This window comes from Chiloscyllium plagiosum, unplaced genomic scaffold (genome assembly GCF_037043375.1).
Source record: "Chiloscyllium plagiosum isolate Xiang-an unplaced genomic scaffold, Cpla_swu_hap1 HiC_scaffold_14, whole genome shotgun sequence".
Lineage (NCBI taxonomy): Eukaryota > Metazoa > Chordata > Chondrichthyes > Orectolobiformes > Hemiscylliidae > Chiloscyllium > Chiloscyllium plagiosum.
The window spans coordinates 1,125,720-1,269,898 of NW_028270152.1; the positions used below are offsets into that span (position 1 = coordinate 1,125,720).

At 43.7% G+C, this 144,179-nt stretch overlaps 4 protein-coding genes across 8 annotated transcripts in view; 2 read left to right on the forward strand and 2 right to left on the reverse strand.

Annotated features, from left to right (window-relative positions):
• Positions 1-1,733: 1,733 nt before the first annotated feature.
• qrich1 (glutamine-rich 1) lies at positions 1,734-74,159 on the forward strand. 3 transcript variants are annotated; one of them, XM_043708423.2, is made up of 10 exons: positions 1,734-1,888; positions 28,996-29,307; positions 35,759-36,733; positions 39,615-39,786; positions 41,144-41,298; positions 46,248-46,362; positions 50,092-50,200; positions 51,292-51,443; positions 71,137-71,227; positions 73,352-74,159. In XM_043708423.2, exons 2-10 carry the CDS (start codon positions 29,017-29,019, stop codon positions 73,539-73,541), a joined length of 2,250 nt encoding a protein of 749 aa, XP_043564358.2. In that variant the 5' UTR covers positions 1,734-1,888; positions 28,996-29,016; the 3' UTR covers positions 73,542-74,159. The 3 variants fall into 3 exon arrangements, with proteins under 3 accessions (XP_043564358.2, XP_043564355.2, XP_043564359.2); XM_043708420.2 differs by lacking the exon at positions 1,734-1,888 and adding an exon at positions 2,052-2,177; XM_043708424.2 differs by lacking the exon at positions 1,734-1,888 and adding an exon at positions 22,543-22,676.
• Positions 74,160-91,201: 17,042 nt separating this feature from the next.
• LOC122559268 (inosine-5'-monophosphate dehydrogenase 2) lies at positions 91,202-118,069 on the forward strand. Of its 3 annotated transcripts, none has more exons than XM_087994021.1 (15): positions 91,202-91,413; positions 99,121-99,169; positions 99,887-99,988; positions 101,573-101,647; positions 102,041-102,247; positions 103,356-103,443; positions 103,938-104,137; positions 104,963-105,053; positions 107,508-107,603; positions 109,153-109,224; positions 112,636-112,779; positions 113,703-113,847; positions 114,521-114,664; positions 114,781-114,864; positions 117,325-118,069. In XM_087994021.1, the coding sequence occupies exons 1-15, from the start codon at positions 91,220-91,222 to the stop codon at positions 117,344-117,346; spliced, it is 1,713 nt and encodes a 570-aa protein (XP_087850147.1). In that variant the 5' UTR covers positions 91,202-91,219; the 3' UTR covers positions 117,347-118,069. The 3 variants fall into 3 exon arrangements, with proteins under 3 accessions (XP_087850147.1, XP_087850148.1, XP_087850149.1); XM_087994023.1 differs by lacking the exon at positions 91,202-91,413 and adding an exon at positions 92,092-92,243; XM_087994022.1 differs by lacking the exon at positions 109,153-109,224 and having other exon boundaries at positions 91,203-91,413.
• Positions 116,050-126,474, reverse strand: LOC122559113 (NADH dehydrogenase [ubiquinone] 1 alpha subcomplex assembly factor 3). Its single transcript, XM_043708425.2, has 5 exons — positions 126,233-126,474; positions 124,280-124,472; positions 120,399-120,465; positions 119,863-119,963; positions 116,050-119,091 (listed from the first exon to the last, which is right to left on the reverse strand). Exons 1-5 carry the CDS (start codon positions 126,280-126,282, stop codon positions 118,993-118,995), a joined length of 510 nt encoding a protein of 169 aa, XP_043564360.1. The 5' UTR covers positions 126,283-126,474; the 3' UTR covers positions 116,050-118,992.
• Positions 126,475-129,305: 2,831 nt separating this feature from the next.
• The window catches only part of uqcrc1 (ubiquinol-cytochrome c reductase core protein 1), a 44,780-nt gene continuing 29,906 nt past the window's right edge, over positions 129,306-144,179 (reverse strand). The window contains exons 10-14 of the mRNA XM_043708426.2: positions 139,136-139,296; positions 138,645-138,730; positions 137,373-137,461; positions 131,937-132,012; positions 129,306-129,564 (exon numbers count right to left, since the gene is read on the reverse strand). Coding sequence (XP_043564361.2) covers positions 129,500-129,564; positions 131,937-132,012; positions 137,373-137,461; positions 138,645-138,730; positions 139,136-139,296 — 477 coding nt within the window. The 3' untranslated portion in view covers positions 129,306-129,499. The remainder of the gene's footprint in view (positions 129,565-131,936; positions 132,013-137,372; positions 137,462-138,644; positions 138,731-139,135; positions 139,297-144,179) is intronic.

Sequence of the window (144,179 nt, forward strand, 5' to 3'; positions counted from 1 at the left end):
TGAAACTAAGTTGTAAAAGAAGCAAAAGCACCATGACAAAAATCTTTTCAGCCAGCGAATGATTAGAGCCTGTAGTGCAAAGAGTCTGGTTCAGTTGACGCATTCTAAAGGGAATTAGACCATTATCTGAATAGGAAGAATGTGCAGAGTCATAGGGAGAAGGCAGCAGAATGGCACTAATTGAATTGACCAATTGAAGACAATTACAAGCATCATGGGCTGAATGGTCTTCATGTGTGCCACAACATAGGTGACTGAGAGATAACTAATGGCCACAGCATTCAAATAGCTCCCATGCTGCTAAGAAATTTCAAAATATATTGATGGCTTTTTCCCACTCATAACCTTTTTACAGCACAAATTTCATAACTTTTCAAGACTCTTTTGGTTCTGAGAAGTTTCACACTGGACTCAAAATGTTACATTTGCTTCTTTCTGCACACATGCTGCCAGACCTGCTCAGTTTGTCAATCACTTCTTGTTTCAACCATGAATTTTTGTAGGGTTGCAAGATTTTACTTTATTGTTTCATGGCATGAAAACAGTGAATGAGAAGCCAGCATTTGTTGCCATCTGTGAGACTGCACGATGTAAGAGCAGAAGTAGGATATTCATACCATTGAGTCTGCTCTGCCATTCAATGAGATGATGGCTAATAGGATCACTTTCAACTCCACTTTCCTGCCTTTGCCCCAGAACCCTCAATATCTTACTGATTTAAAATGTATCTCTCAGACTTTAAGAGCCTTGATAACCCAGCGTCGACAACTCTCTGCAGCATAAAACCCCACAGGTTCATACCCTAATTTCACACATTTAAGCACTTCCGTGTTGTATGACACTAAGTCCCCTAAGAATCTTGTATGTTGCGGTGAGGTTAGCTCTACTCCAGTGAGTAGGGGCCAATTTACTCCACTTCCCCTCACAAGGCAATCCCTCCATACCTGCTATGAACCTTCTCTGGATTGTCTCTGATGCGGGTATATATTTCTTTGGGTAAAGGGCTCAGACCCTCACAGTGTTTAGATATGGCCTGAGCTTTAGCAAGACCTCCCTAATGTCATTCATTCGAGATATAACTCACTCACTCACTCACTCACTCACTCACTCACTCACTCACTCCGGATACCAGCTTCTTGTGGTTATTAGGAGAAGTGCCATTTCAAACAGCAGGCAAGAGTCAAACAAATGACGGGAAGGGGAGGGGAGGGGAAACAAGGTGGAGTTGGATGTGGAGCGGATACAGACTGACCATGGCCTCACTGAGCGGCACGCGAGGCCCGAGGAAAGCGATCAGCCTCCAGCGACTCCTTCGACGACAAGATGCAGCACGACCCCTTTAAGAGGACATCGGCCTGGCACTGAAACCTCGCGAGATTACTGCTGGAATGCGGCGCTGATTGGCGGGAGCTGAAGAACCGTACTGATTGGTGGAGACTGGAGGTTGGTGCTGATTGACCCAGACTGGATGGCGATGGTGATTGGTGGTCCTCATTGGTGGCTGGTTGAGGGCGGCTCTGATTGGTGGAGGCCGGAGTGCGGCTCTGATTGGCGGAGGCAGATATGCGGTTCCGATTGGCGGTGATGGGAGTGCGGCTCTTCTGATTGGTGATGGCCGGAGTGTGGTTCTGATTGGCGGAGGCCGAAGTGTAGCTCTGATTGGCAGAGGCCGGAGTCAGGTGCGCGGCTCTGATTGGCGGAGGCAGATATGCGGCTCTGATTGGCGGAGGCCGGCTGGCTGTAAGATGGCGGCTTAGTGAGAGTCTGAAGCAGGAGGATAAACAAAAAGGAGCCCGGGCCTTGAGGGGAGCCGCGCTGAGCCGCACCGCCCTCGCCTCAGGTCACCCGCCCAGCTGTCCGCCCGGTACCTCCAGTGTTAACGCCTGAGGTAAGCAGGGAACCGGGCGGCTGGGCCTCGCCAGGGGAAAGGGAAAAGAAAGAAAGGCGCGCACCCGCTCTCCTTACGGTAGTGCGCGCTCTCGCGGGAGATGGTGCCGTGCTCGCACCCGCGGGACTGCGCGCTGACGTCAGGCCCTCTCTGGCCGCAGGATCAGGGTTAGGGTTCGGGTTCGGGCCCGGGCCGACACCGAGGATCGAGCGGAGGGGGAAGGCCGCGGGCGTCGGCGACCTGCAGGGAAGCGGATACACAGGCCCCAGAGTGACCTGGGTCCGGGATGGTGAGGATGGCCGGGGCGGGCCGGGCCGGGCCGGGGGGGGAGAAGCGCTTGGCCAGCGGCCCCGGCAGCACTCAGCCGCCGAGGCTCCAGCGGCCTGCACAGCAGCAACGTACGTTTATGTAGCGCCGCATCATGGAGAGACGCAGCGGTCAGGGACCATGGGCCAGTTTGTGCTGATCCCACTCCCCACATCCCCCTGTTGACAGACGGCTCAAAGATCAGTCTGACCCAGCCTTCAATATGGGCAACAATTAACCCTCCACCACCCCCTGGGATAGAGGACCCCACAAAGATTTAGAATCTGAACTGAACCTTTCCATAAAATAAAGAATCAGAATTAGGCACTTCAGCCCATCAAGTCTGTGCCATTATTTCACGGGTTCATAGCTGATCCTATTATCCTCATTCCACTTTTTTGCCTTTTCCCCAATATTCTCGATTCTTTTACTGATTACACATTCTTTCAGATTTGTAAAACTTAATGACCCAGCCTCAACAGCCGTCTGCAGTAGAATTCCACTGATTCACTACGTCCTAGAAGAAGAAATTCCTAATTTCTATCTTAAATAGATGACCTTTTGTTCCTATATTAATTCCTTTTCATTTGCCATCCTCTCATAAGGGAAAACCACTCCCCATCTACCCTATAAACCTTCCTCAAAATCTTATGTTCCAAAATGGTATCCTCTCATTCCTTTAAATTCCAATGAGTGCAGGCATAACCTATTCAACCTTTTCTTCATTAAGCCTAAAAGTGTTATCAGGAGATTATTAATCTAGAAATTCAGGTAATGTCTGGTTTGAATCCTGCCATGTTAGATGGTGGAATTTAAATTCAATAAAAATCTGGAATTTAGAATCTACTAATGACTGTGAAACTCATCTGGCTCACTAATTTTCAGGAAAGGAAACCTGTCATTTTCATGTGACTCCAGACCCACAGCAATGTGGTGGAATCTCATGCCCTCTGAGCCAGCCGCTCAGTTCAAGGGCAGCTGCCCATGTCCCACAAGTTTAAAAAAAGAGTAAACCCTCCATACCCAGAAATGCCTGTATGTCTACCCTTAGATAATAGGACCAAAAGAGCTGTGGTCTGACTAATGCCTTATATGGTTAAAGCAATCAATGGAGTATTTTTAATATTCTATTCTCATTGAATTAGAGGCCAAGATTCCTTATCTGTTAAACTTTTATGTTAGCTTTTTGCGATTTATGCACAAGGGGTATCAGCACTCTTTGGGTTAGAGAACTCTTAAAAATATGCACTAATAACAATGCGCTGAATAATATTCAGTTTCTCTATTTTTGCTGGCAAAGTGCATAACCTTCCATTTCACACGTGATACTTCATCTGCCAATTTTTGCCCAATTATTTAATTTGCCCTTGTCTCTGCAATATTTTGTCACTCACACCACTTGTCTTTTTTTTGTCATCCACAAACTTGGCTGTAGTACATCCACTTCCCTCACCGAAGTCATTAATGTATACTGTAAATAATTGTGACCCCGGCTCTGATCCCTGTGCTTTGGTTACAAGTTGCTATCCTTAAACTAGTTCTCCAATATCCCTTTCTGTCCTTTACTACTTGACTGAACAAAGAAAATTATAGCACAGGAACAGACGTTTCAGGCCCTCCAAGCCTGTGCCGATCCAGATAGAGTCATAGAGATGTACAGCACGGAAATGGACCCTTCAGTCCAACTCGTCCATGCCGACCAGATATCCCAACCCAATCTAGTCCCACCTGCCAGCACCTCGCCATATCCCTCCAAACCCTTCCTATTCATATACCCATCCAAATGCCTTTTAAATGTTGCAATTGTACTCTCCTCCACCATTCCTCTGGCAGCTCATTCCATATCCCTACCACACTCTGTGTGAAAACGTTGCCCCTTAGGTCTCTTTTCTATCTTTCCCCTCTCATTCTAAACCTATGCCCTCTAGCTCTGGACTCTTTTTCCCAGCCCAGGGAAAAGTCTTTGTCTATTTATCCTATCCATGCCCCTCATGATTTTATAAACCTCTATAAGGTCACCCCTCAGCCTCCGACATTACAAAGAAAGCAGCCCCAGCCTATTCAGCCTCTTCCTGTAGCTCAAATCCTCCAACACTGGCAACAATCCTTGTAAATCTTTTCTGAACCCTTTCACGTTTCACAACATCTTCCGATAGGAAGGAGACCAGAATTGCATGCAATATTCCAACATTGGCCTAACCACGCCCACTGTTGGAATTCCTGTACAGCCGCAAAGTGACTTCCCAACTCCTGTAGTCAATACTCTGACCAATAAAGGAAATCCTAATAAACGCCTTCTTCACTATCCTATCTACCTGCGACTCCACTTTCAAGGAGCTATGAACCTGCACTCCAAGGTCTCTTTGTTCAGCAACACTCCCTAGGACCTAACCATTAAGTGTATAAGTCCTGCTAAGATTTGCTTTCCCAAAATGCAGCACCTTGCATTTATCTGAATTAAACTCCATCTGCCACTTCTCAGCCCATTGGCCCATCTGATCAAGACCCCTTTGTAATCTGAGGTAATCTTCTTTGCTGTCCACTACACCTCCAATTTTGGTGTCAAACTTATTAACTATACCTTTTATGCTCACATCATTTATATGAATGACGAAACGTAGTGGACCCAGCACTGATCCTTGTGGCACTCCACTGGTTACAGGCCTCCAGTCTGGAAAAACAACCCTCCACCACCACCCTGTCTTCTCCCTTTGAGCCAGTTCTGCATCCAAATGGCAGGTTCTCCCTGTATTCCATGAGATCTAACCTTGTTAACCAGTCTCCCATAGGGAACCTTGTCGAGCGCCTTACTGAAGTTCATATAGATCACATCTACCACTCTGCCCTCATCAATCCTCTTTGTTACTACTTCAGAAAACTCAATCAAGTTTGTGAGACATGATTTCCCACGCATAGAGTAAGGAAAGAAATAAACAGCAGGAAGTGGGAGGAAAGTGGTGTTGGTATGGACCGAGAGGTTGTACAAACATTTGTTGCACATCGCAACACACAAATTTGAAACTCCCAGTACTGTGTTTGCAGTAAACTGGAAAATGCCTCATTTTGCTATAGGCCCGAGTGAGTGCCACCATCTTTATTCAGGGCAACGATTCACTGGATCCATGCAGCCGTCAACTTTGTAGGGGGCAGTATTCAGAGGGGCGCATGTGCAACCTTCCCTGCAGAGTGTGATGGGGAGAATTCACACAGAGCACATTCACACCCAGAGCAATTGATTTTTCTGGATTTGTTGCATCATTTTATATAAACGACTTGAATGTGAATATAGGAGGTACAGTTAGTAAGTTTGCAGGTGACACCAAAGTTGGAGGTATTGTGGACAGAAGAAGGTCACCTCAGAGTACAACGGGATCTTGATCAGATGGGCTGGGGAGTGGCAGATGGGGTTTGATTTAGATAAATGTGAGGTGCTGCATTTTTGAAAGGCAATTCAGGGCAGGACTTGTACACTGGTAAAGTCTTGGGGAGTCTTGCTGAACAAACAGACCTTGGAGTGCAGGTTCATAGTTCCTTGAAAGTAGATTCACAGGAAGGCATTTGGTATGAGGTTAGAGCATTGAGTATAGGACTTGGGAGGTCTTGCAGCTGGACAGGACATTGGTTAGGCCAGTTTTGGAATTTTGCGTGCAATTCTTGTCTCCTTTCTATCAGAAGGATGCTGTGAAACTTGAAAGGTTTCAGAATAGGTTTACAAGGATGTTGCCAGGGTTGGAGGATTTGAGCTACAGGAAGAGGCATAATAGGCTGGGGCCATTTTCCCTGGAGTGTCATAGGCTGAGGGATGATGTTTTAGAGGTTTATAAAATCATGAGGGGCATGGATAGGGTAAATAGCCAAATAGCAAATTTCCCTGGGGTGAGGGAATCCAGAAGTAGAGGGCATAGGGTGAGAGGGGAAAATTTAAAAGGGACCTAAAGGGCAACTCTTTCATGTAGCAGGTGGAATGAGAAGTGGTAGAGGTTGGTACAATCACAACATTTAAAAGGCATCTGAATAGGTATTTGAAAAAGGAGGGTTTAGAGGGATATGGGCCAAGTGCTGGCAAATGGACTAGATTAGTTTAGTTTAGTTTATCTAGTTGGCATGAACAAGTTGGACTGAAGGGTCTGTTTCTTAGCTACACATCTGACTGTGGGATCATAAAAGCGAACACTGCTCTGATTCAGCACTGGGCTCCCTGATGACCATTTTGTCAATATCTAGCTTCCTTAGTCTCTAATAATGGGTGTATTTTCACTCTATTAGTACTTTACTATTATTTTCTATCAGATCCTCTATCTAAAACTGTTGCCTATTTTCTAAGGATCTGTATCCCTCTGCTCCCTGCCCATTCATGTATCTGTCTCGATACATCTTAAATGACGCTATTGTGCCCGCCTCTACCACCTCTGCTGGTAACTCGTTCCAGGCACCCACCACCCTCTGCGTAACACATTTTTCACGCATATTTCCCTTAAACATTTCCCCTCTCACTTTGAACTCATGACCCCTCGTAATCGAGTCCCCCACTCTGAGAAAAAGCTTCTTGCTATCCACCCTGCCTGTACCTCATGATTTTGTATACCTCAATCAGGTCCTCCCCTCAACCTCAGTCATTCTAATGATAATAATCCTAATCTCTTCATACCAGGCAACATCCTAGTGAACCTCCTCTGCACCCTCTCCAAAGCATCCACATCCTTTTGGTAATGTGGAGACCTGAACTGTACACAGTATTCAAAATGTGTCCGTACCAAAGTCTTATACAAGTGTAACATGATCTGCCAACTCTCGTACTCAAAACCCCATCCGATGAAGGAAAGCATGTCATGTGCCTTCTTGACCACTCTATCAACCTGCGTTACCATCTTCAGGGTACAATGGACCTGAATACCCAGATCTGTCTGTACATCAATTTTTCCCAGGATTGTTTCATTTGCTGTATAGTTCGCTCTTGAGTTGGATCTTCCAAAATGCATCACCTCTCATTTGCCCGGATTGAACTCGCATCTGCCATTTCTCCAACCAACTCTCCAATCTATCTATATCGATATTCTGCTGTATTCTCTGACAGTCCCCTTCACTATCTGCTACTCCACCAATCTTCATGTCATCTACAAACTTGTGAATTGGACCACCTATACCCTCTTGCACCTTGTATATGAATAAAAGGCTTTGGAATTTTGCTTAACACTGTTTACTAAAGGTATTTCGTGAAGCTCTTTTCGCCCTCTCAATTCCTCGTTTCAGATTAGTCTTACAGTCCCGATATTCTTCCAAAGCTTTCAGTCTTCAGTCGCCTAGACCTTCTGTCTGCTTCCTTTTTCCTCTTAGCTAGTCTGTTTCATCTGTTATCCCTGGTTTCCTAATCTTGCCGTTTGTATCCTTCATCTTCACAGTATATGAGAGTGCTGTATACATTCTAATATACTACCCCAATGCCATGGTCTCTTGTCTTATTAAGTAGGCATGTGTGTGTGTTACCTTGTCAAACACCTTTGAAAATACAAATATATTACATCTACTTGTTCTCCTTTATCTATCCTGCGTGTTACCACCTTAAAGAATTTGAATAAATGCGTTATCCCCTTTGTGATGCCTTGCAGATTTTGCTTGAATATACTATTTACTTCCAAATGCTCTGCTGTACGTTCTTTATAATAGACACTCGCATTTTCCCAATGATAGATGTTAAGCTCTGATGATAGTATGTGTTGTTTGTCGTCAATTGGTTTTTCTTCCTTTTTTCCCCATCCTCTGGTTTACCACAAATCTTTGTGGTACCAAAAATACCGCAAAAACATTGTTTTTTTGCTTTGAATTTGATACCGTTTTTAATAACCATGGTTGATTTATCCCCTTCCTAGAATCCTTCTCCCTCACTGGGATATATCTCTGCTGTGAGTTGTGAATTATCTTCCTAAACGTCTGCCATTGTTACTCACCATCTTTGTGGCTAAACTTATTTCCCAGTCCACTCTAGACAACTGTGTCCCCATTTGTTTGTAATTACCCATATTTAAATATAACCTAAATTTCTCACTCTCTTACTGAATACTAAATTCTACTATATTATGGCCACAGTTTCCTAGGGATCTTTTACTGAGTTTATTTATCCAATCTGCTTCATTATGCATTACTGAGTCCAGAATTTCTTAATCCCTGGAAGGGCTTTTGCCCGAAACGTCGATTTTACTGCTCCTCAGATGCTGCCTGAACTGCTGTGCTCTTCCAGCACCACTAATCCAGAATCTGGTTTCCAGCATCTGCAGTCATTGTTTTTACCTAATCCCTGGTTAGATCCAGGACGTACTATTCTAGGAAATTGTCCCAATTACTCTGTGATTCTTTCTCGTAGCTACCTCTGCCAACTTAGTTTTCCGAATCTGCATAAAGGTTGAAGTCGGCAATGATTAATGCAGTGTCTCTTTTACATACCTGCATCATCTCCTGATATATTTTCTGTCCTACAATATAGTTGCTCTTCAGAGGTCTCTGGACTGCTCAAAGCAGTACCATCTTCCCTTTATTTCTTACCTTCACCCATATGGATTCGATATCATCTGATCCAAGCTCATTTCTTGATGTCATACTTCCCCCATCTTTACTAACAAAGATACCCCACCACCTTTGTTTTGCTGTTTGTCCTTTTGAAAAATCACATAACTCTCAGTATTAAGCTTCTAGCTTTGACCTCATTGTAGTTAGGTCTCTAATGGCTTTAAGATCATGCCCACTAATCACTATTTGTTCTATTAACTCATTTAGTCTGTTCTGAATACTATGTACATTCAAGTAAAGAGCTGTTAATTTTGCCTTTTCACCATTTTTCTCCTTAAACCCTATTTGCCGCTATCTTTTTAATTCTTCGCTGCCTATCCCACTGAGTATCAGTATCTCTCAGTGGCTGCTGTAATGTGACTTTCACTTACCACTGTCAAAGCTCGCTACTGTATAGTTTAAAGACCTCCCTTCAGCCCTAGTTATTTGATTTTCCGTGGCACTTGAGCCAACTTGGTTCAAGAGAAGTTCCCTTCTACCCCAGCACTAGTGCCAGTGACCCATGAAATGAAACTCATTCCACCCACACCACCTTTGAGCTGCACACTTAATTCCTTGACTATTATCTTGGAGTTTCTGGTCTTTTAACTTGCCTCCCAACTGTTCACATTCTTCCAGCAGAACTTCTTTTCTAGTCTTATCAATGTCTTTAGTGCCAATGTGAATGTTGACAACTGAACCTCTCCCCTCCCAGTACAAGTTCCTCTCCAATCCTGAGGAGATGACCTTAACCCTGACACCGGACAGACAGTTCAGTCATCGAGGCTTTTGCTCACTGCTGCAGAGAACATAGACTTTGTTGTATTTGTAGTTTCCCCAATCATGTAGCATGTCCTTCATTTTCAGATAACCCACTTTAACCACTTCAATCAAACCAGCCTGAACCACACTTTCAGGCAGTATGTTCCAGAACACATCTGTTTTTTTACCAATTATTTTAAATCTGTGTCCTTTGTTTTCAATGCTTCCATAAACAGGAATAGTTTATCATGATCTGCTCTGTCCAGACCCCTCAGGAATTTTGTGTCTGTCAAATCATTAGGTTTGTGAACACTCTCTGCTCTTTCATATCCTTCACATTCACCCAAGGATCCCAACACTGACCCCTGGGGAACTCCATTACAAGGAATCTACTGGCCAAAAAAGCATGTATTAGTTGTTACTCTGTTTCATGTTAATTGGCCAATTTCTTATTCATGTTGCTACTACTCCTTTTATTCCATGAACTAAACTCTGCCCACAGTTAGTGAGTTTTGAGAAGATTTGTAGCTCAGGTTGAGGCTCTGGATTTAGGTTTGCTCGCTGAGCTGGAAGGTTCGTCACCGTACTAGATAATATCATCAGTGAGCCACCGGATGAAGTACAGGTGGTATGGCCCGCTTTCTATTAATGTGTTTAGGTTGCCTCGAGTTGATGATGTCATTTCCTGCTCTTTATCTCGGTGGATGGTAAATGGGATTCAAGTCAATGTGTTTATTGATAGAGTTCCAGTTAAAATGTCATACTTCTCGGAATTCTCGTGCGTGTCTCTGTTTGGTTTGTCCTAGGGTGGATGTGTTATCCCAGTTTGCCCAAAGTGTGTGCCATTATATGAATACCATTTGAAAATTCACGTACACCTCATCAACCCTCATTAACCCTCTTCAAACCACTGCAGCAAATTAAATCGAATTTTTCCTTAAGGAATCCTTGCTTGCTTTCTTTAACCTACTCTTGTCTGTGACTATTAATTTTGCCCTGAATAATCGTTTCTAGATGTTTCCCCATCTCCAAAGTTAAACTGATTGGCATGGAGTTGAGGGCTCAATTCTGCAGTTCTGCAGCACTTACTGAGTCTTGAGGAAAACTGAAAGGTTTTGGCTAGTGCATCTGCAATTTTCTTTCACCTCCCACATTGGTTGGATGCATCTCATCAACAGTGGTGCACTGTCCACTTCAAGCGCACACAGCATATTCAACGCCACCTCCGTTATCAGTTTTAAACTCGCGTATCTGAATTTCCTCCTTCATCATTGCCATCATAGCATCAACTTCCTTCATAAAGGATTCCTTTCATGCATCAGCCATGCCCTCTGCCTCAAGAATAAATCTGTCTTTTGAGCCTGAATCAGCCCACTTCTCCCTTTACCACCTTTTTATTGTATGTCTATACAATTTGTTTCCTGCCAGTCTCTTCTCATACACTCTCTGCTTCTCTCATTTGCTTTAACACCTCATTTCTGAGGGACATTTTGCCCTATTTTCAGTTGTAATTCCATTCGACATCTATCATAAATGATGTTTCCTTCTTTATCTTTGTTTTGTATCTGTAATGAGTAAAACACACTCTCTCTAATGAGTAGATTTCACAAATGGTAGTAAAATAACCAGGTCCCCTCTCTTTGTGATATTGAATAGGAGTTAATATACTAACCAGCGCACCAAGATATCTTCCTTGTTCTTCACATTATGCGTTCGCTTCCACCTACTTGAGAGGGCAGATGGGGTGGTCAAGAATTTGACTGCGCAGCATTTTAGTTCTTCACTGGATCTAAAGCCCTAAACTATAAATGGTCATTGTTTCAGGGGAATTCGAGAGACTTCTTTACCCAGTCAACAGTAAGAATATGGAGCTCACTTCCACAGAGAGTGGTTTCGATGGATAGAATAGATGCATCTAATGGGAAGCTAGAGAACACATTCTGGAGAAAAGAATAGGAAATGTGTTAATGAGATGAACTGAATAGAGTGAGAGGAGGTCTCTGTGGCATGTAAGCACCTAGACTAGTTGGGCGAAATGGCCTGAATTTGCTCCAGATTCTATGTAAATAAGATTAACCAGCATCTTACAGCAATTCACAAATTAGACAAAATCTGACATTGAGCAATAAATGAGACTGGTAAGAAATACTTAGTTGAAGAGATGGGTTTTTGCCAATCGTTGATGAGAGAGGTGTAGAGGTTCTGGAGGGTGACCACCAGTGGTGGGGACAAAGAATGGGACGAACACAGATGTGTAGAATCTTTCAGCACAGGAGGAGGCCATTCAGTCTATTGTATTGTGCCGCTCTTTGAAATTACTATCCATTTTGTGCAACTGCCTCTTATTTTTGTTTGGCTAGAATATTGAGAAGACCATTCAGTCCATTGTATCTGCTGAACCATTCAATACTATCGTAGTTGATTAACCACTTCAATGCCTTTTAATCACCTCATCTCCGTAACCCTGTGCACCACTGGTAATCAGAAATTGATCAATCCCTACCTTAAACATACATAGAGTCATAGAAATGTACAGCATGGAAACAGATCCTTCGGTCCAACGCGTCCATGCCGACCAGATAGCCCAACCCAATCTAGTCCCACCTGCCAGCACCCGACCCATATCCCTCCAAACCTTTCCTATTCATATACCCATCCAGATGCCTTTTAAATGTTGCAATTGTACCACCCTCCACCACTTCCTCTGGCAGCTCATTCTATACATGTACCACCCCCTGCGTGACAAAGTTGCCACTTAGGTTTCTTTTATGTCTGCCCCTCATCACCTATGCCCTCTAGTTCTGGACTCCCTGACCCCAGGGAAAAGACTGTCTATTTATCCTATCCATGCCCCTCATGATTTTATAAACCTCTATAAGTCACCCTCTGACGCTCCAGCCTCTCCCTGTAGCTCAAATCCTCTAACCCTGGCAACATCCTTGTAAATCTTTTCTGAACCCTTTCAAGTTTCACAACATCTTTCCAATAGGAAGGAGACCAGAATTGGACATGGTATTCCAACTGTGGCCTAACCAATGTCCTGTACAGCCGCAACATGACCTCCGAACTCCTGTACTCAATACTCTGACCATTAAAGGAAAGCATACCAAACGCCGCCTTCACTATCCTATCTACCTGTGACTCCACTTTCAAGGAGCTATGAACCTGCACTCCAAGGTCTCTTTGTTCAGCAATGCTCCCTGGGACCTTACCATTAAGTGTATAAGTCCTGCTAAGATTTGCTTTCCCAAAATGCAGCACCTTGCATTTATCTAAATTAAATTCCATCTGCCACTTCTCAGCCCATTGGCCCATTTGATCAAGATCCTGTTGTAATCTGAGGTAACCTTCTTCGCTGTCCACTACACCTCCAATTTTGGTATCAACTGCAAACTTACTAACTATATACCTCTTCTGCTTACATCCAAATCATAAACAAAGATTGAGCTTCCACAGCACTCTGTGGTAGAGAATACCAAAGGTTAACAACTCTCAAAAATATTTTCTCTCAAAACTAAGTGGTATCCTATAATTTTTAAATCGTGTCCTCTGTTTCTAGGCTCCCCAATGAGGCAGCATATCTTTCCTTCCTCTACCCTGTCTCTCCTTTCAAATATTTTGTAACCATACTCCTGTGCAATTGAAGCAAGAATTCATACTCCTGTACTCCATTCTTCAACAATAAAGGCTAACATTCTTTTAGCTTGCTGCACTTGTGTATTAGTCTTCAACTTATCAACAAAGGCACCCTGGTTGCTTATAGATTGACACTTTTCAACCTCCTAATATTTAAGGAATAGTCTGCATATCTACACCTCGTACCAAGTGATGACCTCATGTTTTCTCACATTCTATTCCATCTGCCATGTTCTTGCCCATTCACGAAGTCTGTCCTTCTGAAGCTGATAGCTTCATAACAGACATTTCCACTTGGCATTGGATCATCCACACATCTTGTGAATATTACATTTGGTTGCCATTTTCAAGCCATTAGCAATCTGCTGGGACTGGATGTTTTCTGTACTCTACTAGTCACAGCCTGCCAACATGAGAGTGATTCATTTATTCCTTTTTTTTCTGTTAACCAATCATTAATCTATGATAGTATGTTACTTCCTATCTCATGTGCTTTTCTTTCTCTACTCATCTTTCTATGGTGGACTTCATCAAAAGCATTCTGAAAATGTAAGTATGTCACACCTATCGGCTTTATAAATTTTGTTAGTAATGTCTTAAAAGCTCCCGAGTTAATCAAAGGCAATTATACATTTGCAAATTTATCACGTCATTATCACCCAAGAGTCTGTTTATCCCATCCTTTATAAAAGGTTCTGATCTTTTCCCTCCTGTTGATATAAGGCTAACAGATCTGTCATTGTGTTCTCTCTCGCTCCATTCTTAAATAGAGGTACCATTTGTTGCCATCCAATCTGTAGTGATTAATCCAAAATCTGTAGATTTTTAGAATGTAATTGCCAATGCATTGACTATCCAGTCTCTCCTTAAAATAGTGAATCAGATAGGTTTTTCTGACAATCAGCCAGAGTTTCATAGTGAGATGAGACTTTTAATTCTAGATTTTTTTCATATTGAATTCAAATTCCACCATCTGCCATGGCAGATTTGAATTCGGGTCCCCAGAGAATTACTAGGGTCTTCAGATGAAATGTCAACCTCCCCTAGAAGTTAGAAATGTTAAAAATAGAAAAGAGGAATGCCATGAAAAGCTTGAAACAGTTATTGGAGACTGTGAGCCAGTGTTGAGGGGAGGTGAGGGCCTTAGTGGTATTATCTCTGGACTGTTAATCCAGAGACTCAGGGAAAATTCTGGCAATCATGCTTGAATCCTACCAGAGCAGTTGGTGGAATATGAATTCAATAAAAATCTGGAATTGAGAGTCTAATAATGACCATGAGACTATTGCTTGTGGAAACACCCATCTGGTTCACTAATGTCCTTAAGGGAAGGAAACTGCCAACCTTACCTGGTCTGGCCCACATGTGAATCCATAGTCACAGCAATGTGGTTGACTCTTAACTGCCCTCTGAGCAGTTAGGGATGGGCAACATTCTGTGAATAAATTTTTAGAAAGTTTCGAGTGAACGGAATTTTGGTTGGCATGGCTTTAGGCCTGAAATGAGTTAGCAGAGCTTTGGATACGGAGGGTGTGATGGGAGTTTCAATTAAAGCAAACCATTTTGAATGCTTGACAGCATTGGTACACAGGAAATTGGGCTGTGAGCAAGTTAATGTATACAAAGTAGAGAGAAGAAGTGAAAAAGGCATCTTGAGAGAAATTAGGGATAGGCAACACCTGGTCTTGGCAGCGATGTCAACATTCCATAAAATAACTTCTTAAAAGAGGAGCTGGGCACCATGGTGTTTAGGAGAGTGATATGTGGAAGGCCAGGGGAAATTTTCCCAGAGATTTGGTTTGTTGGGGAAGAGGTGTTGCAACAGGAGCAGCTGAAACATTGGTCAGGTCTTTGTGACAAAGATGTTTGTGAGCTCGCACTTTTATTTGTCATGGCATTGTTACAGAGAGTAGTGTTTATTTCCTACCTGTAATTATCCTTGCAGAGGTGATGGTGCATACCTGTGTACGAATATAAGAACTAGGAGCAGGAAGTGGCCATTCAGCCCCTCAAGCCTGCTCTGCTACTTAATGCGATCATGGTTGATCTTATCTTTGCCTCAACTCCACTTTCTTTCCCATGCTCTGTAACCTTTCAACCCATCATTAATTAAAAATCTGTTCATCTCCTGAAATGTACTCAACATCCTCCAAACTGTGGAGGAATGAATTCCAGATTCCCAACTTTTTGGGAGAAGTAATTCCTCCTCCTCTGTTTTAAATCTGCTTCCCTTTATCCTAAAACTATGACCCCTCATTCCAGATTACCAGATGAGAAAGCATCTCTCTGCATTTACTTCTTCAATCCCTTTAGCATTTTACATGCCTCAATTTGATCATGTTTCATTCTTCTATACTCGACAGTGTAGGCTTAAACTGCTCAGTCTCTCTTCATAAGACAAACCGCTTATCTCTAGAACAAGTTAATGGACCTCCCCTGCATTGCTCCCTCATACATCCCTCTTCAAGTAAGGATATCAAAATTGTATACAGATTACAGATTAGATCACAGTGTGGAAACAGGCCCTTCGGCCCAACAAGTCCACACCGACCCGCCGAAGTGAAACCCACCCATACCCCTACATTTACCCCTTACCTAACACTACGGGCAATTTAGCATGGCCAATTCACCTGACCCTGCACATCTTTTGGACTGTGGGAGGAAACTGGAGCACCCGGAGGAAACCCACGCAGACACGGGGAGAACGTGCAAACTCCACACAGTCAGTCGCCTGAGGCGGGAATTGAACCCGGGTCTCAGGCGCTGTGAGGCAGCAGTGCTAACCACTGTGCAACCGTGCCGCCCACAAGTATAGTTTCCTTAATTCATTGTACAGTTGCAGAATACTTTCTCCTTTAATATCCTATCCCTTTAGCAGTGATTGCCATGTTCTATTTAGCGTCCTTATTGCTTGCTGTACTGCATACTCATTTCCTGCAATTCAATTGTGGGCGGCACGGTGGCACAGTGGTTAGCACTGCTGCCTCACAGCGCCTGAGACCCGGGTTCAATTCCCGCCTCAGGCGATTTGTGGAGTTTGCACGTTCTCCCCGTGTCTGCGTGGGTTTCCTCCGGGTGCTCCGGTTTCCTCCCACAGTCCAAAAGATGTGCAGGGTCAGGTGAATTGGCCATGCTAAATTGCCCGTAGTGTTAGGTAAGGGGTAAATGTAGGGGTATGGGTGGGTTTCGCTTCGGCGGGTCGGTGTGGACTTGTTGGGCCGAAGGGCCTGTTTCTACACTGTAATGTAATCTAATCTCATCATGTGTATATGCATGGGCTCATGGATTACAGTAGTCAGTTTGGTAAAAATACTCCTGTAGGCATAGGGTGAGTGCAGGATTTTAACCCAGAAACAAGGAAGGTATTTCCCAAGTTGGGATGCTGTGTCAATTGAATGGGAATTTGCAGGTGCTGTTTCCGGGCATTTGTTGCTCTTCATTTGTTATAGAAATGACAGGTTTGGAAGGTGCTGTCACTAGCATTTTGTGAGCTGCTACAGTGCATCCTCGAGAGATGCACATCTTGCCACTACAGAGAGTAAATGTTTAAAGTGATGGATGGAATTCCAATCAAGCAGACTGCCTTGCCCTGAAAGGTGTCAAGTTTCATGAGTGCTGTTGGAGCTTCACTCATCTCGGCAAGTGGAGAATGGCTTTGTCTTGTGCCTTGTAATTGGTGGAGTCTCTTTGGAGAGTCAGGAGGTGAGCTACTCACATTATTGACATTCAAAGCAGAGCACCCAGCAATATTGCAATCCCACCTGGCAGCTGCAGATTGAACAGAGCCATTTAATTCCTATCTGGTATGATCCTCAAGGGGAGCAGGCTTTACATCCATGCTTGGAACTCCCAGCCTCTAATACCCACAGAATTTATGTGCTGGTTCTACTAAGTTACCTGTCAGTGGTAATCCTCCAGGATGCTGATAGTGGGAGGTTCCATGATGATGATACAGGGGGAATGATTATTGCTTGCACTGTGCTGCAAATGTTACTTGCCTGCGCCTGAATATGTTTGTTTTGCTGAATACAAGCTTTTGTTCCAGTAAGAGTGGACTGAGCTGTGAGTGCGTAATATTGAAATGGTGAAGAGCAAGAGGAAGGCTTAAACAAGCAATAGCTGTAATGTGTCAGAAATGAGAGAAATTGACTTCTGTGGGCACTATTCAAGAACATGCGTGATGTCCATATCCCAGTGTAACTTGTAAAGAGGTGTAAAAAAAACAGTCACTAGCACTTGAGCAGATAATCCATGGCTGAGGAGCAGTTCCACTGAGAGGCAGATGTACAATCCATTCTACTTGGACAGATTGTGCTGGAATACAATGTCACTGCTGTAGCTCACAAAATTGCTTATTCCGTGGTTGGTTCCATCAAGATACTACATCATATGGAATCTTTTTTTAAAAAGGTATTGGTTTCTTGCTGAAGGCTCTCTCTTTAAGGTGGGACTCCTTGTTTGTGAATTCATGCACCCTATTTGTAGGCTATTCATTTTGTGAGCCTGCCTCCTAAACTAGTTCATATTTTTCTCTTGCTGATGTTTAGACATAGAACAGTACAACGCAGAACAGACCCTTCAACCCTTGGTGTTGTGTTGACCTGTAAATTAATCTAAGCCCATCCCCCTGCACTATCCCATCATCATCCATATGCTTATCCAAGGATTGTTTAAATCTCCCTAATGTGGCTGAGTTAACTACATTGGCAGGCAGGGCATTCCATGCCCTTACCACTGAGTAAAGAGCCTGTCTCTGACATCTGTCTTAAATCTATCACCCCTCAATTTGTAGCTATGCCCCCTTGTACAAGCTGACATCATCATCCGAGGAAAAAGGCTTTCACTGTCTACCCAATCCTCTGATCACCTTGTATGTCTCTATCAAATCCCCTCTTATCCTTCTTCTTGCCAATGAGAACAGACCCAAGTCTCTCAGGCTTTCCTCAAAACCTTCCCTCCAGGCCAGGCAACATCTTTGTAAATGTCCTCTGTACCTTTTCCAATGCTTCCACATTCTTTCTGAAATATGGCAACCAGAACTGTACACAATATTCCAAGTGAGGCCACAGCAGCGTTTTGTACAGCTGCATCATGACATCATGGCTCTGGAACTCAATCCCTCTAACAATAAAACCTAACACACTGTATGCCTTCTTAACAGCACTATCAACCTGAGTGGCAACTTTCAGGGATCTATGTACATGGACTCCCAAAATCCCTCTGCACATCCACACTACCAAGAATCTTTCCATTGACCCAATATTCTGCCTTTTTATTCTTCCCAAAGTGAATCACCTAACATTTATTTGCATTGAACTCCATTTGCCCCCCCTCAGCCCAATTCTGCAGTTTATCCAAGTCCCATAGAACATAGAACAATACAGCACAGAACAGGCCCTTCGGCCCACGATGTTGTGCCGAACATTTGTCTGAGCTTAAGTACCTATCCATGTACCTATCCAATTGCCGCTTAAAGGTCACCAATGATTCTGACTCTGCCACTCCCACAGGCAGTGCATTCCATGCCCCCATCACTCTCTGGGTAAAAAACCTACCCCTGACATCCCCCCTATACCTACCACCCTTCAGCTTAAATTTATGTCCCCTTGTAACACTCTGTTGTACCCGGGGAAAAAGTCTCTGACTGTCTACTCCATCCATTCCCCTGATCATCTTATAAACCTCTATCAAGTCACCCCTCATCCTTCTCCGTTCCAATGAGAAGAGGCCTAGCACACTCAACCTATCCTCGTACGACCTATTCTCCATTCCAGGCAACATCCTGGTAAATATCCTCTGCACCCTCTCCACAGCTTCCACATCTTTCCTAAAGTGAGGCGACCAGAACTGCACACAGTACTCCAAATGTGGCCTTACCAAGGTCCTATACAGCTGCAACATCACCTCACAACTCTTGAATTCAATCCCTCTGCTAATGAACGCTAATACACCATAGGCCGCCTTACAAGCTCAATCCACCTGAGTGGCAACTTTCAAAGATCTATGAACATAGACCCCAAGATCCCTCTGCTCCTCCACCTTAGTAAGAACCCTACTGTTAACCCTGTATTCCGCATTCTTATTTGTCCTTCCAAAATGGACAATCTCACACTTGACAGGGTTGAACTCCATCTGCCACTCCTCAGCCCAGCTCTGCATCATATCTAAGTCCCTTTGCAGCCGACAACAGCCCTCCTCACTATCCACAACTCCACTAATCTTCGTATCATCTGCAAATTTACTGACCCACCCTTCGACTCCCTCTTCCAAGTCATTAATAAAAATTACAAACAGCAGAGGACCCAGAACTGATCCCTGTGGAACTCCACTTGTAACTGGGCTCCAGGCTGAATATTTACCATCTACCACCACTCTCTGACTTCGACCGGTTAGCCAGTTCTCTATCCAACTGGCCAAACTTCCCACTATCCCATGCCTCCTGACTTTCTGCATAAGCCTACCATGGGGAACCTTATCAAATGCCTTACTAAAATCCATGTATACTACATCCACTGTTCTACCCTCATCCACATGCTTGGTCACCTCCTCAAAGAATTCAATAAGACTTGTAAGACAAGACCTACCCCTCTCAAATCCGTGCTGGTTGTCCCTAATCAAGCAGTGTCTTTCCAGATACTCATAAATCCTATCCCTCAATACCCTTTCCATTACTTTGCCTACCACCGAAGTAAGACTAACTGGCCTGTGATTCCCAGGGTTATCCCTATTCCCTTTTTTGACCAGGGGCACAACATTCGCCACTCTCCAGTCTCCTGGCACCACTCCCATTGACAGTGAAGACGAAAAGATCATTGCCAACGGTTCTGCAACTTCCTCTCTTGCTTCCCACATAATCCTAGGATATATCCTGTCAGGCCCTTGTCTATCCTCAAGTTTTTCAAAATGCCCAACGCATCTTCCTTCCTAACAAGTATCTCCTCTAGCTTACCAGTCCGTTTCATACTCTCCTCTTCAACAATATGGTCCCTCTCATTTGTAAATACTGAAGAAAAGTACTCATTCAAGACCTCTCCTATCTCCTCCGACTGAATACAATCTCCCACTACTGTCCTTGATCGGACCTACCCTCGTTCTCGTCATTCTCCTGTTTCTCACATATGCATAAAAGGCCTTTGGGGTTATCCTTGATCCTACCCACCAAAGATTTTTCATGCCCTCTCTTAGCTCTCCTAATCCCTTTCTTCAGCTCCCTTCTGGCTATCCTGTATCCCTCCAATGCTCTGTCTGAACTTTGTTTCCTCAACCTTATGTAAGCCACCTCCTTCCTCTTTACAAGACATTCAACCTCCCTCGTCAACCAAGATTCCCTCCCACGACCATCTCTTTCCTGCCTGACAGGTACATACATATCAAGGACACGTCGTATCTGTTCCTTGAAAAATTCCACATTTCAACGGCATCCTTCCCTGACAGCCTATGCTCCCAATTTATGCTCCTCCAATTCTGTCTTGCAGCATCGTATTTACCCTTCCCCCAATTGTAAAACCTGCCCTGTTGCACGCACCTATCTCTCTCCATAACCAAGGTGAAAGTCACAGAATTGTGGTCACCATCACCAAAATGCTCACCCACTAACAAGCCCATCACTTGTCCCGGTTCGTTACCAAGTACCAAATCCAATATGGCCTCCACTCTGGTCAGGCAATCGACATACTGAGTTAGAAAAGCTTCCAGGACACACTGCACAAACACCACCTTGTCCAATCTACTTGATCTGAAGAGCTTCCAATCAATATTTGGATGTCGTTGAAATGTCCCCCTGCAACTTGCAACATTCTTCCATACTGTCCACCATTCCACCAAATTTAGTGTCATCTGCAAATTTACTAACTCATCCACCCATGCCTGCTTCCAAGTCATTTATAAAAATGATAAACAGCAGAGATCCCAAAACAGATCCTTGTAGCACACCACTAGTAACCGGACTCCAGGCTGAATATTTTCCATCACCCACTACTTGCTGCCTCCTTACAGAAAGCCAGTTTCTAATCCAAACTGTAAATCACCCTCAATCCCATGTCTCTGCATTTTCTCCAAAAGTCTACCATGTGGAACCTTATCAAAGGCTTTACTGAAGCCCACGTACACCACGTGAACTGCCCTACCCTCATCCACATGCTTGGTCACCTTATTAACAAAACTCAGTGAGGTTTGTGAGATACAACCTGCCCTTGACGAAACCATGTTGGCTATGTCCAATCAAATTGTTGCTTGCTGGATGATTATAAACCCTATCTCTCTTTTATAATCCTTTCCAAAACCTTTCCTACAACAGATGTAAGGCTCACTGGTCTATAATTACCTGGGTCATCTCTACTGCCCTTCCTGAATAAGGGCACAACATTTGCAATCCTCTAGTCCTCTTGTACGAAACCTGTGGACAATGACGACTCAAAGATCAAGGCAAAGGCTCCGCCATTTCCTCCCTAGCTTCCCAGAGAATCCTCGGATAAGTCCCATCTGGCCCAGGGGTCTTATCTACTTTCATACAGTCTAGAATTGATAACACCTCCTCCTTACTAACCTCAATCCTTTCTAGTCTAATAGCCTGTATCTCAGTTGTCACCTCTACAATATTCTCCTTTTCTTGAGTGAAAACAGATAAGAAATATTTCTTTAGCATATCTCTGATCTCCACAGTGTCCCCACACAACTTCCTACTTCTGTCTTTGATTGGCCTTATTCCTACCCTAGTCATCCTTTTATTCCTCACATACCTATAGAAAGCTTTAGGGTTCTCCTTTATTCTACCTGCTAAAGACTACTCATGTCCAATCCTCACTGCTCTTAACTTTCTCTTTAAATTTTTCCTAGCTAATATACACTCCATCGCCTCATCTTAACCATCTTGCCTCAACATCACATAAGCCTCCCTCTTCTGCTTAACAAGAGATACAAATTCTCTAGTAAACCCTGGTTCCCTTATCACTTCCTGCCTGACAGGGCATGCAATATCTGTTCCTTGAACCAGCTCCACATTTCCATTGTCTCCATTCCCTGTATTTAGCTAACCCTTTTTATGCCTTCTAAGTCTTGCATTATAATTCCCCACCTCCCATCTATAACTCTTGCCCTGTGGCATGTATGTATCTCTTTTCATTGCTAAACTAAATGTAATCGAACTATGGTCACTCTGTCCAAAGTGCTCACCTACCCCTAAATCAAACACCTGGCCTGGTTCATTACCAAGCACCAGATCCAGTGTGGCCTCCCCTCTTGTCGGCCTTTCGGCATCCTGTGTCAGGAAACCCTCCTGCATACATTGGACAAAAACTGATCCGTCCGACGTACTAGAGTTATAGTATTTCCAGTCAATGTTGGGAAAGTTAAAGTCCCCCATAATGGTCACCCTGTTCCTTTCACTCCTACCCAGAATCGTTTTGCCAATCCTCTCTTCTCCATATTCCTGGAACTTTGTGCATTCCTATAAAAGAATTCCCAGTAATGTTCTTCTGCAGCTGTACATGGCCATGGTGAGACCACACCTGGAGTATTGTGTGCCGTTCTGGTCTCCAAATTTGAGGTAAGACATTCTGGCTATTGAGGGAGTGCAGCGTAGGTTCACGAGGTCAATTCCTGGAATGGCGGGACTACCTTACCCTGAAAGACTGGAGTGACTGGGCTTGTATACCCTTGAGTTTAGAAGACTGAGAGGGGATCTGATTGAGACATATAAGATTATTAAAGGATTGGACACTTTGGAGGCAGGAAACATGTTTCCGCTGATGGGTGAGTGCCGAACCAGAGGACACAGCTTAAAAATACGGGGTAGACCATTTAGGACAGAGATGAGGAGAAACTTCTTCCCCAGAGAGTGGTGGCTGTGTGGAATGCTCTGCCGCAGAGGGCAGTGGAGGTCCAGTCTCTGGATTCATTTAAGAAAGAGTTGGATAGAGCTCTCAAGGATAGTGGAATCAAGGGTTTTGGAGATAAGGCAGGAACAGGATACTGATTAAGGATGAACAGCCATGATCGTATTGAATGGTGGTGCAGGCTTGAAGGGCAGAATGGCCTACTCCTGCACCTATTGTCTATTGACCTCTCCTCCTGTTTCTAACCTCAGCCCATACCACCTCAGTAGACGGATCCTCGTCAAATGTTCTTTTGGCCATTGTTATACAATCCTTAACTAACAAAGCCACATCTCCCTGATCTTAATGAAAGATCTAAACCCTGAAACCTGCAGCATCCATTCCTGACCCTGCTGTATCCATGTCTCCGAAATGGCTACCACATCAAGCTCACCTACCTTATTTCGGATACTCCTGGCGTTGAAGTAGACTCGCCTACCTCTTGCAAAAATGCCATCCGTATTCCCAATTCCTCCGCCTCCGCCGTCTATGCTTCCAGGAGGACCAGTTCCACCACACAACACACCAGATGGCCTCCTCCTTTAGAGACCGCAATTTCCCTTCCCACGTGGTTAAAGATGCCCTCCAACATCCCGCACCTCCACCCTCAGACCCCATTCCTCCAATTGTAACAAGGACAGAACGCCCCTGTTGCTCACCTTCCACCCTACCAACCTTCGCATAAACCAAATCATCCACCGACATTTCTGCCACCTCCAAAAAGATCCCACCACCAGGGATATATTTCCCTCCCCACCCCTTTCTGCCTTCCGCAAAGACCATTCCCTCCGTGACTACCTGGTCAGGTCCACGCCCCCTTACAACCCACCCTCCCATCCTGGCACCTTCCCCTGCCACCGCAGGAACTGCAAAACTTGTGCCCACACCACCTCCCTCACATCCATCCAAGGCCTTAAAGGAGCCTTCCACATCCATCAAAGTTTTACCTGCACATCCACTAATATCATTTATTGTATCCGTTGCTCCCAATGCGGTCTCCTCTACATTGGGGAGACTGCACTCCTCGCAGAGCGCTTTAAGGAACATCTCCAGAACACCCGCACCAATCACCCTCACCGCCCTGTGGCCCAACATTTCAACTCCCCCTCCCACTCTGCCGAGGACATGGAGGTCCTGGGCCTCCTTCACCGCCGCTCCCTCACCACCAGACGCCTGGAGGAAGAACGCCTCATCTTCCGCCTCGGAACACTTCAACCCCAGGGCATCAATGTGGACTTCAACAGTTTCCTCATTTCCCCTTCCCCCACCTCACCCCAGTTCCAAACATCCAGCTCAGCACTGTCCCCATGACTTGTCCTACCTGCCTATCTTCTTTTTCCACCTATCCACTCCACCCTCCCCCCGCCCCCGACCTTCATCCCCTCCCCCACTCACCTATTGTACTCTATGCTACTTGCTCCCCACCCCCACCCTCCTCTAGCTTATCTCTCCACGCTTCAGGCTCTCTGCCTTTATTCCTGATGAAGGGCTTTTGCCTGAAACGTCGATTTTTACTGCTTGGATGCTGCCTGAACTGCTGTGCTCTTCCAGCACCACTAATCCTGAATCTGGTTTCCAGCATCTGCAGTCATTGTTTTTACCTCTCTTCAAACCAGCTTGTTGTCAGTCAGTGCACTCCTGTGACTGTGAAATCCTGTCTGTCTCCCTACTCACACCCTCCTGTGCACTGGAACTGCACCACAGGTTTCCATCCCCCTGCTGAGCTAGTTTAAACTCTCCCAAAAATAAAGGATTTAACACCTTTCTGGGAGGGGCATGATCCATTATTTGATTCAGCTTGTCTTGGCTTTATCCAGTTTGTTACATTGACAATAAATGTGTTGTTTAAATTTCAGGTTCACCTTGATGCAATTGTGATTTTTAAAAATTGTCTTGTGTTTCCATTTTTAAGATTTGTAGCTCAGGTTGAGGTTGTAAGTTTGATCGCTGAGCTGGAAGGTTTGTTTTCAGATGTTTCGTCACCATGCTGGGTAACATCTTCAGTGAGCTTCCCATGAAGCCTCACCAGAGGCTTACTGATCATGTTACGTGCATAGTGATGAAATGGCTGAAAGCAAACCTTTTAGCTCAATGAGCAAGCTTACAACCTGTGGCTTTGTCATCACTGTTCCAATGAAATTTCATTTACTGATGTTCTCTGGTGTGGCAAGATGAGTACTGATCATGGATAGTGTAGCAGTGACATTTGTATTAATTGGTCCATCCAACTTTAGTTGATTTTAAGATTTTAAAATAATGTTTGAGTAGGATGTGTATAAAATAGCACACTCACTGAAGCACAGAACTCAGCAGGAAACTTGAAGTATGTCGGCTCTCCCTGGAGGATCATTACCAGATCAGAGTCAAATGGCTCTGCTCAATCTGCAGCTGCCAGGTGGACCTGCTGTATTGCTCGATGTTGATATGTGACCAGCAGGTGGTTGTGCACTTCCTTGATTACCGTTTGAAAGTCTGTTTCCCATGTTGCGGCTATTTACATTTTTTGCGTGATCCCTGCTTTAGATAGGAAGAATAAGACATTTTGATAGGCTTCTTGGATATTCTATTTAAATGCAGTAGAGGAATGAGAGGGATCTTGCTATGCAGATGCATAATGACATTTTGATTGGTGCAGATTTTTAAACAACAGATAATACCCGCATTTATTCTAACAAAGAAGAAATGGTTATATTTGTATCAAGCTTTGTTTAGATCATACTAACTTATTCTGTGCAGTTTGATATCTGTTATTAAAAAGTATAGAGGCACTAGAGAAGATACGCAGATTTAAGTGTTGTTTTAAGTATGAGGTTGAAACTTTATTGCTGGAACAGCACAGCAGGTCAGGCAGCATCCAGGGAACAGGAGATTCGACGTTTCGGGCACAGGCCCTTCTTCAGGAATCCTGAATCTTCAGTTTCCTGAAGAAGGGCCTGTGCCCGAAACGTCGAATCTCCTGTTCCCTGGATGCTGCCTGACCTGCTGTGCTGTTCCAGCAATAAAGTTTCAACTTGGATCTCCAGCATCTGCAGTCCTCACTTTCTCCTTTTTAAGTATGAGGTCCTACCTAAAAATTTAATAGGTGGTGGCTCTGTCTCTAGAGAGAAAAGATTGAATAATGACCAGACAGAAGTCTTTAAAATCTCTTGAGATGCAATGGTACTATCCTTACCCAAGGGCCAGCAGGTGTGGGTTCAAGTCCCACCTGCTCCAGAAGTGTGCAATAACGTCTCTGAGCAGGTTGACTAGAAAAACAGATTTTACCATGATTAAAAAAAATAGGGAAGGTGAAGATAGTATAAATGAAGGAATGCAATGAAAGTTGTAAATAAGCTAGCGAAGAAAACATTTTGCCAGTGCATGATAAAAGGCTGATTGACAAAATTTGAAGTTTATTCAATCAGCAGATTGTTATCAGCTTGGAAGAAACTGAGTTTGATAGAAGAAAACAGCAAAGTTTGGCAAATGGTGCCTTTTCTGCAGAGTACAGGGTTATGGTTTAAGGGTGGCACAATAGATAACACTGCTGCCTCACAGCACAAGGGGTCCAAGTTTGATTCCGTCTTTGGTGACTATTTCTACGTGGATTTCCTTTGGGGGCCTTGGTTTCCTCCCACAGTCCAAACATGTACAGATTAGGTGGCTTGATCTTACTAAATTGTCCTGTACTGTCCACGTTAGGTGGTTAAGCCATGGAGTAAAACACCCGGCAGGGTTATGGGGATGGGTGGGTTCAGGTGGTATGTTCTTTGGAGGTGCAGACTCCGTGAGCCTCAATGGCCTCTGTCTGCACTGTAGTGATTCTGTGAGGATGGAGAGAGAGTTCCTAAGCTGGTCACGGTCTGATGGCTTCTAGTTGTCTTGTACATAGCTCCAGATTGTTCAGCCTGCTGAAAACCAATCTGCTAGCTGTTGCCAACCAATGCTATTTTTTTTGTAACTCTTTGGCTCCAGTTTGTTTGCAAACTAAACATCAGTTATTGCTTGAATAAGCAACCATATAAATGATGCTTACAATGAGTGTTCGATTAACTCCTTTCAGACATGCAGTGACCCTCTCGCCATCCTCAGTTTTTAAAACTATTCTTTTCTCCGTTCAGTCCACAATTAAAAATCGAGTAAGTTTAAAGAAGTTTGCTAGACAGATACACGATATCTGTTGAATTCACTGAGTTTTTTCATTTTTAAGGCCCTCGACTCATTTAGACGGATCAATTCTCCCTTAGTACTTCCTTTTTAGATGCTTACAGAAACTGATCTAGTTCATATTTCTAGCCAGCTTTCCCTTATACTGTAATTTCTCCCTCCATAATCTTTTCATCATTTTGTTATTTTATATTTTGTTCAATTTTCTGATGCACTTTTGTTGAATTAAAATGCTTATCTTTCACTTTTTATTACCCATAACTTCCTTAGTTAACAATGTATGGTGAGGCTTTCCCTTAGAATCTTTCTTTGAGTGTTCTAATTTATCCCACACAATGTAGGAAAAAGCCATTTTAAGCGTGTTCATCTTTCCTTCAGCGATTGTTGTAAACTATGACTTTTAATTGATAAGTCAGAGGTCTTCTTTAAGTGAACCATTTACCCCTGGGTTGAAAAGTTAACTGAAGAGTGCACAGGTTCAAGGCGAGAGGGGGAAGTTAAGGAGAGAAACTTTTCACACACAGGGTTGTGAGTACCTGAAATGCACTGCCAAAGAGGTGATGGAAGCTGGCAGGTTAGTAATGTCTAAGGTGTATTTTGATTGACACATGAAGAGGCGACAAACAGAGGGACAGAAACCACACAGAGGCAATCGGTAGCAGGTCTAAGTAAGGATTAGGAATTGACAGGCTTGGTGGACCAAAGAGCCTAAACCTGTGTTGTATTGTTAGGAGGTATATATTTATGATAGGCTTTTGAGGGAGTGCATCAGAAGTTTTCCAAATTTAATCCCTGGTAGAGTGGGATTTATGAAAAGAGATTAAAGAAGCTGAGTTTCAGGGAGAGAGAGAGATGTTGTCATTGAAACTTTAAAAATTTTTATGTGCATGACATGGTAGATGAAGTGTTTTCCCTGGCTAAAAGCCAGCGACATAATACCAAACTAAGGGGCATTCTCTTAAACACTGAAATGAGGAATCTCTTCATTGGAAGGGAAGTTTGAATCTGTATTTCTGTACCTCAGAGTTGTGGAAGCTCAGTCATTGAGTAGGTGTGAAACATGAGGGAGATGGAGACTGGCATTGAGGTAGAAGCTCAGTCATGATCTAATTGAATCGCAGTGTGGTGCTGAAGGTCTGAATGAATGGTTCACTTCTATTCCAATGTAAATTCTCCTCCAGCTCTACCACTCTGACAGTGAATGAATGTGATTTATTTCCAAGTTAGAGTCAAAACCCTGCAAGTGTGGGTTTACTTACACACCATGGTCTACAGTAGTTCAAGGCAACTCACCGTCCCATTCTCGGGGGCAGTTGAGTACGGGCAATAAATGTTGGACATTCCTTCAAAGAATTTTTAAAAATACTTCTGGGTAATAATATCAGAGTGTTTAATTAATCCAATAGCCTGTTTGCACATTAAGCCTCTGCTGAGGTGAACATTGCAAACTTGGTAGCCCCACAGCTGACTCCAGTGGAAATTGCATGGATGAGTTGGACAGAAGGGTCTGTTTCCATGCTATACATCTGACTCTGACTCAAACCATGGCATCTGATTGTATCTATGATACCGAATAGACCAGTTCTAATCAAAATGTTAACTTTTTAAAATACTTAATCCATTTTAATTGAGAAGTTTAGGTTTTGTGGTGGATTTTGAGGGAAAATTCTTGTTAATAAGGTTCAAATTTGTGCCCATCAATACTGACTGACTGATACTGCTGTGCTGATTTGTCAGTACTGGAAACACCTTGCTCTCTTCCATAGTTGTGGTTTAGGACAACTTCAAGTTGAAATCATTCTTTAAAAATTAAATATGTTTTTGTTTTTCTAAACCTTTATCTAGGAATCCAGGGAAACTGTAACCATGAATAACTCGTTGGATAACACTATGTCATTTGAGGAATATATTCGATTGAAAGCACGTACTATACCCCAACATCGAATGAAAGAATTCCTGGAATCACTAGCTGCCAAAGGACCAGAGGCACTACAGGAATTCCAGCAGGCCACCATGACTGTGTACCAGCAGGGTGGCAACTGTATCTACACAGACAGCACCGAGGTGGCTGGCTCCCTGCTTGAGCTTGCATGTCCTGTAACATCAACTGTACAACAGCAGGAGCATCAGATCCAGCAACAGGCACAGCAAATCCAGGTATGAGTGCAATATACTAAGATTTTTATACTATATATTTGGTTGTTATAGTGGGAAATTGAATTTAAAAATTGTTAAAAATAACTAGCTTTAAAACTGTGGCTGCAGGTCAGGCTCATGTTTCCTTGTCTGTCTGTTGTGTGGTAAATGTGCACATGGGAATTTTTCAAGTGTTTGCAGATGCCACCAAGTGACAGCAGATAAATAAAGTGGGTATTCACAAGTATAGATCTGGTTGGGGTTGAGGGGCACTTCAGAAATAAGTCTAAAAAATGGGAGCCAAAACTCTTTCTGGAGATTTGCCGATGATCGAACAGACAAAAATAGAACCAAGCCAAGGTGTACTTCACTGGTCAACAGAGGCTAGGCCTTTTGGGAGAAAACTTGAAGTGGCTGGGGTAGGTTATTGAAAAGGGATTGAAAGCAGTCTTGAACATGGCAAAGCACAGTACCTGAGGAGTGGGACCATTTACATTAGATTGATTATAGCTAGCAGTAGAGAATCCCTGGCCAATTTCTCAATTTGAACATTGGTTCTTTTGACCATTCTATTTCAAACATGATCCATTTAGGTTACTGAATTGCTTCAGTGGATGACTGCACCGTAAGTGTACCCACACTGTAAACTCAGTTAAACAGAAGCAGTTTGGTAATGCAATTAAGACCATAAGACACAGGAGCGGAAGTAAGGCCATTCGGCCCATCGAGTCCACTCTGCCATTCAATCATGGCTGATGGGGATTTCAACTCCACTTACCTGCATTCTCCCTGTAGCCCTTAATTCCTTGTGACATCAAGAATTTAACAATCTCTGCCTTGAAGACATTTAGCGTCCCGGCCTCCACTGCACTCTGCGGCCATGAACTCCACAGACCCACCACTCTCTGGCTGAAGAAATGTCTCTGCATTTCTGTTCTGAATTTACCCCCTCTAATTCTAAGGCTGTGTCCACGGGTCCTAGTCTCCTCGCCTAACGGAAACAATTTCCTAGCGTCCACCCTTTCCAAGCCATGTATTATCTTGTAAGTTTCTATTAGATCTCCCCTTAACCTTCTAAACTCCAATGAATACAAACCCAGGATCCTCAGCCGTTCCTCGTATGTTAGACCTACCATTCCAGGGCTCATCCGTGTGAATCTCCGCTGGACATGCTCCAGTGCCAGTATGTCCTTCCTGAAGTGTGGGGACCAAAGCTGGACACAGTACTCCAAATGGGGCCTAACCAGAGCTTTATAAAGTCTCAGTAGCACAACGGTGCATTTATATTCCAACCCTCTTGAGATAAATGACAACATTGCATTCGCTTTCTTAATCACGGACTCAACCTGCATGTTTACCTTTAGAGAATCCTCAACTAGCACTCCCAGATCCCTTTGTACTTTGGCCACTAAACTCAGTAAATCTCTCTGACCATGGTATTGTTTGAAAGCAAGGAGTCTGTCCTTATACTCTGAGCCATTTTCCCATATCAAACAGAAAAAGTTATTTGCTGACTTTGAACGTCTCTACTGGGTTATGGTGGCATAGGAGAAAGTAAAGGCATGGAAAGGAATCAAAGCTTGCATGAGGAACTGGTTGGGTAGATTTAGTTGCAAAATTAGTTGTGAAATAGTGGGTTCAATTCTGGCGGCCTGACATCACGGCCACTAACTGGAATACATTTCAGTAATTTTTTTTTGACATGTTACCTATTATCGTATTTATAAAACTGTGGCTTCCATCAGCTGACCATTTCCTCGCCCAACATGAACCTTCTAAAAATGTTTAGGAAATCATTGGTTATGATCAAATCACGCAAGCAGTCATTGTAAGCCTCACTGAAGTGTTTGCAAAACAACTTTGGGCCTGATAGAAACCCAAACTTTTCCTCCTTTCATATCTTTTATGTGCAATATGTCTGTATTCTATACCCTGTGAATAGCTCTTGTCAGTAATTTATTCTGAGCAAACCCTCAGTAGGCAACAAGTACACAAATAACCAAATGATCTGCATTTACTGGTGATGTTGAGCAAGGCGTATTGGTCAGGATAAGTAGTGCCGCAAAATCTTTTATCCACTTGACAATTTCTTATGTCCATGCTTCTCAACATGTTAGGTGACTTTGGATAATCATTCTTTCCTGCGCTACATGCCAATAGTTGTTGGATTTTTAGTTACTCATACAATGTGTGTGGAATTTGCAATCTTTCAACTTGGGTCCTCTGAGACAAGTTGACATATTTCATTGAGAGCAGAACCACTAACTGACTAAACTTCCCATTTTGCCAATGTTCGTTTTCAGTGAAATGCTACAACCTCTCTGGAGTCGAAATATGGCTCCTTATTATAGGAGTAATTGTGTATTTTTTTTATAATTTAACAAAGGCTAATCGTCTGTTTAGTTAAGGTTTAGAAAATGCTCTTTACACAGTGATTAATTATTCACCTAACTGCATTTTTGAAAGCTATATTAATGTGTTTTTAAGTTCTGAAGTATTTCAGAATAGAAAAGGAGACAAGCTTTGACGCCTTGTTTAGCTGAGACAAGTGAGAATGAAATGTTTCTGGGGGAAAATGATTTCAAGTAATTGACTGCTTTCAATTTTTAGTTCAGATTTTTTGGGACAGTTTTTTTTCATAGACCTGTACTTTTTTGTAAAATGTTAACTGTTTCAGATATCCAACTGCTGGATCTAATCCACCAGCATAACAACAGCTGGAAATTTTGTGACTATTCCCTGATTTCCCCCAAGTCTATGCACCACTTGTATCAGTCTAGTCAGGAGTGTGATGGCATGCTCTCCATTTGCCTGGATGAGTGTAGTTTTAACAATACTCCAGAAACTCAATACCATCCAGGTCAAAGCATCCCAATTGACTAACACCACTTCCACTTCCTTCCACTCACTTCCTCTACCATTGGTGCATAGTAGCAGCTATGTGTACCAGGTTCACGTTGCACTGTAGGAACTCCAAGGTTCCTTTTGATAGCATCTCCCAAGTCTGTACCCTCTACCACTCAGAAGAACAGGACCAGCCTGTGCAAGGAGCGTCACCACGCTTGAAAGTTCCCCACACTATCCTGACATCTATCACTGTTTCTTCAGTGGTGCTGGGTCAAAGTCTTGGAGCTCCCTTCCTAAGAGTTGGTTGGGTGTAGCCACACCATACGGACTGCTGTGGGTGTTGTATGTAGTTCACCACCACCTTCTCCGGGCAGTTAGTGATGGGCAATAAATACTGCATAGCACGTGATGCTAACATCCCTTATTATTCTTATTATTCTTATTCTTTATTCTTTATTCTTTATTCTTTATTCTTTATTCTTATTCTTATTCTCGTGCGTGTTACCATCTTGCAGGGATTGGTTTAAGACCCATTGACAATTCATTCATGGGTATGGAAGCCCTGGTAAGGGCAACGATTATTGCCCTGGAGAAAGTGATGGTGAGCCTCTGCTTTGAACTGCTACAGTTGTATAGTTTTGGGACATGCACACTGCCATGCTAAGCAGTTCTTAGATTTTGAACCAGCATCAAAGGGACTTTATATTCTTACTGCCTGCCCGACCATTATTAATGATTAAGTTTGCAGAGAAATGCCATTTGATAAGTTTAGATAAATTGGGCAAAGTGCCACACTTTGGCAGATGGTATTAAACCTAAATGTATAGAATGAGAAGAATGTTGGTAAGAACAACGCAGGATGTGTGTGGGAAACAATACAGAAACAATTTGAGAAGAACAGGTTGAAATATTGAGTGCAAATCATCTGATAGTTTGGCACTTGTGCTAAAAGCTGCAAATAATGTTCATGATATTGGTTTGTATTAATCAGACCTTTCAGTGTAAAACAAAGGTCGTCACTGTCATTCAACAGGCTACTAATTAGAACTCATCTGGAGACAGGCATTGAGTTTTGATCACTCCACATAGTGAGTTGGGGGAAGGGCCTTAAGTTCACATCTGAACATTGGAATGTCTCAAGTTGAAGCAATTAGAACATAGAACATTCCATCGCAGTACAGGCCCCTTTGGCCCTCGATGTTGTGCCCACCTGTGAAACCAATCTGAAGCCCATCTAACCTACACTATTCTATTTTCATCCATTTGTCTATCCAATGACCATTTAAATGTCCTTAAAGTTAGCGAGTCTACTACTGTTGCAGGGAGGCTGTTCCACGCCCCTACTACTGAGTAAAGAAACTACCTCTGACATCTGTCCTATATTGATCACCCCTTGATTTAAAGCAATGTTCCCTCATGCGAGCCATCACCATCTGAGGAAAAAGGTTCACACTGTCCTCCCTATCTAACTTTCTAATAAGTTACATAGCTTACTGATATTCACTGTACAGGGATACATACATGAACTGTATCCCTGAATAAGTCACATCCTTTAGGAAAGGAACTGTGTGTACAAAAAAGGGAGAAGGAAAATTTGATTTACTTATCTTTGAAAATCCCAAACTTCAGGGTCATAATGATTTCTCTGAAATTGTTAGAATATTTAAAGTCTGCTGTTAAATCTGTAGCTAACTTCAACTACAAATTCAGAAGTTAAGACACTTGGAGTTCACAATGGCTGCTATGCCAAAGTAACTCCAAAATGTGTGCTATTTAAGGCAACTTTCCTGAAAAAAAAACACACTACTTTAAGAATTTTAAATATTGCAAAGATCAATAAACTGTGCCTGAACACACATATGAACTATTCCAAAGCTGTATCTTTTTTCATTGTGCTCTCAGATTAAGCCAAGTGAGTAACATTTAGAGAAAAGGTCCCAGGTGCCGTACCCATTCAAAACAAACCGCAAGATTCCACATGTGCAAAAATCTGGCATTCTACACAACGACAAAATTTACTCAACAGTCCTAGCAACATATATCCAAGTCAGAATATGTTGCTGTATGACCTGGAGAGGAGATTCCCATGTGTCTGCTACCCTTATAAATGATGGCGGTTACAGGACTCCGATACGTTACAAAAGTAGCCCTCACAAATTACTGCATCCTACAGATAGTACACACACCAGCTAGTGATTGGGGAGTGGAAATAACAACTGGAATGATCAAAAGTTATAAGAATTCACTGCACTCAAAGAATCAGAATTGTACCTTTTGTATCATCTTCCCATACATCAACTAAGACATACCAGTGATAATCAATAAAGACAAGACTTATAAAAATTCTAACCTATATCTGTTGATGGAGCAGATGGAAAGCTGTCCAATGGCACAGAATCTGGTAGCCTTCCATATATAATTTCATATAGCAAATGGCCAAAGGAATAACCTCAATGGCTTCTGTTATCTAACAGTACACAAATGCACAGAACAAATATTAGAAGTGCTAAAAGACATCAAGTATTTTGATGTTAAAATTCAGTTTTTTTGTTAAACTTTCTAAGAGATCTTAACCAAGGAGAGACAAATGAATGAATTAGGAGCAGGAGTAAGCTGCTGCATGCCATTCAATAAGCCGTTAGAACTCTTTCAATTTTTCTTTAGTACAGATTTGGTCAACTCAATTTATGAAATAATGAAGAGCCTCAGCAACATGTCTTGATTGTGTGTGGAGCAGCATGTATTTTCAGATAAAATAGGAATAGTTGAACTGTCATGCATTCCCATTCCCTGCCACAAGAAGTTACTGAGGCAAAAATTGCAACATGGGAGTTTAGTGGGTTTAGGAATAACAGTTGGTCTGTCTGATCTCATAAACAAGTTTAAATCCTTTGGGTGGGAGAGAATTTTTCCAGATATTGTTTCCAGTTATTGGTCATGGGTTTTTAAAAATCTTGCTATATGACCAGAGGAATAGGAAGTGTTGAGTCACAGTGGTCCACAATCACTCAGCTTAATGGGTCACTCCTTTTCCTGCCCAACATTTTCGTGTATAGAGGAAACTCACTTTAGGTGGGTTTCAGCATTAGATTTGGCTACAATTGGCAACCTGTAAATGGGGAACATGTTTAGCATAGCCTCCTAGGCGTCACTGATTGATTGGTAAAAGAGAGTGAAAGAAAGCAATTGTCATTTTTTTTTTGTAGCTTTCATTGTGCCTTACAGACTGGCTTCTTGGACAGTCAAAGCAGTTGGCATTGAGTGTTTATAGATATACCTCTTGTCTAGTTAATTCTGAGGCTGTGCATTAGATTGGTTGGAATTGTATTGTTTTACTTTCCTGTAATTTTTTTTTACACAATGCATTAAACATCTTTAAGTAGAAAAGGCATATATCTTTTTAAATAAAGTGAGGGAAGTTAACCTAAAAATCACTAATTATTCAGCAAAAGCTTTCACGGTTGTTCAAGTTCATTGTAGAATCCATTTTAGGTAAAATTTCACTATATATTAAACTTGCTACTCTTGATCTCAGTTCATGTTTTTTAAATGGCTAGGATGTTTTAAAGGATAGAATTTTGAACCCTTTTGCCAAATGAATGTGCTTGTCTTGTTTTGTTTCCAGGTTCAGGTTCAGGTGCAGCAATCACCCCAGCACGTCACCACACAACAGCTGTCTCCCCAGCTCCATCCATCATCTGATCAGATTCAGGTACAGGTACAGTCACAACCGGTCACTGCCCAACAGCAGCAGTCTTCACAAATTCAGGCCATGCATAGTCCTACCACAGCTCAGCAGCTTCAGGCCACTCAGATCTCTGTGCAGCACATTCAGCCTTCCCAGCAAATGCAAACCTCAGAAATCTCTGATGAACACATTCAGCACCAGCATATTCAAGCTCAGCTCGTCTCTGGCCAAACTCAACAAATTCAGATTCAAACAGTGAGCTCGCTTTCTCCCACTCAACAACAAGGATCCCCCCGTGAAGGGGAACGACGGTCCAGTACATCAAACGTACTCCAGCCAGTCAAAAAGCGCAAGGTGGACATGCCAATCACTGTTTCGTACACTATTACTGGGCAGCCTGTAGCCACAGTGCTAGCTATTCCACAGGGGCAGCAACAAGGGTATGTGTCTCTAAGACCTGACCTTTTGACAGTGGACAGCGGTCACCTCTACACAACAGCAGCTGGTACAATTACCAGCCCTAGTGGGGAAACATGGGCTATACCAGTTTATTCTACACAACCTTGTACTGATATTCAGCAGCAAACTGCCACACATGTGACCATCCCTCAGGAGGCCTATAACGTAGTGCAAGTTGGCAGTTCACCTACAGCTGTAACAGCTGTGAAATTGGAGGATGATAAAGATAAATTGGTGACCTCTGGATCTGTGATGAAGAACTCTCATGAAGAGGTGGTTCATACATTGGCCAATACCATCTTTCCAGCACAGTTCATGAATGGCAACATTCATATTCCAGTGGCAGTACAAGCAGTGGGAGGTCCATACCAGACACAGGCACAGTCAATGCAGCTGTGGGATCCCCAGCAGCAACATCAGCCACAACAACAACAACAACAACAACAATTACAGGTAAGAGAGATGGGCAGTTTGCTTTTACATTTTGAAAAAGCACAGCAGCTGTGATCTACCAACAGTGCATCATTTGTTTGCTCAGGATAGTCATCAGTTCCACCATAGACAATACCGAACTGACTCGAGCAGGAGTGAATGTTAAATGTCTTCTGATTAAAGAATATGCAGGAAATAAAATGGATTTCTTTTCCTATGGTTTCTAGTGAGTGACTTTCACTTGAAAGTCTGTACCTATGGATGTTGGGCAAGGAGAAGATTGGTGTGGTCCCTACCCTGAGTCCAATTCCCCTGCCAACAATTTATTTTGGAACAGAAAATTTGAGAATTCCACCATTTGGGCCTGCCCCACTATTCAATGTGATCATAGCTGATCATCCAACTCCGTACTTTGTTCCTGCTTTCTCACCATAACCTTGGATCTCCTTAGCCATGGGATCTATACATAACACCTTCTTGAAAGCATTCAGCAGTTTGTCATCAATCACTTTCTGTGACAGGCTCACTACTCCCTGGGTGAAGAAATTTCTCTTCATTTCAATCCTAAATTGTGACCCCTAGTTCTGGATTCCCTGGTCGTCAGGAGCATGCTTCCTGTATTTACTCTGACTAGAGCTTTGGAATATTATAGATTACTATGACATTCCTTTCTCATTCTTCTAAACACCCATGAATATAGTCCTAAATGATTCGGTCTCTCTGTGTCAGTCTTGCCCTCCAAGGAATCAGTCTGAATGCATTTCCTCCACAGCCTGAAGATAAGAGCACAAATTCCAGGTGTGGTCTCACCAAGACCTTAGGGCCTTCCCTACAGCAAGGCATCCCCTGTTCCTGTCCTCAAAGCCTCTCACTGTGGAGACCAATGTGCCCTTTGCGTTAAACAAAATCAGAAATTGCTGAAAAATGTCTCAACAGGTCAGGCAGCATATGTGGAGAGAAACTAGAGTTAACTCTTCTGTTCCAGTGACACTTCTTCAGAACATTCACCTCCCACCCAGCCTCTCCATAGATGCTGTCAGACCTGCTGAGTTTTTCCAGCTATTTCTGTTTTTGCTTCTGATTGCCAGCATTTATTTTTTAAAACATTGTTGTGAGTCTTAAGTTACATATAGACGAAAGAAAGCAAGGATGATAGGTTTCCTTCCCGAAAGGACATTAGTGAATAATTAGTGCATTTTTATAACAATTAATGATGGCTTCACAATCACTTTTCTAGATTTGTTAATTTAATAGAGCATTTTCCTTAAACTCTACATTGTAACTCTAGCGACGTTTCCACTATATCATCATCTTACAAGGCTGTGGACCAAGTGCTGGAAATTGGGATTAGAATAGTTAGGCGCTTGTCTTTGACTGGTGTAGACTCAATGGGCTAAAGGGCCTTTTACTGTGCCTTAGATTACATCTTGTCATTGTGTTTGTACCTGTATATAATGAAAGTATGAGATTCGTATTTTGTGGCTTTTCTAATTTTGAAAAGTAATAACATACTACTATAGGATTTCAAACATTCCCTTGAGTGGAAAAAAACTTGCAAAATCATGGTGATAACAGGTCAGCATGGCTCTGTAAACATGAGGGAAATAACTATCTATTTCCCTTTTGAATCTCTCCGCTGTACCATCAGGCAGTACACTCCAGACCCTAAGCACTTAATGTTTTTCTTCTTGTCCCTTTTAATAGTTAATTTAAATTTGTGTTCTTGCACTTTTGATCGTTTTTACGGGTTGGAAAGTTTATCCATATTTATTCTGTCCAGACCTCTCCTGATTTTGAATATCCAGTCTCCTTTCCGAGGAAAACAGTACCAGAGTGTCTCACTCCTGTAACCATTCTCGTAATCGTCGTCACTCTTTCCAATATTTTCACATCCTTCATTCAGTGTGGTGCCTGTAATTCTATACAGCACTCCAGCACAGGCTAAACTAGTGTCTTTTTACCAGTTCAACATCACCACCTTGCTCTTGTTTCTTGTGCCTCGTTAATAAAGCCTCGTATACTATTGTTTTATTAACTGTCCTCTCAATCTGTCCTACTGTCTTCAATAACCTATGCCAATACACACCCAGGTTCCTCTGCTCCGACACCCTCTTTAGAGTTTACCCTTTTTGATTTGAACTAACTCATTATATGCTTCATTGGTAAGTGTATCACCCTACATTTCACTTCATCTGGTATATATTCGCCCATTCGTCCAGAACATCTGTCCTTTTGAAATTTTATGCTGTCCTCTTCACAGTTTACAATGCTTCCAAGTTTAGTTTCATTCACAGTTTGAAATTATGCCCTGTGCACAAAGGTGCAGATTATTAATATGTTGAAAAAACAATTACCAACTCTGTCTTGCCAGGAATTGGAACTTATTGACAAACCAATCTCCTTTTATTCAGAAACAGTTCTTCTGTGCAACTCCTTTCCTGCTTGTTTCATGCACTAGTGCTTTGCCAAGTAATTTTTAATATCTCCAACTATCCATTTTAGTGGCTGTCCCTTGCAAAGCCATAGTGCCTTCCAATTTTAACTGAGTGCAAAATATATCATTTTTAAGTTTGTTAGTAAGCTAGCTGTTAAACACCAGGTGTCTTCACTCTACAAGAGCAGTTTATATATTCAAGATCTATATCCAAGAAAAGAGTTCTACTTTAAAATCCAAAATTCTAATGGAGCAAAGTTGGAAAAAAAGAGTGAAACTCAAATAAATAAATGCTTCCTAGGGCCTGATGTATTCAGTGCTTAGAAATTAAAGCAGCTTGAAATATGTAGCAAACATTTGATTAATCTCTTCCAATTTTCTATCATTATTGTTCAAGTGAAATGAATGTTTCATAATTTACTGTGGTTTTGGATTCTTCCTGAAAGCATTTTTTTTTTTTGTCCCTAGCCCCAGTCAGTGCAGGTGGCTGAGGTGGAATCTCCACCTCCGCCACCTCCAGAGGTACTTCTCCCAAATACCTTGAAACCGGAGGAAGGCCTTGGCGTCTGGAAAAGTTGGGCAGAGACCAAGAATGCGGAGTTTGAGAAGGAGTCTGAAAACAGGCCCGCTCCCATTGGTAGTAAGTAGCATCACACCTGAAATAACACCAAAGAATGTTGTCGAGCGGTGAAGTGCAACAGTGTTTCAGGTTGGGGAGTGAGACTTTGGACATCTGGAGTTAAGTCTAAAGGGAAAACTTCAAACTCTGGTCAAAGTTTCAATCCCTGTCCACTTGAGCCTGTTATGGTTTAGACCTGCCACCAAATATCTTCCTGCCTTTCTCAACTGGTTGCTTAGAGCTCTGTAAGATGACGAGAGAACAAACTCCCTACCCACAATCCCTATGGGGTAGCAGCATGGCTAAAAGTGCTTCAAAAGACTCAGCATTCCTGTGTGTGCTATACATTCTGACTTGTTACATGGCTGTTGGCCTCAAGATGCGCTTTTGGATTTGCTCACTGCGCTAACATAGATGATTATTTTGTTAACACATGAAGGGATTTTATATGAGCAGACTATCTTGATGACATTTCTCAAAAGTAGAGAAATATAAAAATTTGTTTCCAACCGTGGGTGTTTAATTTTATGTATTTCCAAAGCTCTAGCTGTGGTTATTGAAGAGTTCAGTGTTGAATTGTTTCCTTTAAAAGGACAAATCAATTGGGAAATTCAGAATAGTAGTGTCTCAGTTGTGTTGATATTGAATGTATATGGAAGACACAGACCGATATCTTCCTGCCAAGCTCGCTGGAAGTCTATGGTTGTGCATTCTTAGGTTAATTTTGTTCTTGTTTTTCCTGATGAAAACAGCTAACTGCTCTCTCCTTCATAGAACTCTGGCTTACCTTTTTATTTTCCACTATTTAATCTTTAGATAATTGGTATATTGTTTTGCCTTCTGGTTTACATGGGGCACAGTCCTGAACTATAAAGTTGAAAGCAGTTACAGCTTCCTTGCAATGTTTTACATTTTAAAAAATTGCTATAAACCCAGACTGTATAAGATATCTTGCGTGCACACTGCTTCTTCAATCTTTGCTCGCGACTTTGATTAGAATTAATTGAAATCGAGAAAAAAAAAAGTCCTGCTGACAGTGTTTGCAAAGAGAAAACGTTAGTATGTGAGTGAAGACCATTTGGTCCTTTTTATTTTGTGGCCACTGTTTTGGGGAAAACAAACCTTCCTGCCAAAATGTTGACCTGACTTTTTCTCCCTTTTGGATGGTATAGATTCCACCTTTAGAAGAACCAGCATTTGGTGAGATGTAAAACGAATTCATGTATTTGTTCTGTTTAATTTCTGTAAAGAAGAACCATTACCAGTGTACCCTGCACATCTATCTCAGTTGTGTGTCAAGTGATTTCAGCACTCTGACTCACTGACTTCTGTAGTCACAAATGTGCTGGCTAATAATGCCATTTTCTTCCCCTCCGAGGACGTCAGCCGTTGCGCTTCCAGGAAGATCTCCTGTCATCAGCTGTAGCAGAACTGAATTATGGGCTGTGTCTTATGCTAAAAGAAGCACGAAATCCAGAGGGTGAGGCATACAGCCCTGACATGGTGTACTACATATGTCTCTGCATACAAAAGGTACAACTTGTTGTCTGAATATGGCCGTTGAAACCCTGAATTTTCAATCTCTGCCATTCAGTAAGATTTGATTGTCAGAATGGTCCATTTGTATGTATCTATTTTTGAATGGGAAAGGATAGAGGATGCCAATTTTACGATTAGATTACAGTAGTTGTTTTCACATGACTGATGTTCCCAATGTATATATTATGCTCCTGGACTGGACCATCATATTTCTATTACAATCTGGTTAGTTACTATTCTTTAAAGGTAATTAAAGTGTGAGATCCGGCTACATATTTAAAGAATGAAACCACAAAATTCCACCTTTTAGAACAAATATTAAACTTTGTATAATAAAGTTGGAACAGCAATATAATGTGATATGTAAAAACTGAAAGAACTGCGGAAGCTGTAAATCAGAAACAAAAACAGAAATTGCTGGAAAAGCTCAGCTGGTCTGGCAGCATCTGTGAAGAGAAATCAAAGTTAGCATTTTCATTCTTTGTTCTGAGGATGGATCAGACCCGAAATGTTAACTTTGATCTCTCTTCACAGCTGCTGTTGGACCTGCTGAGCTTTTACAGCAACTTCTGCTCTTGTGTAATGTGCTATGTATATATTTTTATATAGATATTCTAACATCAAGAATTAACATGAGGCAAACATGGGTAACAAACTGGGATCGAACACCTTTTTTAAGGCACATCAAATATATTAATCACATGTGGGAATTAGCAAATATTTCTCCATATCCCTCCAGATGTTGATGACACAGGTCATGAAGTCTTATTAAGTATTGAGATTGAGTCTTCACTTTTGATGAACTGGCGTCTTAGTGCCTTCAAAAGCTACTCAGTGATGGTTTGCTCATATTTTGGGTGGTCACCCTCCTTTCCTTGGTTCTGTTGCCCTGGATTCTGGAAGCTGCACTTAAAAGGACAACTCTTGCTCTTTGCACATAGCTACCTTCATCAAACTAATGTTGCACTTAGATTTTTCCCTGTGGTCTAACTTGCTCAGATGCATCACATGGCCATCTCGCATGCGCTGTACCCCCGTTGTGCTCGCATACACCCAAACAAACTGGCCATTCGTAAGACCATAATAAATAGGAATGGAAGTAAGGCCATTCGGCCCATCGAGTCCACTCCACCTTTCAATCATGGCTGATGGGCATTTCAGTGCCACTTAACCGCACTCCCACCGTATCCCTTAATTCCTTGTGAGATTAAGAATTTATCAATCTCTGCCTTGAAGACATTTAACGTCCTGGCCTCCGCTGTGCTCTGTGGCAGTGAATTCCATAGGCCCACCACTCTCTGGCTGAAGAAATGTCTCCTCATTTCCGTTCTGAATTTACCCCCTCTAATTCTAAGGCTATGCCCTCAAGTCCTAGAATCCCTGCCTGGCTGAAACAATTTCCCAGCGTCCACCCTTTCTCAGCCATGCGTTATCTTCTAAGTTTCTATTAGATCTCCCCTCAACCTTCTAAACTCTAATGCATACAATCCTAGGATTCTTAGCTGTTCATCGTATGTTAGGCCTACCATTCCAGGGATCATCAGTGTGAATCTCTGCTGGTCATGTTCCAGTGCCAGTATGTCCTTCCTGAGATTTGGGGCCTAAAACTGGACACCGTATTCTAAATGGGGCCTAACCAGAGCTTTCTAAAGTCTCAGTAGCACCTCACTGTTTTTACATTCCAACCCTCTTGAAATAAATGACAACATTGTATTTGCTTTCTTAACTACGGACTCAACCTGCAAGGCAACCTTTAGAGAATCCTGTACTAGCTCTCCCAGATCCCTTTGTACTTTGGCTTTAAGAATTTTCTCACTGTTTAGAAAATAGTCCATGCCTGTGTTCTTTATCCAAAGTGCAAGACCTGGCATTTGCTCACATTGAATTTCATCAGCCATTTCTTGGACCACTCTCTTAAACTGTCTAAATCTTTCTGCAGCCTCCCCACCTCCTCAGTCCTACCTGCCTGTCCATCTAACTTCGTATCATTGGCAAACTTCGCCAGAATGCCCCCAGTCCCTTCATCCAGTTCATTTATGTATGAAATTAATAGCTGCGACCCCAGCACTGAACCCTGCGGGACACCACTTGTCACTAGCTGCCATTCCGAAAAAGAACCTTTTTATCCCAACTATCTGCCTTCTGTCAAACAGCCAATCCCTAATCCATGCCAGTAGCTCACCTCAAACACCATGGGCCCTCACCTTACTCAACAGCATCCCGTGAGGCACCTTATCAAAAGCCTTTTGGAAGTCTAGGTAGATAACATCCACTGGGTTTCCCTGGTCTAACCTACTTGTTACCTCTTCAAAGAATTCTAACAGGTTTGTCAGGCATGATCTCCCCATACTAAATCCATGCTGACTTGTTCTAATTCAATCCTGCACTTCCAAGAATTTAGAAATCTCATCCTTAACGATGGATTCTAGAATTTTAAGTACAACAGAGGTTAGGCTAATCGACCTATAATTTTCTAGCCCTCCTGCTTTGTCAATGTTCCTGCTGCAAATTAACCTTTTGTACAATTTACCTCAGCTTTTACTGTCAGCAGCATCTTTCCATTTCATGTGTCTATCCAGCATCCTGTCATAATTGCACTGGAAGGATATGGGCCAAGCATAGGCAAGTGGGACTAGTTTAGTTTGAGATTATTGTTGGCATGGACTGGTTGGACAAATGGGTCTGCCTTCATGTTCTGTAAATGGCCTCACTTAATGAGTAAATGGCCTCGTCCTGTGCTGCATTACCCAAACATTCTAAATGTCATCCATATTATTGCCTGTGGTAGAAAATTCCATATTCTCACCATCAAATTATAGAATCACTACAGAAAGAGACCATTTGGCCCATCAACCCTCCAAAGAGCATACCGAGACCCTGATCTATAAGCTATCCATCTAGCCTGCACATCTTTGAATTTGAGGAGGAAGCCAGAGCATCTGCTGGAAACCCATGTAGAAACAGGGAGAATATGAAAATTCCCCACAGACAGCCACCTGAGGCTGGAATTGAATTTGAGTCACTGGTGATGTGAGGCAGCAGTGCTAACCACTGAGCCAAAATATCGTATACTCAGCACCAGTTCTCTGGTGACTCTGATTTTCCAGAGTCCCTTCCATTTCCTGATTTATTGTTGCTTCCGGGATGTTACTCATATCCTCGATAGTGAAGCTCGGCCCCTAGTGGCTGGAAGAGGAAATGAAAGGAGGTAACCATAAATTCTGCAAGGAGAGGGAGTAAAGGAAGAATACTTAAGATTGCATCTCGCTACACAAACGCGAGGCAATGATCATCTCGAGTAAGACATAATCTAATCACTAACCTTTGTGCCCTTGACATTCAATCGTGTTGCCATCACTGAATCCCTCACTATCAACGTCCTTGGGGTTACCAAAGACTCAGCTGGGCTCACCACATAAACACAGTGGCAGGACAGAGGCTAGGAGTACTGTAGCAAGTAATTCATCTTCTGACTGTCCACTATCTATAAGGCACAAGTCAGGAGTGTGATGGAATACTCCCCACTTGCCTGGATGGGTGCAGCTCCAGCAACACTCAAGAAGCTTGACACTATCCAGGACAAAATAGACCACTTAGAGTCATAGAGATGTACAGCACAGAAACCGATCCTTCGGTCCAACTTGTCCACGCCGACCAGATATCTTAAACAAATCTCATCCCACTTTCCAGCATGCGGCCCATATCCCTCTAAACCCTTCTGATTCATGTACCCACCCCGATGTCTTTTAAATGTTGTAAATGTACCAGCCTCCATCACTACCTCTGGCACTTATCCTATGCATGATAAAGTTGCCCCTTAGGTCCCTTTTTAAATTTGTCCCCTCTCACTAAACCTATGCCCTCTAGCTCTGAACTCCCTGATGCCAGGGAAAACACCTGGACTACTTACCCTATCCATGCCCCTCATGATTTTATAAACTTCTATAAGGTCACCCTTCAGCCTTCGATACTCCAGGGAAAAGAGCCCCAGTCTATTCAGTCTCTCCCTATAGCTCACCACACCAACTCTCGATAGCAGCAGTGCGTATTAGTTAACAGATGAGCTGCAGAAACTCCTCAAACCCACAACCAGTTTATTTGGACTGACAAGGACAGCAGATATGTGAAAATATCATCATCTTCAAATTCCCCTCCAAGCCACTCACCATCCTCACTTGGAAATATATTGCTGTTCATTCGCTCTTGCTGGGTCAAAATCCTGGAATACAGTTCCCAAGGGCATTATTGGTCAACTTATTGCAGTTGGATTGCAGTGCTTCAAGAAGGCAGCTCACTACTGCCTTGTCAAGGACAACTAGGTGTAGGCAATAGGTGCTGGCCTAGCCAGCGATTTCCATGAGTGAAATTAAAAAAAAAAAAGTTCCCAGAACAGCGCTCTCCTGACTGTATCCCACTGTGCCGCCAGCTCTGTTGGGTCTGTCCTGCAAGTGGGGCAGAACATATCCAGGATGTTGGTGTCTGGGACACAGTCATACTCATAAAATCATACCTTTCAGACTATGTCAGGCTGTTGCTTGACTAGTCTGTGAGAGAGTTCTTCCAATGTTGGCGCTAACCTCCACGTTATTGTGAGGAAACTTTGCAAGGGCAACAGGCCTGTCTCAGCTGTTGTTTTTTCCCATACCAAGGTCATTGCCAGGTGATCCATCCGGTTTAGATTTTCTAAGACTCTCTCGCGATTGATACATCCAAGTGGCCTGCTTGGCCATTTCAAAGAGCAGTTAAGAGTCAGCCTCATTACTGAGAGTCTGGAGTCCTGTCTAGGCCATACCAGGTGAGGGTGGCAGATTTCTTTCCCTGAAAGACATTATTTAGCCAGGTTGGTTTATGCACATGTACAGATAACAGAAGTATTACATGCATGTACTGCCATTTTATTGAAAATATCTCATTTATTTCACTGTTTATATTTTATTTTTCAGTATCTATTTGAAAATGGCAGGGTGGATGATATATTTTCAGATATCTATTATACAAAGTTTACAGAGAGGCTACAGGAGGTGTTGAAAGATTGGCAACCTCAGGTCAGCTCTCTGGGTAAGTGAATGCCTACATGTGTATTTCTGTCGGAACACAAATGGATATGGCCAACCTTTTAGGCAATATAATTGTAGTTTTTGTTTCTTAAAAGAGTATTTACTGAAAAAATAAATCAGTGAAAGACATTTTACTCATACATGAGGAATATGAGAATGATCAGGGAGAAGGTAGGGCCGATCAGGGATAGCGGAGGGAACTTGTGCATGGAGTCTGAGCAGATAGGGGAAGCCCTAAATGAGTTTTTTGGTTCGGTTTTCACCAAGGAAAGGGAACTTGTTGTAAATGAAAACTTAGAGGAGCTGTGATGTAGTCTTGACCAGATCAAGATTGAGGAAGTTGATGTGCTAGAAATTTTGGAAAACATTAAGATTGATAAGTCCCAGGGCCAGACCAGATTTATCCTAGGCTCTTCAAGGAAGCGAGAAAGGAGGTTGCTAAGCCACTGGCGAGGATCTTTGCCTCCTCCCTCTCCACAGGAGTTGTACTGGAGGATTGGAAGGAGGCAAATGTTGTTTCTTTTCAAGAAAGGTAATAGGGAAGTCCCTGGCAATTACAGACCAGTCAGTCTTACGTCTGTGGTCAGCAAAATTTTGGAAAGAACTCTGAGGGATAGGATGTTTAACTATTTGGCAAAGCATAGTGTGATTAAAGGCAGTCAGCATGGCTTTGTGAGGGCAGGTCGTGCCTCACAAATCTTATTGAGTTCTTTGAGGAGGTGTTGAGACAGTGGATGTGGTGTATATGGACTTCAGTAAGGCATTTGATAAGGTTCCCCATGGTCGGCTCATTCATAAAGTCAGGAAGTATGGGATACAGGGAGATTTGGCTATCTGGATTCAGAATTGGCTGGCTGACAGAAGGCAGAGAGTGGTTGTGGATGGAAAGTATTCTGCCTGGAGGTCAGTGTTGAGTGGGATCCTGCAGGGCTCTGTTCTTGGGCCTCTGCTCTTTGTAGTTTTTATAAATGACTTGGATGAGGAGGTTGAGGGGTGGGTTAGTAAATTTACCAATGACGCCAAGGTTGGAGGTGTCATCGATAGTATAGAGGGCTACTGCAGGCTGCAGCGCGACATAGACAGGATGCAGAGGTGGGCTGAGAAATGGCACATGGAGTTCAACCTGGATAGATGTGCAGTGATGCATTTTGGAAGGTCAAACTTGAATGCTGAATATAGGATTAAAGACAGGAGTCTTGGCAGTGTGGAGGAACAGAGGGATCTGGGTGTTCAAGTGCATAGATCCCTCAAAGTTGCCACCCAAGTGGATAGGATTGTTAAGAAAGCACATGGTGGTTTGGCTTTCATTAACAAGGGGATAGAGTTTAAGAGCTGCGAGGTTTTGCTACAGCTCTACAAGTCCCTGGTGAGACCACACTTGGAATATTATGTCCAGTTCTACTCTAGGAAAGATGCAGGGGCTTTGGAAACTGTGCAAAGAAGGTTTACCAGGATGCTGCTTGGACTGGAGGGCTTGTCTTATGAAGAAAGGTTGAATAAACTCGGACTTTTCTCTTTGGAGAGAAGGAGGAAGAGAGGAGACCTGATAGAGGTGTACAAAATAATGAGTGGAATAGATAGAATCAATAGCCAGTGACTTTTCCCCACGGCAGGATTGACTGGTATGAGGAGTCATAGTTTGAAGATATTAAGAGGAAGGTAGGTTCTTTACGCAGAGAGTTGTGAATGCATGGAATGCGTTGTCACCTGTGGTGGTGGAAGCAGAGTCATTGGGGACATTTAAGTGACTGCTGGACATGCACGTGGATAGCAGTGAGTTGAGGGGTGCCTAGGTTAAGTTGTTATATTTTTACATTAGGATTAAACCTCAGCACAACATCGTGGGCCGAAGGACCTGTTCTGTGCTGTATGTTTCTGTTCTGTGAAAGACATGTTCAAGTGGCGTTTTGGCAGGTTTTCATGTGCAATCACCCGGGTAGACTATAGTCTACATTTCAGCACAACATGTTTGGATCAGGGGTAAGATTGAGAGCTTATCTCTTGAATGCGCTAACTGCATTTTGAATGTGCATATAGACTTAAGAAAGAAGTATGCTGTTTAAAAAGGGTGGTAAGGACAAGCCAGGGAACTATAGACCAGTGAGTCTGACGTCAATGGTGGGCAAGTTGTTGGAGGGAATCCTGAGAGACAGGATGTACGTGTATTTGGAAAGGCAAGGACTAATTAGGGATAGTCAACGTGGCTTTTTGTGTGGGAAATCATGTCTTCTCACAAACTTGACTGAGTTTTTTTGAAGTAACAAAGAAGATTGATGAGGGCAGAGCAGTAGATGTGATCTATATGGACTTCGGTCAGGCTTTCGACAAGGTTCCCCATGGGAGACTGGTTAGCAAGGTTAGATCTCATGGAATAGAGGGAGAACAAGACATTTGGATACAGAACTGGCTCAAAGGTAGAAGACGGAGGGTGGTGGTGGAGGGTTGTTTTTCAGATTGGATGTCTGTGACCAGTGGAGTGCCACAAGGATCAGTGCTGGGGCCTCTACATTTTGTCATTTGCATAAATGATTTGGATGTGAGCATAAGAGATACAGGTTAGTAAGTTTTCAGATGACATGAAAATTGGAAGTGTAGTGGACAGCGAACAACGCTTCCTCAAACTACAACAGGATCTTGACCAGGTGGGCCAATGGGCTGAGAAGTGGCAGATGAAGTTTAATTTAGATAAATTTGAGTTGCTGCATTTTGGGAAAGCAAATCTTAGCAGGACTTGTACACTTAATGATAAGGTCCTAGGGAGTGTTGCTGAACAAAGAGACCTTGGAGTGCAGGTTCATAGCTCCTTGAATGTAGAGTTGCAGGTAGATAGGATAGTGAAGAAGGCGTTTGGTATGCTTTCCTTTATTGGTCAGAGAATTGAGTACAGGAGTTGGGAGGTCATGTTGCAGCTGTACAGAACATTGGTTAGGCCACTGTTGGAATATTGCGTGCAATTCTGGTCTCCTTCCTATCAGAAAGGTGTTGTGAAACTTGAAAGAGTTCAGAAAAGATTGACAAGGATGTTGCCAGGGTTGGAGGATTTGAGCTATGGGGAGAGGATGAATAGGATGGGTCTGTTTTTCCTGGAGTGTCGGAGGCTGAGGGGTGACCTTATCAAGGTTCACAAAAGTATGAGGGGCATGGATAAAATAAATAGACCAAGTCTTTTCCCTGGGTTGGGGGAGTCCAGAACTAGAGGGCATAGGTTTTGGGTGAGAGGGGAAAGATATAAAAGAGACATAAGGGGCAGCTTTTTCACGCAGAGGGTGGTACGTGTATAGAATGAGCTGTCAGATTGCTGGAAAATCTCAACAGGTCTGGCAGCATCTGTGTAGAGTAATCAGAGTTAACATTTCAAGTCAAGTGACCCTTTTTCAGAACATTGAAGAAGGACTTCTGAAGGGTCACTGGACCGGAAACATTAGCTCTGATTTCTCTTCACAGATGTTGCCAAACTGGCTGATTTTTCAGCAATTTGTATTTGTGTTCCTTTTGAAGATAATTTGTTTCTTAAAAAATGCCTTTTATTTCAACTTCACAGTGGCACTTTTGTTCTGTGTTGTAACTGTTAATTCAACAACTGGATTGAGAACTGACTGAATTCTGTCTGGAATAAGAATGTTAATCAAACATTTAGGGTAGCATTTGACATTTGCAGCATATCTGGGAGTTTAGTGTTCATGCCAAATAGTTTGTCAAATCTGTGAGTATTGTATCATATGCTTAACAGGTTACATGATCCCTAGCCACATCACAGAGGAGATGTTGTGGGAATGCAAGCAACTTGGTGCTCATTCACCTTCCACCCTCCTTACAACTCTCATGTTCTTCAACACCAAGTGAGTTCCCTTTAAGTTATTTAACCCTGAAATACCTCATTATTTATTTACTTCAGGTGTGAAGTGCCTGTGTGGAAAGTTTCCTGGTTTTCTCTCCGATGTTATGAACTATTGATGATTTTTAGCATTTTATTACTGTAAAAAATGTTTTTGTTTCTTTTAAAATTCACTTGTGGGATGTGGGTGTCGCTGGCTGAGCCAGCATTTATTGTTCGTCCCTAGATGCAGTTGAGATTCTGGATTGAAATGAGGAAAGAACTGTTTTAAAACCAGGCACTGCACGGATTGCTGCTTAGTTTGATAGCGCATAACAATGCCTTTTATAATTGAAAGTAAACGTCCTCCTGTAACAAAAGATAGCATCCCTTAGGCACCAATGGTAAGAAGTAGAACAATGGGGTTAATGATCCAAACTGCTTCCTTAGTAGGAGTTTCTGCGTGACACTTAATTTTTGATTTAAATAAAACCAATATCTGCATATTTTAGTTTCAAATAAATGTGCAAAGAAAGAACCTTTTTATCTTTAGCTGATTTTATATTTCTACATCAACTTCACTAGAAATGTGTTGACTTTTTCTATGAAAGGCTCATTAATTCTTATTGTCCAAACAAGGTCCAACAGGGTTCCTAAATCCACTAGTTTAGGGAATGCTAGATGAACTGCTGCGTAGCGAGTTCCTGAAAATCTGAGAATCATTGTCATTTTATAGGTACATTTCATACAAGAATGATACTTACTGTGAACCAGAAAAGCTGCTTATGTCATCAGTGCTGTTGTTTGTAAACAAGAAACATTTATGGAATTCTGAAATATAACCAGTTTCCTGTACCATCAGGACTGTACCAACTATAGATTTTAGTCTTCAATCTTTTGTTTTAATACATGGTGTAGCATAAACAGTAATTAGACAATGTTATTCTCCTCCCGTGAGTAGAATGTTGATTTCATCTCCACCTTAGCTTAGAGGTTAACTTTGGTGCATGACTAGTTTGTGTTTGGGAAGCAAATGGTCTGTTTCTTGCAAACTGTTTGGGACCAGAATTAGGAATTTTTTGTTTTAACGGAGCCTGACTCTCTCTTTCCATTAAGGTACTTCCTGTTGAAGACTGTAGAACAACACATGAAACTGGCGTTCTCAAAAGTGGTGCGACAAACAAAGAAAAACCCTCTGAATCCCAAGGATAAAAGCACAAGTATTCGCTACCTGAAAGCATTGGGCTTACACCAAACAGGACAGAAAGGTCAGTGTCTTCTGACTTTAAGCTGTTAACCATATAACAGAGCAGCAGAAAACGAATTGAAGAAAATATTTGCACCTTCTTGGGTCTAAAGTATATAAAAGCAAAATATTGGAGATATCTGTAAACTCATTGAGCATGTAGTGTGTCTGCCAGCGCTGAGAAAGGCAGATTAGCATTGCAGATGAAACCTTTGGCAAAACAGGAATGATATTCTCCATGACCAGGGAGTTTAGAATAAGTAATCATAGTCTTAAGGATAAAGGATAGGCCTTTTAGCACAGAAATGAGAAATATCTTCAAAGTTTGTGAGAAGATTTGTAGCTCGGGTGCTCGTTGTTGTGGTTCTGTTCGCCAAGCTGGGAATTTGTGTTGCAGACGTTTCATCCCCTGTCTAGGTGACATCCTCAGTGCTTGGGAGCCTCCTGTGAAGCACTGCTGTGATCTTTCCTCCGGCATTTGTAGTGGTTTGAATCTGCCGCTTCCGGTTGTCAGTTCCAGCTGTCCGTTGCAGTGGTCGGTATATTGGGTCCAGGTCATTGTGCTTATTGATTGAATCTGTGGATGAGTACCATGCCTCTAGGAATTCCCTGGCTGTTCTCTGTTTGGCTTGTCCTATAATAGTAGTGTTGTCCCAGTCGAATTCATGTTGCTTGTCATCTGCGTGTGTGGCTACTAAGGATAGCTGGTCGTGTCGTTTCATGGCTAGTTGGTGTTTATGGATGTGGATCGTTAGCTGTCTTCCTGTTTGTCCTATGTAGTGTTTTGTGCAGTCCTTGCATGGGATTTTGTACACTACATTTGTGTTGTGAGCAAAACCAATGTAGTGTACAAAATCCCATGCAAGGACTGCACAAAACACTACATAGGACAAACAGGAAGACAGCTAACGATCCGCATCCATGAACACCAACTAGCCACGAAAAGACACGACCAGCTATTCTTAGGCACACACGCAGATGACAAGCAACACAAATTCGACTGGGACAACACTACTATTATAGGACAAGCCAAACAGAGAACAGCCAGGGAATTCCTAGAGGCATGGCACTCATCCACAGATTCAATCAATAAGCACATCGACCTGGACCCAATATACCGGCCACTGCAACGGACAGCTGGAACTGACAACCGGAAGCGGCAGATTCAAACCACTATAAATGCCAGAGGAAACATCACAGAAGCGCTTCACAGGAGGCTCCCAAGCACTGAGGATGTCAAGACAGGGAATGAAACGTCAGCAACATAAATTCCCAGCTCGGCGAACAGAACCACAACAACAAGAAATATCTTCACCCAGAGAGTGATGAGCCTGTGGAATTCTGTGCCACAGAAAGTGGTTGAAGCCAAAATGCAATGTTTTCAAGAAGGCGATAGACACATTTCTTGGGCTGAAGGGATCAAAGGATCTGTTGGAAAGCAGGGGCAGGGTAGTGAGTTGGGTGATCAGCCATGATCATTGTGTGGCACAGCAGGCTCGAAGGCCCAAATGGCCTATTTCTACTCCTGGTTTTCTGTTCCTGTGTAAAACACTAACCTGTTTCAATTGCTCAATTACAAGAACTTTGTTTTGTACTTCATTTCATGCCTGCAATCTCTGCCCAAACATTAATCAGAGAAACACTGATCCTTTGCTACCTCATTGCTAAAGATTTGCAGAGTATTGTGAAATTCATAAAGATTTGCTGAGTAATTAGCCTGATTAGCCTGATCCTATACTGTGAAGAGTAGTACGAAACTGAATAATGCCAGTGTCAAATTGTGTGAGAAGAAATACAAGTGGCTTTTTTTTGTGTGGGATGATTATGGGTGTAGAGGTATTATTGCTAGACTAGTAATCCAGCAACCCAGCAAATGCTCTAGGGATCTGGGTTCAGTTCCTGGCGCAGCAGCTTCCCTGTCAGGACAGAAAACTGACCTTGTAGAGGTGCTGATGCAACATGGTCAGGGAGTGGGGTGGTGGGGGGATGTTGCATAGGAGTCTTCTATTTTGGCATCAGGTCAAACATGGGCAAGGAAACCTGCAGATTTACCATATAACAGCCTCTCTCAATTGCCAATTGCCCATCTATGTCCTTTACATAAGAAGCAGGACTAATCCAATCTGGCCAGTTATGGCCCCATCAGTCTACTTTCAGTCATCAGTAAAGTGATGTACTGGAAAAGCACAGCCGGTCAGGCAGTATCTGAGGAGCATGAGAATTGACATTTCGCGCATAAGCTGTTAATCAGGAATCGCTTTACTGATGATTGAGAGTAGACTGATCTGACTGTAACTGGCCAGATTGGAATTGTCCTGCTTTTTGTGTACAGGACATAGATGGGCAATTGGTAATATTGTTGGGTAGATGCCAGTGTAGAAACTGCACTGGAACTGCTTGGTTAGGGGAGCAAAACGTTCTGGAGCACACATCTCCAGTACTACTGCTGGAATATTGTTATGGCCCATAGCCTTTACAGTATCCAGTGCTTCTAGCTGTTTCTTCATATCATGTGGAGTGAAATTAATTGGCTGAAGATTGGGTATCTGTAATGTTAGGGATCACTGGAAGACTTTTCCAGCACCCCACACTCAACTGTAATCTCCAGCATCTGCAGACATCACTTTCGCCGTTTGAGGACTTGTCTCCTGAGGTAGTAAGGGCTGAGGTTAGAAACAGGAAAGGAGAGGTCACCCCTCTTGAGAGTTTTCTATAAGCCTCTGAATAGTTCCAGAGATGTAGAGGAAAAGGTAACAAAGATAATTCTGGAGTAACAGGGTAGTTGTTATGGGGGCTTTAACTTGAATGGAAATACAATAGTTAGAATACTTCAGATGGGCCAGTTTTTGTTCAAAGTGTGCAGGAGGGTTTCCTGACACAGTATGTAGACAGGCCAACAAGGGGTTGAGGACACGTTGGATGTGGTACTGGGTAATGAACTTGGCCAGGTGTTAGATTTGTAGGTAAGTGAGTATTTTGGTGATGGTGACCACAATTCAGTTATGTTTACTTTCAAATGGAAAGAGATAGGTATATAATGCTGTGCAAGGGTTATTGCTGGGGGCAAGATAATTGTGATTTGGAAAGATTTAGGATGCATAGGTTGGGGAAGGAAACTGCAGGAAATGGGTGCAATTGAAATGAGCTTGTTCAAGGACAGTTACTGCGTGTCCTTGATAAGTATGTAACTGTCAGGCAGGGAGGAAGTGGTTGAGCGAGGGAACCGTGGTTTGCTAAAGAAGTTGAATCTCTTGTCAAGAGGATGAAAAAGGCTGAGTTAGGGCACTTGAGAATAGAATAGAAGAATACAGCGCAGTACAGGCCCTTCGGCCCTCGATGTTGCGCCGATCCAAGCCCACCTAACCTACATTAGCCCACTATCCTCCATATGCCTATCCAATGCCCGCTTAAATGTCCATAATGAGGGAGAGTCCACCACTGCTACTGGCAGGGCATTCCATGAACTTACGACTCGCTGAGTAAAGAACCTACCCCTAACATCTGTCCTATACCTATGCCCCCTTGTAATAGCTGACTCCATACGTGGAAAAAGATTCTCACTGTCGACCTTATCTAAACCCCTAATCATCTTGTACACCTCTATCAAGTCACCCCTAAACCTTCTTTTCTCCAATGAAAACAACCCCAAGTGCCTCAGCCTTTCCTCATACGATCTTTCTACCATACCAGGCAACATCCTGGTAAACCTCCTCTGCACCCGTTCCAGTGCCTCCACATCCTTCCTATAGTATGGCGACCAAAACTGCACACAATACTCCAGATGTGGCCGCACCAGAGTCTTATACAATTGCAACATGACCTCAGTACTCCGGAACTCAATTCCTCTACCAATAAAAGCCAGTACGCCAAATGACTTCTTCACCGCACTATTTACCTGGGTGGCAACTTTCAAGGATCTGTGTACATGGACACCAAGATCCCTCTGCTCATCCACACTACCAAGTATCCGTCCATTAGCCCAGTACCCCATCTTTTTATTACTCTTACCAAAGTGAATCACCTCACACTTAGCTACATTGAACTCCATTTGGCACCTTTCTGCCCAGTTCTGCAGCTTATCTATATCCCGCTGTAACCTGCCACATCCTTCCTCACTGTCTACAACTCCTCCGACTTTCGTATCATCCGCAAACTTGCTCACCCAACCTTCTAACCCCTCCTCCAGGTCATTTATAAAAATGACAAACAGCAATGGTCCCAAAACAGATCCTTGCGGAACACCGCTAGTGACGGCACTCCAAGATGAACCTTTGCCATCAACTACTACCCTCTGTCATCTTCCAGCCAGCCAACTCCTAATCCAAACCTCCAACTCACCCTCAATGCCATACCTCTGTATTTTTTTGCAGTAGTCTACCATGGGGAACCTTATCAAACGCCTTACTAAAATCCATATACACCACATCTATCGTTTTCCCCTCATCCACCTCCTTAGTCACCTTCTCAAAGAATTCAATAAGGTTTGTGAGGCACGACCTGCCCTTCACAAAACCATGCTGACTATCCTTGATCACATTATTCCTATCCAGATGTTCATAAATCCTATCTCTTACAATTCTCTCTAAGACTTTGCCCACAACAGAAGTGAGACTCACCGGCCTATAGTTACTAGGGTTATCCCTACTCCCCTTCTTGAACAAGGGAACCACATTTGCTAGCCTCCAATCTTCTGGCACTACTCCTGTAGACAATGAGGACATAAAAATCAAGGCCAATGGCTCTGCAATCTCCTCCCTTGCTTCCCAGAGAATCCTAGGATAAATGCCATCAGGCCCAGGAGACTTATCTATTTTCACCCTTTCCAGAATTTCCAACACCTCTTCTCTACATACCTCAAAGCCATCCATTCTACTTAATTGTGACTCAGTACTCACATCGACAACAATGTCCTGTTCCTGATTGAATACTGATGAAAAGTATTCATTCAATGTCTCCCCAATCTCTTCAGCCTCCACACGCAACTTCCCACTACTATCCTTGACTGGACCTATTCCTACCCTAGTCATTCTTTTATTCCTGACATACCTATAGAAAGCCTTAGGGTTTTCCCTAATCCTACCAACTAAGGACCTTTCATGTCCCCTCCTTGATGCTCTTAGCTCTCTCTTCAGGTCCTTCCTGGCTACCTTATAACTCTCAATCGCCCCAATTGAACCTTCACGCCTCATCTTTACATAGGCCGCCCTCTTCCATTTAACAAGGGATTCCAATTCCTTATTAAACCACGGCTCCCTCACACGACCCTTTCCTCCCTGCCTGACGGGTACATACTTATCAAGGACAATCAATAGTTGTTCCTTGAACAAGCTCCAAATATCAATTACGCCCTTGCCTTGAAGCTTACTTTTCCAAGCCACACATCCTAAGTCATGCCTCACCGCATCATAATTTCCCTGCCCCCAGCTATAACTCTTGCCCTGCAGTGCACACTTATCCCTCTCCATCACTAGAGTAAAAGTCACCGAATTGTGGTCACTGTCCCCAAAATGCTCACCTATCTCTAATTCTAACACCTGGCCTGGTTCATTACCCAGAACCAAATCCAGTATGGCCTCACATCTTGTTGGCCTATCTACATATTGTGTCAGAAAACCCTCCTGCACACATTGGACAAACAGAGTTACAAGTTAGCCAGAAAAGACCGAAAGAGAGCTAAGAGGAGCCAGGAGGGGACATGAGAAGTCGTTGGCAGATAGGATCAAGGAAATCCTTAAAGCTTTCTATAGGTATATCAGGAATAAAAGAATGACAAGAGTAAGATTAGGGCAAATCAAGGATAGTAATAAGAAGTTGTGTGTGGAGTCAGAGGAGATGGGGAAGCGCTAAATGAATATTTTTCATCAATATTCACACTGGAAAAAGCCAAAGTCGTTGAGGAGAGTACTGAGATCCAGGCTGCTAGACTAGACAGGATCGAGGTTCACGAGGAGATGTTGCAATTCTGGAAAGTGTGAAACTAGAGAAGTCCCCAGGGCCAGATGGGATTTATCCTCCGATTCTCTGGGAAACCAGGGAGGAGATTGCAGAGCCTTTGGCTTTGATCTTTGTCGTCATTGTCTACAGGAATAGTGCTGGAAGACTGGAGGACAGCAAATGTCAAGAAAGGGAGTAGAGGCAACCCTGGTAATTGTAGACCACAGAGCCTCACTTTTGGTTGTGGGTAAAGTGTTGGAAAAGGTTATATGAAATAGGATTTATAATCGAGAGAGAAATAAGTTGATGAGAGATAGTCAACACGGTTTTGTGAAGGGTAGGTCGTGCCTCACAAATCTTAGAGTTCTTTGAGAAGGTGACCAGACAGGTGGATGAGGGTAAAGTGGTTGATGTGTATATGGATTTCAGTAAGGCGTTTGATAAGATTCACAACAGTTAGCTATTGCACAAAATACAGAGGCATGGGATTGAGGGTGGTTTGTCAGTTTGGATCAGAAATTGGCAAGCTGAAAGAAGACAGAAGGTGGTGGTTGATGGGAAATGTTCATCCTGGAGTTCAGTGACTAGTGGTAGAGTGCAAGGATCTGTTTTGGGGTCATTGCTGGTTGTCATTTTTATAAATGACCTGGATGAGGGCGTGGCAGGATGGGTTAGTAAATTTGCGGATGACACTAAGGTTGGTGGAGTTGTCGATAGTGCTGAAGGTTACAGAGAGATATAGATAAGCTGCAGACCTAGGCTGAGAGGTGGCAAATGGAGTTTAATGTGGAAAAGTGAGAGATGATTCTCTTTGGAATGAGCAACAGAAGTAGAGTAGTATGCTAATGGTAAGATTCTTAGTAGTATAGATGGACATGAGACATCTGTGTCCATGTACATAAATCCCTGAAAGTTGCCACCCAGGTTGATAGTTGTTAAGAAGGCATATGGTTTGTTAGCTTTTATTGGTAGATGGATTGAGTTTCAGAACCATGAGGTCATGCGGCAACTGTACAAAACTCTGGTGCAACTGCACCTGGAGTGTTGCATACAGTTCTGGTCATCACAATATAGGAAGGATGTGGAAGCTTTGGAAAGGGTACATAGGAGATTTACTAGGATGTTGCCTGGTATGAAGGGAAGGTCTTATGAGGAAAGGCTGCATGACTTGAGTCTGTTTTCGTTAGAGAGAAGGTTGAGTGGTGACTTAATTGAGACATATAAAGGTAATTGGAGGCTTAAATAGGGTGGACAGTGAGAGCCTTTTACCTCAGATGGTGATGGCTAGCACAAGGGGTGATAGATATAGGACAGATGTCAGAGGTAGTTTCTTTACTCAGTAGTAAGGTGTGGAATGCACTGCTTGCAACAGCAGTAGACTCACCAACATTAAGGGCATTTAAATGGTCATTGGACAAACAATGCATGAAAATGAAATAGTGTAAGATAAGTAGGCTTCAGATTGGTTCCACAGGTCGACGCCACATTGAGGGCTGAAGGGCCTGTACTGCGCAGTAATGTTCTATGTTCTAGAAGCTGAACTGGCGATGTAAATACAGTGGCTTTGAGAGGATATCAGAGGATTTTCTTTATATTCATGCATGGCATGTGGGCATCACTGGTTAGGCCAGCATTTATTGGCCATGTCCAATTGTCCAGAGGGCAGTTAAGATTCAACCACAGTGTTGTGCATCTGGAGTGTAGGCTAGGCCAGGTAAGGATGGCAGAGTCCCTTCCTTAAAGGATAGTAGCGAACCAGATGGGTTTTTCCTGACAATCAACATTTGATTTCAGGGCTTTCATTGAACTATTATTTCCAGATTTTTAATTGAGTCAAAATTTTACCATCTGCCATGGCAGATTTGAACCCAGACCCTCCGATCATAACCAGACTTTCTGGATTAATAGTCACCGTGTAGCCTACATTGTGATTTCACAAAACCTGCTCACCATTTCCAAGGCACCGGTCTGGAGTCTGATGGAATACTTCCCACTTGCCCGGATGGTGCAGCTGCTGCAACAATCAACATCCGGGATAAAGCAGCCCCCTTGATAGGTGCCACATTCACAAACGTTCACACCCTCAACCACCAGTGCTCAGTAGCAACGGTGTGCACTGCAGAAATTCATTGATGCTTCTTGGATGGCAAACCCACAACTATTTCCATCTGGAAGGACAATGGCAGCAAATACATGGGAACCTCCCCCAACCGGCCTCTGAAAGTTTCCCTCTAAGCCACTTGCATTCCTAACCTTGAAATATATTACCAATCATTTTAGTATCACTGGGTCACTATCCTGGAACTTATTCCCTAACGGCATTGTGGGTCTACCTGCACCACATCAGCTGTGGTGGTTCAAGAATGCAGCTCGCCACGACCACCTCAAGGGCAACTAGGGACGAACAATAAATGCTGGCCCAGCCAACAACAAAGCACATGTCCCATGTATGAATTAAAATTTCTTTCTTTTGCATCACTGACCGGTATGGAAACTGCACACTATTTAATATGCTTCATATGAAGGGGAATTATCTAGGTTCTGCCATCTTTCAAACGTATGAATTCTGAGCAGGAATAGGCCAGCTGACCCTTGACCCTGATCTGCTTTCCAGTAAGATTATGGTGGATGAGATTTACTCCATTTATCTCTGATAACCTTTCACCCTGGCACAGGGTCAAAACCCTGGTGCTACTTTCCCCTCAGCACTGCAATCCACATTGAAAAGACTGCTCTAGCTCAAGGAGGTCCCTCATCAAGGTGGCAAAAGTGAGACTGCAGATGCCGGAAATCAAAGTCTAGATTAGAGTGTTGCTGGAAAAGTACAGCAGGTAAGGCAGCATCCGAGGAGCGGGAGAATCAAGATTTCGGGCAAAAGCCCTTCATCAGGACTGAAGGCAGGGACCCTCCAGGGTGGAGAGATAAAATCTGCCTGACCTACTGTGCTTTTCCAACATCATTGTAATGTAGAGGTCCCTCATCATCACTACCTTTCAGGGCAATTTAGTGTTAAGCAATAATTTTTTTCTTTTGCAAATCTATAATAATGAGTAAGATGATGGGTTTTATAATGTACTATTGAGATCTGTCTCTTGATTGAATTTAAATATGAAAGTTAGGTATTAAGTTATGCCGGGGCAATGTTTTGAGCAATTAGTTTTGCGCAGTAAATTAGTTTTTGAGCAAAGTGTGTTGTTTTTTTGTTAGGTATTTTCTGGGTTTATAGATTGTTTAAAGGGCAGAGATGACTTTTGTTAGTGATATATTCTTCCTATAGGTTGTGGGTGTTGAGAGAGCATTTCAGTGTTCCTGGAGACCATGTCTGCAGGAAGTGTGTTTAGATGCACATCCTATTGCATTGCATAGATTGGTTGGTGTGGCATTTAGAGGCAACAAGGAATTTACAGGAGCCAGGGGATGTGATGAATAGCAGTTTCTGGAAGGTAGGAAAGAAAGTCAGATTGCTGGGTTACCACTAGGAAAGATAGGAGAGGTACGCAGGTAGTGCTGGAGTCTCCTGTGGCTATCCCCATCGCAAACTAGTATGCTGATTTAGTTACTGGAGGGATTATGGCCTTTCAGCAGAATGTAGCACTGATAGTTAGATTTCTGGTACCATGAATGGCTCTACTATAGAGGGGTATATCAGTTTTGATGCGATTGCTTGTGATGAGGCAGGCATTTCTGTGGATGTCAGCGAGACATCTTAATAGTGTGTTGCCTCCCTGGTGCCAAGGTTAAGGATGTCCCTGAGCAGGTGCAGAATATTCTGAAAGAGGAGAGTGACCAGTTGGAGGTCGTTGTACATGTTAGTACCAAAGTCATGAGCAGAGAAAGCGATGAGGTTCTTTAGAGAGAATATAGGAAATTAGATTAAAAAGTAGGTCCTTGAGAGTAGTAATATCTGAATTACTCCTGGTACCATGTGCTAGAGAGAGGATGAGGAGGATACAGCAGATCAATACATGGCTAAGGAGCTGGAATGAGGGGCAAGGGTTCACATTTTAATGTGCTTCCACTACATTTTGAGGAAGAAAGTTCTGAATACTCATGACCCTGTGAGGGAAAGAAATGTCATCTCATCTCACTCTGCTGAGACCCCTCAGGATCTTATACTTTGAGTTGTCTCTTACTCCAGGGGATACAAGCCTAGACTGTCTAACCTTTCCTCATTAGACAACTATTAATTTTAATAAAATTTCAAAATGTTTCTGCTGTCCTATAAATGGCATTTTAGAGTGAACTTTATTCATGTGTTTCAGGTTCAAAACTAGATTTCGAATATTCAAATAACGTGCAGAAGCATGCTAGACTGAAGACATTCCAGTATAATTCTGCATTCTCTTGTGTAAAAATGTAGCAAGCATCCTTCCAGGGCAGTGTTGTATGAGCTATTGACTTGGAACAGTCAATTATGTTGGTTCAAGCGCACATGCTAACTGATGCTTTTAGCATAAATATTGAAGAAAGAATAGTCAGTGGGCTTGTTTTTAGATTAAGGTGGTCAGGTGATGCAAGTAGGCTAGAGGAACATCACAATAGTCAAGTCTGAAGATTCCAAACACGAGTGCAGATTTCAAGAATGGAGGGAGGTGATGGTAGGGGAAGTGGTGGTGGTAGTAGATTTATAAATGAATTATATGAAAGCATGGTGGAAGCAGGTTCAGTAATAACTTTCAAAGGGATTTGGATAAATGGATATGAAGTCCTTGCAATGGTAATGTATTCAGTTTAAAAGAGTGGACGTAGCTACTGTGAGTCAAACAGCCTCCTTTTATACTGTGCCTTTTCTGTACTGTTCCTTCACCCCTGTGGTTTGCCTTCCTATACAATAAACCTCAATTTTAAAACTTTCCTCTTTGGTAAAATCTTGCATGATCTTCTATGCCCAGCCTATGTAATGTCCTTTCCTCCAGCCCTACCACTCTAATTCTGGCCATATGTATCTCCAAATTTGATCATTCCACTAATGGTAATTAGGCCTGCCATTTCCTGAACCTGATCTTCTGGAATTTCCTCCCACCTTTAAGGCACTCTTTTAAAAACTTCTCTTTAACACTTTCTTAATCCATCCTTTATTTGGTGCTAGTCCTATCAGTGCCTGGATCTCTCTCGTCTTTTAGGAGCGTGGTAGTGGAGACAGTTAATGGTTTTAGAAGGAACTTGTAGGGCATTGGCATTTGCTGAATTATTCTACAGAGCGCTGATGTTGATTTGATTGATCAATGGCAGCCTCCTATCCTGTAATGATTCTAATTATATAATGCTGCTATGGACATTATGGGAAGCCTAGTGCATCATACACTTGCCTCTGAAAGTTCAAGTCCAGGGATTTTAGCAGGAAAATTCAGGCTGGCATCCCAGTGCAGTGCTGAGTGATTGCTGCACTGTCAGAGGTTCTGAATGATAAGTCGTTAAGCTGAGGCTGCTGCATCCTCCATTTGGATCTAAAAGATCCCATGATTTGATTTTTAAAGAGCTGAGGGACTGTCCCGTATATTTTAACCAATATTTTTCCCCCTTTCAGTATTATTGCATTTTATCTGATCAATACCATGTTAATATTTGTGGAAGCTTGTTGTGTGCAAAATGGCTGCAGTATTTTTTACATTACACAAGTAATTTCATTTCCCAAAGCATCTTGCAGGCAATGCAGTATTTCTGATGTCCCAAGCAGATGAAATAAATAAATATAGCATTGGGATCTGAGCGAATGGCAGTGGGGAGGGAGAGATTATGAGAATTGATTTTTGGAGGAACTAGGAGGTTGTGATGTAGGGTCAACAAGTGAAGCCATTGCTCTCTTTGATCTGACACTTCAAAAAAACCAAGCGGCAGTCACTCTGCAATGGTCAATGGGCCTGAGTGTTCCAGGTTTGAGAACACGCGCCATGTTTCTGCAAACTTCTCTGTAAATGTAACCCTTTAAACCGGTCAATTTAGTATGCCTGCTTTACCTCTTCCATAACCAATATATCCTTTGAAATGTGGTGTCCCAAACTGAACAGCCTACAGATAGATTCCCGACTATGACTCCGTACAACTGATGCAGCGCTTATTCATTTTGACTTCTAGTCCCCCATACCAAACGCCAACATTCATTACCCTGCTTAATTTCCTTCTGTTCGTGCACTAACATCAAATACTTAAGTCTCAATCACTTTGCAACTCTGCTATACATGATTCGGAGATGCCGGTGTTGGACTGGGGTGTACAAAGTTAAAAATCACACAACACCAGGTTATAGTCCAACAGGTTTAATTGGAAGCCCACTAGCTTTCGGAGCGACGCTCCTTCATCAGGTGATTGATGAATCACAATCACCTGATGAAGGAGCGTCACTCCGAAAGCTAGTGTGAGATTAGATTATTACATTAGATAACATTAGTGTGGAAACAGGCCCTTCGGCCCAACAAGTCCACGCCGAAGCGCAACCCACCCATACCCCTACATTTACCCCTGACCTAACACTACGGGCAATTTAGCATGGCCAGTTCACCTGACCTGCACATCTTTGGACTGTGGGAGGAAACCGGAGCACCTGGAGGAAACCCACGCAGACACAGGGAGAACGTGCAAACTCCACACAGTCAGTCGCCTGAGGCGGGAAATGTGGTGTCACACTGTGCCACCGTGCCGTGTGCTTCCAATTAAACCTGTTGGACCATAACCTGGTGTTGTGTGATTTTTAAACTCTGCTATACATGGTTTATCACATTTATGCACATGTTCTGATTTGTTTTTCTTGGACCCAAAGCAAATGAATTTGTTATTTCAGACAAGGAACTCCCAGCTGTCAGTTTGTCTACTCAGTCCATCCATATACTTTTTGTAACTTACGCACAGTTGTGCAGGTGGAAGTATCTCCAAACGTTGGCATCTTCAAAACTGGAAATTTAGCTTGCTAGGAGAGTGAAAGGGTTTTTTGTTCCCTTTATACCACTCCCACCTTCACCTTCAAGAAACTTGCTATTGCACTTGGCAGCCCCACAGGGCTGAAGGATGATGTGAGTCAACAACATCTGGGGAGACAACAACCTTAGTGGTATTATCACTGGACTGTTAATCTGGGGCTTTAGGTTCAAATCCTGCCACAGGATTGTAGAATTTGAATTCAATAAGTATCTGGAATTATGAGTGTATAGATGACCATGACTCTGTTGTTGTTTGTCAGAAAAAACCCACCTGGTTCATTAATGTCCTTTTCGAGGGGGAAACTGCCATCCTTACCCGGTCTGGTGTAAATGTGACTCCAGAACCACAGCACTATGGTTGACTCTTAACTGCCCACTGGGCTATTAGGGATGGGCAATAAATGCTGGCTTACCCAGTGATGTCGTCATCCCATGGATGAATTTTAAAAATTGTACTGAGGTGCCATACATCAGAGGCCAAACAGCACATCGTTTATACGCGTGTAAAAGTCAAAATTTTTAGACTAATTTTTAAAGGTTAAGTTTACGGGATCGACTATCACATGAATACTACTTTTGAGGATAGAAATTTATGCACAATGAATTAGTAATTCCATGAGTGCTATGGGGAACTGAGTTCAGCTGAGCGGCACACAAAGGAAGGTTGTTACCTGACTGACCTGATGCATCTTAAAGTTTCTTACATTCTTCCATTTCCCTCCATTTTCTATCCTCTAATGTTGTTTTAGTTTTTCAAACTAACATTTTAAGCTTTTATTTCTGATTTTAAAAAAATTATCAGGTTTCACTCTCGCCAGTCTCACCAATCACTGAGAAATTGTCAGCAGCTACATAGTGAAGTAAATGCATTTGGTCTAATATAGGAAATGGTGTAATAAACTAATCAGACTAATTATAGTGCTCGTTCAAGAATGAACTTAAGAAATCCGTAGCCTAACATTGGTATGAATTATACATCAAAACACATAATAGCACAAAAAAAATTATTTCCTCGTCATAACATTTATGTATAGGATGTACAAAGTTAAAAATCACAACACCAGGTTACAGTCCAACAGGTTTAATTGGAAGCACTAGCTTTTGGAGCGCCGCTCCTTCATCAGGTGGTTGTCTGCTTGCCTGCATTTCTGAGAAACTTGATGCCTGTGTTGATATGAGCGATCTTCTTGGAGATCCTCTCCACTTTAAGCTGGCAGTTAGTGGTATCGATAGTAGTCGTAATTTGGAGATGCCGATGTTGGATTGGGGTGTACAAAGTTTAAAAATCACAACACCAGGTTATAGTCCAACAGGTTTAATTGGAAGCACTAGGGTTTCTGAGCGCCGCTCCTTCAGGTGATTGTCTTTTCTGCTTGCCTGCATTTCTGTAGAAACATGATGTCTGTGTCGACATGAGCGATCTTCTTGGTAGATCCTCTCCACTTTAAGCCGGCGGTTAGTGATGTCGATAGTAGTCAAGATTTGGAGATGCCGGTTTTGGACTGGGGTGTACAAAGTTACAAATACAACATTAATGAAGGAGCGGCGCTCTGAAAGCTCGTGCTTCTGATTAAACCTGTTGGACTATAACCTGGTGTGGTGTGACTTTTAAATTTGTACACCCCAGTCCAGCACTGGCAGCTCCAAATCATATATAGGATAATGCCTTGATTCACAAACATTGATCTATTATCTGTGAACTGCTGTACTTGGCAGGATATTCCTGGGGATACATCCAGGTAAGTTATTTGTGTGGAACTGAAAAATAAGAAAGGAATGATCTCCTGATTGGGATTGTATTATAGATGCGTAATAGTCAACGGGAAATTGAGAAACAAATTTGTAAGGTGATTTCAGTTATCTGTAAGAATAACAGAGTGGTTACGGTAGGCGGTTTTAACTTCCCAAACATAGATTGGGACTGTCATGGAGAGGAACGTATGTGTACAAGAAAATTTTCTGATTCGATATGTAGATATTCCTACTAGAGAAGGTGCAAAACTTGACCTACTCTTCAGAAATAAGGCAGGGCAGGTGACTGAGGTGTCAATGGGGGAGCACTTTGGGGCCAGCGTCCATAATTGTATTAGTTTTAAAATAGTGATGGAAAAGGAGAGACCAGATCTAAAAGTTAAAGTTCTAAATTGGAGGAAAGCTAATTTTGTCGGTATTGGGGACAGATGTTCGCAGGGAAAGGGACGGCTGGAAAATGGGAAGCCTTCAGAAATGCGATGAGTCCAAAGACACACTATTCCTGTTAGGATGAAAGGAAAGGCTAGTAGGTATAGGGAATGCTAGATGACAAAAGAAATTGAGGGTTTGATTTTTTAAAAAAAAAGTATATGTCAAGTACAACCAGGAGAGATTGAGGAATCTTTAGACTATAAAGGTGTAGGAATATTCTTAAGAGGGAAATCAGGAGGGCAAAAAGGGGACATGGGATAGCTTTGGCAAATAAGGTTGAAGAGAATCCAAAGGGATTTTATAAATATATTAAGGACAAAAGGGTAACTCAGGAGAGAATAGGGCCCCTCAAAGATCAGCAAGATGGCTTGTGCGTGGAGCTGCATGGGATAGGGGAAATACTAAATGTGTATTTTGCATCAGTATTTACTGTGGAAAAGGACATGGAAGACATAGAATGTGGGGAAATAAATGGTGACATCTTGAAAAATGTCCATATGACAGAGGAGGAGGTGCTGAATGTCTTGAAACGTATAAAAGTGGACAAATCCCCAGGATCTGATCAGGTGTACCATAGAGTTATGTGGGAAGCTAGGGAAGTGATAGCTTGCCCCTTGCTGAGATATTTGTATCATCGATAGTCAGAAGTGAGGTGACAGATAACTGGAGGTTGGCTAACGTGGTACTCCTATTTAAGAAAGGAGGTAAGGAAAGGCCAGGGAATTATAGACCAGTGAGCCTGACATCGGTGGTGGGCAAGTTGTTGGAGGGAATCCTGAGGGACAGGATTTACATTTATTTGGAAAGGCAAGGACTGATTAGGGATAGTCAGCATGACTTTGTGCGTGGGAAAATATGTCTCACAAACTTGATTGAGTTTTTTAAAGAAGTAACAGAGGATTATTGAGGGCAGAGTGGTGGACGTGATCTGTGTGGACTTCAGTAAGGTGTTTGACAAAGTTCCTCATGGGAGACTGGTTCGCAAGTTTAGATCTCATGGAATAGAGGGAGAATGAGCCGTTTGGATACAGAACTGGTTCACAGGTAGAAGACAGAGGGTGGTGGTGGAGGTTTGTTTTTGATTGGAGGCCTGTGGTATGCCATAAGGATCGGTGCTGGGTCCACTGCTTTTTGTCATTTATATAAATGATTTGGATGTGAACATAGGAGGTGTAGTTAGTAAGTTTGCAGATGGCACCAAAATTGGAAGTGTCATGGACAGCAAAGAAGGTTACCTCAGAGTATAACATGATCTTGATCAGATGGGCCAATGGGCTGAGAAGTGGCAGATAGAGTTTAATTTAGATAAATGTGAGGTGCTGCATTTTGGAAAAGCAAATCTTAGCAGAACTTGTACAGTTGATGGTAAGGTCATAGGGAGTGATGATGAACAAAAACCTTGGAGTGCAGGTTCATAGCTCCTTGAAAATAGTCGCAGGTAGATAGGACAGTGAAGGTGTTTGGGATGCTTTCCTTTATTAGTCAAACCATTGAGTATAGGAGTTTGGAGGACATGTTGTGGCTGTACAGGACATTGGTTAGGCCACTGTTGGAATGTTGGGTGCAATTCTGGTCTCCTTCCAATCTGAAAGATGCAGTGAAACTTGAACGGGTTCAGAATAGATTTATAACGATGTTGCCAGGGTTGGAGGATTTGAGCTATGGGGAGAGGTTGAATAGGCTGGGGCTGTTTTCCCTGGAGCATCGGAGGCTGAGGGGGTGACCTTAGAGGTTTATAAAATCATAGGATAAATAGACAAGGTCTTTTCTCTGGGATGGGAGAGTCCAGAACTAGAGGACATAAGTTTAGAGTGAGAGAGGAAGATATAAAGAGACCTATGGGGCAACTTTTTCACGCAGAGGGTGGTGCATGTATGGAAAGAGCTGCCAGAGGAAGTGGTGGAGGCTGGTACAATTACAGCATTTAAAAGGCAACAGGATGGCGTATATGAATAGGAAGAGATTTTAAGAGGGGTATGGGCCAAGTGTTGGCAAATGGGACTAGATTAGGTTAGGACATCAGGTCAGCATGGATGAGTTTGACCAAAGGGTCTGTTCCTGTGCTGTACATGTCTATGACTCTGACTTTATAACTAGGGTAGGCATTTAAATGAAATCAATTTTTAATGTGAAAATTCCAGAATTTTTGGCCAAAAAAAGGGGTCAACTTTTACATTGACTTCTATTCTAGTATATACATTGTTTGCAACAAGTTTAGCTACTTAAAATACTATGCCCAGAAGTAGATATGGCACTGGGGACTGAAGGACTCTGGACAGATTACAGAAGAAATTTGTTAGAATGTAACCACAACAGATCACCTATCTCTGCTTCCAGAGTTGGGAAACTATTGGTGGTCTGTTAATTGTAGAGAATGGCAAGAGACTTGCATTTATAGAGAACATTTTGCAACTTCAAGACATCACAAAGCACTTCACAGCAGATAGATATGTGGCAGAAATTTGGGAGAATAAATCTCAGCCAGCTTAGAAAATCTTTGGTGATGTTCATTGAAGAATGAATGTTGACTAGGAGATTGAGATGTTCCCAGTGTTGGATCTGAAAAGATTAATAGCTGATTGAGGGCAATAGCACCACCTGCTATGGTGGTGATCTGAGGATTTAAAGAGCGAGTCAAGTAGGATCTTATGAGACACCAATGGCCAGGTCTTCCCAACAGTTTTTACAGTAATGCAGAACCTATTATAATGTGTAGATGTTTACAGGGATGCAGAAATTCTTGTTCACTCTACCAAACTCACTAGACTAGAGGGTGCATGCTCTAATCCAGCCATTCTGAACAGGGGCCATATGACCCTGTTAGGTGCCCTAGTACATTTGAAGGGGGCCACAGACTGAAGGGGAAGGAGAGCCCCAAGGGTTTATGGAGGCCCTGGTAACTGAACCAATGAAATACCTAAGCCTAACCTAATTTGGAGACCGATATCATGAAACTTGCAGAAAAGCACCAAGCTCCAGGATCGCATTAGGCCTGATGGATGTTTAATTTCATAGTCATTTTTTAAAAAGTTTTGTCTGGTATGTCGAAATGTTCGTGTTTTCCTGGTGTTCAATAATAAATGATTTTGTCTATCTGTTCATGTTTTATTCATGTTTGAAAGAGAGGCCCTGGAAGCTAAGAATTCCTAGGGGGGCCTTGGCCCAAAAACAGTTGAGAATCACTGCTCTAAACCATGGAAAACTTTAAAGGATACATACACCTCCAAGAAATAGATGGCCAGATACATAGCACCCTGAACTTTTGAATTATTGCCCAGGGATATTTTACTTCCATCTGAGCACGCCAGCTAAAAACTCAGCTCGAGACCAAGTGTGAGACTTTAACCAAATCTTGTGACTTGAGGTGGGAGTGCCACCCACTGAACTCTGGCTGCAATCAGACAGCAGGCTTGATAGAGCTATGTAAAATCTCATGGTTAAATAAACTAAATAGTGAAGCTATTTCTCAGTAGCGATTGGGTTACTAATTAGGGGTCACCTATTAAAGGTGATAGATAAAAGAACTAGTGGCAACATACCAAGAGCATAGTTCCTGAAAGTGGGATCACAATTGGACAGGGTGGTGAAGAAGGTGTTGGCATGTTTGCCTTCATTGGTCAGAACATTGAGTATAGGAGTTGGGATGTCATGTTGCAACTGTACAGGACATCGGTGAGACCACTTCTGGAATACTGCAGACAATTCTTGTCACCCTTCTACAGGAAAGATACTGTTAAACAAGAGAGGGTGCAGAAAGGATTTACAAGAATTTTGCCACGATTGGAGGATATGAGCTATAGAGAGAGGCTGAGTAGGCTGGAGCTTTTTTTTTTTCCCTGGTGCGACGGAGGCTGAGGGGGTGACCTTTATAGAGGTTTGTAAAATAATGAGAACACAGATTTCGTGAATAGACAAGGGTCTTTTTTCCTAGGGTGGGGGAGTCCAAAACTAGAGGGCATAGGTTTAAGGTGAGAGGGGAACGAAGGGGTGACATTTTGATACTGAGGGTGGTGCGTCTATGGAATGAGGAAGTGGTAAAGGCTGATACAATTACAACATTTAAAAGTCATCTTGATGGGCATATGAATAGGAAGGGTTTAGAGGGATTTGGGCCAAATACTGGCAAATGGGACTTGGTCGGATTGGGATGTCTGGTCGGTGCAGACCCGTTGGACCGAAGAGTCTGGTTTCTATGCTGTATGACTGAGTCTGAGTAAAAACTTCTATAGGAGAAAGTGAGGACTGCAGATGTTGGAGATCAGAGCTGAAAATGTGTTGCTGGAAAAGTGCAGCATCCAAGGAGCAGGAGAATTGACGTTTCGAGCATGAGCCCTTCAGGAACATGTCCTGATGTTTCCTGAAGAAGGGCTCATGCCCGGAACGTCGATTCTCCTGCTCCTTGGATGCTGCCTGACCTGCTGTGCTTTTCCAGCAACACATTTTCAACTAAAAGCTTCTATACACTGGGAGATTAGGTTTGGAATCCATTACCTGATAGTTGCAGATGCAAGCTAAAATGGAATTGGAAAAAACTTGGAACAGTTGCAAGGTGATGGCAAAAGTGCAGGGGAATGGGACTAACTAGGAGGAGCAGGCACAGACTGAGTTACATGGTCACCTGTGCTACATTTCTGTGACTCTAGTAATGTGTAATCTGCAATATCTTGTTTCCAATTGTTTCAGTTACAGACGATATGTATGCAGAGCAGTCAGAGAATCCAGAAAACCCATTGCGGTGTCCCATCAAACTCTATGACTTCTACCTCTTTAAATGGTGAGAATATTTGCATTCTGATTAATGTTTCAGGATATGTTTTCTGTAAGTTGCCACAATCCAATGCTTATTGCTGCTTGTGACTTTAAATTGGATCAGATCTATTAATCTGTCCTGTTATTCTTCTGGCCTTCTATCATTCCTTGTTTGGTATCGCAAATCAGTCCAATAAATGAATATTTCATCACTAATAAATATTCTTTTACCAATCCAATATCTGGGTAAGTGTAGTGAAACCCAGTAATTGAAGAAGTGACCCTTGCTGTTGCTATATTGGAGTATGAGGATTACTCTCCTGGATTACTCTCTTTACTAGAGTATAAGGATTACTCTCATATGACTAGAGTCTGGCTGGCTCAGGTGATAAACCTGCTAGCTCATACAGGTACAGATGTCTCAAATGTGTCCTTCCACAAATTAGTGATGTCTGAAGTAGAACTGCAGTTTTATTTGCACCAGACAGGAATGAACAATTATTGCAGTTCACCCATGCGCTCTTACTTTTGCCATTACTTTTCTACCATCATCCCTTAAGTAGCATCCCCTTTTATAGCCTCCCCTGTCCAGCCTGAAGATCCAATACCTCAGAATGTTGATTTGTCAGTGCTGCCCCTCCCTCAACCACGTCTCTGTCATGACGACAACATTGAAGCTTCATTTGTCAGTCCACACCCTTAACTCATCTGTCTGTCTTCTAATATTCCTACTATCAAAATAGAGGCCATCAAGCCTTGCCTTGCTTCCTGGAAACTCAACATGGTTGGATTCCCTCTGCCTTGGTTCTTTACTAAAGTACTCTGAGTATCGATTGTACTAACAGTGTCCCCTGCCCCTGCTGAACTTGTTTAAATTCTTCCAGCAGCATGACCAAACCCACCCACAATGATGTTGGTCCCATTCTGGATCCGGTGCAGACCATCCTGCTTATACAGGTTCCACCACCTCCAGAAACTGTCCCAGTGATTCAGGAATCTCAAAGCCCCTCTCCTGCACCAACTCTTGAGCCATTCATTCAGCTGCCCTTTTCTCCTATTTTATAGTCACTAGCAAGTGGCATTGGGAGTAATCCAGATATTTACAACCTTTTGTGTATGACTCTGACTAAAATTTGAATTTACTTGGTCTCAGTTGCTAAATTTTCTAATTACTTAACGTTAAAGATACTCCCTTTTAACTTTAGTCTCTTTCGCTATTGTCTGATTTTTATTTATCTCTGGTGTTTTGGAGTTTACCCCTTCATATCTTACAGCTCTTGGGCCTTGGTTTGCTCCTGCCCCCACTGATCTGTGAATGGAGTTAGGAAAACAATACAGCCGCAAAAAAGAAAAACCTCTCTCTTCCCCCATTTCATCTAACGCTCACATTTACTGAACTTACTGATCAATTTTTTTAAATATTTGTTCATCAGGTGAGGGTATCACTGGCTGGGGTAGCCTTTATTGTCCATCCCTCCCCATTCCAAAGGACAGCTAAGAGCCGACCACAGATTGGAGTCACATTTCGGCCAAACCAGGTTGATGGTGTATTTCCTTCCCGAAAGGGCATGAAAATCAAATGGGTTTTTTAATTGTTGCCTTTAGGTTAGCTTTTTATCTGGATCTTTTATTGAATACATACTTAGCTCTGTGCCATTTGAACCCATGTCATGAGAACATTACTGAGCTGAAAATGTGTTGCTGGAAAAGCGCAGCAGGTCAGGCAGCATCCAAGGAGCAGGAGAATCGATGTTTCGGGCATGAGTCCTTCTTCAGGACCCGAAACGTCGATTCTCCTGCTCCTTGGATGCTGCCTGACCTGCTGCGCTTTTCCAACCACACATTTTCAGCTCTGATCTCCAGCATCTGCAGCCCTCACTTTCTCTCATGAGAACATTAGCCTTGGCTCCTGGATAACTACGCCAGTGACACCGCCATACACTACCATTTTATCCCCTAATCTTGATACTTATGATCTCCCCTTTCTGGCACTACACTTGTAAATCTATTTTTTGTACTTTGACTCCACTGAGGAAAAGCTCTTATTGCATAGAATGCAGTAGTGCAGTAACCTAGGAGGAAGGTTTGTGTTGAGAGATGTGGGAAGAATTCTGTTTTTCCCAAATAACCAGCAAAAATGTTTGTTTAGTCCCCAGAGTGTGAAGGGCAGAAATGACACCTTTTACCTGACGCCTGAGCCTGTGGTGGCCCCAAACAGCCCGATCTGGTACTCCACCCAACCCATCAATAAGGAGCACATGGAACAAATGTTGACTCGGATTCTGACAGTGCGGGAAATCCAGGAAGCTTTTGCCATAGCTGCTGCGAACCTGCACTAAACCCTGGATGTAAACCAAGGAACTAAATGCACCTTGTGTACTGCGGCAACACAGATTCATCTGCCACAGATTAGTGCAGCTTCAACAGAGTCTTTTGGAAGTTTCAGGAAAATATCATCAGATGTGTATCTGCAGATAATATAGTTTAATCGGGTTTCAATACCAGATACAAGGAATCTGGCAATTACTTTTCTCAGTGGGCAATTTGTTTTTTTTTGTTTTGAACCCATAGCAGCATTTTGTTGGATGCAGAAAATCCTGTCGACATCTGGAAACCCTGTCATGAACTCCCGTCGCAAGGAATGTCAGAACCCTCGGGGAACACCTCATGTGATTGGTGTAAGACAGGCTTGTTATAACATTTCTACCAATTGCTGGCTTTGACTGGGCCTCCACTGAAAGGAATTGGACATGAAAGGGCGAATGAGAAACTGATGAAGGTTTATAAAATTAACAAGTTTTTCAGTACTTAAAAAAAAAAATGATGTTTTTAGACAGTGACTAGAACTGAAGACATTTCACACATCTGGCCTTGTGCAGAGGCCTTGACTCCAGGCACAGTGCACAGAGAAATTATTGTAATATACTCGTGTACCATTATAAAGAGACCTTTCTGTTTCTCTGTGTTTCTGTTCTAATAGTCTGTACAACACAGCAAGTAACTCTTTCAGCCTAGGATTATGCAAAGAGATTTTCATTGTCGCAAAATGAAGTACACACATTGGGGAAGAGGGAGGAGCCATCTTGTACTTGTTTCCTGTGTACAGTACACTCATTAGTCAGCTGGCAGTATACTGTTTGCTAAACTTTTCAAAGTGAAATGAAGTCACTTGTCAGGTCAAATAATTTCCACTACTTTCCAATCATCACTTTTAGTCCACTTGATGCTTCTCTTCATTACTGCCATATTTAGGCTAAGGCACTATTGATACCTGAGGATGCTGTAACATTATGACCTGGTAATTTGGCATTAATCCTGGTACTGTATTTATTGTGATACTTAAATATCACAGTCATGGTGTAAAGATACAGTGACTTTATTTTGGGAAAAAAATTGATTTTATACTTTTTTTGCTAGAAAGGAGATGATTTGTTATTACTATATTGCAATATTTCGAGTGTCACATGATCCCAAATTTGCTGTTTCCCAATTCTGTACAGGGTTGTAAAGTTAAATTGCGATCTTTATCTGCCAATACTGTGAAACTGATCTTGTTGAACATAACTCAATGTAGGAAACAAACTGTCATGATGTTCTTTAGTGGTTTGAACTAAAACAAGGCTTATCTGATCTAGTTTTAGGCATTAGAGTATTTTGGAAATACTGAATGCTATATGATCCACGTTTCAGTTTATGTTCTGAAAAACACGCTTTAGATTGAATGCTTTAATATGGAGCTGAAATCTTGTTTTTCTTAGTTGTTTTGTTCTTGGAATCACTGCATGCTCAGATTCTAGCAGAAGGCAAGTTTGTTTAGTCAAGCAAGGCAACAATTTAGATTATGGTTTTAATACTTAAATGTAAGATTTGGTCATCTATAGTAATACTGTACCTATCCAGCAACACCTTCTGTCAATTAGTTTGGGTATGTGCATCAGATTAAGAGCTCTGAGAGGTTAGGGGTATCCCTGCTGGTTCCCCTTCAATCTGGCAATCTGAGTGCCTTCTGATGCTTCCTGAGCATCTACATTACCAGAGTGGATGGTGATTGCCAATCAGGGAGTCAGGATCTACACAACTAGTGTACTTATTACCAGGAAACATGTGCTGTGCTGCAGTGAGGCACAGAGGTCTTACTGGTACCCTGATTGGATCTGTGGAACATATTTCCAACGTACTGTTCCATGAGTGTTTCTTTAACCTGCCTCTCTCCTGCCCCCCCTCTGCTGACTAAATTAATGCTGTTAATTCACAGCAATGTAATTTTCATTCATGTTTTGTGAAAATAAGTCTCTAAATCAAATATAAGGTTTTTTAAGAAAGTGGTGCTTTCAGCTTTAAAAAGAATTATGGTTCTGCACATTGTATTTTGGAGGATGATAGGCTAGCTCAAACTGTTTTTTAAATTGAGGTTATTTGATAAAGGAGCTGCTCTTGTAACAGCATATTCCCTGAGCAATCAGCCCTAACTGGGACAAAGCAATGGCTATTTACATCTGCCTCTCTCTTCTGTATAAATGTTTGCATTGCAGATTATTTCCTATTCTGAATTTATTCGGCTTTATATGGAAAGTATAGCTGTTGAGATTGTGATGTGTGCGATATTAAAAGGGTTGAGTTGAAGTTAGTAACAACAGTTGTAATGAAAGTGGGTTTGGAAATGAGACAATCTGTTCCTCTGTCCTGGTTATTCTGACTATTATATGCAAATATCAATTAGCAACTTTCTGATCAAATTATTCAACACACCTTTTTGCTAGTATTTATTGTATCAAGCCCAGCAAACTCAACTGCGAATGTCCACTATGTTTCTATTTAGTTCAGTGGGAGCATCTGCAACTGATTGCCATTCTTCACTTGCCAGCATAGCTCCAGGTACATGCTCTCAGCCTGTATGTAGTTTTATATTTTGGGTTGTTAAAAATCTTGTCTGTTTAAACAATTGTGATCCTAAGGAACTTTCTGTGACTTTATCAAAAGTAACTGCATTCAGTAAGGATACAGCTGGCTTGTTGGAACTTTCAACCCTTTAATCCCAGTTTCAATCTAACTTGAACTGTGCAGCAGGTCAGGCAGCATCAAAGGAACAGGAGAATCGATGTTTCAGGCATAAGCCCTTCTTCGTCGATTCTCCTTCTCCTTTGCTGCCTGACTTGCTGTGCTTTTCCAGCAACATTTCCAGCAATATTTTGGGGCTAATTTTATCTTTCTAAATTCATGATCTACTCAAGCAAAGGAGTTGCTGTTATCTTGGGCAACATTTCCTCCACATTCCTTTATTAGATTTTATCCTGGACAGCTGCGGGGCATTCCTGTGCAGACTATTATGATAAATGCTCCTTTCCATCTCACAACCTGGCACACTGCTGTGAAAGAACACAGCAACAGGAAGAAGAGCATGCTCCATCATTTAATTACATCATAGATCATCTGTGCCTCAACTGCATTTTCTTGCCTTGGTTTTGTTTAATGCCCTTTCTGTAAAATGCCTATTGGTCTCCGTTTTCAAATTCAGTTGACCAAAGCATCTATCATCTACAACCATAATGTTTTTCTAGGGTTGGAGAATGTTCCAGAATTCCCTCCCACTTTGACTCCTGAATGGCCTGGCTCTAATTTGAAGATGTATTCCCTAATTCTTATTCTGGTCTGCTCCACCAGAGGAAATAGAGCTGGTAAAGAAACTGCAAACTGCTGTAATTATACGTCATCAGTTAAATCATCCTAACTTCCCATACGCAAATGAATAGAAGCCTAGGCTATGCAATATGTTCTAATAATTTCACCCTTAACTGATATAATTCCAGTGAATCTGCACCGCACCCCCTCCAAGGACAATATATCCTTCCCATATTATTCCAGAACTGACAGTGCTCCAGATGTTATCTAATCAGTGCTTTGCAAGGCTGTTATATAGTTTTCTTGCCTCAATTGAATTATCTTAGTTTTAAATGGAATCAATCATCTTAAAACAGAGCTAAGAGTGAATACAACAAGCATTGAGGCATTGTCACTAACTGCCAGGAATAAGGAGTAATAGATCAGGTGCTGAAGAGATAACACCTTATGCAGTTTCAGGTCTGATAATAGGACGTGGAACAGGAAAAGTTGCTCACTGCCGTACTCTGGAGTTCCCAATTTCATCCATCTCAAACTTACAGAAATTACATTGAATTATTTGTATTACTAAGTAATTCTTTATATTATAATTACCTTTAAAGCTCTTGAAACTTCCCAAATCACTAGAACTTTCATTTAATATCCCAGCATTCCTGGCTGAGAGGATAGCTATCCACCTTTGTTTTTGTATCTAACTTATTACTGCTGGTCAGAGACACTTCAAAGGAGATTTGTTTTCTGAGTATTCTGTTTTGTTTCTGCCCTTGCAAAAACACACTCCTGCCCACATACCAGTCCTTTCCAAGCATGTGAATCATCTGATCCTAGTCCTTCATTTGTCACAACAGTTACTAGGAGATTGAGTGTTGTCTGGGGTAATTCCTCTTTCCTCTCTTTACCATATCTCTTTCCACCCCATTCCAATCCCATCTCCTTGTAGCAGGAAGCCGCTGTATCATGACATGCTAATCTCCATGAGCCCCTTCAGTCACTTCACTGACAAATCATGTGGCCTGATGTCTGATCCTGTATTTGGAGATTTATGAAGAGCAGCAGTAAGCAGATGAACCAATAACCTTAGCTTCCAAGAATAATTCAGTATCACTTTCAAAGTGTGTCCTCATTTCTGGTTTTCCTAGGTCTAGCTCTTGAAACATGTCACCATCTCTGTCTGCATGGAGAGGGTGTCGAGACCAAGGTGGGTTCTGTAATTTTTTTTAAATTAAAAGGGAAGAGTTAAAAACATTGTACAATGTTCTTTTTGCTTATTTTACTCTTGTGATACAGTTTCAAGTATTTTGAATAAAGTTAAATGCGATTAAATGCTTTTCTAAAAAAGCAATAAGTTTGTAGAAAATTATATGTATATTTAGGGTTTTGTCCCTCAACAATCTCTCGTATGGACTCCATGTAATGTTCCATCATTTAACTTTTGTTCTCTGTTTTCTTTGTCGGTTTAATGTATCAATCTTGCCTCCTTTTAGTTGAATGGTCATCTTCTCTGCTAAGTTGCCACTAAATCAGAAAATCCAATTCTGATTTTGTGATTCATGCTGCCACAAATTCAGAAATCAGTTCATAATCTTCTTGTTGAAATTCAGAGTTTCAGGAACATCTGGATATTTTCTGCTGCAGCTGATACATTGTTGTCAGTAGAACTAACCCAGTATACCTGCCTCAGCAATATCTTACTCCAATAACTTAATACAGGTAAACCTCGATTACTGCAGTAGTTACAAATCATGAAAATCACTAGGTTAATTGCAATCGCATGTTCAAAACACTTTTTACTGGAGAAACACGGTGGCTCAGTGGTTAGCACTGCTGCCTCACAGCACTAGGGGTCCCAGGTTCTATTCCAGCCTGAGGCGCCTGTCAGTGTGGAGTTTGCACATTCTGCCCGTGTCTGTGTGGGTTTCCTCTGGTTTCCTCCCACAGTCCAAAGATGTGCAGGTCAGGTGAATTGGCCATGCTAAATTGCCCATAGAGTCAGGTGTATTAATCAGAGGGAAATGGGTCTGGATGGGTTAGTCTTCAGAGGGTCGGTGTGAACTGGTTGGGCCGAAGGGCCTGTTTCCGCACTGTAGGGAATCTAATCTAAACACATCGAAATGTTTGGGATACATTTCAAGAGAATCAAACTAGTATAGAAGACAAGGCAATGTTGATATCAAACACCAAACTAGATATGAAAGTATGCAAAAAAGAATTTTTAACATTTCTTGCCTCTTTTCCAAGACGGTTTATTGGGGGTGTAAGGCTGTGGTTCTTCTGACTTAGATGCTGCTCTGAAAGTTAAGGATCATCTGGCTGCTCTTTTTTGCTTTGGAGGTGGTGGTTTGAGTGTCCTTTGGGGTGGGTGGTAGTATTTACCCAACCTTTACTGATGCAGACAATGGCCAAAATGAGCTGAACGAACAGAAAATTGCCCAGGAATATGGATTTTTTATTTTAAATGCATTTATTCCTTCATGCTGGTGCAAGTGTGGTAAAAATCACATTGCCATAAATCGGCCACTTGTCTTTGGAATGATGGAAAGTAATATAAAAACTACTATGGAGAAACCATGGTAATTGAGGATGATCTATAGCTTTTACTTTTGCTTTCCCCCATCCAAAGTGCACAAACGTGACCTTTCTGTTTTTCACTACAGCAAAATGGGTGGATTGATGTAGTTTTGTGCTGTGAATTTGTGAACTAGACCTGCCTACAGCTCTCTTTAAAATAGTTGATTAACTGGTTGAGACTTACTCATCAGTAATGTCATGTCATTTAAGACGTATTTGAGGATTTTCGTTAAGTACTCAATTTGGAATCATGATGAGGAATCTCCATTCAAGCTCTCAGAATACTGACAGGCCTGGATAGAGAGGACGGGGAGAAGATGTTTCCCCGTGGGAGGAACTAGGACCTGAGAGCACAGCCTCAGAGTGAAGGAATGACCATTTGGAACTGAGATGAGGAGGAATTTCTTCAGCCAGTGGGTGATGAATCTGGAATTTGTTGCTGCAGAGGACTGTGGAGGCCAATCATTGAGTGATATTGAGACACAGGGTCTTAATTAGTAGATGGATCAGAGGTTACATCATGAAGGCAGGAGAAATGTACCAGTCTTGATTGAATGGTGGAGTAGACCCAATGGGCCATATGGCCTAATTCTTCTGCTCTATGTTATGGTTTTATGATATATATTCTTAATGCACCATCATCAGCATTGGGACATGATGGTAGTTTGAACTGTGCCAGGTGAATCAACCAGAAGGTGAAAATTCTTCACTCAGTGAAAATCATGGCCTACAAGCGGGAGGCCCAACAAAAGACAAGCCTCTGATGAAATGATATACAAATTCTATTCTCTTTGGTTATTCTGCTGATGTTTATCTTGGTGCAACTTTGCCCGTTTAAACCTTTATTGAACTGCTCTGCCTTGGCCATCTGTTGTCATAATTATCCTTTCTCCATCAATATCCTCTTGCAACAAATTTGTTTCCTGGCTCAAATTATGAATGTGTTTTGATGCTAAATGCAAGTTAACTAGCTTTAAAGCTAGCTGGGCTCACTGCCCATCTTACCATTCTATTTTGCTTAAATCCCTATGTATCTAGACTGTGCTTCTCCACTGCTCCATACCAACTGCTGTGTTTCTGATCATTTATCCAGCTGGTTAATTTATTACAAAACCACTTCTTTCTTATAGCTTATTCTCCCTGCCACTGTTAACTCTTGAGCTTGTGATTGTGTTACTGGTTTTTCAGCTACAGAGTCCAGACTGAAGTCCATTTTTCCGGTGCTTCTCAATGATAACTTCCAATTATCCCACTGTTCATTGTCAGCAATTAATTTTAGCATGATACTTCAATCTTTATTTCCAAGGAAATACTTTCAGCAGCATGCTCTGGCACCACCTGTCAAATAGTCTCTGGTTTCACTTGAACTGCAGCTCTGCCTATTAAGGAGGTGCAGGAGCAGAGAGGACCTGGCTATCTGTGTCATTAAAGGTGGTGGGACCGATAGAGCTGTTAATAAAATATACAGTATTCTAGCCTTCATTAATGGGGCCAAAGAGCACAAGAACAGGTAAGCTACACTGAACCTGTACACGTCACTGGTTGGACCTCAGCTGAATATTGTGCACACTTTTAGATGCTACACTTTTCACAGTGATCATTTTCAAGACTGGGGTACAAGGATACACAGGTCCCTTTGTAAATCAACGTTTTCCAGTTTAACACAATTTAAGTACTAACCCGGCAAAATAGAAACTTCACTCTTAACTACTTTATACTGCATCTGTATTTGCCACTCGGGCAAGTGCCACAAAGCCTTTTCACATGCTCCTCACCATTCTCACTTCCATCCAATTTTGTATGAGCAAATTTGGAAATGTTGCATTTAATTTTTCCTTTTTTCAGGTACTTTACCCTTTTTAGAGTCATAGCGATTATACAGAACAGAAACAGACCCTTCGGTCCAACTTGTCCATGCTGACCAGATATCCTAACCTAATCTAGATCCATTTGCCAGCACTTGGCCCATATCCCTCTAAAAGTGTGAGGTAGTTCACTTTGGAAGAAGTAACAGGAATGCAGAATACTGGACTAATGGTAAAATTCTTGGCAGTATAGATGAACAGCGAGATCTGTGTCCTGGTGCATAAATCCCTGAAAGTTACCAAGAGTTGTTAAGGCATATGGTGTGTTGGTGTTTATTGGTAGGAGGATTGAGTTTCAGAGCCACAAGGTCATGCTGCAGCTATACAAGACACTGGTAAAGCCACGAGGAGAAAGTGAGGACTGCAGATGCTGGAGATCAGAGCTGAAAATGTGTTGCTGGAAAAGCGCAGCAGGTCAGGCAGCATCCAAGGAGCAGGAGAATCGACGTTTCTGGCATGAGCCCTTTTTCAGGAAGGGCTGGTAAAGCCACACCTGGAGTATTACAGTGACCGGAACTGCATGTGTTATAGGAAATATGTGGAAGCTTTGGAATGGGTTCAGAGGAGATTTACTAGGATGTTGCCTGGTATGGAAGGAAGGTCTTACGAGGAAAGGCTGACGAGGAAAGGCTGAGGAAACTGAGGCTGTTTTCATTCGAGATAAGGTTGAGAGGTGATCTAATCGAAACATATAAGATAATCAATGTTAGGGTGTACAGTAAGAGCCTTTTTCCTCGGCTGGTGAAGGCTAACACGGGGGACATAGCTTTAAATTGAGGGGTGGCAGATTTAAGACAGATATTAGGGGTAGTTTCTTCGCTCGGGGTAGTAGGGGCATGATTGTAATAGCAATAGACTCTCCAACGTTAAGGGCATTTAAATGGGCATTGGACATACATGTGGATAATAATGGAATGGTGTAAGATGAGCATCAGATTATTTTTGGAGGTTGGCGCAAATCAAGGGCCGAAGGGCCTGTACTGCGATGTAACATTCTATGTCAACCCTTCAATCATGTACCCATCCAAATGCCTCTTAAATGCTGTAATTGTACCAGCCCCCGCCACTTCCTTTGAGCTCATTCCATACATGCACCACCCTCTGCGTGAAAACATTGTCCTTTTAGGTCCCTTTTATATCATTTTCCACTCACCCTAAACCGACGTCCTCTAGTTCTGGACTCCTCTATCCCAGGGAAAAGACCTTGACCATGCTCCTCATGATTTTATAAACCTCTATAAGGTCACCCCTCAGCCTCCGATGCTCCAGGAAAAACAGCCCCAGCCTATTGAGTCTCTACCTACAGCTCAACCTTGGCAGCATCCATGTAAATCTTTTCTGAGCCCTTTCAAGTTTCACAACATCCTTTCACTCGGAAGGAGACCAAAATTGCATGCAATATTCCAAAAGTGGCCTAACCGATGTCCTGTACAGCCCCAGGACCTTACCATTAAATGTATAAGTCCTGCTCTGATTTGCTTTTCCAAAATGCAGCACCTCACATTCATCTAAATTTAAACTCCAACTGCCACTCCTCAGCCCATTGGCCCATCTGAGGTAACCTTCACTGTGCATTACACTTGCAATTTTGGTGTCATCTGCAAACTTACAATATCTACATTCACATCCAAATCATAAATGACAAAAAGCAGTGGACCCAACACTGATCCTTGTGGCACTCCACTAGTCATAGGCCTCCAGTCTGAAAAACAACCCTCCATCACCATCCCCTCTCTTTTACTTTCAAGCCAGTTCTATATTCAAATGGCTAGTTCTCCCTGTATTCCATGAGATCTAACCTTGCTCACCAGTCTCCTGTGAGGAACCTTGTCGAAAGCCTTACTGAAGTCCACATAGCTCACATCTACTGCTCTGCCCTCATCAATTCTCTTTGCTACTTCAAAAAATTCAATCAAGTTTGTGAGACATGACTTGTTAGGCACAAAGCCATGCTGACTATCCTTAATCAGTCCTTACCTTTCAAAATACATGTAAATCCTGTCCCTCTGGATTCCGTCAAACAACTTGCCCCCACCACTGATGTCAGGTTCACCGGTCTATAGTTCTCTGGCTTGTCCTTACCGCCTTTCTTAAACAGTGGCACCACGTTAGCCAACCTCCAGTCTTCTATCATCTCACCTGTGACTATCGATGATACAAATATCTCAGTAAGAGGCCCAACAATCACTTTCCTAGCTTCCCACTGATATCTAAAGTACTGATCAGGTCCTGGGGATTTATCTACTTTTATGCATTTCAAGACATACTGCACCACCACCTCCTATAATATGGACATTTTTCAAGATGTCTCCATTTATTTTTCATGTGAAATTGCAATGATTGTAATTTGAAGTCAGGATGGTGTGTGACTTGGATATACCTTGCAGGTAGTGGTGTTAGCATGTAATTGCTGCCCTGGCCTCCTAGGTCTTGATGATGTACTGCAGTGCATCTCCTAGAGATGGTATACATGTCCCTGTGTTGGTGGAGGGACTGCATGTTGAAAGTTACAGATTAGGTGCCTGCTACTGAGCTTTGAGTATTTTTGGAGCTGCACCCATCCAGGCAAACAGATATTTCCACCACATTCCTCACTTGTGTTTGCTAGATGCTGGACAGGCTGTGGAGACTACAGAGGTGAGTTGCACTCCTGCCATCTAGAATCCTCATGCTTTACCATTCTCACATGCTATATTGACTCTCTGTAAAGCAATTAATTTAGTCCCATTCTGCTGCTCCAACTCCATCATAAAGCTCTTTGGATGCTGTTAGTTTCAGTAATATTCAGCTTTAGAACCTAGAATGATACAGCACAGGGACACACCTTACCATTTCTGTGCCAACCATGATGTCATTCTAATCTAATACCACTTACCTGCACATGGTCTGTATCCTTTTATTCCCTGTTCACATGCCTCTCTAAATGCCTCTTAAACATTGCTATTTTGATATATCTAGATTACCCATATCCCCCTAAACCCTTCCTATTCATATACCCAAATGCTGGCAAATGGGACTAGATTTATTTAGGATATCTGGTCAGTATGGACGAGTTGGACCGAAGTGTCTGTTTCTGTCCTGGATATCTCTGATTCTATCTGCTTCTACCACCTCCCCTGGTAGACAGTCCGGGTACCTGCCAGCCTCTTGGGGGGAAAAAAACTTGCCTCTCACTTCTCCTTTAAACTTTCCTCCTCATCTTAACATACGCTATTAATATTTGACTTTTCCACCGTAGGGAAAAGACAGACCATCCACATTAGCCATACCTCACATAATTTTATATATTTCTACCAGGTCGCCCCTCCGCCTCCACTCTTGTGAAAACAATCCGTGTTTGTCCAATCTCTCCTTATAGCTGCTCCACTTCAATCCAGGCAACACACTGGTAAGCCTCTTACACCCTTCTAAAGCCTCCATATCCAACCTATAGCATGGGGTCCAGAACTGCATACAATATTTCAAATGTGGCCTAACTAAAGTTTTATAATGTGATACAGTTAAGAATAACCAATAAATGCTGGCCTAGCCACCAGTGCCCTCATGTTGTGAATGAATTAAAACATACAGATGTAATATGACTTGCCAACTTTTATACTCCATGTCCTGACTGATGAAGGCAAGCATGCCATTTGCCTTTACCACCTTCTCCACCTGTATTGCCACTTTCAGGAAGCTATGGACTTGCACCCCAAGATCTCTCTCTTTAAATACTTCTAAGGGTTCTGCCATTTACTGTATACTTTTCTCTTGCATTTGACCTCCAATAATGCATCACTTCACACTTAGAGTCAGAGAGATGTACAGCACGAAAACAGACCCTTCAGTCCAACTTTTCTCACAGTTGACCACCTCTTCTCGGCTTGTGTCCCACTGGGTGGGATTGTACTTTGGTTCTGTTCTTTATTGATTTTAATCAGTGAATCCCCTGCAATGGCTTGTTTTCATTTCTGCATAAGATTCCTCGGGGGCTTGACAGGATAGATGTAGACAACTAGTTTCTATTTCTGGGGGAGACTGGATCAGTGAGCATAATCTCAGTAATGGATCATTCATATAGGACCAGAGATTAGGAGGCATTTCTTCTTTTGAGGGGGGTGGTGAATCTGTGGAGTTCTTTACCATAGAGGGCTGTTGAGGCTCCGTCATTAATGTTATTCAAGGTGGATAGGCAGGTGTTTAATGAGTAACAGAATTAGATTAGATTAGATTACTTTACAGTGTGGAAACAGGCCCTTCGGCCCAACAAGTCCACACCGACCCGCCGAAGCGCAAACCACCCATACCCCTACATTTACCCCTTACCTAACACTACGGACAATTTAACATGGCCAATTCACCTAACCCCCACATCTTTGGACTGTGGGAGGAAACCGGAGCACCCGGAGGAAACCCACGCAGACACGGGGAGAATGTGCAAACTCCACACAGTCAGTCGCCTGAGGCGGGAATTGAACCCGGCTCTCTGGCGCTGCGAGGCAGCAGTGCTAACCACTGTGCCACCGTGCCGCCCCAACCCCAATTGAGGGTTATGCCGATAAGACAGGAATGTGAAATGGATTATCAGATCAACCATGATTTTGTTGCATGGAGAGCAGATTCTACGGGATGAATGGCCTATTTCTCCTACATCCTATGGTCTTGTCACTCGTGTTTGACATCGCAGAGGATTTCACGTTTATCTTTAGGATTTCCTGATCACTTTTTCTTGAATGATTAATCAAAATGGTTTGATGATAAAACAGGACTGGTTTGTTTGTGTTCAATTTAAACTTTTGTAACAGTGGTTTGTTTGAGCTCCTTCTCTGGGTCAGTCAATGATTGCTAGGTAGTGTAGGTCAAATGATTAAGTGTTGAATTCATCTGTCTGTTTACAATTATACACTAGTTTCCAGCAGTATGCTTGGGTCCTTTATGAACTGTAACTGTGCTGTTGGTCATTGTTGAGTGGAACAACCATACCTGGTTTAAAAATAAATCCTATTATTTTGACCAGTTTTTTTTTGTTCCATGTAAACAGGATCAAGTTTCAAACTTGCAAGTATATTTTACAGATGGCAAGATCAGTATTTAAGTTTGTAGAGTAAGCCAGTTTCAGTAGCGATGGGTCTTCAAGGTGAATAAGGGTCAGTGGCTAGGCAAATAATGCTTCTCAACTAAGCCAGCAGCTGGGAGGTTCTGCTCCTATCAAGAGTTCTACAGACTGAACATTTTGCGAAAGGAATTTGTCAGAAGTTATGGAAAAAGCTTAAGCAAGAATACAATAGGACAAGGAGTGGGGACAGACCATTTGACTTTTCAGGATCATGGCTGAAACAAGCAGAGAAACCCAGCAGAGCTGGAGTTGCGATGGTGAGAACCAGCTTGCTTGTGGCTAATCCTGGGTTTCAACTGAACTTCCATGACTGGCCAATGCAGTTATAGAGAAATGCACAGGTGGTTCAATGAGTTTTGAGAAGATCTGTTGCTCAGGCTGAGGCTCTGGATGTAAGTTTGCTCGCTGAGCTAGAGGGTTCATTTCCAGACCTTTCATCACCATACTAGGTAACATCAGTCCCAGTGAGCCTCTGGTGAAGCACTGGCAATATGGCCCGCTTTTTATTTGTGTTTAGGGTTCCTTGGATTGGTAATGCCATTTCCTGTAATGTCACTTCCTGTTCTTTCTCTCAGGGGTGGTAAATGGGATTCAAGTCAGTCTTTGTTGATAGAGTTCTGGTTGGGCTGCTATGCCTCTTGGAATTCTCGCACGTGTCTCTGTTCGGCTTGTCCTAGGATGGATGTATAGTCCCAGTTGAAGTGGTGTCCTTCCTGATCTGTATGTAAAGATACTAGTGAGAGTGGGTCATGTCTTTTTGTGGCTAGTTGATGCTCATGTATCCTGGTGGCTAGTTTTCTGCCTGTTTGTCCAATGTAGTGTTTGTTACAGTTCTTACAAGGTATTTTGTAAATCAACTAGCCATAGAAAGACGTGACCCATTCTCACTAGTATCCTTACAGGAAAGATACCACTTCGATTGGGACAAACTTCCATCCTAGGACAAGCCAAACAAAGACACGCACGAGAATTCCTAGAAGCATGGCATTCTCAACAAACACACTGACTTGGATCCCATTTACTACTCCCTGAGAAAAAGAACAGGAAATGACATCACCACAGGAAATGACATCACCACATCCAAGGAACCCAAAACACACACATAAAAAGCGGGCTATAGCTGTGCTTCACCAGAGGCTTACTGATGACATTACCTAGTATGGTAATGAATTGTTTGAAAATGAACTTTCCAATTCAGTGAGCAAACTTACATCCAGAGGTGGTCACTCAGTTTACCCCAGCTTGGGATCCTCTTGACCTGGGATCCAGACGCATCTTCCAGGTGAAGCAGTGTTTTACCTGCACTTCAGTCAATCTAGTCTACTGTATTCACTGCTCACAATGTAGTCTCGGAGTCATACAGCATCGAAACAGACCCTTCAGTCCAGCCAGTCTATGCTGACCATTATCCCAAACTAAACCAGTCCCACCTACCTGTGCTTGGTCCCTATTCCTCCAAATATTTCTTATTTATGTAGTTATCCAAATGTCTTTTAAATGTAACTGTACCCATATCCACCACTTCCTCTGGACGTTCATTCCACATACAAACCATTTTTTAAAGCCCCTCTTTTTACGTGCTAAATACAGTTAAATATCCATTTAGAATATGATCCATCTTCTGTCCATATGTAGTTGGCCTTGTTGATTTTTAAGGGGGCCCTAGTCTCTCTCTCATTATTCTTTTGCCCTTGATGTACCTTTGTAGAATGTCTTTGGATTCTTCTTAGCTTTGGCACAGAAGGTGCTATCTCATTCCCTTTTTTACCCCTCAAATTCCCATATGTATTGATTCTCCCCTCCCCCTCCCCGCCCATTACTCCTCAAAGGCTTCACTTGATTCCAGGAGAAAGTGAGGTCTGCAGACGCTGGAGATCAAAGCTGAAACTTTATTGCTGGAACAGCACAGCAGGTCAGGCAGCATCTAGGGAACAGAAGATTCGACGTTTCGGGCACATGCCCTTCTTCAGGAATGAGCCTGAAGAAGGAATGCTCATTCCTGAAGAAGGGCATGTGCCCGAAACATCGAATCTTCTGTTCCCTAGATGCTGCCTGACCTGCTGTGCTGTTCCAGCAATAAAGTTTCAGCTTCACTTGATTCCAGATGTATATACTGTTTGTGATAAATGCCTCCTTTTTCTTAACCAGAGCTTCTATCCATAGTTATCTAGCGGTTCCTAGTCTCTGCCAGTTTTGCCCTTCACACTGGCAGGAGCATGCTGTTCCTGAACTCTTGTTATCTTCCTTGTGAAGTTATGATGTGGAGGACACTGGGTTGGACAAAGTTTCAATCCCCCACCACCAGGTTACTGTCCAACAGGTTCATTTGGAAGCACTAGATTTCAGGGCACTGCTCCTTTATCAGGTGGTTGTGGAGTATAGGATCATACCACACAGTATTTATAGATATAAATGATTTGGATGTGAGCATGAGAGGTACGGTAAGTAAGTTTGCAGATGATACCAAAATTGGAGGTGTAGTGGACAGCGAAGAGGGTTACCTCAGATTACAACAGGATCTTGACCCAATGGGCTGAGAAGTGGCAGATGGAGTTTAATTCAGATAAATGCGAGGTGCTGCATTTTGGGAAAGCAAATCTTAGCAGGACTTATATACTTAATGGTAAGGTCCTAGGGAGTGTTGCTGAACAAAGAGACCTTGGAGTGCAGGTTCATAGCTCCTTGAAAGTGGAGTCACAGGTAGATAGGATAGTGAAGAAGGCGTTTGGTATGCTTTCCTTTATTGGTCAGAGAATTGAGTACAGGAGTTGGGAGGTCATGTGTCTGTACAGGACATTGGTTAGGCCACTGTTGGAATATTGCGTGCAATTCTGGTCTCCTTCTTATTGGAAAGATGTTGCGAAACTTGAAAGGGTTCAGAAAGAATTGATGAGGATGTTGGCAGGGTTGGAGGATCTGAGCTATAGGGAGAGGCTGAACAGGCTGGGGCTTTTTCCCTGGAGCGTCAGAGGCTGAGGGGTGACCTTTATAGAGGTTTATAAAATCATGAGGGGCATGGATAGGGTAAACAGGCAAAGTCTTTTCCCTGGGGTCAGGGAGTCCAGAGCTAGATGGCATAGGTTTCGGGTGAGAGGGGAAAGATATAAAAGAGACCTAAGGGGCAATTTTTTCCACACCAAGGGTGGTGTGTGTATGGAATGAGCTGCCAGAGGATGTGGTGGAGGCTGGTACAATTGCAACATTTAAGAGACATTTGGATGGGTATATGAATAGGAAGGGTTCGGAGGGATATGGGCCAGGTGCTGGCAGGTGGGACTAGATTGGGTTGGGATATCTGGTGAGCATGGACGGGTTGGACCGAAGGGTCTGTTTCCATGCTGTACATCTCTATGACTTTGGATTAGTGGTGCTGGAAGAGCACAACAGTTCAGGCTGCATCCGAGGAGCAGTAAAATCGACATTTCGGGCAAAAGCCCTTCATCAGGAATAAAGGCAGAAAGCCTGAAGGGTGGAGAGAGAAGCTAGAGGAGGGTGGGGGCAGGGAGAAAGTAGCATAGAGTACAATAGGTGAGGTGGGGGAGGGGATGAAGGTGATCTGAGAGGAGGGTGGGGTGGATAGGTGGAAAAAGAGATAGGCAGGTAGGACAAGTCATGGGGACAGTGCTGAGCTGGAAGTTTGGAACTAGGGTGAGGTGGGGGAAGGGGAAATGAGGAAACTGTTGAAGTCCACATTGATGCCTTGGGGTTGAAGTGTTCTGAGGTGGAAGATGAGGCGTTCTTCCTCCAGGCATCTGGTGGTGAGGGAGCGGCGGTGAAGGAGGCCCAGGACCTCCATGTCCTCGGCAGCGTGGGAGGGGGAGTGAAATGTTGGGCCACGGCGGTGTGGGTGTCCTGGAGATGTTCCCTAAAGCGCTCTGCTAGGAGGCGTCCAGTCTCCCCAATGTAGAGGAGACTGCAGCGGGAGCAACGGATACAATAAATGATATTGGTGGATGTGCAGGTAAAACTTTGGATGTGAAAGGCTCCTTTAGGGCCTTGGATAGAGGTGAGGGAGGAGGTGTGGGTGCAGGTTTTACAGTTCCTGCGGTGGCAGGGGAAAGTACCAGGATGGGAGGATGGGTTGTAGGGGGACGTTGACCTGACCAGGTAGCCACGGAGGAAACTGTCTTTGCGGAAGGCGGAAAGGGGTGGGGAGGGAAATATATCCCTGGTGGTGGGGTCTATTTGGAGGTGGCGGAAATGTCGGTGGATGATTTGGTTTATGCGAAGGTTGGTAGGGTGGAAGGTGAGCACCAGGGGCGTTCTGTCCTTGTTACGGTTGGAGGGGTGGGGTCTGAGGGCGGAGGTGTGGGATGTTGGAGGGCATCTTTAACCACGTGGGAAGGGAAATTGCGTTCTCTAAAGAAGGAGGCCATCTGGTGTGTTCTGTGGTGGAACTGGTCCTCCTGGGCGCAGATACGGCGGAGGCGGAGGAATTGGGAATACGGGATGGCATTTTTGCAAGAGGTAGGGTGGGAAGAGGTGTAATCCAGGTAACTGTGGGAGTCGGTGGGTTTGTAAAAAAAAAATGTTAATGTAAAGTCGGTTGTCATTAATGGAGATGGAGAGGTCCAGGAAAGGGAGGGAGGTGTCAGAGAGGTGTCTCTCCCCACACACTCGTGCACCGCACCACCCCCCACCCCCAAACCACACACACACCTGCCCCTCCCCTCCCCTGGCCCCACCCCTCACCCCCCCTCACCCCCCCCTCACCCCCCTCTCCCCCCCCCCTCCCCCCCCCCTCCCCCCCCCCTCCCCGTGAACGTTCCCTGCTGCCGCCGCCTCTCCGTGGCCCCGCCCACCCGCGGGGGCGGGTCTCGCGCCCTGCTCCACGTTCCCGCCGGATATCCGGTCACCCTCGTGCGCGCTAATGTCGGAGCGGCCTTCCCCTCAGCCCATGGGCTCGAGCCCTGTCTCCCCGGGCCCCCCCGGACACCCCCGGCCCGGCACTGACACCCAACCGGCTCCCGCCGAATTCCTCATCAGCGGCGGCACCGGGTACATCCCGGAGGATGGTCAGAGCGGACAGCAACTGTTCGGGGCCGGAGAGGGGCTCACCTACAAGTGAGTGGGGGGGGGGGGGGGGAGGGGGAAGAGAGGGGTCACCCGGGAACCGGAGGGGGAGGGGTCACCCGGGGGGGGGTCACCGGGGGGGGGAAGAGAGGGGTCACCCGGGAACCGGGGGGGGAGGAGGGGTCACCCGGGAACCGGGGGGGGAGGAGGGGTCACCCGGGAACCGGGGGGGGAGGGGGAGGGGTCACCCGGGGGGGAAGAGAGGGGTCACCCGGGAACCGGGGGGGGAGGGGTCACCCGGGGGGGGGTCACCGGGGGGGGGGGAGGAGGCGTCACCGGGAACGGGGGGAGTGTAACGGGCGGGAGGGGTCGCGCGGGAACGGGGGGGGGAGGGGTGCTCGTGGGGAGGCGGAACAGGGGCGAGGTGAATGGGGTGTGGAAGAGATGGTAAAGGGAGGGGGAGATAGGGAGGAGAAAGCACGAGGGGCAGGGTCGGGGCTGAGGGATACAGTGGGGAAATTGCTGCCCAATCTCACATGTCACCCTGACCTGGAAATATATCGCCGTTCCATCACTCACTGGGTCAGAATCCTGGAATTCACTCCCTGAGGGCATCGTGGCACCTGGACTGCAGCGGGTCAAGAAGGCAGCTCACCCCCACCTTCTCAAGGGGCAACTAGGGACAAGATATAAACGCTACCCAGGCAGCGACTCCAACGTTGCATCTGGTTTTGTTTCCGATTTCCAGCATCTGCAGTTCCTTAATTTTTTTTTGACTTAACCCTATCACCTTCACTCTTTCCTACACCACAAAGGCTGACAGGAGGCAAAGAGCTTTCTGTGCCTGCTTTTAACTTGCAGATTGATTGCTGAAGCTGTAGGTGAGGCTGCAAGTCGTATATTCATTCAGTGATCCTGTAAGGGTTACCTCACTAACAAATGCCACCTTTAAGAGCCCCATGGATGATTATTGAGGAACACCCTTAGTTTGGAGAATTTGTCTTTTTAATTTTCTGTTTCTCAAGTTTAGTCCTTCACATCTCAGTAACTAGAGATAGAGAGGAATTTTTAAGTGTGTACAAGAAAATTCTCTGATTCAGTATGTGAATGTACCTACTACAGAAGGTTTAAAACTCTTGGGAAATAAGGCAGGGCAGGTGACTGAGGTGTCAGTGGGAGAGCACTTTGGGGCCAGCAACCGTATTTCTATTAGTTTTTAAATAGTGATGGAAAAGGATAGACTGGATGTAAAAGTTCGGTTCTAATTTGGAGGAAGGCTAATTTTGATGGTATTAGGTAAGAAATCTCAAAAGCTGATTGGGGGCAGATGTTCGCAGGTAAAGGGACAGCTGGAAAATGGGAAGCCTTCAAAAATGAGATAACGATAATCCAAAGACAGTATTTTCCAGTTACGGTGAAAGGAAAGGCTGGTAGGTGTAGGGAATGCTGGATGACTAGAGAAATTGTGGTTTGGTTAAGAAAAAGAAGGAAGCATATGTCAGGTGTAGACAGGAGAGATTGAATGAATCCTTAGAGTATAAAGGTAGTAGGAGTATACTTAAGAGGGAAATCGGGAGGGCAAAAAGGGGACGTGAGATAGCTTTGCCCTGATCCATGAACATCAACTAGCCAAGAAATGACACGACCAGCTATCCTTAGTAGCCACACACGCAGACGACAAGCAACATGAATTCGACTGGGACAACACTACCATTATAGGGCAGGCCAAACAAAGAACAGCCAGGGAATTCCTAGAAGCATGGCACTCATCCACAAACTCCATCAACAAACACATCGACCTGGACCCAATATACCGGCCACTAGAGCGGACAGCTGAAACTGACAACTGGAAGCGGCGGGGACAGGCCACTATAAATGCCGGAGGAAACACCACAGAAGCTCTTCACAGGAGGCTCCCAAGCACTGAGGATGTCACCTAGACAGGGGACGAAACATTTGCAACAAAAATTTCCAGCTCGGCGAACAGAACCACAACGAGCACCCGAGCTACAAATCTTCTCCCAAACTTTGATCAGTATTTACTGTGGAAAAGGATATGAAAGATATGGAATGTATTGAATACGTGGTGACATCTTGAAAAATGTCTATATTACAGAGGAGGAAGTGTTGGATGTCTTAAAATGCATAGAAGTGGATAAATCCCCAGAATCTGATCAGGTGTACTCTAGAACTCTGGGAAGCTAGGGAAATGATTACTGGGCCTCTTACTGAAATATTTGTATCATTGATAGTCGCAGGTGAGGTACCGGAAGACTGGAGGTTGGCTAATGTGGTGCCACTGTTTAAGAAAGGTGGTAAGGACAAGCCAGGGAACTGTAGACCAGTGAGCCTGATGTTGGTGATGGGCAAGTTGTTGGAGGAAATCCTTAGGGACAGGATGTACATGTATTTGGAAAGGCAAGGACTGATTAGGGATAGTCAATATGGCTTTGTGCGTGGGAAATCATGTCTCACAAACTTGATTGAGTTTTTTGAAGAAGTAACAAAGAAGATTGATGAGAGCAGAGCAGTAGACGTGATCTATATGGACTTCAGTAAGGCATTCGACAAGGTTCCTCATGGAGACTGGTTAGACCTCATGGAATGCAGGGAGAACAAGCTATTTGGATAAAGAACAGGCTCAAAGGTAGAAGACAGAGGGTGGTGGTGGAGGGTTGCTTTTCAGACTGGAGGCTTGTTTCCAGTGGAGTGCCACAAGGATCCACTACGTTTTGTCATTTATATAAATGATTTGGATGTGAGCATAAGAGGTATAGTTAGTAAGTTTGCAGATGACACCAAAATTGGAGGTATAGTGGACAGCGAAGAGGGTTACCTCAGATTACAACAGGATCTGGACCAGATGGGCCAATGGGCTGAGGAGTGGCAGATGGAGTTTAATTTAGATAAATGAGAGGTGCTGCAGTTTGGAAAATCAAATCTGAGTCGGACTTGTATACTTAATGGTAACGTCCTGGGAAGTGTTGCTGAACAAAGATACCTTAGAGTGCAGGTTCATAGCTCCTTGAAAGTAGAGTTGCAGGACAGTAAGAAGGTGTTTGGTATGTTTTCTTTTATTGGTCAGAGTATTGAGTATAAGAGTTGAGAGGTTATGTTGCAGCTGTACCGGAAAATGATTGGGCCATTTTTGGATTATTGCGTGCAGTTCTGGTCTCCTTCCTATTGGAAAGATGTTGTGAAACTTGAAAGAGTTTAGAAAAGATTTATAAGGATGTGGCCAGGGTTGGAGAATTTGAGCTGTAGGGATAGGTGAATAGGCTGGGGCTGTTTTGTCTGGAGTGTCAGAGGTTGAAGGCTGGCCTTAAAGGGTGTACGTTAGGAAATTGTTTCCGTTAGGCGAGGAGACTAGGACCCGTGGACACAGCCTTAGAATTAGGGGGGGTAAATTCAGAACAGAAATGTAGAGACATTTCTTCAGCCAGAGAGTGGTGGGCCTGTGGAATTCATTGCCGCGAAGTGCAGTGGAGGCCGGGATGCTAAATGTCTTCAAGGCAGAGATTGATAAACTCTTGATGTCACAAGGAATTAAGAGCTATGGGGAGAATGCAGGTAAGTGGAGTTAAAATGCCCATCAGCCATGATTGAATGGCGGAGTGGACTCGATGGGCCGAATGGCCTTACTTCCACTCCTATGTCTTATGGTCTATCTTATCAAGGTTTATAAAAGCATCAGGGGCATGGATAGGATAAATAGACAAGAAGGTCTTTTCTGTAGGGTGGGAGAGTCCAGAACTAGAGGACAAAGGTTTAGGGTGAGAGGGGAAAGATATAAAAGGGACCTAAGGGGCAAATGTTTCATGCAGAGGGTGGTACGCGTATGGAATGAGCTGCCAGAGGAAGTGGTGGAGGCTGGTACAATTACAGCATTTAAAAGGCATCTGGATGGGTATAAGAATAGGAAGGGTTTGGAGGGATATGGGCTGAGTGCTGGCAAATGGGACTAGATTAGGTTGGGATATCTGGTTGGCATGGACGAGTTGAACCAAAGGGTCTGTTTTCGTGTTGTACATCTCAATGACTTAAGTCTCTCAGTCCGGTCACAGATCTGAGCCTTGAGCCCATGGTCTAGTTTCACAATTCAAAGCAGTACTTAAGGAGTGCTGTATTATTGGGGCAGCAGGACAGAAGGCACACCGCATTCAAAGAGGCAGGTTTTGCAGATGTAAAATAAGATTTGGCCATTATTTCTGCATCAGTAACTAAGTGTATTTGACACTTACTGGATCTCACTGTGCATAAACTGGCTTTTGTTCTAATGTATTTCAGGAATGGCACCTTTAATTTTAAGGTTGAGTGTCCTGAGGATTTGAATATAATACCTAATTGTTTGGGGTTATAAAGATGATTTAAAGTTCTGCCCACTTGAGGGTAGGGCTAGAGGGGTCAATCTATTTGAGAAAGTAGAAATCTTCTGAAGTTTTAATGATTGCTATATAACTATGCTAACTGAATTAAATTTAGTTACAGAGCTGGGAATTGATTGGAAGCTGCTTGCATGTGTGCTGACTTGTGACCACCTTCTGACCAGGGCTCTTTCTGTCACCCAGTAGCCGCTGTCCCTGTGATCCAGCAAACAGGGTGTCTTTGTCCTCGTTCATCTGTAGTGTGGGGGTCAGACAAATATATTTGAGCTCACTCCTGATCACTGCCACAGCCTGTTGTGCAGGGGCTGATTTTCTGGACCCACCCTCTGTGTGGGGTTTTTCTTTCAAAGAAAAGAGACAAAAATGACGGATTTGAAGGTGTCACAAGGTTCAGAGCTTGATATGACAGTTGAGAGGAGCCAAAGAGCTTTCTGTGCCTGTTCTAACTTGCAGATTATGAATGCAGAAGCGATGTGTAGGTGAGGATGCAAGTCGTAATTTCATCCATTGAGCCTGTACAAGCTAATTCACTAATGAATGTTACCTTTTAAGGCCCCACAGGTGAGACTGTTGACCATGTGTGGCCATCAGAGTGAAGTTCAGTCTCCAAATGAGGATATTAATTTGTTGGGGCAGTTCACTGCTTGATAGTACAAGTGATATTGTCTGGTAGCAGGACGGGTGGAGCCCCTCATAGTTAAATGGCTTGCTAGTGCACTCCATGCGCCTGTAGTGGGGTGGGGGGTGAAGGGCAGCCAGTACCTTTGGAACTCGCTCCCTGTCTCCATCTCTGGTTTGGAGCTCGCTGGCTGACAGATCGGATGGAAACTGTTTAAATCACATGGTGAAGATTTGTCGGATGAGTTGATTTGCTTAACAGACTGTTATTGAGTTTAAAATTGGCATGAACAGAATATTAATGAGAATTGAAAACACGAGAGGAAGCTGAATTTATTCAATTCCAGTTCAGGCTGAAAACTGATTCTGCAGTTTTATAATCTGTACCATGAGAATTCCACGGGATCTGTCACAGGACAGCAAGATTGTGGTAATTTCCTGTCCTGGAAAAGAAGGCACTGAACCACTTTCTTGAACTGCTAGAGTCCTTAGTGGGGTGGGTACATCTACAGTGCAGTCCATTGAATACACCCAGTAGCTTCTGTGTTTGGATCCATGCAGCCTTACTCCTGCTGTAAGGCTGGGTTAGAATGGATTTAAGGAGTAAAGGGATCCAGAGTTACAGATACAACACTCTCACTGAAAGCAGTGATGTCAGTTAAGCCATTAAGATGGCAAAAAAAACACTGGCTTTCATTTGTAGAGGAATGGAATAGAAAAGCAGAGAAGTTATCAAATCATATTGAATCTTGGTTAGACCACAGTGGATGTGACTGTCAACAGCTCTGATCCTTGTCCTACTAGAGGATATAGGGACACTGGAGATAGTGTAGAAATTATATACTAAGATGAAGTATTATAATATTACTGTCAGGGAAGATTGAACCGGTTGGGGCTCTTTTAATTGAGAAATGAGAAAATTTGGAGTGATCGTAATGAAGGGCTTCTTAATGAAGACTGTGGCTAATGTTGATATTGAGTAGATGCTTTCAAGGGTGGGATTGAGACCAGATCGTTAGGGGCTGTTGAGGTAAGAGAACCAAGAGTAAACTCATTGGGAAATTCAGGTGAAACCCTGCCATTCAGAGAGTGGGGAGAACATGGAACTTTTTCCCAAAGGTAGTGTTCAAAGTGACTAGTGTCAGTATATTTAAGGGAGAAGAGGGTAGACATGAGGAAGAAAGAAAGGGAAGGATATGCTGGTACTCATTTTCATTTCACCCAATCATCAACTTGGAGCTGAATGGCCTCATCCTGTGCTGTCCCCTCTGGTCAGTCCATTGGACCCCAGGGGACTGACAACAACTCTGCCTCTGGGGTTGAATCCTATCTCAACATCATGTCAAACCAATCAGCACTTGCTGATTGGTGCTACAGCAATGACTCGTGAGTCTCCAAGGAAGAGAGTGAGTGTTGCTGATGCTTTTGAACCTGGATGTGGAGCTGGGAGAAGATGAAATATGAGGGTTAGCTAGCGAGTAATGTTGACAATTGCAAGACTTTTTTGATGTAAAAGATGAGAGAGGAGAGAGTGGACACTGGAAAATTCGTCTGGGGAAAAAGGAAATGGTGGATGAAGTAAATTGATATTTTACATCAGTTCTCATGATGGAAGACACCAACAGCGTACCAGAACTTTGAGTCAGGGAGCAGAGGTGAATGTACTGGCCATCACTAAGGAGAAGATGCTGGGGAAGCTGAAAAGTCTGAAGGTGGATAACACAACAGGACCATATGGACTACACTCCAGAGTTCTGAAGGCAGGACTGAGGGCATAGTTGCTAGGGTTGCAGATGACGCAAAGGTAGGTGGAGGGACAGGTAGTGTTGAGAAGAAGGGGAGACTGCAGAAGGACTTGGATGTGTACAGGGAGTGAACAAGGAAATGGAAGCTGGAATACAGTGTGTGAAATGGTGAAGTTATGCACTTTGGCAGGAATAAGTAAGGTGTTGACCATTTTATAAACCGGGAAAGCCTTCAGAAATCTGAAGCACAAAAGGACTTGGGAGTCCTAGTTCAGGATCTATTCTGATTTCTGATTTGAACATGCAGTTTCATTCAGTAATTAGGAAGGCAAAAGCAGATTTACATTCACTTCAGGAGGGTTAGAATACAGGAGCATGGATGTGCTTCTGAGGCTGTATATGGTTGTGATCAGACCACATTTGGAATATTGAGAGCAGTTTTAGAAGCATAGAACATTACATCACAGTACTGGCATTGGACGGGTTTGCAAGAATGATCCTGGGGATGAAGGGCTTGTCAAGTGAGGAGCAGTTGAGGACTCTGGGTCTGTACTTGGAGTTCAGAAGGATGGGGGAGCGGAGGGGGGATCTGATTGAAACTTGCAGAATATTGAGAGGCCTGAGTAGAGTGGACATGGAGAAGATGTTCCTAACAATAGGAAAGACTAGGACCCCAGGGCACAGCCTCAGAATGAAGGGTTGACCATTTAAAACTGAGATGAGGAGGAATTTCTTTAGCCAGAGGGTGGCTAGACTGTAGAACTCATTACTGCAGAGGGCTGTGGAGGCCAAGTCATTGTGTGTCTTTAAACCAGAGATAGATAGGCTGTTGATTAGTAAGGGGATCAGGGGTTATGGTGAGAAGGCAGGAGAATGGGTTGAGAAATAGGAGTCATATTTGAATGGCAGAGCAGACACGATGGGCTGAATGGCCTAATTCTGTTCCTATATCTTATAATCTTATGTTTAAATGTTGCTGATTTTTTTTTTGCTTTCTCTCTCCCTTTCAGTGATTTTCTCATCCTGCCTGGATACATCGATTTCACCTCTGACGAGGTGGTGAGTATTAAGATTAAACTTCAGAATAAAGCTGTTGGAAAAGTTTAAACACTGGACTTCCTTGTGAATAGATCAAGTAACTTCAGGATCATAACTTTGTGTCAAAAACACCATTCTCTCCACTTCCCCTCTGGTTACTGCACCAACTGCTGCTGGAAACAATTGCTCTTTATTCACCCCTGATTTTAAACTCCTCTATTAAATCTCCCCTATAAACATTTGTGCTCAGCTTAAACCCACTCTTTCTGTATTACTTGAAACCTTGCATGCCTGGTGCTATTTTACTTCATCTCTGCGACTTGTCTGAGGCTTGAACATCCTTGCTAAGATGTGGTGCTCAGAATTAACCACAGTATTCCAGACTGGACCTGACCAACAATTTGTAAAGATTCAGCATAACATCCTCCTATATGCTGTCTGCCATCTTAATGTGTGACTCTTGATGCTTTTTAATGTTCTTTGGAGATTGTTGAGAGTGTAAACTGTTTGTATTGAAGCTCGTAAATTGTTTGTATTGAAGCTCAGAAACTGCTGTCGTCTTCTGAGTTGTTTACAGTGTTGCTGACAGAGCCAGGACGGTTATAATTTTTTGGGAAGAGGGTGGCAGTCGTAGTAGTGTTTTTATTGTTGGGGAAAGATGGCTTATTGAAAGAATAGGAATTCACTGGGTAATTCCTACAGGCAGTGTCTGTTATTTACCCCTCTGTCTCTTTGTAGGATCTCACCTCCGCACTTACAAAGAAGATCACTTTAAAAACCCCGCTGGTCTCTTCTCCAATGGACACAGTAACCGAATCTAATATGGCTATTGCAATGGCGGTAAGTGGCACTGACCCTATCCCACAGTTTCCCCCCCCACCTCCGATATGGTAATGCTGCTAATGTACAGAGTGAGAAACCATGTCCTCACTTTGGGATCTGATGCACTTGTCTATAAAATGATTGCTGTTTTTACTGCAAACCTCTGAGCTGCTGCTCTGCATGGTTGATGATCTAACTGAATGTTGCTGCAGAATAGAAGGTGGCCATTCAGCACATCATCCTTTACCAGCTCCACTATGTAGTCCAGCTGTGTTATTTAGTGCCAATATCCTGCCTTTTTCCCATATCCCTGCACAGCATTTGCTATCCAAAAAAAACCTATCCAATAGCCTCTTTAAATGCCTAACTTGAACTTGCCTCCACCACAATTCTAGGTAGTGCATTCTATACCCTAACTATACACTTGAAATCCATGCCCTCTCACCATGGTTCCTTTTATGTGCTGAAACAGGTTCATGCTGTCTGCTTTTGTGCCTGCTCATAGTTTTGACAACCACTATTAGATTTCTTCTTAACCACCTTCGCTCTCAGGAAAATAGTTCCAGCTTCTTCAATCTATCCTCATAGCTGAAGTTTCTCATTCTTGGCACCATTCTAGTAAATCACTTCTGTGCACTCTCCAATGCATTTGCACCTTTCCTCTAACGTGGCACCCACATCTCCAGCTGAGGTCTAACAAGTGTCTTGTACAAGTTCAGCATCACCTTGCTCTTGTACTCTGTAATCCTATTAATAAAGCCAAGGACACTATGCTGTATTTACAGCTTTCTCCCTCTGCTTCTGCACACCCTTTAGAATTATACCTCCTGTTTTCTGATACAATTGTGTTCTTCTGAAAATAGTGCATCACCTCACATTTCTCTGCATTGAACCTCATCTGTCAGGTGAATTGGCCATGCTAAATTGCCTGTAGTGTTAGGTAAAGGGGTAAATGTACTGGAATGGGTGGGTTACGCTTCGGCGGGTCGGTGTGGACTTGTTGGGCCGAAGGGCCTGTTTCCACACTGTAAGTAGTCTAATCTAATTCCACTAACTTGTCAGTATCCTTTTGAAATTTCACACTGACCTCGCAGTTTACAATTCTGCCAAATTTTGTGTCATCTGCAAACTTTGAAATTGTCCCCTGGATACCGAGATTGAGATCAGGAATGTGGTGGTGAGCTGCCTCCTTGAACCTGAGTGCTGGTCTTTCTCTGAGACCTTTTGCTGAGCAGCTCCATGCCATTCTGACTGAGCTGAATTATGTTTGAGGTTAATGCGCTGCAAGTGAAATGGGTACTGTTTGGTGTAACTTGGTTCCTGACAGCGAGTGCGGTTACTGAGCCAGAATTTCTTTATCCAATTGTCTTACACCCTCTTGAATTTTTCACAGTGCTTTTAGTTATTTTACAGGTTAGATGCACTTATGTCTGAGACTTGTGTGTGTGTGAAAGAGTTTCAGTACGGCTTGTGATGAGTTAGGTTCTCTTTTTGAAATGGAAGCGCTGCAGTGATTGTGTCGGTGGAGTTATTGGTGAGCCTGTGTTTGGCTCCTATTCAGAATGTGCTGCTAACTCCTGTTATTTTCTCTTCAAACCACAGCTGATGGGAGGAATTGGCTTTATCCACCACAACTGTACCCCAGAGTTCCAGGCAAACGAAGTCCGCAAAGTGAAGGTACAAACTCAGAATATTAGCACCCTGTGATTTCTGCCCATCCGTGCCTCTCTTCCAAAGAGAGGTGCAGGAAATGTACATTCGGTCTTTAGACAAATAGGGAAGTAAGCTGCTTGAGAGTCGACAGAAATGCCCGAGGAAATAAATTACTAGGCCGAAAGACTCATGTTCTTAAAAATGCAGGAAAGATCAGTGATGCAGGCAGACTCCATGCAGTCAGCAGCAAATTCAGTGTATTCCTGAGAGAAAATGGGACAGAATAATTGGGAGGGTAGGGATTGAGATTGGAGAATGGGGTTGTTGGCGGTCGGTTGCCAGTGTTTTCCAGTTGATGTAACTATTGTCTCCATTTGTTTCTGTCCTCATAATTTATTTCTGTTTTAAACCTTATAGAAATATGAGCAGGGATTCATCATTGACCCAGTTGTCATGAGCCCCTCGGATAAAGTGCGGGACGTGTTTGAAGCCAAAGCTCGCCATGGATTCTGTGGAATTCCTATCACAGACAGTGGAAAACTGGGTGGGAGGCTGGTGGGGATTATCTCCTCTCGTGACATTGACTTCCTGACAGAAAAGGAGCACGATCTTTCCCTGGCTGAGGTAGGCTCGGTGTGTTTGTGCCCACCATCATGGTGGATGGAGCCTAGCCTTGTCTAAGAAGATTCCTGACTCCCAGGTTCTCAGTCTGTGTATCTGTCTCTAAATAGTCAGGGGAATGAGTGATTTTCCAAGTTCTTCCTGGGATCTTTATTCTTTCATGAAATGAAGTGCCAGCATTTGTTGTCTTTTGAATTGAATAACTTACTCGGCCATTTCAGAGGGCAGTTAAGAGGCCAAACGTAGGCCAGACCAGGTAAGGATAGCAGTTTCCCAAAAGGACGAGTAACCAGATGGAATTTTACAACAATCAATGATGATGTATGGTCATCGTTAAGGCAGCACAGTGGCTCAGTGGTTAGCACTGTTGCCTCACATCGCCAGGTACCTGGGTTTGAATCCAGCCTCTGCCGACTGTCTGTGTGGAGTTTGCATGTTCTCCCTGTGTCTGCGTGGGTTTCCTCTGAGTGCTCCAGTTTCCTCCCACAGTCCAAAAATATGCAGGTTAGGGTGGATTGGCTGTGGGAAATAGAGTTATAGTGGGTTGGTTCTGGTCGGGTTGGTGTGGACTCGATGGCCTGAGTAGCCTGCTTCCACACCATACGGACTCTAAGTTCGCTCGGACTAGCGGTCAATTCCAATTTATTAATTGAATTTAACTTCCAACCAGCTGTTTTGCTGGGATTTAAAGCTGTGTCCCTGGATTACCGGTCCAGTGAAATAAACACCACCATCTTCCAGGAATAAAGGTTTCCAATGTGAAGACAATGTGATAACTGTGACCAGTCCCTGTAGACTGCGGAAGGATGAGATTGGTGAGATGAATTCTCACTGATTGGAATGATATTAACATTGACTCATTCGTACTTCAGACAAAACAGTGAGTGAGAGAAGCAAAATGGTCAGGGCCCATGGAAAACATAATGTCAGTTGTAACGGTGGAGGGTGGAGAGAGAGGGAGAGAGACTGTGTGGCGAGGGAGGGGGTGGGGTGTGTGTGTGTGCGCGCGTGCGCGCGTGTACTGCCCGCGTCCCCAGTGGCCATCCCTCTTTGGATGTTCCACTGGATGTTAACCTATTGCTGAGACTGTTTTTCCCTGTTTCTGCACCAGGTAATGACAAAGAGGGAGGATCTGGTGGTTGCTCCAGCAGCTGTCACTTTGAAAGAAGCAAACGAGATCCTGCAGCGGAGTAAGAAAGGTAAAAGGAGCAGCTGCACCCAATGAGACAACCCAAACCATCAGTGATGACAGTTGTCTCTTCTGTCTGAATTTGGAAACTCTGTGTCTGCTGGTTTCTTAAGTCTGTGGCTCAGTGTGCGGGCAGTGAGTGGATTAGTCAATACTGAGAGGATCAGAGAATTGCAGAATGTATAAATTTGTACCAAAGCAGAATTTTATACATTTTGAAATTGTTCTGATTGAAGGGGTTTGAATAACTCTGGGATAATCAGTTACGGTTATTGGACAGTGAGATTACAGGACGCTATTTGATTGGGTAACATTAGAGGAGTGGGCTGAATGGACTCTTGTGTTCTATACTTCTGTGATCCAGGAAGAGCTTTATGTTCGTACTGATGACTGTCACGCAGTTCAGTTGTTAGAGATTGCATTCTGACTGAGCGAGAAGCTGCTGTTAACTATCACTTGTCCATGTGGACCCAGGACCCCTGACTGTCTGTGTCTGTATCTAAGGGAAGTTGCCCATCGTTAATGATAATGACGAGTTGGTGGCTCTCATTGCCCGAACTGACCTGAAGAAGAATCGTGATTATCCACTTGCATCAAAAGACAGCAAAAAGCAGCTGCTGTGTGGAGCAGCAATCGGTACTCATGCAGATGACAGGTACCGGCTAGACCTCCTGGTGCAGGCTGGTGTGGACGCTGTGGTCCTGGTGAGTTCCTTTGGTGCCAATTCCCACAAATCAGCACTCACTCTGGTTAGGAAATGTCTGCAAATCAAACACAACTTCTCCCACTTTTCCTAAAGAATGTTTTGCATTCCTCAAGCACCTTTCACATCTTCTGTGTGTCCCCATGCAAACTGCAGCCAACAGAATACTTTGGAAATACAATTACTGCTGTAATGTCAGAAACAGCTGCCAGCTTGCTCTATGACGGCTTGCTCCACTCTGCAGGAATCCTGCCCCTATTCCTGATTAAGGGCTTTTGCCCGAAATGTCAATTTTCCTGCTCCTCAGATGCTGCCTGACCTGCTGTGCTTTACCAGTACCACTCTAATCTAGACTCTGGTTTCCAGCATCTGCAGTCCTTGCTTTTACCTCTATGACCGGGTGCAGGCTGTTCTAGAGATGTTTGTTGAAGATAAAAAATTTCCAGGACAACTCCTCTCCCTCCTGTACCACCACCAGCCCAACCAGCCCTCCGTTTCCCCATTGGCTGTGCATGCCGCCCTGTCCCCACATCCTGATCACAGTTCCTTTTGGGATCATTTACATCAGAGAATTTTAACATGACATGCAATTTGGTGTGACTTGAACACAAACTTGTAACAGACACAAGTAAACAAATTGTAGTAATGTGTGCTTGGGACCCGTACCCAATGGAGGTTCAGTTTGTGACGAGGCGGGAGAGACATAATTAGATGCTAGAAGCTAATGTGCTGTTCTTGCTTTCTCTATCTCTCTCCATGCCTTCTTTCTTACTACTTCCCCATTCTCTCTATGTTTCCCTTCCTCCCTACCCCTCTCTCTCCACAGGATTCTTCCCAAGGGAATTCCATCTTCCAAATTGAGATGATTAAACACATCAAAGAGAAGTATCCAGACCTGCAGGTTATTGGTGGAAATGGTAATTTGCGGTCACTTATCTGAGCTCCTCAGTTTGCTCCTTCTGTCACTGTTGGGGAAATTCAACAATTTATCCCATGATTGAACCTCCTCAATAACACTCACTTGAAGTGCTGTGATGTGATTCTTCATGTATTGTCATCAAATCTGACAAAGTGGGATGCCATTTAGCCCATTGAGCCTGCATGCATTCTTAGAAAGAGCTAGCCAATCGATCTCACTCCCCTCCTCTGAATCAAGAGCCCTGCAGACTTCTCTTTTTCAGGGCTTTACCTGATTCCTTTAGAAAGTTTTCTTATAGAACATAGAAGAATACAGCGCAGTACAGGCCCTTTGGCCCTCGATGTTGCGCCGATCCAAGCCCACCTAACCTATACTAACCCACTATCCTCCATATACCTATCCAATGCCCGCTTAAATGCCCATAAAGAGGGAGAGTCCACCACTGCTGCTGGCAGGGCATTCCATGAACTTACGACTCGCTGAGTGAAGAACCTACCCCTAACTTCAGTCCTATATCTACCCCCCCTTAATTTAAAGCTATGCCCCCTTGTAATACCCGACTCCATACGCGGGAAAAGGTTCACACTGTCAACCCTATCTAACCCCCTAATCATCTTGTACACCTCAATCAAGTCACCCCTAAACCTTCTTTTCTCTAATGAAAACAGCCCCAAGTGTCTCAGTCTTTCCTCATACGATCTTCCTTCCATACCAGGCAACATCCTGGTAAACCTCCTCTGCACCCGTTCCAGTGCCTCCACATCCTTCCTATAGTATGGCGACCAAAACTGCACACAATATTCCAGATGCGGCCGCACCAGAGTCTTATACAACTGCATCATGACCTCAGGACTCCGGAACTCAATTCCTCTACCAATAAAAGCCAGTACGCCATATGCCTTCCTCACCGCACTATTTACCTGGGTGGCAACTTTCAGAGATCTGTGTACATGAACACCAAGATCCCTCTGCTCATCCACACTACCAAGTATCCGACCATTAGCCCAGTACCCCATCTTTTTGTTATTCTTCCCAAAGTGAATCACCTCACACTTAGCTACATTGAATTCCATTTGCCACCTTTCTGCCCAGCTCTGCAGCTTCTCTATATCCTGCTGTAACCTGCCACATCCTTCCTCACTGTCAAATTCTTGAATCTCTTTCTATTGCCCTTTTAGGCAGCATACTCAGGATTGCAAGAACTCACCGTGGCAAATAAATCCCATTTCCCCCCACTGCTGTCCCTTACAGCAGCGTGGATCAAGCTACAGCACGTGGACTGCAGTGATTTTGTGAAAGCAGCTCACCACCACCTCCTTGAGGCTGATTAGGAGTGGGGCAATAAATGCTGGAACAGCAGTAATATCTACATCCTTGTGAATATGAACAATGAAACAAACATCCCCAAAATGTTTGGACAGACTTGCATTTTGTGTTATAGTGAATGTAGAAAAGTTAAAGCCCAGAAAGAGGCCATTCACCTCTTTGTGTCTGTACTGGCTGCCCATACCAATCCCACTGCTCATTCAAATCCCACTTCCCAGCATGTGGTCCATCACCATGTCAGGGAAAGGTGATGAGGTCACCATCTTCCCACTCAGTACATCTTTCCTTTAAATACTTGAATCACCAAACTGGGCACTGTGTTCCAGACACCCACTACCTTCTGATTGAGAAAGCTTTTCCTTATGTGCCCTCGAATCCTTCTACCGCTTACTTTAAATATGTGCCTCCTTTCCCCCCCCCCCCACACACACACACACACACACACACACACATATGCATATCAGTAACTGACATCTCTCCTAACAGAAACACATGTTCCCTGTCCATTCTGTCAGAGTCTCATTATGTTGTATGCCTCCGTTAAGTCACCCCTTTGTTTTACAGAAAACACATCAAATCTATCCAACCTTTCTTCATTGTTGCAATTTTCAAGCCTTGGAAAAATACATGAAAACCTTGTGTGTACTCTCCCTGGTTTTGGGGCATTAACAACAATTGATGATAGATTCATGGTCACTGTCACTGAGACTAGATTTCAATTCCAGATTTAATCATTTAACGTAAATTCTGTCAGCTGTCATGGATGGATATGCCCATCTCCCTGGGACCTCTGAATTCCCAATCCTGTGACAGTACTGCTACATCACCAACTCCCCACTCAGTCCACAGCAATCTCCCACTACGCTCCCCCTGCTAATGACTGGGTAATTGGTATAGATGATGTTGATTGAGTGATTAAGTATTGGCTGGATACTGGGGTATTTTTGAAAAGTGCCATGGGGGAATACTTCCTCCTAGTTTTTTTTTTGCTTAATACAAAGGCCCTATCCCTCGTGTGTTTGAGGAAATTACTTCTAGACTTTTTTTTTTAAGGCAAATGATCAATATTCTCTTATGGCAAAACTTACCATTTTCTTCTGTTTCTCCCCACCCCTATCTCTCTCAGTTGTAACTGCAGCACAGACCAAGAATCTGATTGATGCTGGTGTGGATGCCCTGAGAGTCGGAATGGGAAGTGGTTCCATCTGTATCACTCAGGAAGGTAATATTCTGAGTCCTGACCCAAACCAATTACTGACTGTCCATCAGCTCAGCACCTGTTTGTTTCTCTTTATACTGATTCCTGGGATCCACCTATGCTTGTGAGGCTGCTTCAGTGATGGGTGCCATTATCTCTCAGCTGCAATTCCTATATTTTGGTTTGTGTCTGGACAATACCTTGTTACAACCCCTGCACTATCCATTAGATCCCAGCAGCTCAGAACTTTACCCATTCTGAAATTCTTGCTTGTAGTTCATACCTCACACTTCTGTAAGTCAGCAGATTTCCTGAATTGTTGAAAATTATTTCTAGCTTTACAAGGTTTGGTTCTAAGCACTTCCAAAATAATGAGAGCAGTACTCATAGGTCGCCTGCATGATGGACCAGTAACTGTATCAGTATGTTTCAGTGTTTCCATCCACTGTTTGACTGATTTCATAACTACATCAATGGATTTTCATAGCTTGCATTTTTCCTACTTTTGAGTTGATAGTTGAACTTGAAGAACTGAAGTGTGAAAATTCTTCAGATTCTCACTGACCATGAAAGTTCTCTGCCATGGGCAATTTCAAGAATCTGCTCATCTCCCCAAGAGCTGCTGAGGGGGTAGGGGCTGAAGGCACAGAGTGATCACCTTGCTGCTGGGAAGGCACAGGCTTTATTGAAATAGCTGTGCTGTCTGCGGTGGTAAGGGGAGCACAGCCTGATCATCCAGTTGCTGTGATTTCTTTTAACCAAGCGATAATAGAAAGATGGAGAAAGGGAATAGGAATTAGGAACAGATTTTAAAAGGACAGGGGCAGATTGGAATGATCAACAAGTGGTAGATGAAATTTCAGTAATGGTTGGACGAAAGTGGGGACAGTAGAGACAGTTCTGATTGAGAAGCAGAGAGATGTATCGTCGCAGGATAGGCAGAAAGCAGTTAATAAATCATACAGTCTTGTGGGCTTTATTAATAGGAATATTGGGTACAGGAGCAAGAAGGTGATGCTATACCTGTACAGGTGCTAGTTCAGCCTTAAGTGGAGTACAGTACTGCACTCAATTCTCAGCACCTCTCTTCTGCAAGGATGCAAACACATGAGAGAAAGTGCAGAGGAGATTTATCAGACCAGGACCAGAGATGAGGGACTGTAGTGTATGTGGAGAGAGACTGGAGAAGCTAGGATTGCTTTCCTTAGAATGGAAAAGGTTGTGGGAATTTAATCTGGGTGTTCAAAACCATCTTGGGTTTTGAGAGCAGGATTATTGAGAATCTGTTTTCCGGTGGCAGGAGGAACTGTATTAGCAGCATAACACAGATTTAGGGAGATTGATGTGGGAGGAGAAGGTGTGGTCTGGATTTTAGCACTGGGCTTGAGGAGTTGTGTACCAAATGTAGAGGACAGTGAGCACAGTAATCACCTTGTGTTGGGAGAATGAGATTGCTAATGCAGTGTGGCACAGTTGTCACTCCACTCCCTCCAGCTTTGCTTTCTGTCTCGCTCACTCTGTGGTGTGGCTTTCCATTATAATCTCCATCTCTCTCTGTCTCTCTGGTCTTTAGCAGCACCCAAGATTCCTCCAGATTTTAAAACACTCAGCCCCAAACTCCCAACGACAATCTCGGGCTCTTTCCGTAAGTTTCTTTTCAAGCCTGTTGTGTTGGAGGTCGGAACGTGATTGGCTGTGCTCTGACAATTTGCTTCTCTGTATCCCACCTACCCCAGAACTAGACCGAATAGACAAGAGAAAACCCTTTGGATTGGAGTTCTGTGGCTGATTTAACTTCTCTGTTAGTGTCTGAAGGAGGATCAGTGAGCCTGAAGTTAGGAAACAGAGGGGCCCACACTTTGTCACTTTGTTTTGGTGAGATTGACTGACTGGCATTGGGGTATGTGTCTCACGCACAGTCTGTTGCTGGGGTATGGGTCTCACACATACACATGGCTCCACATACCTCTACCCACATGCAACCATGCATGTGCGCACACACACACACTCTGCTCACTCTATCTTCCTGTTTCTCTCTCTCTCACTGTTCCCACACAACCCCTCCCCCACACATTCTCACTGGGGTACAGTCCCACACACACACACACACACACTGACTCTCACTGGGGTTCGCTATAGGGACCCTGCTTGATAGTGAAACATCATGTTTTGTTTTTTTCTATTTGAAAACTAATCTTTGATACAGCAAGCCAGAATGAAGTATGAGAGTTCATATTGGGTTTGGGAGACTGAAATAAATTTGGCTAGGATCTTGTTCTGTTTTAGCCATTTCAGCGTGTTCGGACTGTTTCAGTTATGAGCACGTTTATATCATTTTTCAATCTCTTGTCCACTCGATCTGCTTGCAGTTGAGGTAACTGGGCTTAATGACTCACTGATTCCTGGGATTGAAATACTACTGCCTGCATGACGATTTTAACCCCATTCTTTCATGGGATTTGGGCATCACTGGCAAAGCCAACATGTGTTACTCACCCCCAACTTGCAATTTGGAAAGTTTCTTGCTTCCCACAACCGTGAAGGGAACAGCCAGAGGATTAACTACCTCTGAGGCCCAGTCCACCAATTAATCCTGTAAAAATGCAGTTTGGGCATGGACTTTATCCAACTCTATGGACTGCCTTCAGAGTGTTTGGGGACTGTGTGGAGGGAGGTTTACTCTGTATCCAATCCTGAGCTGCATTTGTCCTGGGAGTGTTTGATTTGGACAGTGTTGAGTTATTAGAGTTCTTTTAGCAAGTAACGTTCACACTGTTCTTGGATATTTCCAAAAAGCATTTGATAAGTTTTGACATGAAAAGTTGTTACATAAAATAAGAGCTTATAGTTTATGGGGTAACAGACTGGTATGGATAGATGTATGGTTAGTTAATAGGAAGTAGAGTTGGGATGGATGAATCTTTTTCAGGTCGATAGGATGTAGTTGGTGAACTGGAGCCTTAACAGTGTACAAGTACGGTTGCTAGATTTGCTCGATAGATTGTGAAGAGAATTAAGAGTCTACAAGAGGGTAAGGATTGGTGAAGTAAGTGGGCAAAAACCTCGGCAAACGGAGCAATGTGTGGGAAAATGTGAACTTGTCCATTTTGGCAGGAAAAATAGGATAGCAGCATATTGTTGAAATGGAGATTGCAGAGCTCCGATCTACAATCAGAAATCTGGATGCCCTGGTACGTGAATCACAAAACTTTAGAATGCATGTTCAGCAAGTGCACAGAAAGGCAAATGCAACATAGCCATTTAATTCAAAGGAAGTAGCAAATGTAGAAAACTGGTCGAGGTAAATAAGTTGTTGATAAGTGCCAGGAGTCAAGAATTTGGGGATGAGAATGGACAGCTGAGTTGAGTTGGGACTCCAATCAGATCAGCCAATGGCCTTATGGAATGGAAGAGCAGATCGAGGAGCCAAATGGACAATTCCTAATTCTTGTGTGTCTAACCCTGTGCTGGGAACATTTGGGGACAATATAGAGGGAAAGTTACTTAATATCTAATCCTATGCTGTCCCTGTCCTGAGAGCTTTTGATGGGGGACAGTACAGGCGGAGCTTTACTCTATATCTAACATAGTTCTGTACTTGTCTAGGGACTTGTTTATGGGACAGTGTGCAGGAAGCTTTATTCTGTACCTGTCCTGAGTGTTTTGCACATTTCTGCAGTGATCAGCTGATTTGCAAAGGGCTTGTCCTTATGTTGTGTTCATTCTCACCTTGTTATTCATGGACACTTTGCAGATTCTGAATCTACAGTTTCCAGTGAGTTTCAGCAATCTGTGTTTGACATTTTGTGTTTGGAATCTGAAAGAATGATGTGTGGTATTGCAATAACTTGTTATATTGCAGGAGCTATTATAACTTAAGCATGCCTTCATAAACATGTCATGTTTTATAGCTAAATGTTTATGGTGATATTTGGGTTTTGGAAAAATAGGACAGTTGAAGCACCACCAAAACTAAACGGTCTTGATATATACATGCATACACATGTATACTTGGATGAGCCTCCACACACAGTCCCTGTCCCGTAGAGGACTGACAAATACGCAACTCTCAGTGAGACAAGTTGTGTGGATTGCACAGAGGGCTGTCACCATGAGGCAGATGGTGTTTATTAGCTATCTGTCTAAATGTGTTCAGGTTCAAATTGCTTCAACCCCCACACATTACTAACAGAACCTCCCATTCGTTGTTACAAATCAAACAACATTTTTCTCCTCTTTAACTGTCCAGTAGCTGATGTGGGTACAATAAGGTCTTGGTTTAACTCCTTCCTGGTACACAGGTGTGTTATAATCTTTTGAATAGGTTAATTTAAAATGTTACTTTGTATTAAATGATGATGCAGGGAACAGCAGTTTCATATTCACCTTTGGAAATTCAGTTTAAAAAAATAAACTGATTTGGGTTAAACTGACCATGAAGTTATTGATTTGTTGTGAAAATCCATCTGGTTCACTAGTGTCCTTCAGGGAAGAAAACTGCCATCTTTACATGGTCTGATATACATGTGACTCCAGATCCTGAGCAAAATAGCTGATTCGGAACTGCCCTCTGAAGTACCTGTGAGGTTTGTTGGTTAACATCTAGGCACCGGGATGTTAAGTGGTTGGCTCAGTTTCTCCTTTGTGGAAGTGGAGAAAGGCAGTAATTGCTGCAATTGCCAAGAATTATATAATATGTGATGGTCTGAGCTGCATGAGCGCTCTCGCTGTCTTTTTTTAAAAATATTCATTTGTGGGATGTGGGCTTTGCTGTCAAAACCATTCATTGCCTAGAGAGCAGTTGAAAGACAACCAAATTGTTGTGGGTCACATGTATGGCATGAGTGGACCAGAGATTTTTTTTCTAACAGTGGTTTCATGGTCACTATTAGACTCTTAATTCTGGATTGTTTTTACTGAATTTAAATTACACCAACTGCCATGGCAGGATTCGAACCCAGGTCTACAGAACATTACCTAGCTTTCACGATTATTCTAGCAATAATATCATTAGACAATTGCCTCCCCTATTGACTTTTGTTTGTTTCTTGTCCAGTGCTGGCTGTGGGGAGACCTCAGGCCACTGCGGTTTACAAGGTTGCAGAGTATGCCAGGAGATTCTCCGTGCCAGTAATCGCAGACGGCGGGATTCAGACTGTTGGCCATATTGCCAAAGCTTTAGCATTGGGAGCATCGACAGGTGGGTGAATAACTGACACCTGGGAGACAGGAACAAGCATTTCTGGTACTCTCTCAGTAAATTTCTATCAAACAGTGCAAGAAGGCCCCCAGGACCCAGTCCTTGCTGATTTATTGATCCCACAAAGCAGATGGCCAGGTCTGACTGTGTTCCTGCTCTAGTCCAACAGTGATGCCACACTCATCCAGTGGGTATCCCAGCTCTGGATGAGAGTTCCACTTCTGAAACCTAAGCACAGAAGGATGTTGGCATAGCTGGATGGGGCCAGCATTTACTGCCCTTGAGAAGGTAGTGATGAGCTGCCTTCTTGAACCACTGCAGTCCATGTGCTGTAGGTTGACCCACAGTGTCCTCGTGGAGAGAATTCCAGGATTTTGACCCAGCGACACTGAAGGAATGGCGATATATTTTCAATTGAGGATGGTGAGTGGCTTGAAGAGGAACTTGCAGGGTGGGGTCTGGTGTCCTGAGCATTATTGGAGCCAGTATTGAATTGAGGGAGGACAGGTGCTGAGATGAGGGAGGTTGGGCTGTGTTCTCCGATGAGAGGTCTGAATGTCAAAGGTTCCATGTAATGATTTTGAAGAAAAGGTGGTTCTCCTCGGGGTCATAGAGCTCATTTTTGTCCCAAAGATGTCAGACATCGCTAAAACAGATTGTCTGTCTGATTGTTATTATTTTGGTTGTGGAAGCTTGCTGACTGCATATTGATTGCTACATTTCCTATATTAGAAGAGTGACTGCACTTTGCACTTCAAACGTATTTTGCTGGAACCTTGGGATGACCTGAGATTGTGAAATATAAATCCACAATATAAATCCAAATTCATTGTTAGATGCTGGCAGAAATTGCTGCTTCTCAGGATTGGTTGGGTAGAAATGGCTTGGTTTGTGATTACTGATCCTTGTTCTTTTCCTGACAGTGATGATGGGATCTCTGCTCGCTGCTACTAATGAAGCCCCTGGTGAGTATTTCTTCACCGATGGAGTGAGGTTAAAGAAGTATCGGGGGATGGGCTCCTTGGATGCAATGGACAAGCACTTGGGGAGTCAAAGCCGCTACTTCAGGTTAGTTATGAATCTGAAAGGTTGATATATTTGTAAAAATGTTTCAAACGTCCATCTCTGACAAAATATAACTACTAAGTTTCTCTAGGTTACAAAATAGGGGGCAGGTCTGTGATATTGATATCATCTGAAGCTGTTAGAAATTTAATTTACTGATTTACAACATGTCACAATGGACAGCAGATTAACAGTCGGGGAGGAGATAATTTAGCAGGGCATTTAACTTGGATGTAAATACAGTAATTAAAGGTTTAACCCTGACTGTAACAGGTTGTGGAAGTGAATTCAATATATCTGGTGATTTCTGTGGCACTAGCTCTGAGGAAGTGCTGGATGCGAGTTTAAAAGACATTTGGATGGATACATGAATAGAAAAAGTGTGAAGGGATGTGGGTCAGGAGCAGGCAGGTGGGACTAGTTAAGTTTGGGATTATATTCGGCATGGACTGGTTGAACCAAAGGGTCTGTTTCCGTGCTAAGTGACTCTGTCTATAAGTCTTATTATTGCTGTTTTATTTGTAAAATCAAACTTTATGACTTGGCCTTCAATGAAGGAAGCTGGGGTCTAATAACATTCCTTAAATATGGGATATATGTACAGGTTGAGGACCATTGTGACTAATGTGGAATTGTCTATTGATTGACCCAAAGTAATTCTATTCTTTCTTTCCAGCGAGTCAGATAAGATCAAAGTGGCTCAGGGTGTGTCTGGTGCCGTCCAGGACAAGGGCTCCATCCACAAGTTTGTTCCATATCTGATTGCTGGGATCCAACATGGCTGCCAGGATATTGGAGCCAAGAGCCTAACACAGCTCAGGTACAACCATGACCCTTCTTGTTGCCTCTGCTGCCATCCTTTCCCTCTCCAACTTGAATCACCTTACCCTTACTATGGTGATCTTATGTCATTGACTGACTTTGTGCTGTTCCTAGAGCGATGATGTACTCTGGGGAGCTGAAGTTTGAGAAGAGAACATTGTGTGCTCAGCTGGAAGGTGGTGTCCATGGGCTGCACTCGTAAGTGTTGTTCCTTTACTACTCCTCCTCGCAGTTTTTATGGTCACCTTCCAGTATGTCTCCTCCTTCCTTTCCTTTACCAGCCACTAAGAGCCGAGCTTCACTATAACAGGGTATGAGTAACATTCCAGAAGCAACAGTAAATCAGGAAATGGAAGAGACTTAAAAATCAGAATCACCTGAAAACTGATGCTGAGTATATGGCACAGCAGCTCAGTAGTTAGCACTGAACATTAGCCTCAGCACAAGGGACCTCTGTTCAGTCTCAGCCTTGGGTGACTGTATGGAGTTTGCATGTTCTCCCTGTGCCTACATGGGTTTCCTCCAAGTGGTTTGATTTCCTCCCACAGTCCAAAGATGTGCAGGTTAGGTTGATTGGCCATGTTAAATTACCCATTGTATGCAGGCTGGTGGGTTAACCATGAGAAATATGAACTTACAGGGATAGAATGAAGGGCTGGGTCTGGGTAGGATGCTCTTTGAAGGGTTAGTGCTGACTGAATGGGCTGAATGGCCTCTTTGATTACTGTAGAGACTCCATGATTCAATATTGTTGGAGCTGTGGGTTGACAGTTGCCCAGATCCTGGTGGATTTTATCCTAGGATCTGAAAAGAAGTGACTAGTGAAATAGTTGATACCCTGGTTTTAATTTTATAAGATTATTTAATTCAGGAACGTCCCATTACATTTTCAAAATAACCAATGTAACTCCTTCCTTCAAACAGGGAGGGAGATAGAAAGCAGTAAACCACAGGGTTAACATGTCATAGAGTCATAGAGATGTACAGCATGGAAACAGACCCTTCGGTCCAACCCGTTCATGCTGACCAGATATCCCAACCCAATCTAGTCCCACCTGCCAGCACCTGGCCCATATCCCTCCAAATCCAATCATAGGAAAAATAGTCAAAATCTACAGCACATGAAAAGGCCATTTGACCTATCATATTTGCATGGTCAAAAATATCTATTCCAATCCTGTATCCAGCACTTGGCCCATAGCTTTATATTCCTTGTTAAAAAATGTTAGAAGCTATTATTAAAGAAGTTAGAGCCAGGCACTTGGATAAGTTCAAAATGATTAGATAGAGTCAACATGGTTTTGTGAAAAGAAAATCATGTTTAGCCAACTGTTATGATCTCAGCTGATGTTATTAACGGACAAGTCAGACCTCAGACTGAAATCTGGCTTGATAGATTTTTTTTATTTGACAAGGTGGTCTCTCACTGGAAAACAAATCAATCTGCAGCATTATGTGCTTAACAATAAAACACAAAAAAATTATCAAATAATGTAAATAAATATTTTTATATGTACACAATTTTAAAGATTTTTGAAAAGTGATAAATAACAATATTCCATCTATTCCAACAGCCTATTCCTTTATAGTACTCAAACTCCAGAGAAAATTCTCTTCTCTATCAAATCCATTGGTTTGACTGAACCGTGTCTGAGTTCATGAATTTGAGAGTTTGTTCACCTTTTCCTTGACTATTCACAATTGAGCTTAGACGTTCTCAGCTTCAAACAATCCCTTCAGCAAGGTTCTAACCAAACTTCTGTTATGGAACTTTCAAGCTATAATCTACTTCTGTTCTTATGGTCTTATAAGAGGTGACTTATTTGAACAATATAAGATCTTTGAGGGGCCTTGACGGAATAGAGGGAGAGGAGATGTTTCTAATGAGAAAATCTAGACTTAGGGTCCAGTATTGAAAAATCAAGGCTGTCCTTTAGAAAACAAGTTTTTTTTCTCAAAGGTCTTAGTCTTTGAAAATGTTCTCTCTGAAAAGTTAATGAAAGGAATTCTTGAACATTTTTAAGACCACGGTGGATAGATTCTTGATAAATGAGGGACTGAAAAGTTATAAGGATGGGTTCAATATGGAATAATCAGATCGGCCACTATTTTATTGAATATTGGAACAGGCTTGAGGGACCGAACGGCCTTGTCTTGCCCCTTGTTCGTATGTTTGTATCTGATTGGATAGTAATAAACATTACAGTGCAGTATAGGCCCTTCAGCCCTCGATGGTTTCACAGGGTGGCACAACAATCAGAAGACTATCTAACCTACACTATCCCATTCTTGTCCATGTGCCTATCCAATGATCATTTAAATGCCTGTAAAGTTGGCGAGTCTACTACTGCTGCAGGCAGGCTGTTCCACGCCCCTACTCTGAGTAAAGAAACTACCTCTGACATCTGTCCTATATCTTATCACCCCTCAATTTAAAGCTTTCCCCCTCGTGGTAGCTAGCATCATCTGAGGAATAAGGCTCTCACTGTCCACCCTATCTAACCCTCTGATTATCTTATATGTCTCTATTAAGTCACCTCTCAACCTTCTCTCCAATGAAAACAGCCTCAAGTCCCTCAACCCTTCCTCATAAGACGTTTGTACAGAGCCACTGAGTATGTAGATTGAGCCTGTGATTTTTCTTTTCTTCTCTTCCAGATATGAGAAGAGACTTTTCTAAATCCTTCTGGCGAAATCCCAGCCTCATTCCAGGATTCTGTTCCTTGTTAATCACCTCCAGCCAAATTTGCAAAAACCTTTGTTTCAACCTCTCAGTATTGGAACACCATGGGAGAGTGGTCTGTGCCTCTGGCATTCACCCTATAGCTGTTTGGTTCTGCATGTCTGATACCTCTGCTGCTTGTGCAGTTAATTTTACAAGATATGTTTCATTTTTGTTAAAAATGAAATGAGATTGTTTGGTGTAATTTAATCTGCACCTTTAAATCTTAAAGTGGTGACTGAGTATGGCACTTAATAGTGAGAATCTCAGTGACCATTTCACTGCATCAGTTTGTGTTTGCTCTCAGAGGATGGTGTGTTAACACTGTTTATTACTTTGACTGGTGCCTTTGCATCTGTCACTGTGGCTTTTGCACTGACTTTCTGAAATGTTGTGGAACAGATTGTGAAAAACACAAAGCTCAGACATGTCTGTGTTGCTGTTTAAGGAGAAAAATCTTTTTTGTGCAGAATAATGAATGGTTCAAAATGTTTGCAGAGCATGGTATTGGTTTCACAGATTGGATTATTGGATGTGTGATAACTGATTCATTGTCTTACACAGGATTCTGATTGTGATCGAAAGTGCTCAAGTACCTGCTGTTTCAGGCAGAGAACTTTATACATAAGCCTGTGATGACACTGTTACAACTTGTATTAAAAAATCATTTGGTTGAAAGGACTTGATTCTGACACTTTCTTCCTTGACCTGGGCTTGGCTTCTATGAGAAAAAAAGAACAAAGTCTCCTCCACAGTGACCCTCCCACCACCAAGCCTCCTTTTCTCCCAGACCCTCCTGTGCCAGTTGTAATAGGAGTACTGTGGGATACAGAGGTTTCAGACTGGCCAGTCCAGATCAATACTCAGACAGTCTTCATCCATGAGAGATTATTGGGCTCTGTGATAGTTGCACAGCCAGATAGCCCGTAAATACTTTCTAATGTTGGTTTATGATGAACAGTTATAGGGTCTCAAAACATAGCATACAGAGTAATCAAATATACTAGCAGATAAATGACTTCATCATGACGGCTGAATGAAAGGAGAGGCAATGAGACTCCACTTTCTCTCCAGATCTTTAGCCCTTAGAATATCTAATTTCTCTTGAAAAAAGTTATGTTTTGACTTTAACAACTTTCTGGCAGAGAATTTCCTAGCTTCACTGCTCTGGTTGAAGAGATTTCTTCCCCATCTCAGGCTTCAATTGCCTATCCTCTCTTCTGAGACTAATCCCTAGGTTCTGGACTCAGTAGTTAATGGGAACATATCAATCCCATGTTAACCCCGTCTAGTCCTGTGAAATGACTATTCAAATGAGAATGTCCCCGGAGAGTTTGTCCACTTGGTAACTTTCCCCAAACAGAGCATCAAATTTGCAAAGAGAATATATAGGGTTAGGCCATTTTGCTCCTTGAACCTTTACTGCCATTCAGTGACCATGGACTTAGTTCCACTTCGCTATCTTCCCTTTACCCTCCCCACCCCCAAACTGCACAAAAAACAATAACACTAATGCAGTCACAATAATTGCTGCTCTTTCCTGACATGAAGAGTTTAATTATTCTGTACAATCTAAGGAACTGCTTCTCAAACACGGCCGTGAATTACTCTCGCTCTCCTCTGAGGTAATGAGGGGGGATGAGTGCTGCTGCTGTGTGTCTTTTCTCACTTGTTAAGAAGTTAAAGGTTGCACAGGCATTTGGCTATGGAGTAAAGAAGAGAACAGTCAGTACAACAGGAACTAAATCAGAAACCCCATAGTAAGGTCAATCATGAAGACCCTTTCGTGATGACCTGGCAACTACAACCCACACTGATGGATCTCTCCCTTTAGCAGAGGCCAAAATCACCTCAGCACCACACGTTACTGCTTTAATAATGTAGTGCTCAGAGCTCCAAACCATCACTAGCGTATCATGAACTGGAACCTGCTGGGAAACCTGTGGACCCATAAGCCAGTGAAAGTCTGTGTGTGTGTCTGTGCGCACAGGTGACCTTTGACCCAGTGAAAGTCTGCGCGCATGTGGGACCTGTGCCCTAGTGATCAACTGTCTGTGTATACGTGTGGGACCCTGTACCCCAGTAGGAGTCTGTATGTGTGCATGCGGGTGTGACCTGTGCCCTAGTGGGATTCTGTCTATGTATGTGGTTTGTAGGGCCTGAACCCCAGTGTGTGTGTGCATGTGTCGGGGGGACTGTACCTCAATGTGAACGTGTGTGAACTGTGTCCCAGTAAGAGCCTGTGTGTGGGGCCAGTGCCCCAGTGAGAGCCTGTGTGCGCACGTGTGGGGCGCCAGTGTCCCAGTGAGAGCCTGTGTGTGTACGGGCACGCGGGACCCTACCCCAGTCAGGGTCAGTGTGTGAGGGAGTGACCTGTAACTCAGCAAAATACAGTGCAGCATTTTCACTCAGACCTGAACGTGTTCCAGGTTACTCCATGGCCTGGTGCCATTTGTCTGTTTTGAGTCACTCACCGTGTCTTGGACCTCCACAGCGATTCCCTTGTTCTTCATAAGCAACAACAATTTAGGATCCAGCCTTTGCATTCTCTCACCTAGCCCCAAAACCAGAATCTCTGCAACACAACAGAATCTAGCTGGTGAGGCAGGAAGGGCAGCACATGCAGTTAGTGGATTCTTATGATATTACTGATATTCCCAGTGTTTACTTTTCATTCATAACTGCCCTGGAGATGGTGCTGGTGAGCTGCTTCTTAAACCACAGCACCACGTTGATATTTTCAATCACATGGACAGACATACTATAGTATATCAGTTGAGCAAGAGGGACTTGAACCTGGGCTTTCTGGCTCTGGGGTAGTGACATTACCACTGTGCCACAACAGTCCTAATCTGTCTAATATATAAATGTTTACAGGGTGATGTTCCTGATTCTTGCCCAATACCTAGTCTTTAAAATTAAACAAAACACATATCAAGTTCTTGTAAATCTGTCCTCACAAAGTAAGCACTGCTGGTTTGATAAAATATTTCCATTGAGTATTCTTTACCTATTTTGGGTTCCAACATATAAAACAAAGCAAGGCTATCTTCAGTGATGTCTTTGTAACTGCCAACCTAGATAGAGGGGAAAAAAAAACATTAGAGTGTTAGTTCTTACATCTGATTCTTAACTGATTCTTCCCCCCACTGTCTCATGAGTCTGCTCACAGACTGAAACAGCTGCCCACTGAGGTTATGCCCTGAGGCTGAACTAAACAGGTTGTGGCTACTAATGACCCCTACCACAGTCTAGAGTATCAATGATGGAGAAAAGACTGATTTTACTGGCTGAGTATTCAATTATCAATGAATATGTTTTGATCATCAAGTAGAGAAGTTTAGTGTCAGATGGAACTCTTCAGAGGAGCATCTCTGAAATGCTCTGTGAAGAGGCACTGTTCCCTTTTGGTTTGATGCATTATTGCGACTTGTACCAAGATAGTGAAAAGTATTGTATCACGTGCTAACCAGACAAATCATAAATACAGCAGGGTAATAGAACACAATGCAGGATAGTGTTACAGCTGCAGAGAAAGTCCAGAAAAAGATCAACTTTAACATATGAAGGGTCTGTTCTAAATCTGACAACAGCAGGGAAGAAGCTGTTCTCTAATTGGTTGGCAACAAAAACAGATTGCTGGAAAAACTCAGCAGGTCTAAGCAGCATCTGTGGAGAGAAATCAGATTTATCGGTTTGGATCCAATGACCCTTCAGAAGTAGTAGGCTAGTTGCAGTGGATCAAGGTAATCTGGGAGGCTAGAGTTGATTGTGCCATTACTTATCTCTCAAAGCACTTCATAAGCCAGAAGACTGGAGGACAGCAAATGTTATTCCCTTGTTTAAGAAGGGGAGTCTGGACAACTCTGGAATTATAGGTCAGTGAGTCTTCATTTGGTTGTGGGTAAGGTGTTGTTAAAGGTTATAAGAGAGAGGATTTATAATCATCTGAAAAGGAATAATTTGATTAGGCATAGTCAAAATGGTTTTGTGAAGGGTAGGTTGTGCCTCACTAACCTTATTGAGTTCTTCGAGAAGTTGACAAAACAGGTGGATGAGGGTAAAGCAGTTGATGTGATGTATATGGATTTCAGTAAGGCGTTTGATAAGGTTCCACACAGTAGGCTATTGCACAAAAAATGCAGTTTCGGGATTGAAGGTGATATAGCAGTTTGGATCAGAAATTGGCTAGGTGAAAGAAGACAGAGGGTGGTGGTTGATGGGAAGCCCTTCCTGAAGAAGGGCTTATGCCCGAAACGTAGATTCTCCTGCTCCTCGGATGCTGCCTGGCCTGCTGTGTTTTTCCAGCACCACATTTTTCAATGTTGATGGGAAATATTCATCCTGGAGTTTAGTTACTAGTGGTGTACCACAAGGATCTGTTATGGGTCCACTGCTGTTTGTCATTTTTATAAATGACCTGGATGTGGGCGTAGAAGGATGGGTTAGTAAATTTGTGGATGTCACTAATGTAGGCAGAGTTGTGAAGTGCTGAAGGATGTTGTGAGTTACAGAGGGACATAGATAAGCTGCACAGCTGGGCTGAGAAGTGGCAAATGGAGTTTAATGCGGAGAAGTGTAAAGTGATTCACTTCGGAAGTAGTAACAGGAATGCAAAGTACTGGGCTAATGGTAAAATTCTTGTTAGTGTGGATCAGCAGAGAGATCTCGGTATCCAGGTGCATAAATCCCTGAAAATTGCCATCAGGTTGACAAGGTTGTTAAGAAGGCATATGGTGTGTTGGTGTTTATTGGTAGGGGATTGAGTTTTGGAGATACAAGGTCATGCTGCAGCTGTACAAGACACTGGTAAGGCCGCACCTGAAATATTGCTTACAGTTCTGGTCACCGCATTATAGGAAGGATGCGGAAGGTTTGGAAAGGGTTCAGAGGAGATTTACTAGGAAGTTGCCTGGTATGGAAGGAAGGTCTTATGAGGAAAGGCTGAGGGAACTGAGGCTGTTTTCGTTGGAGAGAAGAAGGTCGAGAGGTGACTTAAGTGAAACATATAAGATAATCAGAGGGTTAGATAGGAAAAAGGCTCTTACTCTCCACCCTGATGGTGAAGGCTAACATGAGGGGACATAGCTTTAAATTGAGGGGTGATAGATATAGGACAGATATTAGGGTAGTTTCTTCACTCAGAGTAGTAGGGGCATGGAACGGCCGGCCTGCCTGCAACAGTAGTAGATTCACCAATAGAACATAGAACAGTACAGCACAGAACAGCCCCTTCAGCCCATGATGTTGTGCCGACCACTGATCCTCATGTATGCACCCTCAAATTTCTGTGACCATATGCATGTCCAGGAGTCTCTTAAATGCCCCCAATGACCTTGCTTCCACAACTGCTGCTGGCAACGCATTCCATGCTCTCACAACTCTCTGTGTAAAGAACCCGCCTCTGACATCCCCTCTATACTTTCCTCCAACCAGCTTAAAACTATGACCCCTCGTGTTAGTCATTTCTGCCCTGGGAAATAGTCTCTGGCTATCGATTCTATCTATGCCTCGCATTATCTTGTGTACCTCAATTAGGTCCCCTCTCCTCCTCCTCTTCGCCAATGAAAAAAGTCTGAGCTCAGTCAACCTCTCTTCATAAGATAAGCCCTCCAGTCCAGGCAGCATCCTGGTAAACCTCCTCTGAACCCTCTCCAAAGCATCCACATCTTTCCTATAATAGGGCGACCAGAACTGGACGCAGTATTCCAAGTGCGGTCTAACCAAAGTTTTATAGAAATGCAACAAGATCTCACCACTCTTAAACTCAATCCCCCTGTTAATGAAAGCCAAAACACCATATGCTTTCTTAACAACCCTGTCCACTTAGGTGGCCAATTTAAGGGATCTATGTACCTGCACACCAAGATCCCTCGGTTCCTTCACACTGACAAGAATCCTATCCTTAATCCTGTACTCAGCTTTCAAATTCGACCTTCCAAAATGCGTCACCTCACATTTATCCAGGTTGAACTCCATCTGCCACCTCTCAGCCCATCTCTGCATCCTGTCAATGTCCCGCTGCAGCCTACAACAGCCCTCTATACTGTCAACGATACCTCCAACCTTTGTGTCGTCTGCAAACTTGCTGACCAATCCTTCAATCCCCTCATCCAAGTCATTAATAAAAATTACAAACAGTAGAGGCCCAAGGACAGAGCCCTGTGGAACACCACTCACCACAGACTTCCAGGCAGAATATTTTCCTTCTACTACCACTCGCTGTCTTCTGTTGGCCAGCCAATTCTGTATCCAGACAGCTAAGTTCCCCTGTATCCCATTCCTCCTGACCTTCTGAATGAGCCTACAATGGGGAACCTTATCAAGTGCCTTACTGAAGTTAAGGACATTTAAATGGGCGTTGGACATACATATGGATAATAGTGGAACGGTGTAGATTAGACGGGCATCAGATTATTTTCACAGGTCAACGCAGCATCGAGGGTTGAAGGGTCTGTACTGCGCTGTAACGTTTTATATTCTATAAGTCTGTAACTGGCTCTCCATGGAGTGACTTGATTAACAGCTCTGTCATAGTGCAGGTTTGCCAAATAATTCCTGTTCAAGGTGAAGTTCACAAATTCAGCAAATTGGATCAGGAGGAGGCCATTCGGCCCATCAAGCATCACTCAGCAATTTCATATGATCGCAGCTGATAGATTACGTTATTGCCTTTGAGCCATATTTGTCAATGCCTTGAAAGCAGGGGAGGGTCACCCTTACATGCTCCTTCAAAAAGTCATTAACATTTTCCATCAAGATATATTAATGTTAATTCTCTGCCAGGTTTAAGCATATTATTGTCTACTTCCAATGAAACACAATAAATGGCACTGAACCCTGTCAGAAAATCAAAAATTAAGTTTCCACAAAAACCAACTCAATACTCACATTCCATTGAAGTAATGCCTGTGGGATCACTGCACATGGGCCAACAACTTGGTTCCCATTGATGGTGAAGCCCAGCTTGCTGTACCCATCAACGAAGAGAGTATTCAGCGACTCCCGCTCCAGAGCGTTCACTCTGGTGCGCTGGTACAGCTCATCATCTGACGGTGTCATCTTGTAACCCCGACAGGGCTGCCTGCCGAGAAACAGATTCAAATCTCAGGTTCATTCACAAACTGGGAGCCTCCTCAGATATCACAAACTATCTCGACACTTGCAACACTGAAGGTGCCCAGTTACTCTCCTAAATCCCCTCAGATATACATTCCTCCTTTCAGACGCTCTTTAATATCCCCCCACCGACCTCTCTGACAAAACTATTGTTCATCTGTCTGAAGATTTGAAATGATACAGATTCAAACCTTGTTCATCGATTCTCGTAGAAATGAACTTGGTAGGTTCTATTATTCAAAAGGTGCTACATAAACGTAAAGTTATTGCATTCCATTATAAGTATCAGTCGTTCGCTCTTTAACATCAGTGATACTCAGAGAGGTGTTCACACTGTCGGAGGGTGAGTGCTGAGGGAGTGCCGCACTGTCGGAGGGTCAGTGCTGAGGGAGTGCCGCACTGTCGGAGGGTCAGTGCTGAGGGAGCGGGCACTGTCGGAGGGTCAGTGCTGAGGGAGTGCCACACTGTCGGAGGGTCAGTGCTGAGGGAGCGGGCACTGTCGGAGGGTCAGTGCTGAGGGAGTGCTGCACTGTCAGAGGGTCAGTGCTGAGGGAGTGCCGCACTGTCAGAGGGTCAGTGCTGAGGGAGCGGGCACTGTCGGAGGGTCAGTGCTGAGGGAGTGCCGCACTGTCGGAGGGTCAGTGTTGAGGGAGTGGTGCACTGTCAGAGGGTCAGTGCTGAGGGAGCGGGCACTGTCGGAGGGTCAGTGCTGAGGGAGTGCCACACTGTCGGAGGGTCAGTGCTGAGGGAGTGCTGCACTGTCGGCGGGTCAGTGCTGAGGGAGTGCCGCACTGTCGGAGGGTCAGTACTGAGGGAGTGCCGCACTGTCGGAGGGTCAGTACTGAGGGAGTGCTGCTCTGTCGGAGGGTCAGTGCTGAGGGAGTGCCGCACTGTCGGAGGGTCAGTGCTGAGGGAGTGCCGCACTGTCGGAGGGTCAGTGCTGAGGGAGCGGGCACTGTCGGAGGGTCAGTGCTGAGGGAGTGCCGCACTGTCGGAGGGTCAGTGCTGAGGGAGCGGGCACTGTCGGAGGGTCAGTGCTGAGGGAGTGCCACACTGTCGGAGGGTCAGTGCTGAGGGAGTGCTGCACTGTCGGCGGGTCAGTGCTGAGGGAGTGCCGCACTGTCGGAGGGTCAGTGCTGAGGGAGTGGGCTCTGTCGGAGAGTCAGTGCTGAGGGAGTGCCGCACTGTCGGAGGGTCAGTGCTGAGGGAGTGCCGCACTGTCGGAGGGTCAGTGCTGAGGGAGTGGGCACTGTCGGAGGGTCAGTGCTGAGGGAGTGCCGCACTGTCGGAGGGTCAGTACTGAGGGAGTGACGCACTGTCGGAGGGTCAGTGCTGAGGGAGTGCCGCACTGTCGGAGAGTCAGTGATGAGGGAGTGCCGCACTGTCGGAGGGTCAGTGCTGAGGGAGTGCCGCACTGTCGGAGGGTCAGTGCTGAGGGAGTGCCGCACTGTCGGAGGGTCAGTGCTGAGGGAGTGCCGCACTGTCGGAGGGTCAGTGCTGAGGGAGTGCCGCACTGTCGGAGGGTCAGTGCTGAGGGAGTGCCGCACTGTCGGAGGGTCAGTGCTGAGAGAGTGCCGCACTGTCGGAGGGTCAGTGCTGAGGGAGTGCCGCACTGTCGGAGGGTCAGTGCTGGGATCTTGCTGTGTAGTTAGTTGCTAAGTTTCCTCCGACATTGATTTTAAAGCCCGAGGATCTGACCGGCGTCACAGAAATGCAGCTCCTTACCTTCCCCGGAGTCTGGTGCCAATTCCCCGCCAAACCGCTGCCGCCGCCATTGCTCTCCGCCCCGGGTCAGAGGTCAGGCTTAACGACAAGGATCTTCGCGGCAAGAGCGGTCCCTTCTCGGCGCTGCCTCTGCCGCCACCTGTGGCCGCTCCCCGCCAGTGCAGCTACCATCTCCCTCCAGCTGCCCAGGCACCAGCCTCCCTGACCCTCATCACATCAGGTTCAGGATTAGTGGTGCTGGAAGAGCACAGCAGTTCAGGCAGCATCCGACGAGCAGCAAAAGCCCTTCATCAGGAATAAAGGCAGAGAGCCTGAAGCGTGGAGAGATAAGCTAGAGGAGGGTGGGGGTGGGGAGAGAGTAGTATAGAGTACAATGGGTGAGTGGGGGAGGGGATGAAGGTGATAGGTCAGGGAGGAGAGGGTGGAGTGGATAGGGGGAAAGGAGCTGGGCAGGTCGGACAAGTCCGGACAGGTCATGGGGACAGTGCGGAGCTGGAAGTTTGAAACTAGGGTGAGGTGAGGAAACTGTTGAAGTCCACATTGATGCCCTGGGGTTGAAGTGTTCCGAGGCGGAAGATGAGGCATTCTTCCTCCAGGCGTCTGGTGGTGAGGGAGATCACCTACCTGCAGACAGATTCAGATCCCAACTTACTGCCATTCTGAACATAAGTCTTGTTGGCCCTCAAACCTACTCAACCATTCAATTAAATCATGGTAGATCTGCTGTGAATCATCTCCAGTTCCTTATCTGCTCCACTTCCCAACCAGCCCCACCGTGAAAATATCTTTGTCAAAAATCTCATTGCATCATCCCAGAAGCTGCTTCATCAATGACCTTCCCTCCACCATAAGGTTAAAAGTGGAGGTGATTGCAGTGTTCAGCACCATTCACAACTTCTTAGGCATAAAAGCAGTCCATGTTTCAAATGGAGTGAGGCTTGGACGATACATCATCTGGATGAATGCAGCTCTAAGAAACAAGACAGGCAGCATAATGTACTGTGGACATGGGGAAGTCTATTCATGTACTGCTCCTGGAATTTGACAAGTTTCCCCATAAAAGGTTTTATTCCACAAAGTAAGAGCTAATGGTCTACTAGGTAACAGGTTGTCAGAAACCAGAGACAATGCACAAATTTTTTTTTTGCCTGATTATCAGAATGTCATAAATGGAATCCCACAAAGGATCCATTGTGGGACTTCAACATTTTATAATTTACTTCAATGACTTGGATAGAGGAATCATAGGTATGATAGATAAATTTTCAGAAGACAAAGATAATTGGGAAAATATGTTGCAAATATGATGATTCGAGGATGCAAACTTGTAAGTTAAATCAGCAATACCTGGAATATGGTAAATATTGTCAGAAAACATGAAGTTATTTACTTCGGGCAAGATGAATAAAAAAGCAGAATATTATTTAAATAGCGAGTTACTGCCGAATTCTTAAGTGCAGACACAGGTGTTCTAATGCATGAGTATGCAAGTACAGCACATAATTAAGGCTAATGGGATGCTATCCTTACTTACAAGAAGAATTGATCATAAAAGGCAACTATCTTTCAGTGAGAAAGGACATTAGTCATCTTGAATACACTGTAGATTGGGTCTCCTTGTTGAAGGAAGCCTGGGGGTTGGTTAGCTGGATGACTGGTTTGTGATGCAGAGTGACACCTACAGCATAGGGTCAATGTACTGACTGAGTTTATCATGAAGGTCTAATCTTCTCAAGAGATGTGGTGACCCTCAGGTTAAACCACCACTCATCATCTCTCCCTGAGAGTCTGGAACTATGATGACTTCATTTATTTTAAAGGAAGGATATAAGTGCATCAGGCATAGCTCATAAATTCACTAGTGATACCTGGAATGAGTGGGTAGTCATGTGAGTATAGGAAGGCTTGTTCCTCCCACAATCCAAAGATGTGCAGGTCAGGTAAATTGGCCATGCTAAATTGCCCATAGTGTTAGGTGCATTAGGGATAAATATAGGGTAGGGGAATGGGTCTGGGTGCATTACTCTTCAGAGGGTCGGTGTGGACTTGTTGAGCCAAAGGGCCTGTTTCCATACTGTAGGGAATCTAATCTAAAAGCTTGGATGGCAGCTTTCAGGGATCTACGCACACAGACACCAAGATTCCCCTGCTGATCCACACTACCATTACCCCAGAACTCTGTATTCCTGTTACTCCTTCCAAAGTGAATTACCTCACACTTTGCCCCATTCAACCCCACTAACCACCTCTCAGCCAATCTCTGCAGCGTCCATACTGTTCACAAATCTGCCTACGTTAATGTTGCTTGCAAATTTACAAACCATAATCCTTCTGAAGAAGGGCTTATGCCCGAAACATCGATTCTCCTGTTCCTTGGATGCTGCCTGACCTGCTGCGTTTTTCCAGCAACACATTTTCAGCTCTGATCTCCAGCATCTGCAGCCCTCACTTTCTTTCAAACCATCCTTCTACGCCCACATCCAGATCATTTATAAAAATGACCAACAGCAGTTACCCCAAAACAGACCTTTGTGGTACACCACTAGTAACTGAATTCCAGGATGAACATTTCCCATCAACCACCACGCTCTGTCTTCTTTCAGCAAGCAAATTTCTGATCCAAACTATGATATACACATAATGTGGAGGGAGGTGGAATCAGGTTGAATGAGAGCAGTCAATGTGATTGTTTCGTTGTGTATTTCTCTATTAACATTTTGCTGGGCTATCTGAGCAAGCAATGAGGGATAGTGCCATTGTTCAGATTTCTTCAAGGGCTAGCACAGGCAAAATGAGGCATAATCCTCTGTCAATGCTGTATGATAAAATAACTGCATGAGGATTAGTGCGCATCTTCTGTGACCAACAGTTATTACAGGATATATTCTGCAGGGTGACAATTCTGGAGAATCAAGAAAGAGGGGTGCTCTCAGTCCTACAGCAGAGTTCATGTTCCATTATGCATTAAGGATCTCCCCACCAATCTCTTAAACAAAAAGGCACACCTCCCACAGCACTGTCAGTGAACAAACTAACCTGAGGTAATGATTTCTGTTGCAATTCACAGCCAGGATTTCAGATAAACAGACACCTTTATATGTTCTGTACAGTTGGGTTACAGAGATCACTTTAATAACTCTCCTACATTTCAAACAAGCTGTCCACCATTTCAAATTTACAGCACAAAATCGATGACCGAGCGAATGGGTGAGGCTGCCCTGAGACCAAGGGCTCAATGTAGGAAACAGCTTCACTCCTGGAGCTGGCTCACAGACGCAGCCAGTACATGGCGCTCCGGATTCGGTTATAATCTGGTAACTGCTCTATTGGACCTGTCGGAGACAGAGATAGAAGTCAGTGAACAAATTGGCACGTTGCCACCAGCAGGAGCAGAAATATCAATCTGAGTGATGCTGTGCCGTTTCCCAAGTCTGATTTAAAAAACAGGTTGAAAGAACACACTTCTTGTATTGAGGTGATGGAGTGATGCAGTGATAATAATAATAATCTAACCTCATATAATGCCTTGGGAGCATGAGTAAAAAGCTGGAAATGTGTTGCTGGAAAGGCGCAGCAGGTCAGGCAGCATCCAGGGAACAGGAGAATCAACGTTTTGGGCATAAGCTCTGAAGATGGACAAGGGAGATCCGGTGGATGTAGTGTACCTGGACTTTCAGAAAGCTTTTGATAAAGTCCCACATAGGAGGTTAGTCAGCAAAATTATGTATTGGGGGGCAAAGTACTAACTTGGATTGAAAGTTGGTTGGCTGACAGGAAACAAAGAGTAGTGATAAACAGCTCCATTTTGGAATGGCAGGCAGTGACCAGTGGGGTACCACAGGGATCAGTACTGGGATTGCAGCATTTTACAATATATTAATATACTAATGGTATTAGTAATAACATTAGCAAATTTGCTGATGATACTAAGCTGGGTGGAAGGGTGAAATGTGAGGAGGATGTTAGGAGATTACAGGGTGACCTGGACAGGTTAGGTGAGTGGTCAGATGCTTGGCAGATGCAGTTTAATGTGGATAAATGTATGGTTATCCACTTTGGTGGCAAGAACAGGAAGGCAGATTACTACCTAAATGGAATCAATTTAGGTAAAGGGGCAGTACAAAGTGATCTGGGTGTTCTTGTACACCAGTCAATGAAGGTAAGCATGCAGGTACAGCAGATAGTGAAGAAAGCTAATAGCATGCTGGCCTTCATAACAAGAGGGATTGAGTATAGAAGCAAAGAGGTTCTTCTGCAGCTGTACAGGGCCCCGGTGAGACCACACCTGGAGTACTGTGGGCAGTTCTGGTCCCCAAATTTGAGGAAAGACATTCTGGCTATTGAGGGAGTGCAGCATAGGTTCACAAGGTCAATTCCTGGAATGGCGGGACTACCTTATGCTGAAAGACTGGAGCGACTGGGCTTGTATACCCTTGAGGAAAAAGTGAGGACTGCAGATGCTGGAGGTCAGAGCTGAAAATGTATTGCTGGAAAAGCGCAGCAGGTCAGGCAGCATCCAAAGAACAGGAGAATCGACACTTCAGTCATGAGGCCCTTCTTCAGGAAGAGCTCATGCCCGAAACGTCGATTCTCCTGCTCCTTGGATGCTGCCTGACCTGCTGCGCTTTTCCAGCAACACATTTTCAGCCTTGTATACCCTTGAGTTTAGAAGACTGAGAGGGGATCTGATTGAGACATATAAGATTATTAAAGGATCGGACACTCTGGAGGCAGGAAACATGTTTCCGCTGATGGGTGAGTGCCGAACCAGAGCACACCGGTTAAAAATACGGGGTAGACCATTTAGGACAGAGATGAGGAGAAACGTCTTCACCCAGAGAGTGGTGGCTGTGTGGAATGCTCTGCCCCAGAGGGCAGTGGAGGCCCAGTCTCTGGATTCATTTAAGAAAGAGTTGGATAGAACTCTCAAGGATTGTGGAATCAAGGGTTATGGAGATAAGGCAGGAACAGGATACTGATTAAGGATGATCAGCTATGATCATGGTGAATGGTGGTGCAGGCTTGAAGGGCAGAATGGCCTACTCCTGCACCTATTGTCTATTAAGGGAAAGAATCTGATATCCTCCCCTGATATGGCCTGCATGCGACTCCAGACCCACAGTAATGTGCTTCACTCTTAACTGCCCTCTGAGAAAATAGGAATGGCAATAAATTCTATCTCGCCAGCGATAGCCGCATTCCATGAGTGAATAAACAAGGAGTGTTTATGGCTCTTATACCATCACCAACCTGCATGATTCAAGTTAGCTCATGGATGAAGAGGTCAGTCTGGGCCCCACGCTCCCCGACCCTAACACCACCCCTGCCCACTTTAAACCAGCACCTCAGCACCGCACCAGCATGGAAGAGGTCATTAATCCTCCTTAAGAGCAAACAGAACTCTCAATTGGAACAATAAACCACAGCCCCAAATAATCTAGACCCAGACACAGGTGAAAGCAGCAATTCCTGGAAAGCTTTCCATGTCTTCTTATAGCTGTTTACAATCAGTGGCCTCTCTTTAATTCACGCCCACAGGTTTTTAGTACCCACACTCTCAATATTCTAACTGGACATGACTTGGAACTGGACTCACATTCTCACCACAGGTTTGCAAAACTTCCTTGGGCTTGCTAAACAACTCAGCATGTGTAGGCACTAAAACACAGGCACTGAGCTATTGCTGGAGAAGGACTGAACTTACCGACTGCAGCGACAGCTGGACACTTGTCATAGATATACCGGGTACAAACATCACGCAACTTCAGAGCATCAACATCCTGTTCCAGAAAACAGTGCAACATCACAGTTACACAGGAAAAAATGGGAATGATATTGAGAGAAACAACTCAAGTGCAGCCCATTCATCAGTCATGAGGCAGTAAAACTTACTGGTGTACAGGGTTTCAAACACACAGACTCTCACTGGGGTACAGGGTCCCACACACACAGACTCTCACTAGGGTACAGTCCCATACACTGATTCTCATCAAACATAGAACACTACAGTGCAGTACAGGCTCTTTGGCCCTCAATGTTGCACCAACCTGTGAAACTAATCTGAAGCTTTTCTAACCTACACTATTCCATTTTCATCCACATGTTTATGGAATGACCACGTCCAATGTTTATTCCACGCCCCTACTACTCCGAGTAAAGAAACTACCACTGACATCTGTCCTTTATCTATCACCCCTCAATTTAAAGCTAAGCCCCCTTTTGCGAGCCATCACCATCCGATGAAAAAGGTTCTCACTGTCCACCCTACCTAACCATCTGATTATCTCATATGTCTCAATTAAGTCACCTTTCAACCTCCTTCCCTCAAGTCCCTCAGCATTTCCTCATACGACCTTCCCCACATACCTGCCAACATCCTCGTAAATCTCCTCTGAACCCCTTCCAAAGCTTCCACATTCTTCCTGTAATGCAGTGACCAGAACTGTACACAATACTCCAAATGTGGCTGCACCAGAGTTTTGTACAGCTGCAGCATGACCTCATGGCTCCGAAACTCAATCCCTCTACCAATAAAAGCTCACACACCGTACGCCTTCTTAACAACTTTCAGGGATCTATGTACCTGGACACAGAGATCTCTCTGCTCATCGACATTACCAAGAATCTTACCATTAGCCCAGTAGGCTGCATTCCTGTTACTCCTTCCAAAGTGAATGACCTCACACTTTTCACATTAAAATCCATTGCCACCTCTTAGCCCAGCTCTGCAGCTTATCAATGTTCCTCTGTAACCTGCAATATCCTTCAGCACTATCCACAACTCCACCGACCTTAGTGTCATCTGCATATTTACTAACCCATCCTTCCACACCCTCATCCAAGTCATTTATAAAAATGACAAACAGTAGTGGCCCCAAAACAGATCCTTGCAGTCCCTACTAGTAACTGAACTCCAGGATAAATATTTCCCATCAACCACCTCCCTGTCTTCTTTCAGCTAGCCAATTTCTGATCCAAACCGTCAAATCTCCCTCAATCCCATGCCTCCGTATTTTCTGCAATAGTCTACAAAAAACATAAAAAATTTAGAGCCCATGAACAGGCCCTTTGGCCCTCCAAGCCTGAGCCGATCCAAATCCACTGTCTAAACCTATCACCCAATTCCTAAGCATCTGTATCCCTCTGCTGCCCACCTACTCATGCATCTGTCCAGATGCATCTTAAATGAATCTACCGTGCCTGCCTCTACTACTTCTGCTAGTAACGCTTTTCAGGCACCTACCACCCTCTGTGTAAAGTACTTTCCAAGTGTATCCCCCTTAAACTTTTCACCCCTCACCTTGAAAGCGTGACGTCTCATTATTGAATCCCTGACCCTGGGAAAAAGCTTATCTCTGTCCACACTGTCTATACCCTTCAGGATTTTGTAAACCTCAATCATGTCCCCCCTCAATCTCCTTTTTTCTAATGAAAACAAACCTAACCTACTCAACCTTTCTTCATAGCTAGCACCTTCCATACCAGGCAATATCCTCATAAACCTTCTCTGCACCCTCTCCAAAGCGCCCACATCCTTTTGGTGATGTGGCGCCCAGAACAGTACACAGTATTCTAAATGCAGCCGAACCAAAGTCTTGTAGAATTTTAACATGACCTGCTAGCTCTTATACTCGATACCCCGTCCGATGAAGGCAAGCATACCACATGCCTGCTTGACCACTCTATCCACCTGTGCAGCCACTTTCAGGGTACAATGGACCTGCACTCCCAGATCTCTCTGCCCATCAACTTTTCCCAAGGCTCTTCTGTTTACAGTATTGTTCACTCTAGAATTTGAGTTCCCTAAATGCATCATCTCACATTTGCCTGGATTGAACTCCGTCTGCCACTTCTCCACCTAACTCTCTAATCTATATCCTCCTGTATTCTCTGACAGTCCCCTATGCTTTCTGCTACTCCACCAATCTTCGTGCCATTTGAAAACTTACTGATCAGACCAACAGTGGCCTTTTCCAGATCATTTATGTATATTACAAACAACAGTGACCCCAGCACTGACCTCTATGGAACACCACTGGTGACCTTTCTCCATTTCGAGAAACTCCCTTCAACTACTACTCTCTGTCTCCTGTTGCTCAACCAGTTCTTTATCCACCTGCTAGAACACCCTGCACACCATGTGACTTCACTTTCTCCATTAGTTTACCATGGGGAACCTTATCAAACGCCTTACTAAAGTCCATGTATATGACATCTACAGCCGTGTACCGTGGGGAACCTTATCAAACGCCTTACTGAAATCCATATACAACATATCAACCACTTTACCCTCATCCACCTGTTTGGTCACCTTCTCAAAGAACTCGATAAGGTTTGTGAGGCACGACCTACCCTTCACAAAACCATGCTTACTATCCCTAATCAACTTATTCCTCTCCAGATGATTATAAATCCTAGATCTTAGAACCTTTTCCAACACTTTACCCACAACTGAAGTAAGGCTCACTGGTCTATAATTACAAGGGTTGTCTCTACTCCCCTTCTTGCTATCCTCCAGTCTTCTAGCACTATTCCTGGAGACAATGATGACATAAAGATCAAAGCCAAAGGTTCTACAATCTTCTCCCTGGTTTCCCAGAGAATCCTAGGATAAATCCAATCCGGCCCACGGGACTTACCTATTTTCTACTTTCCAGAAGTGCTAATACCTCCTCGTGAACCTCAATTCTGCTTAGTTTAGCAGCCCATATCTCAGTATTCTCCTCAACAACATCATCTTTTTCTAGCGCGAATACAGACGAAAAATATTAATTTAGCGCTTCCCCGATCTCCTCAGACTCCACGCACAACTTCCCACTACTATCCTCAATTGGCCCTAATCGTTCTCTAATCATTCTTTTATTCCTGACATACCTAAAGAAAGCTTTAGGGATTTCCTTGATCCTATCTGTCGATGACTTCTCATGTCCTCTCCTGGCTCTTCTGAGCTCTAAGTCTTTTCTGGCTAACTTGTAACTCTCAAGTGTCCTAACTGAGTCTTTTTTATCCTCTTGTCAAGAGATTCAACTTCTTTAGTAAACCACTGCTCCCTCACTTGACAACTTCCTCCCTGCCTGACAGGTACATACTTATCAAGGACACGCAGTAGCTGTTCCCTGAATAAGCTCCACATTTCAATTGTGCCCATCTCTCCCCACCCGATGAATCCTAAATCTTGCCTAATCGCAGCATAGTTGTCCTTCCCCCAGCTATAACTCTTATCCTATGATACAGAACATAGAACAATACAGCACAGAACACACCTTTCGGTCCTCGATGTTGCACCGATCTATGAACTAATCTAAGCCCATCCCCCTACACTATCCCATCATCATCCTTGTCCTTATCCGAGGACTGTTTAAATACCCCTAATGTGGCTGAGTTGACTACATTGGCAGGCAGGGCATTCCACGCCCTTACCACTCTGTGTATACCTGTCCCTTTCCATCACTAAAGTAACCATCACCAAAGTGCTCACCTATCTTCAACTCTAAAGGCTAGCTGTGTTCATTACCCAGTACCAAATCCAATGTGGCTTCACCTCTTGATGGCTTGTCTACATACTGTGTCAGCAAACCCTCTTGCATGCAATGGACAAAAATTGACCCAACTAAAGTACACGAACGATAGTATTTCCAGTCAATATTTGGGAATATCATCGTTGCTATCCTATTCTCTACATCTCTGGAACTATTCAGAGGGCTATAGAAAACTCCCAACAGGGTGACCTCTCCTTTCCAGTTTCTAACCTCAGCCCAAACTAGCTCAGCAGACGAATCCTCAAACATCTTTTCTGCCACCGTAATACTGTCCTTGACTAACAATGCCACACCTCCCTCCCTTTTACCATCTTCCCTGTTCTTACTGAAACATCTAAATCCCAGAACCTGCAACAACCATTCCTATCCATATCTCCAAAATGTTCACAACATCAAACTCTCACTGGAGTACAGGATTCCCCATACACTGACTTACACTGGGGTACAGACACACACACATCTACTCTCGCTGGGGTACACGCTCACACACTGACTCTCACTGGGGTACAGTACCACACACACACTGACTCTCACTGGGGTACAGTCCCACACACACACTGACTCTCATGGGGTACAGTCCCACACACACACTGACTCTCATGGGGTACAGTCCCACACACACACTGACTCTCATGGGGTACAGTCCCACACACACACTGACTCTCATGGGGTACAGTCCCACACACACACTGACTCTCATGGGGTACAGTCCCACACACACACTGACTCTCATGGGGTACAGTCCCACACACACACTGACTCTCATGGGGTACAGTCCCACACACACACTGACTCTCATGGGGTACAGTCCCACACACACACTGACTCTCACTGGGGTACAGTCCCACACACACACACTGACTCTCATGGGGTACAGTCCCACACACACACTGACTCTCATGGGGTACAGTCCCACACACACACTGACTCTCACTGGGGTACAGTACCACACACACACTGACTCTCACTGGGGTACAGGGTCCCACACACACTGACGTACAGTCCCACACACACTGACTCACACTGGGGTACAGTCCCCCACACACACTGACTCACATGGGGTACAGTTCCCCACACACACTGACTCTCGCTGGGGTACAGTCCCGCACACACACTGACTCTCAGTGGGGTACAGTCCCCCCCCACACACTGACTCTCACTGGGGTACAGTCCCCCCCCACACACTGACTCTCACTGGGGTACAGTCCCCCCCCACACACTGACTCTCACTGGGGTACAGTCCCACACACACACACAGATTCTCACTAGGGTACAGTCCCATACACTGATTCTCATCAAACATAGAACACTACAGTGCAGTACAGGCTCTTTGGCCCTCAATGTTGCACCAAGCTGTGAAACTAATCTGAAGCTTTTCCCACACACACTGACTCTCACTGGGGTACAGGGTCCCACACACACTGATGCTTGCTAGGGTATGGGTCCTAGATACACTGACTCTTACTGGGGGATAGGCTCCTATATTTAGTTACTAAATACGAGTACTTCAGGCAATAAGCGTCAAGTGGGCTCTGTTAGGCAGAGTGTTTCTAGAGTTTCTGAGCTATCCACAGAAATGGTTATGGTCAATCAATACATACATCAATCCTGGCATTCCACTCTGCCAGTGAGATACGTCGGCCGTAACTAAGGATTTGCCTCCCGATATCTGCACATGTTGGTGTCGTACCTGTGAACAAACGTGGATATTAGTAAGCTCCAACACCATGAGCATTGCACACACCTCACTGTTCTCCCTGGGGCTAAGTGCCTCTGCTAGATACTGGAGTTCTATCTGTGGACAACTGTCTGTTTGGCTGCTGAGCAGGTCTAGCCTGAATGACAATCAGGAAACACCTTTGCTTAATCCTATTCACTGCCACTCAACATCCAGTCAGGAACATAATTCCTGAGGCAATGTCCCCTTCACAACCAGACTCGAGGCTGTTTGTCCCCTCCAGTCAGTACCCTCTCTACCATGCATCAACTCCCCTCTGGTCACAAACCCCACCCCCACCACAGATCAATTCCCTTCCAGTCAGCACCCCTCCATGGATCGATTCCCCTCCAATCAGTAATTCCCATCTCCACTCCACCATAGATCAATTCCCTTCTGGTCAGTAACACACCTCCCCCTCCCAAAAATTTGATTCCCCTCCAGTCTCTTCCCTGATTGATGCCCTCAGTCAGGCTCGGCCCATCAGTACAGCCTGATTGTCCAATAGAACACAGCGAACACACCAAAGAGAGTAGAATCCCCATACTGCACTGCCTCTCTGTATATCTCAGGCCCAGTGAACAGGGAAGTCACCGTGGCCTGGGCACAGGATTGAGTTCAGTATCCAATCTGCAAAGAAAAGAAGTCAGTCAGTCACAGTCCTGGGCTATACAACAATAGCCCATACAGAGCTCAGGACGGAGGGCAATGCAGAGGCTCGACTGGCACTGGGTTGGTTCAGGGCTGTTGAAGAAGACAGGGCCACACTAACTATGCCTGTATTTTATAGTGTTTTGATCAATGGATTTTGAATATTAAGGGATCTGATAATGAGGTGAAGATGGGTGGGGGACAGGAGCGTTCAGAACGCATCAAGATCCAAGGGAATTAGATCTGGAGTGACGCTAGGGTATACTTGCTCACACACCCGGAGGGGAAATCTGGGACCCGCTTCCTCCAAACACTGTGGTGTGAAAGTCAGTTGGCTTTAGGCCCTGGATTAAAGCAGACTCACTTTGCTGAGAAATGCTAACAAGGAACATGAAACAAAGCTGGGAAAATGAAGTTAAAACACAGATCAATCATTATTTGAATGAATGACAAGTGGGATGAGGGGTTGAATGTTCATATTTTCACAATCTGCTTTTCATCTCACCATCCAACTGAGCAATCAAACGGGTCTTCAGCGCGTTCTTGGCTCTGGTCACCTCACTCTCCGTCACACTGGTGCAAAGGCGCATCCTGAACACAAAAAGACCAAACAGTTACATTACCTCCTTGATTATTTTTCTGTGCCCACCCCAGCAGGGTTGGCGCGGGGGGGGGGGGGGGGTGGGGGGTGGGGGGGGGGGGGGTGAGAAAGAGACATCTGGGTGCCTGCCCCAGCAGGGTGGGGGTTATCAGGGGTAACTCAGTTCCTGCCCCAGCAGGATGGGAGGGGTATCTGTATGTCTGGTCTGGATAAAATCAATCATGCAGGTACAGCACCAAACATCATTGAGTATTTGTTTGAACCTCTCTCAATAAAGGTTTAATACTTAGTTTAATTTGAAAAACTGGATCACTTCAATGTTTTCACCAGCAGATTGCAGTAAGTGATGCTAAAAGGACAAGCAGCCATCACAGGACGTGCAGCAGCACACTCACCATTCTCCCTGGGCAAAGTGCAGCATGTCTTCAATGCTCATTCCATCACAGACCAAGTATATCCCCCAAAGGCCTGTGTCGGAGTAACATGTATTGAAGGATTGGAAACTGTGACCCAGCTTATTCTCAACAGAAATCTGGGCCAGGCGACTTGACTGGTTCTGTAGAGATAAACAAGAAATAAGCAATATCATCATCAATACGCACACTTTTCCCCATCAAACACTCCCAGGGACAGGAACAGCATGGGGTTAGATACAGAGTAAAGCTCCCTCTACACTGTCCCCATCATCCCTCCCAGGACAGGGACAGGATGGGGTTAGATACAGAGTAAAGCTCCCTCTACACTGTCCCCATCATCCCTCCCAGGACAGGGACAGCACGGGGTTAGATACAGAGTAAAGCTCCCTCTACCTTGTCCCCATTAAACACTCCCAAGACAGGTGCAGAACAGGGTTAGATACAGAGTAAAGGTATCTCTACCCTGTCCCCATCAAACACTAGCTCTTTTGGGGTTAGAAGTGACCTGTACAAGAAGGACGGATTGCACCGAAATTGGAAGGGGACAAATATACTGGCAGGGAGATTTGCTCAAAGTGCTCGAGAGGATTTAAACTAGTAAGGTGGGGGGGGTGGGACCCAGGGAGATAGTGAGGAAAGAGATCAATCTGAGACTGGTACAGTTGAGAACAGAAGTGAATCGTACAGTTGAGAACAGAAGTGAATCATACAGTCAGGGCAGGCAGGGACAAGGTAGGACTAATAAATTAAACTGCATTTATTTCAATGCAAGGGGCCTAACAGGGAAGGCAGATGAACTCAGGACATGGTTAGGAACATGGGACTGGGATATCATAGCAATTACGGAAACATGGCTCAGGGATGGGCAGGACTGGCAGCTGAATGTTCCAGGATACAAATACTACAGGAAGGATAGAAAGGGAGGCGAAAGAGGAGGGGGAGTGGCATTTTTGGTAAGGGATAGCATTACAGCTGTGCTGAGAGAGGATATTCCCAGAAATACAGTCAGGGAAGTTATATGGGTAGAACTGAGAAATAAGAAAGGGATGATCACCTTATTGGGATTGTATTATAGACCCCCTAATAGTCAGAGGGAAATTGAGAAACAAACTTGTAAGGAGATCTCAGCTATCTCTAAGAATAATAGGGTTGTTATGGTAGGGGATTTTAAGTTTCCAAACATCGACTGGGACTGCCATAGTTTTAAAGGTTTAGATGGAGAGGAATTTGTTAAGTGTGTACAAGACAATTTTCTGATTCAGTATGTGGATGTACCTACTAGAGAAGGTGCAAAACTTGACCAAAATAAGGCAGGGCAGGTGACTGAGGTGTCAGGAGGGGAGCACTTTGGGGCCAGCAACCATAATTCTATTCGTTTTAAAATCGTGATGGAAAAGGATAGACCAGATCTAAAAGGTGAAGTTCTAAATTGGAGAAAGACCAATTTTGATGGTATTAGGCAAGAACTTTCAAAAGCTGATTGGAGGCAGATGTTCGCAGGTAAAGGGACGGCTGGAAAATGGGAAGCCTTCAGAAATGAGATAACGAGAATCCAGAGAAAGTATATTCCTGTTAGGGTGAAAGGAAAGGCTGGTAGTTATAGGGAATGCTGGATGACTATAAAGAAATTGAGGGTTTGGTTAAGAAAAAGAAGGAAGCTTATGTAATATAGACAGGATAGATCGAGTGAATCCTTAGAAAAGTATAAAGGAAGTAGGAGTATACTTAAGAGGGAAATCAGGAGGGCAAAAAGGAGACATGAGATAGCTTTGGCAAATAGAATTAAGGAGAATCCAAGGGTTTTTACAAATATATTAAGGACAAAAGGGTAACTAGGGAGAGAATACGGCCTCTCAAAGATCAGCAAGGCGGCCTTTGTGTGGAGCCACAGAAAATGGGGGAGATACTAAATGAATATTTTGCATCAGTATTTACTGTGGAAAAGGATATGGAAGATATAGACTGTAGGGAAATAGATGACGACATCTTGCAAAATGTCCAGATAACAGGGGAGCAAGTGCTGGATGTCTTGGAACGGGTAAAGGTGGATAAATCCCCAGGACCTGATCAGGTGTAACCTAGAACTCTGTGGGAAGCTAGAGAAGTGATTGCTGGGCCTCTTGCTGAGATATTTGTATCATCAATAGTCACAGGTGAGGTGCTGGAAGACTGGAGGTTTAAGAAGGGTAGTAAAGACAAGCCAGGGAACTATAGACCAGTGAGCCTGACCTCAGTGGTGGGCAAGTTGTTGGAGGGAATCCTGAGGGACAGGATGTACATGTATTTGGAAAGGGAAGGACTGATTAGGGATAGTCAACATGGCTTTGTACATGGGAAATCATGTCTCACAAACTTGATTGAGTTTTTTGAAGAAGTAACAAAGAAGATTGATGAGGGCAGAGCAGATGTGATCTATATGCACTTCAGTAAGGCGTTCAACAAGGTTCCCCATGGGAGACTGATTAGCAAGGTTAGATCTCATGGAATAAAGGGAGAACTAGCCATTTGGATACAGAACTGGCTCAAAGGTAGAAGACAGAGGGTGGTGGTGGAGGGATGTTTTTCAGACTGGAGGCCTGTGACCAGTGGAGTGCCACAAGGATCGGTGCTGGGTCCTCTACTTTTTGTCATTTACATAAATGATTTGGATGCGAGCATAAGAGGTACAGTTAGTAAGTTTGCAGATGACACCAAAATTGGAGGTGTAGTGAATTGCGAAGAGGGTTACCTCAGATTACAACAGGATCTGGACCAGATGGGCCAATGGGCTGAGAAGTGGCAGATGGAGTTTAATTCAGATAAAAGAGAGGTGCTGCATTTTGGGAAAGCAAATCTGAGCAGGACTTATACACTTAATGATAAGGTCCTAGGGAGTGTTGCTGAACAAAAAGACCTTGGAGTGCAGGTTCATAGCTCCTTGAAAGTGGAGTCGCAGGTAGATAGGATAGAGAAGAAGGCTTGTGAAGGTTTGTAGCTCAGGTTGAGGTTTTGGGTGTAGGTTTGCTCGCTGTGCTGTAGGTTTGATATCCAGACTTTTCATTACCTGGCTAGGTAACATCATCAGTGGCAACCTCCAAGTGAAGCGAAGCTGTTGTCTCCTGCTTTCTATTTAGATGTTTGTCCTGGATGGGGTTCCTGGGGTTTGTGGTGATGTCATTTCCTGTTCGTTTTCTGAGGGGTTGATAGATGGCATCGAGATCTATGTGTTTGTTTATGTCGTTGTGGTTGGAGTGCCAGACCTCTAGGAATTCTCTGGCATGTCTTTGCTTAGCCTGTCCCGGGATAGATGTGTTGTCCCAGTCCCAGTCGAATTGGTGGTTTTTTTCATCCATGTGTCGGGCTACGAGGGAGAGAGGGTCGTGTCTTTTTGTGGCTAGCTGGTGTTCATGTATCCTGGTGGCTAACTTTCTTCCTGTTTGTCCTACGTAGTGTTTGTGGCAGTCCTTGCATGGAATTTTGTAGACGACGTTGGTTTTGTCCATGGGATGTACTGGGTCTTTTAAGTTTGTTAGTTTTTGTTTGAGAGTGTTGGTGGGTTTGTGTGCTACTAGGATTCCGAGGGGTCTCAGTAGTCTGGCTGTCATTTCTGAAACTTCTTTGATGTATGGTAAGGTGGTTAGGGTTTCTGGCTGTGTTTTGTCTGCTTGTCGTGGTTTGTTCTTGAGGAATCTGCGGACTGTAGTTTTTGAGTATCCGTTTCTCTTGAATACGTTGTATAGGTGGTTCTCCTCTGTTTTCCGAAGTTTGTCTGTGCTGCAGTGTGTGGTGGCTCGTCGGAATAGTGTTCTGATACAGCTTCGTTTGTGTGTGTTGGGATGGTTGCTGGTGTAGTTAAGTATTTGGTCAGTGTTTGTCGGTTTTCTGTATACGCAGGTTTGTAGTTCTCCGTTGTCCTTTCTTTCGCCTGTGACGTCCAGGAATGTGAGTTTGTTGTCGGTTTCTTCCTCCTTGGTGAACTTTATGTCTGTGAGGGTGTTGATGATGTTAAATGTCTCTTCTTTCTTGTTTTGTTTTGTGATGACAAAGGTGTCATCTACGTAGCGGACCCAGATTTTTGGTTTGATGGTTGGTAGGGCTGTTTGTTCTAGTCTTTGCATTACCGCTTCTGCTATGAATCCTGATAGCGGAGATCCCATGGGTGTGCCATTGGTTTGTTTGTAGATTATGTTGTTGAAGGTGAAGTGGGTGGTGAGGCACAGATCCACTAGCCTCATGATGTTTTCGTTGGTAATGTGATTGATGGTGGTTGGTGTGTGTGTGATGGTCTCTTTAAAAGTGTGGTAAGTGTTTCCTTTGCCGGGTTGATGTTGATGGAGGTGAACAGTGCTGTTACGTCGAATGAGATCATTGCTTTGTCTTCCTCTATTTTGGTGTTTTTGATGATCTTTAGGAATTCCTGGGTGGAGTGGATGGAGTGCTGTGACTCTTCTACTAGGTATTTCAGTCTTACGTGTAGTTCTTTGGCCAATCTGTAAGTTGGTGTTCCGGGTAGTGGGACTATGGATCTGAGGGGGGCTCCTGGTTTATGGATTTTTGGTAGTCCATAGAATCGTGGGGTGTTGGTTCCGTCTGGTTTCATTTTCTGGAATTCTGTCTTGTTTAATTGTCCGGAATTGTGTAATTTTTTTAGGAGATATGTCATTTTGTTTCCTTGTTGTGGGGGTAGGTCTAGCGCCACCTGTTGGTAGGTGTTGGTGTCTGCGAGTAGTGCATTGGCTTTCTCGATGTAGTCCCTTCTGTTCAGGATGACTGTGAGCCGGCCCTTGTCTGCAGGTAATATAACGATGTTTTTGTCTTTTTTGAGGTTTTCTAGGGCTTTCTTTTCTTGTGTGTTCAGTTTGTTTCCTTCCCTGGAACTGGGACAACACATCTATCCTGGGACAACACATCTATCCTGGGACAGGCTAAGCAAAGACATGCCAGAGAATTCCTAGAGGTCTGGCACTCCAACCACAACGCCCTAAACCTACACCCTAGAGAAGGCAGCATTTGGTATGCTTTCCTTTATTGGTCAGAGTATTGA

Excerpts from the sequence above, each read along its gene's own strand:
- LOC122559268 (XM_087994021.1), top strand. The coding sequence starts at position 91,220 with ATGTCGGAGCGGCCTTCCCCTCAGCCCATGGGCTCGAGCCCTGTCTCC. Across the intron at positions 99,170-99,886 it reads ATTTCACCTCTGACGAGGTG|GATCTCACCTCCGCACTTAC; the intron begins GTGAGTATTAAG and ends GTCTCTTTGTAG. Across the intron at positions 113,848-114,520 it reads AGTCAAAGCCGCTACTTCAG|CGAGTCAGATAAGATCAAAG; the intron begins GTTAGTTATGAA and ends CTTTCTTTCCAG.
- LOC122559113 (XM_043708425.2), bottom strand. The coding sequence starts at position 126,282 with ATGGCGGCGGCAGCGGTTTGGCGGGGAATTGGCACCAGACTCCGGGGA. Across the intron at positions 124,473-126,232 it reads GGCACCAGACTCCGGGGAAG|GCAGCCCTGTCGGGGTTACA; the intron begins GTAAGGAGCTGC and ends GTTTCTCGGCAG. Across the intron at positions 119,092-119,862 it reads CTGTGGAGGTCCAAGACACG|CCAAATGCCTGTGCAACCTT; the intron begins GTGAGTGACTCA and ends TTTACTCCATAG.
- qrich1 (XM_043708420.2), top strand. Across the intron at positions 29,308-35,758 it reads AACAGGCACAGCAAATCCAG|GTTCAGGTTCAGGTGCAGCA; the intron begins GTATGAGTGCAA and ends TTTTGTTTCCAG. Across the intron at positions 51,444-71,136 it reads ACACCAAACAGGACAGAAAG|TTACAGACGATATGTATGCA; the intron begins GTCAGTGTCTTC and ends CAATTGTTTCAG.